The 121,896-nt window shown below is 45.9% G+C and overlaps 4 protein-coding genes across 5 annotated transcripts; 2 read left to right on the forward strand and 2 right to left on the reverse strand.

Moving 5' to 3' along the window:
• The first annotated feature begins 32,791 nt into the window (after positions 1 to 32,791).
• On the forward strand, positions 32,792 to 49,216 carry LOC309365868 (GTP cyclohydrolase 1-like). Its single transcript, XM_081904439.1, has 6 exons — positions 32,792 to 33,409; positions 38,104 to 38,213; positions 40,863 to 40,918; positions 42,727 to 42,758; positions 45,039 to 45,123; positions 45,912 to 49,216. The coding sequence occupies exons 1-6, from the start codon at positions 33,067 to 33,069 to the stop codon at positions 46,036 to 46,038; spliced, it is 753 nt and encodes a 250-aa protein (XP_081760565.1). The 5' UTR covers positions 32,792 to 33,066; the 3' UTR covers positions 46,039 to 49,216.
• On the reverse strand, positions 48,951 to 55,260 carry CRIPT (CXXC repeat containing interactor of PDZ3 domain). The gene is made up of 5 exons (XM_081904574.1): positions 55,094 to 55,260; positions 53,703 to 53,768; positions 52,615 to 52,669; positions 51,199 to 51,302; positions 48,951 to 51,099 (listed from the first exon to the last, which is right to left on the reverse strand). The coding sequence occupies exons 1-5, from the start codon at positions 55,107 to 55,109 to the stop codon at positions 51,035 to 51,037; spliced, it is 306 nt and encodes a 101-aa protein (XP_081760700.1). The 5' UTR covers positions 55,110 to 55,260; the 3' UTR covers positions 48,951 to 51,034.
• Positions 55,261 to 55,429: 169 nt separating this feature from the next.
• PIGF (phosphatidylinositol glycan anchor biosynthesis class F) lies at positions 55,430 to 89,281 on the forward strand. Its single transcript, XM_081904450.1, has 6 exons — positions 55,430 to 55,698; positions 56,828 to 57,085; positions 58,418 to 58,509; positions 60,046 to 60,162; positions 75,241 to 75,349; positions 88,908 to 89,281. The coding sequence occupies exons 1-6, from the start codon at positions 55,675 to 55,677 to the stop codon at positions 89,019 to 89,021; spliced, it is 714 nt and encodes a 237-aa protein (XP_081760576.1). The 5' UTR covers positions 55,430 to 55,674; the 3' UTR covers positions 89,022 to 89,281.
• RHOQ (ras homolog family member Q) lies at positions 88,514 to 119,427 on the reverse strand. 2 transcript variants are annotated; one of them, XM_081904481.1, is made up of 5 exons: positions 118,389 to 119,427; positions 117,204 to 117,262; positions 97,287 to 97,451; positions 92,956 to 93,051; positions 88,514 to 89,625 (listed from the first exon to the last, which is right to left on the reverse strand). In XM_081904481.1, exons 1-5 carry the CDS (start codon positions 118,534 to 118,536, stop codon positions 89,593 to 89,595), a joined length of 501 nt encoding a protein of 166 aa, XP_081760607.1. In that variant the 5' UTR covers positions 118,537 to 119,427; the 3' UTR covers positions 88,514 to 89,592. The 2 variants fall into 2 exon arrangements, with proteins under 2 accessions (XP_081760607.1, XP_081760606.1); XM_081904480.1 differs by having other exon boundaries at positions 88,514 to 89,629; positions 118,389 to 119,401.
• Between the last annotated feature and the right edge of the window lie 2,469 nt (positions 119,428 to 121,896).

Raw genomic sequence — 121,896 nt, forward strand, 5'->3', positions numbered from 1 at the left:
TAGTTTAGCCCCCAAATTCACTTTTATTATGCTTATGTCAGACACCACGCTTACGCCTTGTCTCTTGTTTACGAAAGAAGGGAGAAAAAAGAAAAACTTTTTAATTTGCTCATTTATTTACGATACACTTATACTTCGGTATACAACACCACCACGCTTAAACTTATAAGTATTGTTTAGACACCTACTTAGGAGAAACATCAGTCGTGTCAAAGGTGCTGCTGACTCCGCTGCCACATAGCAGCTCAATACAATACGTAACATAATATTTTGATGTAAGAGTTAATTCCGCATGCACGGTGCTGTTGTGAATGACAAGCGCTGCTGCTGGCGTGGCATGTCTTTGGTAAATGAGTGCACAAAGTCGAAAGTCCTTTAGTGAAACAGTAGGTATACTTTTCAGTAATACCTAGGTATATATGTATTTTGTTTTTCTAGCTTGATCAAAATTATTTATTATTGCATAACAGGTAGATAGGCGGCTTACTGGCACCCTCCCAGAATTTGGCGCCCGGGTGCCCCGCACCCCTTGCACCCTCGGGTAAAGACGGCCCTGCTAGGGATTGAACCTGTGAGGCAGGCTATATAGTGATTTTCTCAACAAACTGTTACAGCATATTTAATACTGTAATACCATATATGGTGCAATCCTATACACCTCTCCTCTGAAGTACGGTAAGTCCAACTGAGTTCAGTAGGACTAAGTGCGTATAGAATTGAGCATTACCTCTGGTATACTGTAGTCCTTTTCAGGTTTCAAAACACTCTGTGTTATCTTGCTGTTATGCTTGCAATAGGTAGGTCAGTCTTATTACCGCCATATTGCAGACAGATGGGGAAACTGAGGCTGAGACAAAGTGTTAACCCCTTAAAATGTGTTGCAGGGCGGGGGGGGCGTTATCTGTTTCTGCTCTTCTTTTTATTATGTACAGTGGTACCTCGGGTTACAGACTCCACTAACCCGGAAGTAGTACCTCGGGTTAAGAACTTTGCTTCAGGATGAGAACAGAAATCGTGCGGTGTGGTGCAGTGGCAGCGGGAGGCCCCATTAGCTAAAGTGGTACCTCAGGTTAAGAACAGTTTCAAGTTAAGAATGGACCTCCAGAATGAATTAAGTTCTTAAAACGAGATACCACTGTATTTTTTTAATATATATTGTATTTTTATGTTGTGAACTGTACCTGAGTTCTGCGGATGAAGGGCAGTATATACGTTTAATAAATAAAGTGACTTGGTGAAGGCCGCCTTCCCCAAAAGGAATGCAGAGACAATATTCAAGTTGGGTCCTTCCTAGTTGACATAATGCAGAAGTAAGTCTCACCCAGTTTTAATGGGCTGAATAAAGTTAAGGTAAAGGGACCCCTGACCATTAGGTCCAGTCGTGGCTGACTCTGGGGTTGTGGTGCTCATCTTGCTTTATTGGCCGAGGGAGCTGGCGTACAGCTTCTGGGTCATGTGGCCAGCATGCGTAAGCCGCTTCTGGTGAACCAGAGCAGCGCACGGAAACGCCGTTTACCTTCCCGCCTATTTATCTACTTGCACTTTGATGTGCTTTCGAACTGCTAGGTTGGCAGGAGCAGGGACAGAGCAATAGGCGCTCACCCCGTCGCAGGGATTCAAACTGCCGACCTTCTGATCAGCAAGTCCTAGGCTCACTTGCAAATCTGTTTGGATTGCAACCTTGCTCATTTTGAGATACCAGCTCCTCTTGCCAGAGCCCTTAGGTTTTTTCTTTTTTTGCTCTGAAATACTAAGCAATAATAGCACAAAGTTTTAAATTACATTGCTGCTTTCAAGTCATGCTGTCTGATAAGACCGGGCATTTTAAGTTAATAAAGGCATTGGTGTTGATGTACCAGACCTTTACCAGCTATTTGGCTTCCAGCCATGCGGAATTCTTATTAAGGAACTGATACACAATGTCAACATAAAACTCCTGAGGGGGGGGGCTATCAGTAGGTTTTATTTATTTATCTGTTTCTAAAACCTAATGCCTCACCCCCAATAATATGATCAGGACGGCTTGCAAGTCACAATAGAGTTTAAAATCACAGGAGCAACAGCATTGACAAGCCGTAAAACAATAACATTGCAGTTAAGCAGCACAGCATAAAACACAAGCAGAAAATAGAAATCAAACCAGATTTTAAAAACACACAAAAACAAAACCAAACCTGAGAGGATCAGAGATTTGCTCCACCTTGCACTGGAAGGATGTAAAAACTTGGAGCTGGGGAGAGAAATCCCAAACCGGGGTGCCACCACTGAGAAGGCCCTCTCTCAGGGGGCTGGTCCATTAGGGCAAATGAGGCACTGCCTCACTGACCTCTGTCTTCATCTGATCTTCACCTGCCTGCCCTCTTACTTACAACAAGTCTGCCAGGGGGTGGCTGTCAGCTTCCTCCTCTTCAGCCTCAGCTTTGTCCTTTTTAGAAAAGGCCAGGGACAAAAATTAGAATTTGTTGGCTTCCCTGTCGTTGGCTCTGGCGCCACCTGCTGTTGGTCTCCCTGCCTCTCCTGTCAGTTCCAATAGACACCAGCCACCACTGCCTCTCTCTGATAACCTCCAACCAGATTTGCAGAGCCCTGGTGTCAGTTTTCCCTGTTCAGAAAAACCACTTTCAGTTAGGGCAATGGAGAGCTGCTGTCTCCACCCCTGTCCCAAAGTAGTAGTAGTAATAATAATAATAATAATAATAATAATAATAATAATAATAATAATAATTTATTATTTGTACCCCGCCCATCTGGCAGGGTTTCCCCAGCCACTCTGGGCGGCTTCCACAGAGACTAAAAATACACTAAAATGTCACACATTAAAAACTTCCCTGAACAGGGCTGCCTTAAGATGTCTTCTGAATGTCAGGTAGTTGTTTATTGCTTTGACATCTGATGGGAGGGCGTTCCACAGGGCAGGCGCCACTACCGAGAAGGCCCTCTGCCTGGTTCCCTGTAGCTTTGCTTCTCGCAATGAGGGAACCGCCAGAAGGCCCTCGGCGCTGAACCTCAGCGTCCGGGCAGAACGATGGGGGTGGAGACATTCCTTCAGGTATACTGGACCGAGGCCGCTTAGGGCTTTAAAGGTCAACACCAACACTTTGAATTGTGCTCGGAAACGTACTGGGAGCCAATGTAGGTCTTTCAAGACCAGTGTTATGTGGTCTCGGTGGCCGCCCCCAGTCACCAGTCTAGCTACCTAGAGTGGCCTTAGGTCTTTCTTTGCAGTCCTCTGTTTAAAGCCACCCTCTGTTTCAGTGGTAGCCAGCCAGGTGCCCTGCAGAAGTTGGGCTCCAACTCCCATCAGACCTAGCTGATATGGCTATGGTGAGGGGTGATGGGAGTTGTAGTTATGGGATGGCAACAGGTTGCCTACCCATTTGTGGTTTTTTTAAAAATAATATTTATTACTTTTAAAACTTACAATAAAGAAAAAGAAGAAAGAAGACAAAAGAGGGGGGGAAAGAACAAAAAAGAGAAAAAAAACAATACAATACAATATATAAACTATACAAAACACAACCTTAACACATTAAACTAAACACAATAAACTAAACAAAACAATACGAAAACAATTTAAAAGCATACATCATACCTTTTCCATATTCTATTTTTCATTCCTTTGTTTCATCGACCTCCTCTCACCTCCCTTTTTGTATTCCATTTCTATTAGTTGTCTCAGCAATTCCTTTCCCTCTTTCTCTATTTTCTGTCATATAAATGTCTTTATATGACAGATTGGTGTTCTGGGGGCCTTTGGATTTGCAGGAATCTTGAAACATGCCCTGAAATACTTTATGGATCTTAGCTTTAACTATGGAAATTTGGCTGACCTGTCGAGAAGGAATAAAAGTCTCGTTAGGTCGGAGTTTCCCCGAGATCTGCTCTTTAGCATCAAAGAATATGAAGAAGACCTGCAGAAGGGACGTGGAAAAGAGTTAAGAGCCTTGGACATAAGATCTCCAGGTTGATGGACTGTATGGAGTTGACGGAAGTGACTGGCAGAGTCCGAGACCGGGGAGAGGAGATGGTGGAAGAAGATTGGAAAATTTAAAGTTTATATATAGAAATATTGTAAAATTAATGAGTGATAGAAAAATGTTGGAATGAAATTTTATGGCCTTAGTGGAAATGTTTTAAGGAGTTAAGCTTAAATAAGTATACTAGTTTTAATGGAAAATAAGATTAAAAAATAGGTTGCCTACCCATTTGAAGGACCGTCCATCGGCGTCTGATTTAAAAATAAGAAACAACAATAAGGGGGAACAGGGGAGGGTTTGAAGTTGCCCATCAACCACCTGGCGACTTCATTATACACCTTTAAGTGCCAGGCAAACACGTTCCTTTTTGACCAGGCCTTTGGTTGATCTGATTGGTAGCCTATGCCCTTTTAAAATGTGGGGTTTTTGTGTGCCGGGCAGGAGCTGTTGCGTTTTTTAAAAAAAAATTATTATGTATTTTGTGGTTTTATATATCTTGATATTATTCTGTGAACCGCCCTGAGACCCCTTGGGTATAGGGTGGCATATAAATTCAATAAATAATAATAATAAAGTTAAGTACATGGAGAGCAGACTGAGCAGGCACACCAGATTGTGAGATTTAGGTAAAGGTAAAGGGACCACTGACCATTAGGTCCAGTCGTGACTATGGGGTTGCGGCGCTCATCTTGCTTTATTGGCCGAGGGAGCTGGCGTTTGTCCACAGACAGCTTCCAGGTCATGTGGCCAGCATGACTAAGCCACTTCTGGCGAACCAGAGCAGCACACGGAAACACCGTTTACCTTCCCGCCGGAGCAGTACCTATTTATCTACTTGCACTTTGACATGCTTTTGAACTGCTGGGTTGGCAGGAGCTGGGACCAAGTGACGGGAGCTCACCCCGTCACAGGGATTCAAACCACCGACCTTCTGATCGGCAAGTCCTAGGCTCTGTGGTTTAACCCACAGCACTACCCGTGTCCCCTTTAGACTGAGTTTAAATTGCATGCTGTGAGGGTAAATTAAAGATCACCTGACCCTATATGCGCCCACTCGATAGCTCTGATCTGCAGAACTGCTGCTGTTATGGGTGCCGCATAATACTTGTTCCCCATTTGTAAGAAATCATTTAGCACCTGCACTTTTGGAACTCCCTGCCCATTGACAATAGGCAGGTGTCTTCACTGTACTCTTTTTGGCACCTGCTAAAAATGTTTTTTTTTTCATTTAGGGAAGCCTATCGAAGCCCTGGGATAGCTCGGTTGATAGAGTATGAGTCTCTTAATCTCAGGGTTGTGGGTTCAAACCCTACATTGGGCGGAAAGATTCCTGCCTTGCCGGGGGTTGGACTAGATGACCATTGTGGTCCCTTCTAACTCTACAATTCTAGGATTCTGTGATCCAGATTTGTAGAATACTGATGAGTTTTCATCTGGTTTTTAGCTTACTGTTTTTAATTTACTGATTTTAATTCTTTTTGAAGGTTTTGAATAGTTTTTAACTTTTTCTTTTTTTTTCTTTTTACAACAATCGTTTCCTTGTTCCAAACCTCCTTGAGCTTTTTACTTACAATCAAGCTGTATATAAATGTCAGTGCTTTTTTCTGGGGGAATGCAGGGTTATGCATACCCCTAAAAAATTTGTGAATCTAAGTTTGGGCTCATTGAGGGGCACTATTTCAATATGAGTAGAAAAATGAGAGTACCCCTAAACATTTTTTAGAAGAAGAAAAAAGCACTGATATATGTTACGAATTGTAGTAAAACGGTGAGAGATGCTTTGCTCTCTGATCTTCAGCTCAAGGTGCTGATACGGTCATATATGTAGTGGTGGTGTTTTTTGGTGGTTGTTTTTTTAATATTGTTGTTATTGGGTTAATTGATAATCCTGAAATATGGCAGATGTCCTGAAGCACAACTCAGTTTGGAAACGTGGGCCTGAAGCTCTCCAACCCCCTTGTTCTCAGACAAGATCTAAAATTAGAGCTTGGTCCTGAAATGAATACAGTCGCTCTTCAATCAGCAGGCTGCAAATTGAACAATAAATTCTTGCCTCCTATATTTCATGCCAAGTTAGCCCGAGGAGAGAGGGTGATTTACATCTCGCCATGTCTAAGGTCACAGGCCGGAGCAAAAACAGAAGCTGTTTTGTTCATCCTCCGTGGCAGGGATAGCCAACATGGGGCTCTCTGGATGTGCAGGATTACAACTCCCATCGCCTCCAACCACCGGTCCTTCTGGCTGAGGCTAATGGGAGTTGGGAGCCCAGTGACATTGGGAGGGCGCCATCTTGGCTACATGAGCTGTGCAGGCCGCAAGCTACAGAGGTCGAAATGGTAGAGAGACAAGGTTTGAAGAAAATACAAGGGAGAGTAAGAGTCCTAGATAAAAGTGGTAATACATATGAAATGATCTGGGAGTCTTTGGCAGACAAGAATGCAATCTTAGGTAGAAGAATTTGGGAGGATTGACTGCGATAGAGAAAAAACAGAAAGGAAGAGCAAAAAGCATATGTGGTGGCAATGTAAAATCTGGTCCATGGGATCACAAAGAGTCGGACACGACTAAACAACAGCAACAATGTGAAATAATTAAAAAGGCCTGGGATAAGACATATATAAAGATCTCAAAGCAATGTGGGAAATGGTTGTTAAAGATGAAGAAGGTTGGCAAACTAAACTATTGAACTATACAGGATAAACTAGTTACGTAGAACCCATGACAGAAAGAGGACTTTGAATAATAAAAAGGGGGCAAAGGTTTAATGCTCATCCTTCAAGCTTTGTGTATAGAATATTACGATAGTATAACTTTAAAAACTCACTTGTATTAAGATGAAAAAGGTCTAAAAAATGGATTATTAAGATTATAAGGTTATAAGGATGTGTGTGAACAAGCATTAAACAATGAAACCGAGAGGGGGAGAGGAGGGAAGTCAAGCAAAAATTATGTTTTAAAAATATTGATTATGATTATTTTATTTTTGTTTTTATATTTATTTTTATGTTTTTGGGAAATTAATAAATTGTTATATTTCAAAAATGAGCCATGCAGCCTGTTTGCCAGTGATTTAAGGTTCCTGCCTCCAGCAGATTGAATGGGCTAGAAGGAGGAAAAGTCAAAACAGAACCAGTCAGTCCAGTGCTGGATTTACGTAGAAGCTAAACAAGCTATAGCTTAGGGCCCCACTCTCTTGCCCCCCCCCAAAAAATTTAAAGGGAAAAACCCCCTGTACATTTCCAAAATATAAGATGAAAAACAAATAAAATAAAACCTACATACAGCAACAGTGTTTTGTGTTGTGTAGGCTCCTATTTGTTATGTGCAAATGGCTTTTGATACCTACTAGGTCCATAAATTACCATATAGGATATATTCAACACAAAAAACAGTGACAATTTGTTGTTGACAAAGGACAGCTGGACATATAAAGGGACCCATTATCTTCAGTAGCTTAGGGCCTCATCAAACCTAAATCCAGCCCTGCGCCAGTCCATGACATCTACCTACTTTCTGGTTTTTGAAGTAAAGATACATACATACATACATACATACATACATACATACATACAGATCCGCTAACACTATCGGCATGCTAGCTAATGCTGCTATGTCAAACCCACAACCTCTTCTGTCAGTTTGCATTTCTTAGTACAGAAAGTATTGATCTGGTGTGTAGAGATATTTCCTATTTTACTTAATCTAAGAGGGTTCTGGAAGCTTCTGAAAGCTTCTCTGTGTGAAAGAAACAGGCAGAAGGTTTGTGATGTTTGGGTTATACCTTCAGAGAAGCTGAGTACAGCTGGCTTAAACTGGTTCTGTTATCTCTTCTGTCAAGGTCATGCTCACTATCAAAGCAGAGGCCAGAAGGAGTCTGTCTCTTTCTGTCTCTTTTCCTTCCGGTGTGGTGTTCTGTACGTAGTATGGTTAGTGTTAAGGTTTAGACTTGTTATAAGTTAAAGTTAAGTCTGCTGCAACTGGATTTCTTATAGACAGTGCCAATCTGGAATGTTTTGGATTTGTGACCATTATGCTCACTTGCCTTCAGTAGCAGTAAAGCTCTGCTGGATGAAATATAATTGCCTCTGGTCTATTTTTTGGGAATACTGCAATGTGTTTAAGTTTTTAGTCTGCTAACTATACATTGGAATATCTACTCTGGATAAATATTGTGTAGAATTTAAACGACATCTTCCCGACTCAAACCCTGACACATAGCTGTCAACGTTTCCCTTTTTTAAAGGGAAATTCTCTTATTCTGAATAGGATTCCTCGCAATAAAAGGGAAAAGTTGACAGCTATGCCATGATAGCAAACAGGACAGCATCAGGACACGACATGGACGTAGAACCAGGAGAAGACCAGGGCATAACGAAAGCAATGCTCTAGAAGCTATTATGTCCATCTCTGCATGTACGCATATTTCCTGAAGCGATAGGGGAGGGTAAATGATTCAGCAAGTCATATGCTCAACCTCGCTGGTGTTGCTATGACAACCCAGTGCACCTGGCATCCTTATCTCAGAACACCCAGATGTGGTGGGTGTGCTCCTCAAGACATGAGCCTAAGCACAGCGTGATTTAACCCACTATTCACATTACACCAATAGTGGAAGCAGAGCATAGCCATCATGCCTAGTGGTCACTAGTCACCTCCACGTATTTGCACAGTCTTCATTTAAAGCCATCCAAGTTGGTGGTCATCACTACATGTTGGTGGATCACATCCCATAGCTCATTTACTCACTGTATTCTTTTGCCCATCATGAATCTGACCTGCTGGGAGCCTGAAGGGCCCTGCCTCTTTCCACCTGACTTGGGGCTGGGCCTGAAGGGCTCCATAAGGGACTGTTGCTGCTGCTCAACAGAGATGGATCCTTTTTATTTTTTATCTATGCCATTTTATATTGTTATTGATATTTGTCAGGGAATTGCCATCGGCTCAGAGGCAAGAGATAGAAGGGCAGTTATGTTACAGGGAGCCTCCGAAAATCTTGCGAAGCAGTTCCTCTTCCTGTGTGGAGGAGAGCCCCACCTCCAGTGGGGAAGAGGTGCAAGGACCAGAGGATGCTAGGGAGAGCCTTAACACTGAGCCTGAGCAAGCCAGAGAGGCGGGGAGCACGCCCTTGCCATTGCCCATCCTGTGCAGTAATTTGAGGCGCAGGGAGGGGCGGAAAAGGCTGGGGGTGACGAGACCTTTATGCTGGGGGAGGTACAAAAACAGACCACTCCTGGATTCTGCTAGCGATTGAGCCAGACATGAACTTATGACAATCTTCACTGTAAATAGTTTGCACCAAAATAAAGCCTGTTAAAGACAGGTCAGACTCCTGCCTGGTTACTCTCGAGCAACCACAACAGCATCTGACAATATTAATGTTGTATTTTTTAGTTTTAGATTTTATGATTTATGTGGAAATGGTTTTCCATTTGGTTGTGTACCTTTTGATGCGCTTTATTTATTGTTTATGACTTTTGTCATGTTGGTAATTATGTAAATCTTGCCATGCTGTAAGCCTCCTTGAGCATTGTTTTAACTAGGGAAAGGTGGCATATGATGATGATGATGATGATGAATCTTCCAATGCTCCATTTCTCTGGATGGCCCTTGAGTTTTCGTTCTGAGGTCAAAAGTCCACATGCCTCCCTGCACTCATGTATTATGTTGCCACAGTCTGCCTTGCAACCTGCTAAAAGTTGTTGAAATAAAGGCTCTGTCAATGCAAGTGCTCTTGGTAATCCCCAGGGAATGAGAAGCAGGCTTCCCCCAGCTGGCCAGGACAGGTGTCCCAGAAGCTCAGAGCTGCACAGAGGAACCTGAGCAGGGCCTCAGGATGGAGTCTGACGGGGTCAGGGAGCATATTTTGGGGATGCTTTTGGTTAGGACCATGTTGAGTGCCAAAGCAAAGAGGGCTTCCGTACAGGCAGCAGAGCAGCTTGCGGTCCGACTTGATGAGGAAGGACAAGAGGCTGCCTTATACTGACCTCGTCCAGGCCAGTATTGTCTGCCCTGCACTGGCTGAGAGTAGCTTTCCAGAGTTTTAGACAGAAGACCCCACTCAGCCCATGAAGCTCACTGGGTGACCCCGGGCCAGTCACTCACCTTCGGCCTAGCCTACCTCACAGGGTTTTTGTGCTAATAAAATGGGGGTTGGTGGGAGAGATGTATTCCTGATACATCTACATGCAGCCACTGGGAGAGATCATCAGGGGGTTTGGGCTGGGTGTTTATCAATATGCAGATGATACCCAGGTCTGCCTTTCTTTCTTTCTTTCAAATCAGAACCAGTTAAGGCAGTGAAGGTCCTGTGTGAGTGTATGGAGGTGGTTGGAGGATGGATGGCAGCTAACGAATTGAGGCTGAATCCTGACAAGACAGAAGTACTGTTCTTGGGGGACAGGGAGCGTGCTGGTGTGGACGACTCCCTGATCCTGAATGGAGGAACTGTGCCCCTGAAGGACCAGGTGCGCAGCCTGGGAGTCATTTTGGACTCACAGCTGTCCATGGAGGTGCAGGTTAATTCTGTGTCCTGGGCAGCTGCTTACCAGCTCCACCTGGTACATAGGCTGAGACCCTACCTGCCCACAGACTGTCTTGCCAGAGTGGTGCATGCTCTAGTTATCTCCCGCTTCGACTACTGCAATGCACTCTACATGGGGCTACCTTTGCAGGTGACTCGGAATCTGCAATTAATCCAGAATGCGGCAGCAGACTGGTGACTGGGAGTGGCCGCCAAGAACATATAACACCGGTCCTGAAAGATCTTCATTGGCTCCCAGTACATTTCCGAGTACAATTCAAAGTGTTGGTGCTGACATTTAAAGCCCTAAACTGCCTCGGTCCTGTATACCGTCTCCACCCCTATCATTCAGCCCGGACACTGAGGTCCAGCACCAAGGGCCTTCTGGCGTTTCCCTCCCTGCGAGAAGTGAGGATACAGGGAACCAGACAGAGGGCCTTCTCGGTAGTGGCACCTGCCCTGTGGAACGCCCTCCCAGCAGATGTCAAGGCAATAAACAACTATTTTACTTTTAAAAGGCAATTGAAGGCGGCCCTGTTTAGGGAAGTTTTTAATGTGTGATGCTGTATTGTTATTAATATTCGCTTGGAAGCCGCCCAGAGTGGCTGGGGAAACCCAGCCAGATGGGTGGGGTATAAATAAATTATTATTATTATTATTATTATTATTATTATTATTATTATTATTATGGAGCAGGTGGCTAAACTTGGCTGAAGAGAGAGAGAGAGAAGGAACAGGAGAGGAAATGACATCACACATAGCCTTCTCTACCAATTACAGTGGTACCTTGGTTCCCGAACGGCTTGGCTCCTGAACAAATCAGCTCCCAAACATCGCAAACCCGGAAGTAAGTATTCTGGTTTGCAAATATTTTTGGGAAGCCGAACATCCGATTCAGCTGTTGGCGTTGTTTCCAGGGCCAATCAGCTAATCAGAGGCCATGCCTTAGTTTGTGAACATTTTGGAAGTTCCAAAATGGATTGAGTTCGGGAACCAAGGTACCACTGTATGTTGCTGTGGCCTGAGTCTACAGCTCTATGGTCTTAACGCCATCACATGCTCACTAGCAAGAATATGCATTGAGGTGCCTCCTGCCTCCACTGTTTTCTGCCCAAGTGCTGATGGCAAGGTAGCTGTGTGCCTCACTATACAGAGAGCAGACCTCTGTCTGGAGGGCTGTACAGTCCAAGTCTGCTTGAAAGACAACAAAACAACAACCCCTAAGAAAGAAGAGCAGGAAGAGCCTTGAAGTTGCTCGCCAAGGGTTGGCACATGAGCTGCTAGCAGCTGGATGATCAAGCATACAGGTCTTCAGGCCACAGTTTTCCCCGGAGATGTGTTGCATTTCAGTTTTAGGAATACAGTGGTACCTTGGGTTACATACGCTTCAGGTTACAGACTCCGCTAACCCAGAAATAGTACCTCGGGTTAAGAACTTTGCTTCAGGATGAGGAACAGAAATCGCACAGCGGCGGCAGGAGGCCCCATTAGCTAAAGTGGTGCTTCAGGTTAAGAACAGTTTCAGGTTAAGAACGGACCTCCAGAACGAATTAAGTTCTTAACCTGAGATACTACTGTAGTTTCTAAATTTGTAATTTAGGAATTAGCCTGTGCAATTTCCATACAAATCTCTGCCCTCTTTTCTGGTGATGTACAAGTAGCTATTGTAGGCACTAGAAAAAACAGTCTATTCTCGCTCAGTTGGCAATAAAGCTCATGATCTGTATCCTGCTGCCAAGCATTCAGAGCACTTCAGATCCACCCCACGTGGCTGCACCCACCCAGACAGGCACATGGAAAGAAGGCACACTCACTGGAAGAATTCCCTGCAAATTGGTTTGTTTGTTAGATCGCATTTATACCCCCTCCAAACCCTCATGGTGTTGTACATTGTTTTCCTCCTTCAGTCCTCACCACAACCCTGTGAGGTAGGTTAGGCTGAGAGGCAGTGATTGGCCACAGGACGCCCAGTGAGCTTTATGTCAAATGGGAATTTGTATCCCGGTCTCCCAGGTCCTAGGTCTAACCACTAGGTAAAAGTAAACTGCACTGGCTCCCGGGGGGGTACAGGGTCCTGTTTAAGGTGCTGGTTTAGACCTTTAAAGCCCTATGCGGCCTAGGGCCCTCATACCTATGGGACCGCCTCTCCTGGTATGCCCCGCGGAGGACCTTAAGGTCTACAAATGACAACATTTTGGAGGTCCCAGGTCACAAGGTGGTTAGATTGGTCTCAACTAGGGCCAGGGCCTTTTTAGTACTGGCTCCGACTTGGTGGAACGCTCTGTCACAAGAGACTAGGGCCCTGCGGGACTTGACATCTTTCTGCAGGGCCTGCAAGACAGAACTGTTCCGCCTGGCCTTTGGTTTGGACTCAGTCTGACCCTTATGTTTCCCTCCCCTTATGATTTTGATCTATGGGCTACTTTTAAAATGAGGCTGCATTTTAAATTGCATTTTAACCTGTATTTTAAATTGGTCCCCCCCCCCATTATGATTTTACTGTAATTTTACTGATGTTAGCCACCCTGAGCCTGGCTCTGGCTGGGGAGGGCGGGGTATAAATAAAATTTATTATTATTTATTATTGTTGTTATAAAAAGGTAAAGGACCCCTGGATGGTTAAGTCCAGTCAAAGGCGACTATGGGGTTGTGGAGCTCATCTCACTTTCAGGCCAAGGGAGCAGACGTTTCTCCACAGACAGCTTTCTGGGTCATGTGGCCAGCATGACTCAACCACTTCTGGTGCAATGGGACACTGTGACAAGTGCCAGAGCACACAGAAGCACCGTTTACCTTTCCGTCGCAGTGGTACCTATTTATTTACTTGCACTGGTATGCTTTTGAACTGCTAGGTTGGCAGAAGCTGGGACAGAGCAATGGGAGCTCACCCCATCACGGGGGTTTGAACGCTGACCTTCCGATCACCAAGCCCAAGAGGCTCAGTGGTTTAGACCACAGCACCACCCGCTCCCACCACACTGGCTCTCCACAACTCCACATCGGGAGAGAAGGACTTCAGAACTAGCGGGATCTGAACTTGCCCCTTAAGAGGCTGGTCTAAACACAGCATCCAGGACCATTGGGTCATCCGGATAAGTGGTGGAACTGACAGGAGCAGGATTCAAACCCACAGCTGTGGTCTGAGACTGCAACCTTGATGCAGTGCCTTGCACCACTCAGTTATCCTGGTAACGCCAGCCGAGTTACCTGTGGGTCAACTTCATTTGCCTTTACAGTGTTCCTCTCATTAAATTCCAGCAAGCCTTTCCAGCTAAGTACTGTTCTGTTTTAGAAGTAGCAATTGGATTGTAAAAGTTTAGTCAGACAGCACCTCTGAGTGTTTTGGGTCATGGCACTCCTTTCTCAAGACGTTTACTCCAATTAAATATGCTTGCTCATTTCCTCTTCCCTTTCCAAAGAAAACGTTGAGAAGTTTGCCTTCATGTTCCTGCAAAGGAGCCAACTTGGTTTTGAGGGACTGCAACTCATTAGCAAAGTTGACTGCGTTTCTTTGAATAAGAATTCTAGGCAGTCTTCGTTCTAGAAAACAATCGACCCCTTTGTCTCTGTCCTCTTGACTGGGCCTCAAAGGACCAGGAGTGCAAGGAAGTTCAGAGCAACTCAGTTTTGTTGCCACCCAATTTACGCTGCTGCTGTTCTGTTGGATCCAAGATTCAAAGGGAGGCGTGACGAGATGGCGCTCCTTCTGCCTTTGACTGGATTTCAAAACAAGCAGCACGCTTAGGGCTTGACGTTGGGAAGGTATGTTCAAATGTTGCAGAACATCTTTCAGTATTTGGCCAAAGAATTCCGTCAGGGATTCTGCCATACATATCCCTCCTGCAATATGGTGGCAAGGCCTTTGCACAGCACAGCTTTTGGCCTCATCCATACCTCGGCTTACTGTAGGTTCTGAACAACTTGTGCCTGATTTAATTCCATCAGCCATTGCTGTATTCTTTTCCAACTACTGTTGTCCAATACTTAAAGGTAAAGGGACCCCTGACCATTATGTCCAGTCGTGCCTGACTCTGGGGTTGCGGCGCTCATCTCGCTTTATTGGCCGAGGGAGCCAGCGTACAGCTTCCGGGTCATGTGGCCAGCATGACTAAGCCGCTTCTGGCAAAACAGAGCAGCACACGGAAACACCGTTTACTTTCCCGCTGGAGCGGTACCTATTTATCTACTTGCACTTTGACATGCTTTCGAACTGCTATATTGGCAGGAGCAGGGACCGAGCAATGGGAGCTCACCCTGTCGCAGGGATTCGAACCGCTGACCTTTTGATCGGCAAGTCCTAGGTTCTGTGGTTTAACCCACAACATCACCCACGTCCCTGTCCAATACTTCCTCCTCCTTAAATCCAGAGAGCCCCTATGCCTTGGAAATCCAAACAGGAGAGCCGATTGCAAAGGGAATCTGGATTTCGGAGGAGAAAGCGTGCAATGAACATTGCGTTTGTGGCTAGCAGTCTTATCCTCCATTAATCTTCCCAATCTTCTTTTAAAGCCATTTAAGGGCTTACCCACACTTCGCTGCTTCCCCCTGGGGAAAACGGCTCTTTAGCACTCCATCAGACCCAACGGTAATTTGGGTCCCGTCCCCCGCAATGATTGCCATCTGTCACAGGTTTTCCTTTGGAAAGGAATGGAGCTAGGGGACAGCCACTCAGACCCATGCTTGGAAAGTGAGGCTCAAGCAGAAACCCACACAGATCCATGCTTTCTAAGTCTGGCACAAGCAGAGAGGGGTAAGAGTGCTAAGTTAGTGGGTATCACTGCCTCCTGCGGGAGTGACCTCCATAATTTGACTATGCACTGCATGAAGCACTAATAATAATAATAATAATAATAAATAATAATAATAATAATAATAATTTATTATTTATACCCCACCCATCTGGCTGGGTTTCCCCAGCCACTCTGGGCGGCTTCCAACAAAACACTAAAATACAATAACCTATTAAACATTAAAAGCTTCCCTAAACAGGGCTGCCTTCAGATGTCTTCTAAAAGTTTGGTAGTTATTTTTCTCTTTGAGATCAGGTGGGAGGGCATTCCACAGGGCGGGTGCCACTACCAAGAAGGCCCTCTGCCTGGTTCCCTGTAACTTGGCTTTTCGCAGTGAGGGAACTGCCAGAAGGCCCTCGGTGCTGGACCTCAGTGTCTGGGTAGAACGATGGGGGTGGAGACGCTCCTTCAGGTATACTGGGCCGAGGCCATTTTGGGCTTTAAAGGTCAGCACCAACACTTTGAATTGTGCCAGGAAACGTACTGGGAGCCGGTGTAGGTCTTTCAAGACCGGTGTTATATGGTTTCGGTGGCCGCTCCCAGTCACCAGTCTAGCTGCCGCATTCTGGATTAGTTGTAGTTTCCGGGTCACCTTCTTTTATCCCTCCTGAATCTTCCAACATTCGGCTTCGTTTTATTTCCATGAGTTCTAATGCTACGAGAGAGGGAGAGAAAAAAAAACTCCAAACGTCTAGTCTACAAAAACAAACCTACCCCTGGCAGCAGAAAGCATCTTTTGCAACCAGCTCATTCTCCCACCTCCATTTAAGGCAATACAGTACCATACAAACAGCAACATAATCCCCCTCTCAGGTTGTTAAGGGCTTTATATACTAACACAGAAACCTTAGATGTGGCCCGGCAGCATAATAGCAGCCAGGGCAAATCCATCAACAAAGGTGTTACTTGTAGCGGCCTAGTTGCTGCATTCTCCTCTAGCCACAGGGTCTACACAGAGCACATTCCGTTGTCTGACAAAGTTCTTTATTTTCTCTGTCCTGGTATTTCACATCCCCCTAGTGTTCCTGTTTTCCAGGGACAGTCTCAGAATTGTAGAAGCCGTCCCAGTTTCTGATTTGATTCCGGAATGCCCCTGTTTTCCATTTTTTTCTCCCCTCCACGTCTCGCTGAAGAACTTAAAGTGGCACATGTGTGTGTAGATGCAAAGAGTCCTGTTTATACTGAAAATAAAAATGAAGGAAATGGTGAATCTGGCATAGGAAACCCTTCCCATAATTGTGAAGGAAAATGTCACCAACTCACTTTCAATTCCTTAATTGCAATACTTCAGCAGCCGGCCATTTTTTTTAGAAAACACACAGAGTGTGAATGGAGTCTTACGCTGTCTACTGAGAAGCAAGTCCCACTGTATTCAGTGGAGCTTACTCCCAGGTAACTAGGTAAAGACTGTGGAGCCTTAAACTGCAATCCTAAGCACTTCTACTCAGAAGTAAGTCCCACTAAGTTCAATAGGATTTACTCTCTGGTATGTTCCTGATCAGATGGGATGCGGGTGGCGCTGTGGGTTAAACCACAGAGCCTAGGACTTACTGATCAGAAGGTTGGCGGTTCGAATCCCTGCGACAGGGTGAGCTCCCATTGCTCTGTCCCTGTTCCTGCCAACCTAGTAGTTTGAAAGCACGTCAACGTGCAAGTAGATAAATAGATACCGCTCCGGCAGGAAGGTAAACGGCATTTCCGGGAGCTGCTCTGGTTCACCAGAAGTGGCTTAGTCATGCTGGCCACATGACCCGGAAGCTGTACGCCGGCTCCCTCGGCCAGTAAAGCGAGATGAGCACCGCAACCCCAGAGTCGGTCACGACTGGACCTAATGGTCAAGGGTCCCTTTACCTTTACCAATATTTCTGATAATTCTCACAGTTTCCATTATTATTAGTATTCTTAGTATTAGTATTATTTCCTGCCCTTTTCCCGGGCAAGGTTCTATTCTGTTTATCTGTGGAAGGTGTTGTACATAATCCCTTCCCTCATACATTTTTTTTACTTTACAACAATCCAGTGAGGTAGGTTAGGCTGAGAGGTTGTAATTGGCTCAGGGTGACAGATGTCTATGTGTATATGACTTCTATTGTGTGCGGCGACATCAAACGCGGGAGAATCTTTCTGATGCAGAATAGAATTCCCCTATTTGCAACGGAAAAATGTTGGAGGGTGGGGAATTTCATCCAGTCTGCTTCAAAAGTGTCCCTGTGGGATTTAACCTCTAGAAAGGCTGTGTCATCGTGTAAGTCTGTCAGATACTACAGTGTGGTGTAGTGGTTAAGAGCGGTAGTCTCGTAATCTGGGGAACCGGGTTCGCGTCTCCGCTCCTCCACATGTAGCTGCTGGGTGACCTTGGGCCAGTCACACTTCTCTGAAGTCTCTCAGCCCCACTCACCTCACAGAGTGTTTGTTGTGGGGGAGGAAGGGAAAGGAGATTGTGAGCCGCTTTGAGACTCCTAAGGGTAGTGATAAAGCGGGATATCAAATCCAAATCCAAACTCTTCTAAATACCAAATTCTGTCATATACCATCTCTGAACAGTGCAGGCTCCTGCAGTTTTTCAATGGCACACCATTTTCATATGAGCAGCTGCGAGGAGATGAGCCATCAGAGAATTCTATGCACTATAATTTTATTTCGCCCACAAAATGAAGGTAATGCCAACCCAAGCTTTGCCTCAGTCTCCAAACGAAACAACCTCAGAAGCACTTGCAAAAATGCTTTGCAAAAATGCCTACATTTTGGGCCACTCCAGTCCCACCAGGTGAGAGTTCCTGACATCTGACTCTGCAAGTGTTTGTTTAATAATAATAATAATAATAATAATAATAATAATAATAATAATAAATCTCTTCTATTTGCCTAAGGAAACATGCATTGTTTATTGGCACAAGCATCAGCAAACAGCCTTCTTTCAGGGTCAAAAAGGGGTAACATCAAGAGATTCTATAACCAGCTCATTTTGAGATCTGGGCAAGCACTTTGGAGTCCCGCAAGGCTCAAATAGTTATCCAAAGGCAATTAAATCAGTCCTTTGGAAGAGCTCCCTGTTTTCAAGTGCTGGCCTATAATAAGTGTACATAGTTAATCAGCTTGCATAGTGCGAACTTGTAAATATTCCGGGGAGATCCAAGCTGTGAATAAAAATAACCCGTTGGGATTTAAGCGGGACGACAAACAATGATCTGTTTATTTAGGGGCCAGAGTTTTGGTCTTGAGTCATCCGCTAGGCGTATCATGCTTACGAAAAACACATGCTCGATTTTAATACAAAGAGAGAGACTTTCGCAGAAACAACAGCTGCCCCCTGCTTGCCCCCAACAGCCTGAAATGCCTGTTCCAGTGACGCTTGAATTTAGGTTTTGTGCATTTGGCAGGATCAAGTGGTAAAAGTTTTTCCTGGCCTGCACTGCACCCCTTGAGGCTGCTTTGTTTGTAAGATCTAAAATGGATTCCTTGCACATACAAGACTGTTATGACAAGGAGAAAGGTTGAGTCCAGCCCTTTCGTGCGTATGTGTGCTAACATGCTATTCTTTTTCTATATACAGGGCATTTTATTGTGGAAAAGTTTTGATTTCTTTCCTCTCTCCTCCCTGTTCCTTTCCCCTTGTATGTCGTATTTATTTATTTAAATATTGTAAGCCTGCCTTGTTTTAATTCATTGCATGTAAGCCACTCTGGATGAGGAGCTGAGTACAATTGCTTCAAATAAACAGAAATATCACTTTGAACTGCACCTGTTGTCAGGAGCTCATCCTACACTCGAGTAAGACCCTGGTAGAGACACATGCCCGACAGACATGTTCTCTCCCTCCTGGTCAATCATTCGGGAGCTTCAAAAGCTTTCTTCAGCCAAAACATCACAGCGACCAATGCCAACAGACATTGGCACACTCAGGGATCCGCAGAGTTTGCGCATCATGTGTAACAGACCTCAGCAACTCAGCATTTTGGCTAATCTACTTTATTTACATATAAACACACATGGAGCACTGCAACATGGCTCACTTGCTCTCTAGCATCAGACAGCAAAGAGAGAGAAAACAAAGGACAACAATCCCACTTCCCAGAACACAGTAACACAAACATCCTGTCTCCATCACTTCCCATTCTGTGGAGTCAAAACATATACCGTCATGTGATAGACAACAATTATATGACTGCAATCATGGAGCAGAAATTCTAACACCTGTAACCAGTGTTCAAAATTTCCGGAACCAAATTGCTTCTTCTGTGCAGCCTGAGCAGGAGCCGTTAAGAAAAAGAGGCTGGAATAGGCCAATAAGTGGACTGTCTCTTGATCATCTAACTTCTTTAAGTTCTCAAAGCTCTTAACCTAACTCAAGGTAGTCATCTGAACTTGGCAGGTGTTTAATTGAAGAATCAATCAGAGCCAGTCCATCATGTGAAAAATAAGACTTTAGAGCAACCAGACGTTCTGTTTTGGCCGACTGTAACCTGTGGAAATGTTCTGGGGTGCAGGAGAGGATATATTGACTAATTATACCCTTATCCAACTTGTGCTAACAAGTTCCCAAAATATCAGCAGAGTTTATAGACATTCCCCTTTAAGTTTGCAACGGTAATGTCTGCACAGGTTCGCTAGAACCTCTATAATAATTACTCTGGTAGTTTCCCCTTTGTTCCCTCTTAAAATACAAGACACGACACAGTCTTCATAAAAGTATAAAAGAGTTTACTCACGTTCTGTTCTCAATATGATCCCAGAAGGCAGACAGCTTAAAAAAGGTAAATACACTCAGAATCTACCTTATAGGAAGATAGTACTGTCCTCTCTTGGCTGAGAGCCAAGAGGGCATGTTGCTCCTTCAGAAGATGAAGATGAGAGAGAGAGATATGGCTGCCTGCCCTGTGCTTTTATCATTTACCTGCACAGGTGAGCCCACACCCACCTCTGGTCACATGCAGAGGAGGTCCGTCCCCAGGAAGTTTACCTACTTGCTAGACAGACATCCCCCCCCATGTTCTAACATGTACACTCTAAGAATGTTGTCATTGACTGCTCCTGTGTTTACATCCCACATAACCTTGGTTTAAAGAGCCATTTGCTGGCTAGCTTATCTATCTGAGTTTCTAACACTGTCTGTGATGCTCGCAGTTAACTTCTCGGTCAGCAGATGACACTCTCCATCCGTGGAAGGGAGGAAGCAGGGAAGTGGGAGGTGAGCCCATTTTGCCATTATTATTCCCATGTGAAAGAAGCAAGAGAAGGAAATGCAAGGCAGGCAGTTTCTGGGCAAGGTGCTCAAGTGTATCAGGAACCAGGGTCCTTCTAGATGCTGTTGGGCTCCAAAACATGTCAGCCCCAGCCAGGATGGCAAATAGTTACAGGTAAGGAGAGTGGTAGTCCAGGCAACACTTAGGACTAATCCAGAATGTGGCAGCTAGACTGGTGACTGGGGGCGGCCGCTGAGACCACATAACACCGGTCTTGAAAGACCTACATTGGTTCCCAGTACGTTTCCGAGCATAATTCAAAGTGTTGGTGTTGACCTTTAAAGCCCTAAATGGCCTCGGCCCTGTATACCTGAAGGAGCATCTCCACTCCCATCGTTCTGCCCAGACACTGAGGTCCAGCGCCGAGGGCCTTCTGGCGGTTCCCTCACTGCAAGAAGCAAAGCTACAGGGAACTAGGCAGAGGGCCTTCTCGGTAGTGGCGCCCACCCTGTGGAATGCCCTCCCATCAGATGTCAAAGTGATAAACAGCTACCTGACATTCAGAAGACATCTTAAGGCAGCCCTGTTCAGGGAAGTTTTTAATGTGTGACATTTTAGTGTATTTTTGGTCTATGTGGAAGCCGCCCAGAGTGGCTGGGGAAACCCAGCCAGATGAGTGGGTTACAAATAATAAATTATTATTATTATTATTATTATTATTATTATTATGAGATTCACAGGCTCCCTCCCTCTGCTGGAAAACAATTTGTCCCCATTTTGTTTTTCATTCTAAGGAAACCCCACATATTTTCCACTGGCAGGTTTGTTCACATTGAGACAACTGTGTGGCAAAAGAGGGAGAGGGTGGATTTCCTGTCCCTAATCTTAAAGGAGTCAGAGTACAGTTGTACCTTGGATCCCGAACGCCCTGGAACTGAGACGATTCGGCTCCCAAACACCGCAAACCCAGAAGTGATTGTTCCTGTTTGCGAACGTTCTTTTGGAACCCGAACATCTGACGGGGCTTCTGTGGCTTCTGATTGGCTGCAGGAGATTCCTGCAGCCAATCGGAAGCCGCAATTTGGTTTTCGAACATTTTGGAAGTCGAACAGACTTCCGGAATGGATTCTGTTTGATTTCCAAGGTATGACTGTATTATGGGAAAGCAAGCTTTTATTTCACCAGCATGTAAAATGGGGGGAAGGAATGCCATGTTTCTGGTGATGGCTGTAATGCAACTTAAAATGCCAGCTTATGAAAGGATTCGTATCTTGGGAACAAGCGACTAATACACCTAAATAGTAATGATGAATAAGAATAATGACCCAAGTACAAACCCACATCTTTATTAATATTTGGGTGGCAGTCAGCTAAATTTTATGCAGAGTAAGCCCATTGAAATAAATGGGCCAGACTTAGGCCTCATTTGCATTGTGCATTTAAAACACTGTTATGCCACTTTAAACAGTTGTGGTTCCCCCCAAAGAATCCTGGAAACCGTGGTTTGTTAAGGGTGCTGAGAGTTATTCCCCCTCACAAAGCTTGAATTCCCAGAGTGGTTGAACAATCAATCCTTCTTCCCAGGAACTTTGGGAACTGTAGCTCTGTGGGGGGAATAGGGGCCCGCCTCTCAGCACCCATAGCAAACTTCTTGAATACAAATTCAGCAGCCGTGTATACAAGAAAGCAAATGATTCAAGAAACTGCCAAGTCAAACCAATGACCCATTGCCTATTATTCAAATCCAGCTCGCAGTTTCATTTGACTACAGTTTCTTTCTCTCAAATAGTCTGAAAAGAATCTCTACTCTTCAACAAAGTTCTCATCTTTTTGCTCTCTTATTTTTGCTGTCAATTTTGCCATGTCGGCAAGGGATGTGGGTGGCGCTATGGTCTAAACCACTGAGCCTCTTGGGCTTGCCGATCAGAAGGTCACAGTTCGAATCCCCGCGACGGGGTGAGCTCCCGTTGGTCGGTCCCTGCTCCTGCCAACCTAGCAGTCCAAAAGTGCAAGTAGATTAATAGGTACCGCTCTGGCGGGAAGGTAAACAGCGTTTCCATGCGCTGCTCCGGTGTCGGTGTTCCATTGCACCAGAAGCAGTTTAGTCATGCTGGCCACATGACCTGGAAAAACTGTCTGCGGAAAAATGCCAGCTCCCTCGGCCTGTAAAGTGAGATGAGCGCCGCAACCCCAGAGACGTCTGCGACTGGACTTAACAGGGGTCCTTTACCTTTTTTTGCCATGACGGCATAGTCCATTAACTTTAAAAATCATGCTTCCTGGATCTTGGGTTCCTGATATTCACTCAGTGGTTCTGCCTGGGAGGAGTGGCTAACTGCCTGCCCAGGGGCCCAATCCAGCTCAACAAGCATTCCTTAACGCAGGGGCTGGGGGCTGAGCTGCCTCCTCCCAAAGAATCTGGAAGCCATTCCTGGGTGGTAAGGATTCAACCGGCTGTTGTTCCTGGTTGCTGTCCAAGGTCCTGTACTCTCCTAAAGTGACAAATCGCTCTGTACCTGCAGCTGTATCTGTTTCCTGTTACAGACTGCCTTCGGGCATGTTCCCCAGATCCCAATAATAATAATAATATTTTATTATTTATACGCCGCCCTTCCCGGTTCAGAAAACCGGGCTCAGGGTGGCTAACAACAAATTTAAAACACTTAATTGATGCAACAACAAAAAAAGCATAAAATACAGTATAAAACGTGAATAACAATAAATTCAGAATTCAAAAATCAATTTAGGGGGGAAATCCATCCAATAAACATTAGATGATCACCAGGGCTAGCTGGCTAAATTAGTCCTATTTGGGCCAGCGAGGAGACCAGGGGAGAATTAGCTGTGGGATCCCAGAGCGGGTAATCTTCATAAAAAGGGGAGGGAGAGGGAAGGAAGGGGAATAAAAGATCAGGCAGAAAGCCAGGTGGAATAGCTCTGTCTTACAGGCCCTGCGGAAGGAAGTTAAATCCTACAGGGCCCTGGTCTCATGGGACAGAGCATTCTACCAGGTCGGAGCCATCACTGAGAAGGCCCTGGCCTTGGTGGAGGATAATCTGACTTCTTTAGGGCCTGGGACCTCTAAACTGTGATTATTCATGGACCTTAAGGTCCTCTGCAGGGCATACCAGGAGAGGCAGTCCTGTAAATACCATAAAAACCAGCACCAGGAGTGCCAACTTGGCCCCGTGACCATGGGTTCCCATGGGCTATGGGTACCATGCATGGTACTGGCACCACATTTTGTGGGTGCCCGGACCCTTCATGGGGAATTTCGTGGGTGCTTGGGTATCCAGGACCTCAGAGAGTTGGCACCTATATCCAGCACCCTGGCAGGAACAAGACTCCTAGGACTTCATATAGGTATCAGGATGCTGTCAGCGGCTCCCGGCTGGTTGCCAGGAATTATAAAGACAAGGAAAAGTTTCTTACAGTCCTTTTTTATTTCAGTCTTTACAGAGAGAGGCTATAGAGGACAACCTCTTGGTTCATGGTGTCGTCCCAAGTGAAACTCTACCCCCCCCCCGTCTCTCCCACTTCCTCATTCGTCATTCTCATCACCTCCTCTATGGGTGCTGCTACATGCCCTCTGTCCTTGAGCTCTTTGCTCTCCTACTTTTAAGGCTTGCCGGGTTCTGGGAGATGGAGGGTCAGGAATGCTTTCTAATGACGTGTCAGCCAGGTGTTGCTCTGGCTCTCGCATGATTTCCCAACTTTCCCTCTCATCTGCCTTTGAGCTGTGACCTCCTGCAAACTTCTGTGTGTGTGTGTGTTTTATTATTATTATTTTTGAGAAGAAGAGTTTGGATTTGATATCCTGCTTTATCACTACCTGAAGGCGTCTCAAAGCGGCTAACAATCTCCTTTCCCTTCCTCCCCCACAATAACCACTTTGTGAGGTGAGTGGGGCTGAGAGACTTCAGAGAAGTGTGACTGGCCCAAGGTCACCCAGCAGCTGCATGTGGAGGAGCGGAGACGCGAACCCGGTTCCCCAGATTACCGGTTCCCCAGTGGTGTAGGCTCTTAACCACTACACCACACTGGCTCACCCTGCAAACTTCTGTTGTAAATCTATACTGTCTTCTTCTTCCTCCTCCCTGGAAGGGTCAGGATGGGAAGGAGGTCTCCACCGTTCCTCCTCTGACAATAGGCCAAGCATATATTGCAGAGCTTTGCCACTTGTGGTTCGGACATCTCATTTATTAACAAATGGATGAGTTTGATTCTCATTCAAACGCCTGGGGACTGATGGCGATGCAAGCCCTTTGCCCCACCTTGCTCATTAGCCCAGCTTTTGCCAACGTAAAACTCCTCTGCCAACCTAGGCAGACTTCCCAATCTGGTGTCCTCCAGACATTGTGGGTTACATGGCTCATCACCCCTGCTAACTAGGGTTAATCCAAAACATCTGATTGGGGATGTGGTTTCTCATCCTGATCTGGCCACAGTGATCCATGCGACGGTCACCTCCAGTCTTCATTATTGTAACTCGCTCTACGCGGGTCTGCCCTTGAAGCTGACCCAGAAACTCCAGCGGGTGCAGAATGCCGCAGCGAGGCTCCTTACTGCGTCCTTGCCGCAGGATCACAGTCATCCAGTGCTTTACCAACTGCACTGTCTCCTGGTGGATTACAGGGTCAGGTTTAAGGTGCTGGTTTTGACCTTTAAAGCTCTATGAGGCCTAGGACCAACGTACCTACGGGACCGTCTCTCCTGGTATGCCCCGTGGAGGACCTTCAGGTCCACAAATGACAACATTTTGGAGGTCCCAAGTCGCAAGGTGGTTAGATTGGTCTCAACTAGGGCCAGGGCCTTTTCAGTACTGGCCCTGACTTGGTGGAACGCTCTGTCACAAGAGACTAGGGCCCTGTGGGACTTGACATCTTTCCACAGGACCTGCAAGACAGAGCTGTTCTGCCTGGCCTTTGGTTTGGACTCAGTCTGACCCTTATGTTTTCCCTCCCCTTATGGCTTTGATTTATGGGCTACTATTAAAATGAGGCTGCATTTTAAATTGTATTTTAACCCATATTTTAATAATCTGGTTTTTGTGTGTCCCCCCCCCTTATGTTTTAATTGTAATTTTATTGGTGTTAACCACCCTGAGTGTGGCTCTGGCCGGGAGGGCAGTGTATAAATAAATTATTATTATTATTATTATTATATTTAAAGGATGGTTCAGGAGAAGGCAGTGTGCAACCACCTTAGGGTTGCATCCCACCCTATGCTATTGGATTGCAGCCTACAAATATATTTTAAAACAGCCTTCCAGTTTTCTGGCTTTTCTGTTTGTTATACTTCACCACCATACCTTCTGGGTGGAAGCGGTGCAGTTCACTCTAGTAATTTGCGTCCCATGTGTCTTGCATTAAACGTAGCAGAGAAGTTCAGCCGAGAACATTTGACTCCATATGAGCAAGCTTTTCGTTACTACCAATGAGTCTCTTGCAACTCTGCTGCATAAATCACTCTGGATCCTAAGAGACTTTCCATCTGAGTATTTCCAAAAAGTTTCAAAATGAAAGAAGCGGAACTCTGTATGCTAATCGGGGAATGTGTAGCCATCAGCTTATCAGACCAAGGAAAGTCTCGGGAGATGAATGTGCTTTGCTGGAGGGTTGAGAGAAAGAGTATCATGGGAAGACCTTGTGATTCCTGCCCCTTCCATGCTTTGACAAGTATAAAATGTTGTTATGTTTCTTGCGCATGTAATCCCTTTTACCTTGCCTTCGTCGTCCTGAAACCTCTTGGCTTGATGTCCATTAACTGCACAGTGTGACTGTAAGTGCTATAAGAAAAGGGATTTTGAAAGGATTGAAAAGAGCCACATTAAATGGAACTACGCTTCTTGGATGCAACAGCATGTATAAGCATGTTTGCAACGGGGTTCCTGCAAATAGCTGTCACAAGATGCTCCCCTCTTCATCTCGGCATGTGGGACACCCGAACCTTTAACTGCTGTTGCTCAGTACAATTGGTGTAAACAGATAAAACGTGTTAGCTATCCAAGAGCTGTGCACATTCCCTGCTTTCTTCCCTGCACCTCAGTTTTGCTGAGAGGGGACGGATGCAACGTTTTAGTAATGGTGGAGGTGATCTGATTATGCTGCTGCTGCCCTTTAAGCCAAGGTGTGGGATGTTTTTTTCAGCCAGATGCCATGGGCTGGCTGGATGCAAAGGAATGGTGGGAGGCAGCTGCTGGGGAACCCCCAAGGAGAGAAGGCTCAGAACCAGGAGATTGGTGTTGGGACGACAATGAGCGGCCAGAGGGAGAAGACTGGGGAGGAGGAGATGTCAGAAGCTGAAGAGGCAACTGGGTTTAGTGAGCAGGAAGATACTGTGGCAGAGAATGGTTCAGACTCAGAGGCAAGAGAGGAGTGGGGCTAAGAGGCAGAGATGAGTCAGGATGCGACGGTAGCCACACCCCAGGACTTCCCCTGCATATCAAGGCAGACTCTGGCAGATGGAGCAGACAAGACCAATAGTGGGTCCAACGGTCAAGAAGACATTTTCTGCACATGCTATAGAGCAGCCTTTCTCAACCTGTGGGTCCCCAGATGTTGTTGGACTACAACTCCCATCACCCCTAGCTAGCAAGGCCAGAGTTCAGGGATGATGGGAGTTGTAGTCCAACAACATCTGTGGACCCACAGGTTGAGAACTGCTGCGGAAGTGAGGGGGAGATGGGGCTCGTCAACCTGCTAAGGTAGCCCATCTAGGGGAAGGAAAACTCTGGCCCTAAATCTCCTAAATCCTGTCTTGCAGTATATCTTCAGGAGATATCTTCAGAAGAAGAAAAGGCTAAGGAGTAAACCCTACACAAATCTGGAGTAGAGACTTAAGATGGTTGGATGGTGCCTTGTATGCCTCCTTCTGGAAACTCCTGCAGCCAGACTGGTGCCAAATGTATTGCTGTGCTCTCCTTTGGACCACATTGGCAAGGCCAAGGGGTGTGTGTCTTGTTCTCTGGGCGGTCCAGAGCCTTCATACACACTGCCCAGGCTTGCACCCCAGAGAGGTCTTTTGGTTTGACTTCACCCCTCTGAGGTGCACTCCATTGTCTCTTGAGACAGATGGATACCAACAAAAATTATTGTGTAATAAGTATGTATACATAAAGCTGATAATAACTTTTCTCCATCTATGTTCCTGGTTTATTCCGTGGATTCATTCTAATTTTTCTGGAAGGCCCTCTTCAACTTTCCACCCATCTTTAATATGTCAACATGCATGAAGGTTGATTACAACTTAGTTTCGGCAGTTTGAGAATAGACCTCACGAGTATGACATGGTCTGTTTGGTCTCTGAATGAAATACTTCATAAAACCAGGACCATTTCATGCTTCTTTTCACCCCCCATTTGCAATAATTGAGAGTGGCTTCAATGAGAAGGCACCACATTATATGCCATTCTGTAACCAAACCTTAAGTTCTTGTAAAAGTCCTTTTTTTTTGGTAGAGGGTGTACGGTAGAGGAAATCACATTTCCATAGCCTTTTGTTCCATCAATAGGAGTCTTTATGGGTAAAAGCATCAGTAGGCTTGTGGTATGTCTTATTGGTATTCTGTGGAAAGTTTTAGGACATGCCTACAGCAAGCCTACAAAACAAGAAATATAGCAAAGGCTACGAAAGTCTACAAAATGTTTAACTTCTTCTGAACGACCAACTGAAACTCACTGGATTTGCTTGTTTGCCTCATAACCCTTACCACTATAGCACGAATCTCCAAACTCTGGGTGTTTCCACACTGGGGAGTTTAATGTGGAATTGTCGCTCTTTGTTGACTCACTTTTTAGAGAGCACCCACACAATGCCATCATCCAAGCAATGTCAACTTGTATTTTTAAAAATTAGGTTGTTGTTTTTTAAACAAAAACAAACCACAAATAGTCATGGCAACGTGGAGAACTGATTTGAAAGATGGGGGAAACGAGACGCAGATATAAACTGAAATTGATGGACTTCCCCATCCCCAGTCTTCACTCAAACTATCCCAGAGGGATAGGGCCAGATGCACCTCAGTTGGGAGGGAGTTCCACACACGGAGAGCCACCACCAAAAAGTCTCTTTCCTGGACAACCCACATCATGTATCTTGTGCAGAGGAGGGACTAGCAATCTATGCCCTCAGCTGACCAGCCAAATCTTGAGCAGCCCTATAGACATGAACTGTTGCTAGCTAAAACTAAGCAAGAATGCTTTCACTTTGGTGGCTGAAATGGCTCCCTTTCTGAAGTACCAAAGAGCTTTTTGTTAATCCACTCACACAGACAATCACAGGGCGACAGTGGAATTTGCTGCCAGGGAGTGTGGTGGAGTCTCCTTTGGAGGTCTTTAAGCAGAGGCTTGACAACCATATGTCAGGAGTGCTCTGATGGTGTTTCCTGCTTGGCAGGGGGTTGGACTCGATGGCCCTTGTGGTCTCTTCCAACTCTATGATTCTATGATTCTAGGGCAGGTGCTACATTATGAGGTACCATTGAAGAGCAGCAAAATGTCAATTTTAAATTTTTAAAATAATAATAGTTTTATTACTACCATGGATTGTGTGCCTCAGATACACACAAAATCAAGCACTTTTCAGTATTACTGATTGAAAGAGGAATTCAAGAAAGTTGTGACCACTGTGACTGAAGTCAGTGGAAAGTGCTTATCTTTGGCATACTATGCCTATAATCTGTTGCCAGGGCAGGAACTCAGTGATATGCAATCTAATTTACGCACAGAAAGATGGGTTTAAGATGTGCTTTTCTGAAGCGTACATGTTACTAATTTTAAATATACACGCAGTGTGCTGAAAAGCAAACTCAATTATGGTTCCATTTCAGGCCGCATCAGTCTGGGGAGATACGACAAGCCTCATCTTTTGATCAGCCTGCATCGTGCGATTTTGCAGAAGGCTCGTGGACGTCATCTACGCAGGCCCGTCCTCACATGTTTCTCACATGTGTGTGCCTGCAGCCCATGCTCACATGTTTAGTCAAAGGTAACACAACGCAGAGCACCTCCACTGAATTTCAGGCCAAAAGGCAGCAAGCCAAGGACTGCTTCAACCTCCTGTGTCCCTTTGTTTGCGGATCACTGATGACACTGTCATAGGATCATAGGAAGGTGTTGTGTTGGCAGAGTAGCTAAATCACAGCTAGGAAGCCCAATCTTCTGCAATACTAACTCTTTTCTTGAAATTAAAACAATGTCCAAACATTTGTTCAAAAGCTTTTACTTGAAGAACATATAGCTAAAGGAAGGTTACCAGATTTTTTTCAAAGAATCTGGGGACAATTTTTTTTTAAAAAAAGAGAGAAAAAAGTTATTTAAAAAGTGTGTGTGTGTGAAGCAGTGGCATAGCGAGGGGGTGCAGGGGGGGCCGGCCGCACCGGGCGCAACATCTGGGGGTTAGGGTTAAGGGGCGCAAATCCACGGGTTAGGGGGCGCAAATTACTTGCCTTGCCCTGGGTGCTGACAACCCACGCTACGCCACTGGTGTGAAGTAAGATCTTTTCTTCTGTGGTCTCTTCTGTCGTGCATCCTTCCTCTGGGCCCCGGCCTGCTCCCTTGGAGCAGCTTGAGTTTTCCTGGCCCCGGAGCACTGCTGGGCAGTCGGCCGGGTGGCCAGGCACTCTTGCTCCCGGCTTGATTTGGGTTGTGGGGGGGTCAGTGGTTCCCCCAGTTGACGTGCCAGGCATTCTCGGTTCCCCCTCAGCAGCGGCAGTCTCAGCAGCCTGGAGCCAGCCTGGTAGCGCAGTTGGCTCTGGCTGACTTCAGGAGCTGCTCGCTGCCGTGGCGTCCGCCATTTTGCCTCGCCATAAGTCCCCAAATGATGTGTCTTGTGCCATTGAACCAATCACACAACATTCACTCCCTACTAATAAATCCACAACACTTAAAATATAAATCCGGTGACATTAAGTGAAATCTAGGGACATCCCCTGGATGGGTTTTGTCTAGGGATAAATTTGTAAATCCGGGGACTGTCCTCAGGAAATGGGGACGTCTGGTAACCATAAGCTAAAGACGAAGTAAGCAAAGTATTTACATTCACATGCTTATACAAGCATGGGCTTTTTCCTTTTTTTTTAATTGAAGATTATAGCTTCTTCCTTCGAACTGGAACTTAATTTGAATGTTCCCTTTTTAGGGAGTGGAGTGTCCTTCTGCCAGTTTAATGGATGTTCCAGTCAAGGATGCTTTTATGGGATTCCACATTCCAGTGTCAGGATGTGCCACTGCAATTTGGAAAGCATGAAACACAGGGTGAATTCAGCCTAGCTCAACACAAGGTTCTTAAATCCTCTGGAACACTTTTCATATGGTCTCAGACCACAAGAGTGTCAGCTGCTGCAATAGCTTTTCAAACGTATTGTTGTGAGTTTGTCTGTGTTTGCGGGGTAGGTCTGTATGACGCTTGGGTCCCTTCTAATTCCTAGGATTCTGGATCCAGCCAGGGTGAAAATCCAATGGAGGATTCTCTTGGTGAGCTAGCTAGGCAACTCTTTGGTGAGTTAAAGGTCCTATGTACTGTGGTTAGCATAACAAAAGAAGTTGCTCTGTGCCAGAAGACAAATGGAGGAGCCCGTCCCTCAACTAGCTGTTAGGTAAAAGGTAAAGGGACCCCTGACCATTAGGTCCAGTCGTGCCCAACTCTGGGGTTGTGACACTCATCTCGCTTTATTGGCCAAGGGAGCCAGCATACAGCTTCCGGGTCTTGTGACCAGCATGGTTAAGCCGCTTCTGGCGAACCAGAACAGCGCACAGAAACACCATTTACCTTCCCGCCAGAGTGGTACCTATTTATCTACTTGCACTTTGATGTGCTTTCAAACTGCTAGGTTGGCAGGAGCAGGGGCCGAACAATGGGAGCTCACCCCATCATGGGGATTTGAACCGCCAACCTTCTGATCAGCAAGCCCTAGGCTCTGTGGTTCAGACAGGAGTTAAAAGGTAAAGGGACCTCTGACCATTAGGTCCAGTCGTGGCCGACTCTGGGGTTGCGGTGCTCATCTCGCTTTATTGGCCGAGGGAGCCGATGTACAGCTTCCAGGTCATGTGGCCAGCATGACTAAGCCACTTCTGGCGAACCAGAGCAGCGCTTACCTTCCCACTGGAGCGGTACCTATTTATCTATTTGCACTTTGCTGTGCTTTCGAACTGCTAGGTTGGCAGGAGCTGGGACCGAGCAATGGGAGCTCACCCCGTTGCGGGGATTTGAACTGCCGACCTTCTGATCAGCAAGCCCAAGAGGCTCAGTGGTTTAACCCACAGCGCCACCTGCATCCCTTCAACTAGCTGTTAGAAGGACAATAATTGAGGGCAGTGGTGTGTGAGAGCTGGAAGCAGGCTGTAGGCAGATGCCAGAAAGCAAGAGCCCTCCTTTGCACAGCTTGTCAATATCTTTCTTAAATTGTGGTACCCAGAACTGGACACAGGGATCCAGGTGTGTTCCGACCAAGGCAGAATAGAGCAGGAATGAGGAAGCTGGCATTCTCTGGTTGCTCTTTGGAATAAAATTCCCAACGTCCAAATAGCTGAAATCATAGGAGCCAATTCCTAGGGGCTGAGATCCCTTTGCTCCCCCAATAAAATGTTTGTGTGTGTGTGTCCCCCCAAAGTTGACGGGCATTTCCATTCAAATGGTGTGTGTGCACCAGGTCTTGTGATCAATTATGTGGGGCTTACCTCCCCACCCCCATATTTCATTCAAATTGGCCACGCTGTCTGAGACTGATGGGAGTTGGAGTCCAATAGAACTTGGAGGCCCGCAGCTTCGCCATCTCTGCTTCTGGGGCGAGGCAGTAGCTGAGTGATTGGAGAAGGTCCGTAGCTGAGCATCTGGAAAAGACAGGACTCAGGGAGACGGAGCTCGGAGGGAGGAATACTGCCACGGTGGCGGAGAGGGAAGCGGACCCGATTCCTGCATCGCAGGGGGTTGGACTGAATGACCCTCGGTGCCCTTTCCAACGCTACCATTTTACTATCGTATACGCAAAGGCGGTGAGTTTGCTGTTGCCGTTCGTTTCGCGCATTAGCCGCGTGCAGCGTGCATAACACTCGTGTCCGGAGCTTGTTTCCTGCGATTACAAGCGAGGAAGAGGAGGGACGGCAGGTGGCAAAGGGCGCCTCAGTGCAGCTTGCCCAGCTGACAGTCCCAAGACGTCGCCTTCTGACAGAGGAGAGGAGGGCTGCCGTGGCAAAACGGCGCGATAAATACCAGATGGCCGGCGCGCAAGCAGCCCTGCACCAAGCGCAACCCTGACGCCGCGGGCGAGCCGTCCACTCCACTCCTTGGCGCAAGGCGCGCCGCAGCTCAGCTCCGCAGCAAAGCAGCCCACCCTTCCACCTCTGCAAAAGGCGGGGACCCAAAGACCCCTGCAGAAACCTCGGCTCCCAGCGTCGTCGGAGACCCAGGTACCCTTAGATCTCCCCTTGGCATGCACCAGCGCGCTGCCCTTGCAAACTCCGCCGCCGCAGCTTTGCCAGGCACTTTGGCGCAGCCTTAGAAAATCTCCGTCGTAAATTCCCCCTCGAAGCCTCTGCTGTGCCGTCGGTTGCGCCCCGGCGCTCCTCCATCTCCGAAGCGCCTCGCACGTGCTGCGCCATGGAGCGCCCGCGCCTGGAGGCGCAGTGCTACCGAAACGGGGACTGCCACCCCGGACGCCTCCTCGGGGGCTTCAGCGAGCTGGCGGCTGGCGGCGGCAACCCCTGCGAGATCCGGAGGCCGGTGGCGAAGCTCCCGCGCCCGCCGTCGGACAAAGGCAGCCGGGCCCGGGAAGGCGAGGAGCGGGAAGAGAGGGACGGGCTGCCTGCCCTGGAGGATGCGTACACCACCATCCTGGAGGGCCTGGGCGAGGACCCGACCCGGGAAGGGCTGCTGCTCACGCCCCGTCGGGCCGCCAAGGCCATGCAGTTCCTCACCAAGGGCTACCGCGAAACCGTCGGAGGTGAGATGCCCCCCGCCTTTCTTTCTTTTCTCGTTTTGACAACAGCCGCCAATGGTCTTGTTGCACCTTAAAGGCTTCCTATATTTATTAAGTCGTAAGCCTTCGTGGGCTAGATCAGCTGCGTAAAAATAAGTGCCTCTCCTCGTTTCATCTTTTGAAGACCTGCTAAAATCACTTCTGTTCCGTCGGGAACAATTCAGAATACTGTACACCTTCCCACAATTTTCTGATTTTAAAAATGCAGGCAATTAAGAATTCACCTTCCCATAATGTCTTTATTTTAAAACTTTTTATGTTTTGACTGTATGGCTTTTGTTATTATTTTTATTTTATTTACAATAAAAGATATTATTTTATTGTAAAGAAAATATTGCACATATTTATTATATACCGTAGCTTTGTTGTAAACCACTCTGGTATTTTTTTAAAAAATGAATGGCGATCTAAAAATACTTTAAATGAACGAATAAATATTACTATATTAGATTTCTTACCCACCTTTTGCAGTGAGGTGTTGGGGCAGATTACAGTAATTTTAAAACACGGTATTGAAATCAGTTAAAACAAATTGCAATCCAGGGAATAGGATGGGCCCTAAAAATAATCTGCAATGCTGCTGATATATTCATAAAATCATAGAGTTGCAAGGGACCCAAAGATGCTGGGGTCATCTAGCCCAACCCTCTGCAATGTAGGAATATTTTGCTCAAAGTGGGGCTCGAACTCATGACCTTGAGATTAGGAGTCTCATGCTCTACCAACTGAGCTAAAGGCAGTGGCATAGCGTGGGGGGTGCAGGGGGGGCCGGCCGCACCGGGTGCAACATCTGGGGGTTAGGGTTAGGGGGCACAAATCCACGGGTTAGGGGGTGCAAATTACTTGCCTTGCCCCGGGTGCTGACAACCCACGCTACGCCACTGGCTAAAGGCATTTTCTTTTGTATTGGCAAAGAACAATCTGGTCATCACTTTATTAAGTATATCCAGTATTGTTCCTCCTCTTAGAAGATTGCAACTGTGTGATCTCTTTCGCATGCCTTTCTTTCTTTTAAAAAGTGGGTTTTCGCAATTAGTCAGCAGCAATTCTCATCCTGCCTCACCATTGATCATGCTTGGAGCTTTAGTGATTTCTAAAAATAAATTTTAAAAAAGATTTTATACATGCATGAGAATAGTAAGGTAAAGGGCCCCCTGACCATTAGGTCCAGTCGTGGCTGACTCTGGGGTTCTGGCGCTCATCTCGCTTTATTGGCCAAGGGAGCCGGCGTACAGCCTCCGGGTCATGTGGCCAGCATGACTAAGCTGCTTCTGGCGAACCAGAGCAGCGCACAGAAACGCCGTTTACCTTCCTGCAAACTTGTGCCCAAACTGACTTAAAGCAAACATTCAGAGACCTCGAAATAGAGAACACTTGGAAATAAAATTATACAAAATACGGAACGTGTCAGTAAATTCACAAATAACAAAAATCAACAATAAAAAATTGTAAACATGCACCTTCTCTCCGCCGTAGCTGACACACTTCATATCTCTTTATTCTTTACTGCCAATCCTTGAGGGACATAGCAAATATACAGACTTTTGCCATTTTCATTTCAGGGCCACATTCATCTCTGGCTATAACAATCAGCTCCTTGGTTCTTGCTGCCTGGAAGCAAGTTGATTAGCAATCCTCTTAAACGTTGTTCCAGGGTTACTGGATTATTTCTATAATGTAGCCATTCAACACTATCTGGGAATTGAGGGTGTGTGTGTATGAATGAATAAAGTTTATAACTCAGTAAGCGTTGAAAGTTTACTTGCATTTGCTTTACAGCTATGTGCAACTCTGAACACACAGACACAATTCTCGTTGCAAGGGATAAGACTTGTTGTAGAACATGGCTGAGGATCCTGAAGCAGGAGCCCTGATCCTACATGAGCATTGCACACTCCCCATCCTAGTGGTTCAGTGGGATTTGGGGTACTACTTTGACTAAAATAGCTCCCATCCCCAAGGCAGAACCCCAGAATCTGAAGGCACCATGCCAGCAGACAACTAAAAATGTGACACTGGCACTTAGCAATTTCCTTGCTGAGGACCAGGTTACAGTGGTACCTTGGGTTACAAACGCTTTGGGTTACGTGTTTTCAGGCTGCGGACCGTGGGAAACCTGGAAGTACCAGAAAGGGTTACTTCTGGGTTTCACCGCATGTGCAGGAGCGCCAAATCGCGTCATGCATGTGCACAGACACAGCGTTGCAGGTTATGAACGCTACAGGTTGTGGACCTGCCTCCGTCACGGATTACATCCGCAACCTGACATTCCACTGTACTTTAGGGACCATCTTTACCCATCTAAACCTGCCTGGGCCCTGAAGGAGGCTTTGCTCCTTTAGCTCATTCTCACTGGAAATGTGATTGGCAGGTACAGTGGTACCTCGGGTTAAGAACTTAATTTGTTCTGGAGGTCCGTTCTTAACCTGAAACTGTTCTTAACCTGAGGTACCACTTTAGCTAATGGGGCCTCCTGTCGCCATCGCGTTGCCGCCATGCGATTTCTGTTTTCCTCCTGAAGCAAAGTTCTTAACCTAAGGTACTATTTCTGTGTTAGTGGAGTCTGTAATCTGAAGCGTCTGTAACCCGAGGTACCACTGTACTAGGAACAGGGCCTTTTCAGTGATGGTGCCGCCGGACTAATGAAAGCCATTCCCTGGAGAAATAATCTTCTCCCACTTGTTGAGAGGTTTTATTTGGGTCACGAAGAGTCGGACACAACTAAACAACAAAAATTGTTTTATGCTCTTTCTAGGGCCACTGATAGCTTTTAAATTCATTTTTTAGATTCATTTTACTGGTTTTTAATACTTTGGTTTTCATCGTTTTGATGTTTAGATCACTTTTGTGGAAATGTGGAGTGAAAAGAAATTGAAATGAATGGAAGAGAGAACATTTTTACAGTTTGCTGCAGCACGTGGCTGCTAGGAATGTGAAATATTTTTCTAGGCCTGCCTATCTAGTTTGACCTAAACATTCTTGGTCTGTTACTTGTGGGGTATTTTAAATGCAGTCAAACGAACAATTCATGTTTTGCTAGATAGGCACATAATAGGAACGGAAGCTCACAGAGTTTCCCTGTAAGTTTGCTAGAAAGAACTCTGTGAGAGACACTCCCACTGTGCCCTGACAGAGGAAGGGCATAGCTATATATACTTACTTACCGTATTTTTCGCTCTATAACACGCACCCGACCATAACACGCACGTAGTTTTTAGAGGAGGAAAATCCGTAGGCATGCCACCCGTAGGCATTTCCTCCATAACACGCACAGACATTTCCTCTTACTTTCTAGGAGGAAAAAAATGAGTGTTATGGTGCAAAAAATACGGTACTTACCTGCCTGGGCACAGCCTCTCTTTTCTCTCTCTCCTTCATCTCTTCATCAGCAAGCCAGAAATGTGAGAGCATCTGCTAAGTCCAATGCCCAGACAGCATTTAAAACTAGACTAAAGCACATCTTTGTAGCTGAATTACCATTTTAAGCCGGCCTGGACAAAGCTGTTATCTCTGTTACTCTGTTCTGAGTGAGCAAATGTTATTTTTCACCTTTTACAAGACTGTGTAATTATTGTTTCAAGGGGGAGAAATGGGGAAAATACCAGGAGAATCCAGTCTGCCTTAAAGCATGCAGGATTCCTTAAGCTAAAAGGCTAAAACTAACCTATCTAGGTGTTAGGAAAACATTCTTTAAGAAACAGATAAAAGTTCCTGCAAGCTTTAAAGAGGGTTCCAGATTTTTACTTTAGGGTGTACGAGTGGCACTCCAGACTTGATTGGTGTCAGCTGGAGGTGCAAATAAAGGGAGGAAGTTGCAGGGTGCAATTTCCGCACGAGGAAAGCACACACACACACACACACACACACACACACACACACACACTGTCAGCACACACACTGACAACAAGGTTGGTGTGTGTGCTGCTGATAACTGTGAGTTTTGCTGTGTCAGGATTGTTAATTACTGGACTGAGATTATATCGTGCTGGAGAGATAAAGAAAGAATGTACAGTGGTACCTTGGGTTACATACGCTTCAGGTTACAGACTCCGCTAACCCAGAAATAGTGCTTCAGGTTAAGAACTTTGATTCAGGATGAGAACAGAAATCATTTTCCGGTGGCACGGTGGCAGCAGGAGGCCCCATTAGCTAAAGTGGTGTTTCAGGTTAAGAACAGATTCAGGTTAAAAATGGACCTCTGGAACAAATTAAGTACTTAACCTGAGGTACCAGTGTAAATAGCTTGTATATAATAGTAACAGAAATGCTTGTGCAACCAGTCAAGCAATAAAGAAGCTATTGACTGTGAATTTGAGTATGACTCTCGTTCTTGTCCTCTGCCTCTGGGGAAAACTCTGCTACAATCAGTAAGAAGTGGTTTTACCAAGGTGCCACCACACAAGCAGAAAAGCGCAGTGGAAGTGTGTGGGCCTTAACCTCTAATACTAAGCTCCCCTTTTAAGCTGGCAAATGGGTGGCACCCTGCTGAACTCACAAACGTGAGGAAGGAAGGATAATATCTAATAAATATATCCTCTCCTAGCATCTATCTACACCCCAATATTACTAATTATTCTTTAGTCAAGGCCAGAACTGGTAGATGGAACAAAGTGCTGTTGCCCACTGTTCCGTGAAAAGCTTCTATTTTGTCTTTTCAGACATACTCAACGATGCAGTTTTCGACGAGGACCATGACGAGATGGTGATCGTGAAGGACATTGATATGTTTTCCCTCTGTGAACATCACTTGGTACCTTTCTTCGGCAAGGTACTGGTTACCTGAAACGCTTTGTGGTCTAAACCAGTGTTGGCCCCCTGCGGGAGTGGCTGGGGAAACCCAGCCACATGGGCGGGGTATAAATAATAAATTATTATTATTAAAATTATTATTATTATTTAGCCTGAGTTGCCTTCACAGGTGTGTGCTGGATTCTCCCCAGCCAAGTTGCTTGAGACGGAAGATTCTGCCGTCCACACTGCACATTGCCCAGCCTTTGCAGACATATCCAGGAATCCGTGTTTTACATGCCAAGGGCTCAATGCCTTACATTTCCCCTGATGGCTGGGAAAGATTCCTGTCTGAAATAGGACTGGAAATAGGAGCAGGAAACCTGTGCTGCAAAGCCTTTGGCAGTGGCTTGCCAGCCCCCGCCTTTCTCCCCATTCGACTGAGCTTTAAACTTCTCCGCCAAATTTGGCAGTGTGATGCAGGCAAGCAGGATGTGTGTTTGTGTCTTTGTGAGAGTGGCGTGTGCCTCAGTGTGTGTGTGTCAAAGAGAGGAGAGTGTGTGCCTTGGTCCTGTATACCTGAAGGAGCGTCTCCACCCCCATCGTTCAGCCCAGACACTGAGATCCAGTGCTGAGGGCCTTCTCGGTAGTGGCACCCACCCTGTGGAACACCCTCCCTTCAGACGTGAAGGAAATAAGCAGTTATCCTATCTTTAAAAGACATCTGAAGGCAGCCCTGTTTAGGGAAGTTTTTAATATTTAATGCTGTACTGTTTTTAACATTTGATTAGGAGCTGCCCAGAGTGGCTGGGGAGACTCAGCCAGATGGGTGGGGTATAAATTATAAATAATAATAATAATAATAATAATAATTATTATTATTATTACTACTACTACTATTATTATTATTTCCTGGATGTTTTGCGGCATGCATGTGTGGCGAGTATCTGTTTGTTGTGTGTGTGCATTAGTGTGTATTCATTTTGCTTGTGGTGCGCGTGCATTCACGGCAAGCACACTGCCCACGCATGTAGGTTTGGTGGTCATTTGGATCACCACCCGCAAAGGCTTGGCCAGCATTGAATACGGCCTTGGTGTCCAAAAGAGTTAGTCCTTTGGCAGATCATACTGAACTGGATAGGCAAGTAGCAGCTTCCTAGATCCCTAGGAATTCTCTGTGGCTCAGAGTTCTTTGGGTGACCTTTAGTTTGCACTGTGTCAGGCAGCAGAGGAACCAACCCCTACGGCAGGCTGCCAAGAATGGACAAGACAAGGGAAAGTCCTTGCCATCTGCTTTTATTCAATATTCACAGAGAGAGGCTTAGAAACGCATCAAACCCCATCCCCTCCGTTTCTCCCTTTATGCATCATCACTACGGTGGCTGAGCTGTGCCTTCTGCCTCTGAGCTTTCTGCTCTCCTACTTTCAATGCCTGCCAGGTTCTGGGAGAGGGGGGCTGTCTGGAATGCTTTCTAAAGACATTTGAGTGCGTCAGCTGTACCCTCTCTGGTGCTGCTTCTTCCTCTCCCATTATTTGAAGAAGAAGAGTTTGGATTTTATATCCCGTTTTATCACTACCCGAAGGAGTCTCAAAGCGGCTAACAATCTCCTTTCCCTTCCTCCCCCACAACAAACACTCTGTGAGGTGAGTGGGGCTGAGAGACTTCAAAGAAGTATGATTAGCCCAAGTTCACCCAGCAGCTGCATGTGGAAGAGCGGGGAAGCGAACCCGGTTCACCAGATTACGAGTCCACCGCTCTTAACCACTACGCTGCACTGGCTCTTTCCCCTCTTCTGCCTCTCCCTCAAACCCCTGTTGTAATTCTGAACTGTCTGCTTCTTCTCTGGAAGGGTCAGGCTGGGGAGGCGGTCTCCACCATTCCTCCTCTGCCCTGTCCCTGACACACTGCTGTGTTGAACTACAAACATGGCATATTTTTTATTTACTAAAAAAAACCCCTATTCTCTCCACCCTGTTAGATGTGCTATCTTGCTTTTCTTTTAAGGGGATGACGCAGGGGTGTATCGCTGTCCGCCAGCACCTGTGGCAGATGCTCCTGTGTTGGGCAGGACACAGAGGGTCTTTTCACCCTCTGCACTCCCCCAGCCCTCGCTGCCAGGTGATGGGGATCTCTGTGGGGGTGCCTGTTTTGTGTCCCCCCCCCCCCGCATCCTGCACATTATGCCACTGGGATAACGTTTGCTTCTAAGCCAGCGGTTCTCAACCTGTGGGTCCCCAGATGTTGTTGGACTACACCTCCCATTATCCCTGAGCTCTGGCCTTGCTAGCCAGGGATGATGGGAGTTGTAGTTCAACAACATCTGGGGCCCCACAGGTTGAGAACCGCTGTATCTAAGCCAATAGCACTGAAGACTTGTGAGTTTGAATCATTGACAGAGATTTGGGTGTCCTCAATTGCTTTGGGGAAGAGGACTGTTTTGATTTTACTTGCCCTTGCCAGTCAGATCAGACAGGCCACTGTAACACAGACCAACAAGGCAAATCCACAAATCCCTTTGGAACGAATTGTGCATTAGCAAGATTTCAGAATCGCAGCATTAGAGATGAGAGCAGGGAGTGTGTTGGAGAAACCTATTCCCTGCAACATAACTGGTGTGTTGCGGTGGGGATAGACTCCAATTGTGAACCCAGTATTAATTATTCTTCCCTCTCCATTTGAATCTGCAGGTCCACATCGGATACTTACCAAAGAAGAAAGTGGTTGGCTTAAGCAAACTTGCAAGGTTCTTATTATTCAATTTACGTTCTTGTCTATTTATGGAATTCACTGGTGCAACGTGTACCGACGGCCGCTGTCTCAGGTGGCTTTGTAAGGGAATTAAGACAAATTTGTGGAGGAGAGGTTGTTCCAGTGGCTCTTAGCCAGCATGGCCATTCAGAACCTCCAGGTTCAGTAGCAGCTTATCACTGAATAAGACTTGCTGGAGAGCAATAACAAGAAATCATTGTCTTCAGACCATGCTTGCTCACTGTGGGGAAATGGGGTGTTGCACCCGGTGGACCAACCTGCTGTCTCTGTGGCGCCATTGCGTCCAGCTGTTAATCAGAAGGTTGGTGGTTCAAGCCCACCCAGGGATGGCTGTGGGCAGGATTTCTGCATTCCAGGGGGTTAAACTACATGACCCTTGGGATCCCTACCAACTCGACCTTGTGTCTGATCCATCATGACTCTTCTTAGGTTTTTGAAGCATTCATCAGTGTACACTTATGTGCATTTTGTGTGTATGTGAAATTAGAAGTTACATGCGATCTGGGATGTTAACACTGATAAGTGAGATGATTCATGTATTGGCCACGGGTGCCTCCTAAACTGCTGAGCTCAGGACCACACACATGGGGGTTATCCCTTTTCTTCTTTCGTTTTTGCAACAGTCCAGTGATGCTGCCTTGCCCAGGAGGTATGAGGCCAGGAGGAGGCCAGTGGCTGGGAAACACAAGTAGCCAAACAAACCCCTGTGTTGCAAACAGAATGTCAACAATGTCTAGGCAACACGAAGACCATATACATGCGTAATAGACAATCTTTATAGACTTCCTTCAAATCACAAAAAGTTCAAAATGAAATCTTTAGTCTCAAAGTCTCTGAAAATCTTTAAATGAAGTGAGGTACCAAACTTTGTACACTGGAAGACAAGCTGTGAAGCTTTGTGTATTCAACAATGATGTCCAACACTGAACGGTAATTCCGGATATTGACTACCGTTTCGAATTCTTCATCAGTGCGGTGGGTGGATATAGAATGCTTCATAAAACCATCTTATTTTGAATGAATGTATATAAATGAAAATATCAAGTCACTGCATTATTTGAACATTTTATGATTTTAAAGATTATCTATTACGTATGTATATGGTCATTGTGTTGCCTAGACATTGTTGAGGGAAACACAAGTAGGCAGAGAGCTGTTGCACTCCGGGTCCTGCTGGCAGGCTTCCCAGAGGCACCTGAGAGCTGAACTAGATGGGTCTTTAACTTGATCCAGCAGGGCTTTTCTTAAGTTCCTACATATTATTGTTCTGAGGAATTCTGGGGACCGCAAATGGCAGTCTCCAGTTGGGAGAAGCTGTTGGTGCTGATGTGTTTTGACCCTGCCCCACCCTCAAGAAAAGCGATTACCTCATGTTTTTATTTGAAAGCATGAGTACAGTTGTACCTTGGAAGTCAAATGGAATCCATTCTGGAAGTCCGTTTGACTTCCAAAACATTTGAAAACCAAATTGCGGCTTCTGATTCACTGCAGTAAGCTCCTGCAGCCAATCAGAAGCCTCAGAAGCCCCGTTGGATCTTCAGGTTCCAAAAGAACGTTTGCAAACCGGAACAATCACTTCCGGGGTTGCGATGTTCAGGAGACAAAATGTCCGAGTTCCAGGGCGTTCGTGATTCAAGGTACGACTGTACTCCAAAGGTAAAACCTTGACAACTGCAGCCTGAGAGTGAGTCCTGCTTCTTCCCGTTTTGCATTCCATTTGCTCGTCTGTTTCTTGACACCATGCCATTTATTTTCTCTCACCATTATCTTTTCTCCCTCCAGAATCGTTGAAATATTCAGCCGAAGGCTTCAAGGTTTGTATCCTTTCTGCCATATGATGCAGCTCTGCCTTCTTGCTAACTCCCCTATGTTCCTCTAATGCCACCCCTAGGAGTCACTCTAGGGCACGAGTGGCTAACCTGTGGCCATCTTGAGCAGGGATTCCCAAACTTGGGTCTTCAGCTGTTTTGGACTACACTTCCCATCATCCCTGACCACTGGTCCTGCTAGCCAGGGATGATGGGAGTTGTAGTCCAACAACAGCAGAAGACCCAAGTTTGGGAAACCCTGATCTAGACCTTCCTGAACTACAACTCCCAGACTGTTGGCCATGCTAGCTGGGGCTGTTGGGAGTTGGTGTCTGACACCACCTGGAGGGGCAGAAGCTAGGCACCCCTTCTCAGTGTGCTGTGAGAAATAAAATTACTTTAAGAATCCTGCGGGCCTCTGGATATTGTGGAATTCCAAATCCCATCAGCCTTATTATCCAGTATAGCCAATGGTAAAGTGTCAGTGTTAGAAAAGGAAAAAGGTTCTGACCTCCTTTTTACTCCTTTGCCTAATCCTCAGACTTTAGTTGGCACAAAAGAGTCCTTGAGAAAGAGTATTCTTGCAGAGTATTGCTGCTTTTATTCTTAAAAAGTCTTCTTCTCCAACCACGACCGACAGCTTTTACACACACCAAACGCAACCAGCTTTCTACCATCCATCCAACCAACCAACCCACACCACACACTAACATTGACCACTCTATATATACAGGCACCATTTGGTGAAAGGTTGCATGAGTCATTGTAGGCCACTGACTCATGCTGACTTAGTTCTTTTAGCATTAAAGAAACAGCGGCCAATTTTTAGCTGTGACAGTAAGGCAGTTGTAGCCCTACAACACCTGGAGGGCCACAGGTTCCCCATCCCTGATAACTGCCAGCAGGGCTGCTTTGCTCTCCGGTCCTCCAAATGCCCCCCATATCCGCTTCATCCTGAGAGCTGGAGGGGAAAGGCAGTGGGAGGTCAGCGCAGTGCTCATGCAGTTGCAGGAACAGCAGAATGGGAAGATGGCAGCCCCGCCAGTCAAATCTTCCAAGACAGGAATGTGCAGATCAGAACAAGCTGGTCAGTCTCTGTTTGATTCGCAGCAGAGTGGCAAAGGTTTTTATCTTCAAATAATAATAATAATAATAATAATAATAATAATAATAATAATAAAGATAGCTAGAAAAGGTCTGTCAATGGGAAATCACGTTGAGTGCTGAAAGCAAATTCCTGTGCTGAGTATCTCCTCAGAGGAATTGTTCTGCTTAATTCTAAGTCAGAGGGGAGCGCTCAGGGGCAGAGGAAGGGGGTCGGTGGGGGCAGTGTGCCCCAGGTGTCATCACGGAGGGGGGTGACATTTGGTGTGCTGCCTGCTCGTGACTCCCAAGCCTACCCCGAGCCATCGGGGGAAGGGCCGGAGCTGCGCCGCCTTGCCGGTGGCCTTCCCCTCTTCCTCCTTTGTTTTGACAGCTTATGGGAGGTTTAGGAGTCACGGGCGGGCCGCGGGCCATTGCCCCCCGCTCCTGGGCTGCTTCCTGAGGGGGGAGCCTCCTCCATGCTGTCAAAAGGAAGAGGGAGGGGAAGAAGGCTGCTGGCAAAGTGGCGCGGCTCCCTCCCCCCTCGCCCAGGAAGCAGCTCTGCCCCCCCCCGGGCGGCACCCCCTGGGATGCTCACCCCACCCTGGGGTGTGCAGCATGCGCGCTGTTCTGGGTGCCGCCTCTGGGAGCACTAGTGAGTTTTGTCCTTTTCGCTCAATATTTGATACACACACACACACACCGAATGTGAGGAAGGAGACAGTCTTTCCCCCCTTTGCCTGTGAAAGCCCCCTTCCCCCCAGCTTAGCTGAAAGTTCTCTTTTGAGAACAATTGGCTCGGACCAAATTGATTCAGAAGTCAGTAAGTTCATTTATTCCAAAGTTAGCAATTTACAGTGGTACCTCGGGTTAAGAACTTAATTTGTTCCGGAGGTCCGTTCTTAACCTGAAACTGTTCTTAACCTGAAGCACCACTTTAGCTAATGGGGCCTCCCGCCGCCGCCGTGCCGCCAGAGCACGATTTCTGTTCTCATCCTGAGGTAAAGTTCTCAACCTGAGGTACTATTTCTGGTACTGAAGTGTCTGTAACCCGAGGTACCACTGTTTTAAGGAAAAGAATGTATTCAAAAGTTAACCAAAGCACATATCCGTAAAATAACAGTGAGCATGTATTTGAAGTTGCCAACCAATTAAAGACCATAGCCTTTTTCTCTCTCTCACAAAGCACCATTATTTTTCTAGTCCAGGAGCGGCTTACCAAGCAGATTGCCCTGGCAATTACTGAAGCCCTGAAGCCTGTTGGAGTGGCTGTGGTCATTGAAGCATCGTAAGTTCAGCATGTCCTGTCCAGCTTGGACTGTTGCATCACATACACCTTCATTGCATTTTCCCCATTTCCCTCTTTTGCTGGGGGGGGGGTGTGAGTTTGCATATCATCACTACTAAAAACACACGCTATAAACAATTTAAGAAACCTAGCATGATCCTATACTCAGGAAGTGCCATTGATCTCAATACGGCTCACTCAAAGTTGAGCAATAGGATTACAATCTTGCTTAGTTGCATGTTGCTGTACACAAAACAGGTTGAATGACCACCTATCATGGATGCTTTTTTATTTTTTACTTTTCAAATTTTACATTTCAAATCAAACACCTATTAAACTATACATTCGGACACCACCGATGGAAGTGCACCAGAGCCAGTGTAAACAGTGTAAAGTGTAAAACAGTGTAAAATGCATACATAGCCATAACTGGACTGAGTTCTGAGTAGATATTTATGGGCTTGCACTGTAAAGTAGCTTGGGAGGCATTGTATGTCTGTGGGCAACATTTTAAAATTCATACGCACCCCTGCAGTGGTATAGCGCCATGTGATTTTGCAGCTTATGTAACTCAGCATTTATTTATTTTTTTTACAAAAATGTGTAGCAAGCTCTGAATTATTCTTTGCAATCTGACTGTTATTTTATTGTGCGGTTCTTGACCTTCTGAGGTTGTCAGCTGTTTTGGACATCGTTCACCGTGGAAAATAAACCACAATGGCATGGGTGTTAGCGATTCCTGCTGCTAATTTGATACTAAAAATGCCTCTTTGAATGTCCCCCGGCAGGCACATGTGCATGATCATGAGGGGAGTTCAGAAGATGAGCAGCAAAACCGTCACCAGCGCCATGCTTGGAGTCCTGCGGGAAGACCCCAAAACCAGGGAGGAGTTTCTCGCCTTGATCAAGAATTAAACGGCAGCAGCTTGCGGCTCTCCGTGGGTTTGGATCCCACACTCGAAACCAGTTACCAAGACATAATTGCCTTCTGTGAGCCAGAATCTGTGCCATAAAAGAAGAGGAAGACAAAAAAAAGGTGAAAGCAAAAAAAGAGAAGAAAATAAATAACTGCACCACAGCTTTGTTCTCGCTTCTGGGTAACACCTTAAGAGTGTCGTTAAACATTAGCTAGGCAGCACAAGCACCGAACTCCCATTTCGCAGCAAAGAAATTGGGTATCCCTGATCCGGCAGCATCTTGTGACATGGTGAGCCGAGGGCCCCTTTGCACCCTGCATCTTCTAACCCTTTGAGAACAAAGCAAGAGATCCATCCTCTCCTGTGAGTTTTCATGCATCACAAGAGCCACACGTCGAAGCACATAAAATGTGAATGCAAGAAATGCTTATTTGCAAAGGTGTGTTGTGTAGGTGCATTTAGGATTGGCTCCAGTTCTCTTTGTCAGCTGTATGCTCAGTGGATGGTCCAGGTGTGGCCTGTTATTCTAGTGTAGGTTAGGGGAGCCTCAGGCCCAAATGTGGCCTCCTAGGTCTCGTATTTCTGGTTCTGGAAAGCCTGCCAGGCCCCTTCTCCCAGGCCCCACTGCTTACTGGTCCCACTCTGTGTCTTCCTTAGGTACTTTTGTGGCATGAGAGCCTCACATTTATTTATTTTTTAAAAGCACAAATACCAGTCAAAAAACATCTACCTTACCAACTTTTATTGGTTTAATATTGACTGACTCATTTTGGCTTACTCTCAGGCAGGTATACGCAAACTCAGCCCTCCAGATGTTTTGGGACTACACCTCCCATCATCCCTGACTATTGGTCCTGTTAGCTAGGGATGATGGGAGTTGTAGTCCCAAGATTTCTGGAGGACCAATTTTGCCTATGCCTGCTCTAAGGGATCCTGGAAATGATAGTTTGGTTAGGGTGCTGAGAATTATGTTAAAAGATAACGTGTCAATCCATTCCCCCCTGGGATTGTCCAGGGAACATAAATTGCTGGTTAACTAGTTCATGGTGGCAAACCTTGGCATGTTTGCTTCGGAGCCAGGGTTGTATCCTGCTAAGTCGTTGCATGGCTGGAATGATTTTTAGAGGTGCAACAGAATGTTCCCTCTCTCTCTTCCCCTTGCACCAGCCAAATCTGGCCCAGGGTTTCTGGGGGGAAGAGACATTCTATTGCACTTGTGAACCCCTAGTTGTTCTGCTTGCGCAATGACTTGGCTGAGTGCATTAGATTGTGCTACATGGGGGGCAGCTGCCCGCTCCCCAATCAAGTAAAACAATAGAAATACTTAACTAATTGACCAATCACGTCGGTTCTGGCCCCCCATAACAAGAGTCCTGTCCCCCCTCAACAAAAATACTGGCTACGCCCATGTTTGCACATGTACAATGCAGATATGTCCACAAAAGGCTTTCCAGTGCGTGGTACCAAGCCAATTACTGTTGCCAGTTTTCTAATTGGGATTTGTGCCTTGGCACAAATAAAATGGGGATGAGGAATCTTGACTATCGAGATGTCAATCCTGTGCACACCTACCGGGGAACAAGTCCCACTAGACACAGTAGGATTGGTTCTCAATTTTTTTTCTCCGGGCCACACTTTCAGAATAAAAATTTGCTTTTGACACACTGAAATTTTTATTGATAATACATTGGAAAACAAAAAGAAACAGCTGCTAGCAGTGCTTGATTTATAACATAGAACACAACTAATTTTTTTAAAAAAATGATTCTATACTATACTACGCTGAAATGTTTAAATATTTCTTTGATTGTCCTCGAGACTTCCTACCACACTTGCCAATCCCTCCTGCCACACCGTACGGCAGGACTCCCTTCTGAGTAAAACATACAGCATTGCGGTATTCTTGAAAACCTGTTTTAAGTAGGGATTCTTTCCATCGGTTCTCTTTAGCTGGAATTGTTGCTAAGTGTTTCATGGCCCATTATGACCGCATTTGGGGGGCTGTGGCTTTTTATGTTATACAAAGTATTGTAAACACAATCAAATCTGTACTGTACAACAAAACTTGAGATGTGCCCTGTGATCTAGAGACTTGAGACAACACAGAAAGTGCTGGCATTTCCTGAAGAAAATTCCTTTGTTATGTCATACATACTGTGTATACACACAGGACTTCACTTAAATCGGATGTTTAAGAGGAAAACAGGGTTGCGCTGACCTGTATGTTGTCCGAGTAGCTCTTTGTATAGGAACACATTGGGAACCTGCCCATTCACACACCAGCAGCAGAAACTTTGAACTCTCTAGCAGTGTGAGACTATCTCCTTTTCCTCTTAATAGTTTGATTTTTATATTTAGTAAGAGAAAATAGCTGCGTAAAAGTGGTGCTAAAATGTATACTAACTGAAAAAGTCGTGTTACTACTAGATTTATTAAATGCTTTATAATGCAGAGTTATAGTTTGGCATTCCAGCTCTGCTATTGTACTGAAAAGATTGAAGAGTTTTATTGTACCAAAAATATTAAAAATAGCCATATTACATGCTTCATATTTAGGTTTGCATATTGTACTGTATTTCCTTGTGTTTTAGTATCTGCATTACCCCTTAATGCCATGCAAGAAATTTAAGATTGAATTAATTGTAATAGTAGTTTTTTGTCCAAGGAATGTATGCTTTGGAGTCAGCACTGGGCACAAACTAACCTAATCAGTGAAGAAATCCTTGAATTGCCTTTGTAAAGAAGGGCAAAGGAAAGGATGGCAAGAGCAAAGGAAAGGATGGCAAGCATATTTGCACAATTTGGACAGAAAGCCTACTAGCACTGCATGGGTACAAGCAGAGAACCTGTGGCAGCCATTTTGTTTGGACCACTGGATGGAGCTATGAACTCACCCAATTCACAAACTGCTTTACAATCACATTAAGCATCTTTGGCCAGCGTTTATTTTTTTACAAACACATCATTTAAATTCCGGAACACTTCAATCCAGTGTTTAGGAATGTTGCCTTGCAGTTACATTTTTAAAATAAATTTATAAAAATGTACAAACTGCTTCATCAATAAAATAATGGAACAACCAGTGAAATCAGTAAACAGCAAGAACCAAAATTCAACCACCAAAAGCATAAGAAAATAAAGATATTTAAAGTCTTCAAAAGTAATAGGGAGGGGGGCCATAGGAATCTCTGGTCATAAACCCCCGCCACAGAGTCTTGCCCAGATCAGCAGGGACAGGGGATGATTCTTTTATTAAGGGGCCCAATGACTTTCTGAGACCACCAGCATGAATCCTGCTACAAAAAGTGCACTGACTATCATGTCCACCAGGCCTGCCAATTTCTCCTGCTAGGTGTTATAAGCCAGAAAGGACGAAGTTTGAGATGCAATTTGTGGTTCACACTGCACTTACGCACCTTGTCCATGAAATAACTGATAATAATCCAAGTAACAGTTTTGATTCCAAGTTCCCTAATCAACATGGCATTCAGGTCAAAGTGCTTATTTTAAAAACATTTTACAAATGAGTTGCTGTTCTGGCTCCACAGAATAACTTTCACATGAGCTCTGAAACATGTTTGCATGAATCTGGTCCAAGTCTTCTGCCATCTGAGTTTTGTTCCAGCCATTTACATCTCAAGCAGAAATTAAACCAGGAATTGAAATTCCAAGGATTATAAAAGCAGAAAGATAAAATAAATATATATGCAGAAGGTGCTGAGAACCTTGAAAAAGAAAATATATTTGCCTGGCACTGAAAGCAGGCGCTAGGCAAGCTTTCCTGGTGACTGTATACTAGAGTTGGAGTGAGACTGCTGAAAAGGCCCTCTCTTCAGCCATCACCTCTCTAACCTCAGAAGATGGATGACTCCCAGAGAATAGCCTCTCAAGCAAACTCCAAAGTATGGGCAGCCAAGAGGGCAAGTGATATGCCCTGTTGCCACATCTAGCCAGACCAAGGTGGGTTTCCTCCTTCAGAATCAAATCCTGGATTATTATCGCTTCTATTCTCTACAGCATGGCAACACCACTATGCAAGGGATGTATTAACTATCGAACAGATCAAAGAATAACACACTAAGAAACAAAAATAACATACAAGAACACCCTCTCAACCAAGATTATATAGCAGTCACCTCTTTTTTTAAAGCACAACAAAAGGGAAACACTTTATATACAATTTTTCACCCATGCACAAGTAATGCTCCAACGCCAATTTTGAATCATGAAGTTAAAGGCTAATTTATGCCAGGTTTCTTCATTCGACTTCAAGCTTCACCCCAATAAAACCAGATTAAAAGAAATAATGCTGGCAACGATAGCACACTTGTTATATACCAGGTTCTAAGAATGTTGGACTCGTCTAGTTGAATGAAGCCAACCCCAACCAACCATGTATTTTAACCTCTCAGCTTCTTGAGAACATTTTGTTTTTGCAGTTATAGGCAGACAACAAATCCGGGAAGCTTACAGAGCTCCTGGTGGTTGGCTTGGTGGGTTCCAAGTTGTGCATCGTTTTATAAATTTGCAAGTAAACCTACATTTAAAAAAACAAATCATTTTATGCCAGTTTTATTTCATCAATCCCTCTGCTGGTAGACTTGCAATCTACAAATTCTTGTTATAGCAGTGGGGTGAAGAAAAAAGCTGATCTGCTGGCTTTTTTGAGTTTTTCCTCAAAACTAGCCTAATGAGTTGATTTGAAACATTTTTTCTATTTATAACATTAAGCGTCACTAGCAGATCACTATTAATATCAGTAGATCAAAACGCCAAATGTGACCATATCAGGTTGCCAATACACCAGTTTTCTTATTATAAATTTATACAGGTATGAATTGGACCATTTATCCAGGTTTACAATCAGCGCTAACAAAGTGCAACTAAAGGTCCACGCAAATTCTGACGGTGCCTGCCATCTTTTACATTTTTTCCCAACATTGATAACTGTTTTTAAAGTAAAGCTGGTCAAGGAAAAAGTTCGTAGTATATAATTAAACGGATGTTTGCTTGTAGTTTTTTGTATCCAACACTTTCTTCCCGCACATTGCGCAGATGCCTATTAACGAGAAGAACAGTGAGAATGAAACGTTTTATTTTAGTCCAAAAGTACAAAAGCAACTGAACAAGAGAAAAGAATTGATGCCAAATGTCTCACCCTTTTTGTACGCACATCCCTGGCAGTAGTGGGAGCCTGGCTGATGAACTGAACTTTTGCAAATTCGGCATACTGCAAATTTGTTTTTACCATAAGGATCAAACCTAGGAAGAAAAAAAAAAGTAACTGAATTGCCTATTCATGGAAAGCTTTCCTACATACTTTCATACAGTTGGGAGCACATGAGGAGGGGGAAGGAAGACAAGAGAGAAGACAGAATTGGCTGATAACAAAATCTTCAAAAGCAACTTCCCAGTTACAAAGCGGATCAGACGCAGTTCTTCACTTCAGCTTTATCAAATGTAGACTAGTTTGCACATCAACATCTTTAAACTATGTAGGTATACTTGACATCTTTTTCAAAAAGTTTCTTACCACACCTCTTGCACAAAACAGGTAAACCTGCCCAGAGGATTTTTGCATAATTGATACTGAAAAATGGTTTGAAAGCCAAGTGCTATGTAATTGAGATATAAAAGTCAACTGCTAATGCTGCATTTCACTTCTTCCATGCTCCAGATTGGAGGACCAGGAGGCAGAGAAGAAAAGATTGAAAACTGGTTTCAAAAAGGACACAATAAGGTCTTTCCCAATCCGTCTTTCATTTCCCCAGTGTCTCATGGTACCTTCACCGTTCATCTATTCCATCTCTGCAGATGTTCTAGCTACATCTCTGGAGCCCACAAAAAGGAAGCAATGGCAGCCACAATAGCTGGCTGCAAAGGTGGCAGAAAGTAAGGTGATATGTGTATGTGTGCAGAGGGAAGGGGGGAAAGCTACAGACCCTTTTTGGACAGAAATGACTTGGCCATTGTACTCCATGCTCTGGTAACTTCAAGACTGAATTATTGCAATGTGCTCCATGTGGTGCTACCCTTGAAAATGACTTGGAAACTTCAGCTGGTCTAAAATGCAGCAGCCAGATTAGTGGCTGAGGATGCTTATAAAACTCACAAAGCCCATCTTTTAAAACATCTGCAATGGCTGCCAGCTTGTTTCCAGACTCAATTCAACTAGTTATTAAAGCCGTAAACAAATTAAGCCCCAAATATCTGAGAGACCACCTTCCTGACAAGATCCTCTTACCTGTTATGATCAACAAAGGAAGCCCTCTTGGTAGTTTCAGCACCCTTTGAGATTTGGGTGGTAGGGGCTGCCACAGAGAATGTCCTCTCTTGGGCCACCACTAAGTCTTTGCTTTCCACCTCACACAGGTGCATCTGGCACCTTCACTATGCAGGTTTCAAGGAAGTCCTGAAGATGCGCCTCTTTACCCAGGCCTTTGGACCCACTCTATTTCTGTGACCCTAATTTAACTGTTTCCATTCTGAATTTTAATTTCTGCAAGCTGCCCTAGGAACTGCATGTGAAGAGTGGGTAATGATGATGATGATGATAATTTAATACTTCAGTTACCTTGCCTTCTTTGATGTCAATGCCTTGTTTTCATTTAGTTTTCTTCCACCACTTTCTAAAAAGAACAAATAAGTTTATTGCTTGATATACATAATTTGCAAAACTATTATAAATTAAGACCCGTGCTCACATAACCATTATTTTCCAAGAATACAACCAAAGGGGGGGGGGATACAAGTGTTCACGGTGCCCAGTTTTTCTATATGATGTACTATGTTTACAGAAATATGCTGCCTTTATACAGATGATTCAATCAGAACATTTCACAAATTTAGTTTTGATTAGTTTGCTTCAGTGTTCTTTGAATAACTGAACTAATTAAATCAATTAAAGTTTTGCAGACATATTTCTTTAGCTCCCAGGTTATTGGCACCAAACCCAGGATTCCTGTTGAGGTTCTCCAGACAAACAAGGAGTTTTCCTATCCTTCTTTTGAGCCTGGAGATGGGCAGTGGGATCTCTGCTACTGGAGTTGATAAAATGAGTGAATGAGTAATATCCAATGAATGAGAAAATTGATGGAAGTTCTAAAAAGAACTTTAAAGCATCATCCAAATTCTGTGCTACTGTAAAAAACTTTCAAGTAATAAGTATGTCCCACTTGTCCACTTTTCTCCATTTCCTACTGCCTATATAACTGCTTTTTTCACTACCCCCTTCTCTCTCTTTCCTAAAGCTCACCACAAAACCAGTTGTCTCTCCCAAGCCCTACTCCTTATCTCAGTTTGTAAGCGCACACTTGCACTACTCTTGGCAGCCGTATGGGCCATCACTCCCGGCCCAAAGAGGAGTCTGCAGTGCTCACAGAGGTGTGGGGTGTGTGAGTGAATGAAGGAGGCATTTTTTCCCCTATTTGTTACCCTGCCTAATGAAATTGCTACTGGCATCAAAATAACAGATCTGTAGCAAATTGAATCTCTGGACCATAACATAAATGAGACAAACACTTGCATATAAGCATCTGAAATAAGATTGCAAAAAAAAAAAAAAAACACTTTGAAGGTAAACTACTCACATTTCAAGGTTTGCTTATCAATAAATGTTAGAAAGAATATCTACTGAAGTGATTAGATAGTATTTAGAAATACCTGTGGTGTTTCTTGCACCATCTTTCCATGTATCAGGTGTAATTACAGTACCAAGTTTTCTCTCACCTATGGAAAAACAGAAATGCAAAGGCTGTGATATTCCAATCTGTTTTGGAAGTCTTTTGAGAACACACCACATATTTCATTAGGCCCACCTTCAAATTAGTTCAACTATTTGAACTTGGGTAATACAGTATAGGTCATTCTATTAATCCACTACTATTACAATTCCCTTTGAAAAGTAGACATCCATAGCTGATAAACAAAGCTCATGCAGACCTACCAGGCTGAGTGGTCATCATCAACGAACATACAAAGGACCCTTCCAGATCCAACCAAAGACCAACTAGTTCAGCACTCTATTTCCCATGGAAGTGGGATATGAAAGCAAGAGCCCTGTCCCACTGCTGTGTCCCAGCAACTGGTATTCAGAGGCATACCTCATTGTTAGTAGCCACTGATAGCTTTAACCTTGCATGTTAGATGTCAATGCATCCAGCCTGCCTAATAAATGAACAATGAATTCTCAGAACACCAATAGCATGATGCACCTCATCATGATTTCACAGTTAACTCCTACCCCACCCCATGCTTTTACTGAACAGAAGTTGGAGGCACACCTCACTCTTTAGCCCCAAAATGTTTTGCTTCAGTGTGTAAATGAGTTAAGAAACCACTTGCCCATCAGCAGCCAATCCACTTGTGGTTCTGCATGAGTTACTGATGCAGAGGGCCAAGCAGGTTGGCCCCTGTAAATAAATGGAATACTGGAGCAGGCAAGTCTTAGGGCAATGGTGTCCAAACTCTTTTTCAAAGAGGGCCAGATTTGATGAAGTGAAGGGCCCTGAGGGCCGACCAAAGTTGCTGACCTTTCTTTAGGATTGAAGTTGTTAACCTTTCTTTAGGATTGAAGTTGTTAACCTTTCTTAAGGATTTTACCCCAAAGTTGTTGAGCTTATTTTAGGATTGAAGGTGTTGTGCTTTTTTTAGGGTTGAAGTTGAAGTTTTTTTTTAAGGATTTTACCACAGGAAATAAACTGCCACAGGGGCCGGATTAACCCAACCGGCGGGCCGGATTAGGCCCCCGACACGGACTTTGGACATGCCTGCCTTAGGGCCTGATCCAGCAGGGCTCTAACTTATGTTTGGAAGGGAGGCAAAGCTAGAACAGTGACTCATACAGAGACGCCTCCTCCTCCTCTGTAGGGCAATGCCTTGAGGAGGGGCACACAAAACTCCAGAACTGCCTCCTTACACCATCTCTCTGACAAGCGTCGCTCTATGGGTGTCTCGCGCTCCGCCGTTCAAAACAACGGCCGTTCAAAACGTCGCCCCGTGACGTCACATTCTCCGCTAACCGTTCCTTCAGCCCCCTCCCCGAACAAACTCACACTTCTCGCACACCATGGCGAACCACCCGCGACGAAGCCTGCGGAACAGAAGCGCCGTCCCCGTCAGCTGCCACCAAAACAAACCGAGTCGGGTCCTTTCAACTTCCGGCAGCCGCCTCAGCGTCGGCACTTCCCCTTCCGGGTTCAACCGCCGCTCTCTCCCATTTCCTCCCTCCGTCCCTCCCTTTCGCACGCCTATTGGTCAAGATGGATGAAAAGGGGGGGGCGGGCCGCTTGTTGTGACGTCACAGAGAACACGACGGGAGGCGCTTGGCGCTGCCGGCTGGAGGAGGATGGAGGGCCGTCTTTGCGAAGCCCCGCCCACTGGCTCCTGAAGGGACGGGCAGGTAAGGCGGACGCAGGTGACGACCCCCACCCCGGCTCCTCTCCTCCGAAACCCAGTTCCCTGTCTCCGGGGTTGTGGACGGCGACGAGCCCCCTTCGCCTCTTCTACGCAGCTCCCTCCCTAGAGGACAGACGTGGGCGAGCTCAAGGCTTGCAGGACCGGCTTGGCTTCCCTTCCTGCTAGATTCCCAAGGGCTGCCAATGGGAAACACGGGATTTGGGAGCCGTGTCTTGGGATGAAACTGCATGCACAGGTCCAGGTATGTCATGCACCCTGGCAGGATTTTGATTCTAAAAACCAGCCAGAGACGCAAAGCCAGCCAAGTAGGAGAGTCGTCTTTTGTTTTTTTGCGGACAACTTTTCTACTGACATCAAAATTCAATTGTAAGACTTGCCGATCTAACTGCAAATCACCCAGGGATCCGCCAGTAGGTTGCCATTAAGGTCGGCCCAGGCTTGCCCAAGAACACACCCAGTTACTTCCCTTCGGTTGTATGTGCAGGGGAGGGTGGAGTGAAGGAAGGAACTGCCAGGAAGGCTGGCGTCTCCTTGTTTGTTCCTCTGCTGTGTTGGAAAACCCTTGATAAGTTTCCGAAAGGAACCCCTGGTAGTGCAGGTGAGTTTTTGTAAGGGGAGTATTATGATTATGATTTATTGAATTTTCTATACTGCCCTATACCCGGAGGTCGTGGGGCAGTTCACAGAACAAAATCAAAATATAAAGCCACAAAATATATAATCAAAATAAAAACAACAAGCCCCCATTGGCATACTCAAAACACTCAATGCAAAGCCAGGGCATAATGATACTTAACACGCGCATACACATAGCCTGCACCAGTGACTTGCATCCTCCTAAGAGCAAGCTACTCTATTGTGACTCTGCATCCGAAGTGGTTGTCTGTTCTGATCCTGCCCAAGGCAAAGGCACATTGGAATTAATCCACCCCAAAGCATAGGGTGGTTAGAGATGGGTTGAGTCACTGTTCTGGCAGCTACTCTTTTAACAGGGTCTGAGAAGCAATAGTGACCAATCATTTCAAACCATTGCGATCTTTTTCATGTGAATCAGCTTACCTGGGACCCCAGAGCCAAATTTCCTTTGTGGAGCCCATAGCCCTCTGTGATTATTATTCTTCCTTATCCTGCATGTAGTTTCTCTTATTCTACCTAGCCCTTCCTTCACCTTGTATGGTTCTCATCTACTGTTGCTGCTACTGTCGATCTCTCCAGGGCTCTTGTGTGAACCTAAATCTGAGCTAAAGGTGCCTGTAGAAATGCCTGTAGATTTAGGGGCAACCTTGATAATATGCAACATTTTCAGTACCATGTTTTCTTGCAAAAAGAGAATTTCCGTTATATAACTACCTTAATTTGCTTCTCAACAGGTGGAAATTGAAGACAGGACTAAAGGCACCATGAAAGAAACTGAAATAAAAAGACTGCTGTCTGCCAATGTTATCTGTATATTCTCCATTATTGTGGCAACTGTCATTCCTTCTCTGTTTTTGGAAAACTTCTCAATCTTGGGAACACACCTGACTTGGTTATGCATCTGTTCAGCAAGTGTTGGCACTGTAAATATAGTCCTGTATTTCATTCTTAAACCAAATCCATCTAATAGAAGAACTTCACTTGCCCATAAGGTAAGTTTTAATCTTGGTAAAACATAATGTTTGGAATGTCGGATAATAATGACACTTAGTACCTTTTACGTCTTTTAAATATGCATCTCCTACATTTTTTTGTTGCAGTCCTTCAGACAGTCTTGTAAGGTATGCCAGATGGGAGAGTATTTATAATGTCCCATGTTGAGTTCTTTGATTTTTCACTTATCAAAAAGGTTATAGATCTAAGGCAGGCATAGGCAAACTCGGCCCTCCAGATGTTTTGGGACTACAACTCCCATCATCCCTAGCTAACAGGACCAGTGGCCAGGGATGATGGGAATTGTAGTCCCAAAACATCTGGAGGACCGAGTTTGCCTATGCCGCTAGGACTAATCCCTGTTTGATCTCAATAATTTCCATTCTCTCCTATGTGGTTTTTGCTGATGTGTGTTCCACTTGACTTCACTGGCACATGCCTGTTTGCAAAATGAACAATAGTAGTTGCTGTGCATCTTCATAGAATTCATAGAATCATACAGTTGGAATGGATCCCAAAGGGTCATCTAGTCCAGCCCCCTGCAATGCAGGAATCTTAGCTAAAGCATCCATGACAGATGGTCATCCAATCTCTGCTTAAAAACCTCCAAGGAAGGAGAGTCCACAACCTCCCGAGGGAATCTGTTCTACTGTCGAACAGCTTTTATTGTTAGAAAGTTCTTCCTGAAGTTGTGTTGGGATCTCCTTTCATGTAGCTTGAATCCATTGGTTTGTGTCCTACCTTCCAGAGCAGAAGAACCATAAGCTTGCTCCATCTTTCATGTGGCAGCCCTTTCAATATCTGAAGGTGACTCTCATGTCTCCTCTCAGTCTCCTCTTTTCCAGGCGAAACATACCCAACCCCCTCAACTGTTCCTCATAAGGCTTGGTTTCCAGACCCTTGATAATCTTGGTCGCTCTCCTCTGAACATGTTTCGGCTTGTCAGTATCGTTCTTAAATTGTGGTGCCCAGAAAGGGTTCTCATCTAACTAAGTTCTAGTCAGGCAAGACCCACTGAAATTAATGGACATGACTAGCAGGAACTGTTGGGAGTTATTGAATCTAAGTTAGTCACACCCATTAATTTCAGTGGATCTAACCTGAGCAGAACTTGGCTGAATGCAGCCAGATGTCAGTAATACTACAAGGCTTAAGCACATGCAGCTGAAACAGCTGAGTATTGTTTACCCCTGCTTCTCCTTCCTATGTTGTTGTGCCCTGTGTCAAATTTTAGATTGTAAACTTCTTGGGGCAGGGACCTGTCCTCCCCTGCTTATATAAAGTGTCATGTGTGCCATGGGCACTATATAATTTCTTTCTTTCTGTCAAAGGTGGCAAGGTTTCTAAGATGCTGTGTATACTTCTTCATGTCTTGCATCCTATTTCATGGAATAATTGTTCTTTATGGAGCGCCGCTGATAGAGTAAGTTGCTTTATGTGAAACACATCATAAATCACAAAGCCAAATGTCCTGTACTGCATTGAGTCATTTGGACCCAGGTCTGCCCAAGTTTGCATGCTTCATAGTAGACCCAGGCGTTTGCTTGACGTATTGTGTACAGGTCTGGTCACCTCTCCTTAAAAAGGATATTGTAGAGTTGGAAAGGTTCAGAAAAAGGCCAACAAAATAGTCGAGGGGATGGAGCAACTCCCCTAGGTGGAAAGGCTGCAGCGTTTGGGACTTCTTAGTTTTGGAAATAGGGGAGTAAGAGGCGACATTATAGAGGTGTTCAAAATTACGCCTGGTGTGGAGAAAGTGGATAAGAGGAAAGGTTCGCGCCCCCCTTCTCATAACACTAAATTTTGTGGACACCCAGTGAAACGGAATGTTGGAAAATTCAGGACAAAATTACTTCAGACAGAACATTAGACTATGGAATTTGGCCACCAGCTTGGAAGGCCTAAAAAAAAGGACTAGACAAATGCATGGAGGATGAGGCCACCAGTGGCAACTACCGTATTTTTCGCCCTATAGGACACACTTTTCCCCCTCCAAAAATGAAGGGGAAATCTGTATGCGTCCTATGGGGCAAAAGCAGGCTTCAGGAAGCTATCCGCAAGCCTGGGGAGCCCGTGGGAGTTCCCGCCGGGCTCCCTAGGCTTGCGGATAGCAGCCTGCACCCCGAAACCCGGGGCACAAAGCGGAGCGCGCCCTGGGCTTCACGCAGCTCTCCGCAAGCCGTGGGAGCCCGGCGCGACTTCGTGCTGCGCTCCCACGGCTTGCGGAGAGCTGCCTGCATCCCGAAGCCTGGGGTGCGTTGAGCTCAGCGCCCCCCAGGCTTCGAGCTTCGCACAGCTCTCCGCAAGCCGTGGGAGCCCGGCGCGACTTCGCGCTGGGCTCCCACGGCTTGCGGAGAGCTGCCTGTTCTGGGGTCGGGGGAAGCTCGGGCTTCCCCCGCCCCAGCCCCTTGCCTGGGGGTGAAATAATCCCCCCTTTATTCCCCCCCAAAAAAACCTAGGTGCGCCCTATGGGGCGAAAAATACGGTAACCATAATGGTTATGTTCCATCTCCACTGGCAGAGGCAATATGCTTATGAATACCAGTTGCTGGAAACTGAAGGAGAGCAGAATACTCTTGTGCTGAGATTCTCTCATTGACCACTGTGGGAACAGGATGCTGGACTAGGTGGATCCTTGGTCTGATCCAGCACGGCTGTTCTTATGAGTGGGTGATGATGCCTCTTGCTTGTATGGATGAATGTGTGTGTCTTTGTCTATAGCCTCCTGTGTAAAGGTAAAAGAAACATTTGTTACTCTGTCTGCTTTTGGCTCTGGACCCAATCACATCTCACATATGGTCCCTGGAAGGTGGTCCACGATGGTGTGTGGTCCTCTCTCTATTACAGAACTTAGGGAAATTGAAATCCACATTGAAGTATCTTTTCTGTTGTGTTTGCCAAGGCAGACCTTGGAAGAGAGCTTCACTGACCCGTATGCTGTTGCCTCCCTTTTTTCCAGGTCAGTGCTGGAGACCTTCCTATTTGCAGTTCTTCTGTCCACGTTTACTACATTGCACTGCTTGTGTTTGATGGGGCCAAACATCCACATGTGGCTCAGGGTGTTCAGTAAAAACGGGTAAGTTGCATGCAGTATCCTAATTTTACTAATTTCCTCCAATAGATTTTATTAAAGCTTAAAAGAAGATATACAAAGATTAATATCAAATGCAACATATCTTTTGTAACACAAAAAGATAAAAAAGCCAGTCTAAGTAAAAACAAAGAAAGAGAAAGGGGGAAAATAGGGCTTCTGATTCTTTGAAAAAAAAGTATTCAAAACATTCACTCCAAGGTAACCCCCAACTATTCTACTTTCTATAAAACAGTGTTTTCTTCAATCCTCAAACGCAGATATCACAAGTTCACTTTCTTTTTCGTGCAAAAATTCCATAATGGGTGGTCCAGTCATTAATAAATATCAACAATGATTTTTCTCTAATTAAACGTGTCAACTTCTCCATGTCTATTCAGCAACCATTCCCCCATAGTAGGTAATGATAAATCTTTCCATCTTTGTGCATATAAACGTCTCACCACTGTAATCATTTAATGAAATAATCTTCCATAATCCTTTTCTAATTGTATATCCAATGGTCCTAAAAGGAAAAGTTCTGGCTGCAGTTGAAATCTTTTTAAATCTTCTGTATTGTTTGTATCCAATATTTCTTAGCTTTTTTATGTCTTCACCAAGCATGGCAAAATCTCCCTTCATATTTTTCACACTTCCAGCAAACATTTGGAATGCCTTTATACGTTCTGAATAATTTCACAGGAGTTAAATACCAATGAGCAGTTTCCTAATTTTGCATTACCATGAGTGTATTGCTCTTATATTTAGGAAACTCTACTAAATCCAATTAAAGACTAAGATTAAAACAAGCTGAGTGTAGCTAACATCTCTTAAACACCCAATCATTATCCTCGAAGCAATCTCGTATGATTATAACCTTCTGAAGAAAGGAAGGACCACATGTGAACAGGTGGAAAAGGCACAGCAGATTATTCACCAAGGGTGGTCGGTTTAGTAAAAACAGTGTCTAAATTTATTAAAACGTCCACTGTTGGATTTTTTTGTCGTTTGGAAAACTGGAGAAATGTGGTACATGTTAGTTTGAAAACTCATTTTGAGCAGGGATGGGGAGCTTGAAACATTTAAATAGAAATTCAAGGATTGGAATCAAACCGAAAAGTGTGAGATCAAGCTTGCATTTCTCACAGTTTGCCTTGTTTCCTTTATGTTCTTCTGTGTGCGTATTGACGTGGATAAAAGGGAGTCCTCGCATCCCTGAAGGCCAAAACATGAAAGGGCTGTAATTATTGCTAAAATTATCACTTCGTTTTGGAAAGCTAGACTTCCTATTGAGCTGAATCAGGCAGAACGTCGCAGTTTTGTGATCAGTGATATTTCTGATAGGAACCTGCCACATACCAAGTCAGACCAGGGGTTCATCTCGCTCAGTACTGCCTTCACTGGCCGGCAGCAGCTCTATGGGGTTTCAGACAAGGATTTCTCCCAGCCCTGCCTTGAGATGCCAAGAATTGACCCTGGGACCATATTCATACAAATTGGATACTCTACCACTGAGCTATAGCCTTTCCTCCTTAGATGTGATCCACTGAGCCTGCTTCATTTTGTACCTGTGCTTATTTTATTGTTAATGTTGTTGTCGTTTAGTCGTGTCTGACTCTTCGTGACCCCATGGACCAGAGCATGCCAGACACTCCTGTCTTCCACTGCCTCCCGCAGTTTGGTCAAACTCATGCTGGTAGCTTCGAGAACACTGTCCAACCATCTCGTCCTCTGTCGTCCCCTTCTCCTTGTGCCCTCCATCTTTCCCAACATCAGGGTCTTTTCCAGGGAGTCTTCTCTTCTCATTAGGTGGCCAAAGTATTGGAGCCTCAGCTTCACGATCTGTCCTTCCAGTGAGCACTCAGGGCTGATTTCCTTAAGAATGGATACGTTTGATCTTCTTGCAGTTCATGGGACTCTCAAGAGTCTCCTCCAGCACCATAATTCAAAAGCATAGGAGGACGCAAACATAGACAGACCCTGTATAACTTTAGCATGGGATTTCATCCTCTCTTTCTTATTTTTAAAGTGGCAAACAGCAACAAGAAAGCAGTTCTCACCCCTACCCTTGACACTTTTGGTGAATGTTTAGCTTTATTTTCTGGAGTAAATTGGTGCAGTCTGAAAAGTCTATTGGGTCTGGTTATTGCCTGAATGGTTATTGCCTGGGAACTACATTTGTGCCACCTTGGGGTTCAAGATGGAAGTAAGGCAGGCTACAAATACAAGGAAATAACAGGTTATTATTTTGCTGAAGGATTCCATCTATTACATTTGAATAGGCTTTCAATATTGGCATGGAAAAGAGACTGGAAGAAATGTTTTTAGGAAAGATTGCAGACTGCTTTGGTCGCATGGCTGATCAGGTGGAAAGAGGGACTGAACACGAGCGTGCCGGGTTTTGTTGTTGATGTCCTTGTTTTAAATTACACCCTGCTTAAATTGACCCCATCAGACTTTCCAGTAGCTTAGGACAAAAAATACAATAAAAACCTGTCCCCAGACAATTTGAAATCCTATCTTGCAAACCTCTTTTATCCCTCCTTCCTGAGTTCTGAAGGCCTTTGCAAAACAGGGAAGTTTTCGTGCTGAGGTGGGGGTGGGAGGTATGCTGCCAGTGGGCCGGATCCTTATGTCCCCACACTGTGCGTGAGTCACGTTTGACAGGTGAGCGGAGCCACCCACTTGCCAATTGCCTGATATCACAATGCCATCAGGTGGCCGGCTTTCATCCCCACACTTTGAAATCAAACTCTGCAGGCAAAGGCACAACCCACAGGATGCTGACAATCAACTCATTGTTAGGCCTTGCCAAGCCCTGGGGTGTAGCACTCTGCAAAATCTGACAGTCAGCTGGCTGCCGGAGTCTCTCAAAAGCCAGGCAGACAGCGCTTTGCCTGCACCACTGGTCACCTGATTGGCGGCTCCTGCTAGTCCCCTTTCAGCTCAGCAATGTCTTCATCTGCCCCACAGCTAATACCGCATATGACATCACATGTAGAGAAAGTGGGCATAGCTTGCTCTCCCAGTTCAAAAGGGGGGGGGCACAGGCCTGTTGCCCCTCTGCTGCTCTAGGGCGTCAGAAAAAAATCCAGTTCACGCTGAAAATTTGCCCTAAGCGGTTTTCCCCATTCCTTATTAAAATTTTGGTCTTCCTGATTTATAACTTATCTTAAAGACCATTGTAAACAGTTAAAATCGTTAATAGGATTGGAATATCACTTGTAGTTTAATGGTGGATTCTGGACACAACGGAGATGTAAAAGATTTGGATCATCATAAAAGATGCAGGAGGAATTATTAATAATAGGACTGGAAGCCCAGGAGATTCCTTGGAATCTTGTTTTTATTATTTATTTATTTATGCTATGGATCTCCTGCCCCCAACCTCTCCTTGAAGTGCTTGCTTTGGATTAGGCAAACTGCTTGAGGAGAAGGAATCATCTCTGTCTGCTCCTACAGCTGCTGTAATAAAATCTGGAGGTTCCCCGCCGCACTGCTCCGCCTGGCAGCTGCATTAGAGTGGTGGAAAAGTGGGGAGATATTCCCCTTGTCTCCCGCCTCACACGTGGTTTGGTCCTGTCAAAATCACTGTTAACAAGTGCTTTTGTTAACAAGTCATCTGTCATCTCAAGAAACGCTAGCAGAGGGCTCTTCTGTGACAGAAGGAGTGCAACAACTACTTTCTGATTTCTCCTTCCCCCTCCCCCCCCCAACGTTGCTATGGTTCAGCTCTGTCATTCGGCACCGCTTTTGGAAAAACCCGAAGATAATGGCAAATGGTGTTATTGTGTACGTTTGGTTTGGATTGGGTAGATATGTTCAGTGACATATTATTATGCTTGAATCGTCTCTACAGAATACATTCGCTATAGTCCTCCTATAGCGGCAACAAATAGTTGTCCTTTTTATTTCACGCATCTTCAAGTAGTGACAATTGACATGTCTCCTGCTAAAGAGGCGCTTGCTTTGTTCTGTTGGGGGGTCAGTGTGTACAGTAGTTCTAGAAGGCAGATGCAGAAATTGTGCTGTTGACCACAGTCTGGTGTGTGTGTGTTTTGATGTTTTCGCACATGAAAAATTGTGGGTTGCATCCAAGTATTGAGAGCAAAACACTGACATTCATGGGCTTGATAGCCCTGTCTATTAAATTCAAGGGGTCTCTACTCCCAAGTATGATTTAGTGGGATATAAGCACACGTTTTTATCTGATTAAGCACTCACCACCATAAAATGGATCGTTCTTCACTAAACTGTAGGACTATGAGGAGTCATTAGTTTGGCAGTCTACCTGGATTATGAAGTTACAACTCTGCCAACTTCCATTCTCTGGCCATCCAGTCTGAGTCCAGTTTATGTCCGTTTCATATGAAATCTGTTCAAGTTATATCAAGCTATAACTCGGCCATCTTCCACACTTTGGCTGTCCAGCTCTGTAAAGTAAGCTCTGGTAATTTGGCCAGAAGGACAAACTCACATGGGGTGAGATGACTCTGGTAGAATCTCTCCAGATAAATATCCCAAGATATTTAGTGTTTCACTGACAGTCTTCGACTTTAACTGATTTTTGTTTTCTTTGCAAAAAAATAAAATATTTCTCGGGTTGTATTCAACAAAGTCATCCCATAAACTTCCATTTCCTGTGTAACCCCTCTCTGCTCCAGTAGGTCAGGGGAGACCTCAGAACAGATTGGGTCAGGGCAGGGAGAGGAGAGGAAGGAGATGTTCATTGTGCAGGTGAAAGTCCTTGTGCTAATGGAACACCTGTTGGAGCACAACCCATTACCTTTAATTCCCACGGCCCCCTTAAAAGTCTATAATGTTTCAGTGGCAAATAATAGTTGGGGAGTGAAATGATTTTGCGATGTTCTTTTTAATGCATTTGGAAAAACACTCAATTTGGAAACTCCCTATTAAGCATAAAAAGGCATTGGCCGGAACATGCTGAACAATCTGAATTCTCTGTTCCCCGGCCAGCAATATGGGCATATTGTTGGAAGTCTCTAGTGGATGAACTATTCAGTCAATTGAGCATTTGGATTTGGCCTGTTGGGACGTACGCTGGTGTACTAAAGCACTCTGTCTTAATGTGCACCCACCCGCGTCATCCCAGTTCAGCATGACCACCACTTTAAGGGCAAAAATGGCGAGGTTTTCCTTAAACATTTGCACAGTTGGCGTGAACTCAATAAGGCTCCATGACTGGTGATGCTGGCACATGTTTGCAGGTGCAAAAATGGATTTGCCTGTCTCTACGGGTGATAAGCTTGGGCAGCATGGAGTGAGGAAGGGGTGGTGGTGGTGGAAGAAGTAGATGGGCTGATTAGTCAATGACCCAGGTTTCTGTATCCAAGTTCCTTTTGTATCCTTACATTGATGTTTTATATGTAGAATTCAGATGCTACTGGGATAAGTCTTAAGGCGAAATAGTGCTAATGGATGATTGAGAGAAACTGTGGTTTTTCTCATAGGAAGCTGGCTTATGCCATATGCCAAGTTATCTTTGGCCAATCTAGCTTACTCTTCATACTCTGAACTGGCAGTGGTTCTCCAGGGTTTCAGCAAGGAGTCTTGCCTAGGCCAAAGATTGACCCTGCAATCTTTTGCCTGCCGTGTATGTGCTCTGCAGCTGAGTTCTAACTCTTCTGATTCTTACCCTTTTATGGGATGAGAAAGCAGAGGGAAAACCAACGGTGGTGGGGTATGTACTGGGTACCTGTGTTGTGGACTCAGACCCTACTGTTGTCTTAGGTAAGTTACTTCCTTCACCAGTGTCAAAGCAATGATTCTTCAACATCCACTTCGTTGGACTGGTCATGTTGTGCGGATGCCTGATGATTGTCTTCCAAAGCAACTACTCTATTCCAAACTTAAAAATGGAAAGCGTAATGCTGGTGGTCAACAAAAGAGGTTTAAAGACTGTCTCAAGGCAAATCTTAAAAAATGTAGTAGAAACACTGACAACTGGGAAACACTGGCGTGCAAGCGCTCCAGTGGGAGAACAGCCTTTACCAAAGGTGCCATGGGCTCTGAAGACACTCAAACTCAGGACGCAAGGGAGAAACGTGCTAGGAGGAAGGCACGCTTGGCAAATCCACACCGTGATAAACTCCCGCCCAGAAAACAATGTCCCCACTGTGGAAGGATGTGTGGATCCAGAATTGGCCTCCACAGTCACTTACGGACTCATTGTTAGAACTGTGTTTATGGAAGACAATCTTCCTCGGCTACGAGTGATCGCCAAAGACTTCCTTCCATCTGGCCCAGCTTTCTGCTTCCAACGTTAGCCATTCAAGCACTGACCAAAGGCGATCTCACTTCCTCTGTGGTTTGTCCAAGAGCACCTCTTGTTGAGAGGTAGGCTGCCTCTGAATCTGGAGCTTCCATTTCTCTATCATGGGGAACATACAGTCAGAAGGGACCCCAAGGGTCTTCTCACCCAACCCCCTGCAGGAATTGCAGCTAAGAATGGGCAGAGCAGGTAGGAAGAGCTGCCTGCTATTGGGGTGGAGCTGAGAGAAGGTATTATGGCAGGGATCCCCAAAGGGGATGTTGTTGGATTACTGACTCTGTCATTTGCCATGCTGGCTGGTGGATGTTGCAGTCCAATAGTGTCTCCAGGCACCATGTTGGCACAAGTATTATGGGGGTGGTTTAGTAGTGTGGAAAGGACATTTTGCACACATACTCCATGTCATCAAAGTCGCCAGCTGTCCCAGGGAACTCAAACGTTTAAAAATAAACCCCCACCCTTTTTTTTGCAAGGGGTGCATGGAGTGTGCGCACAGAATGCTAAGAGTTTTCATTGTTTGGTGCAGTCTTTCTGAGTGTGTTGTGCACGCACACAAAGAGAATTATATATAAATAAGCCACATCCTGTGCTTTAAATAATTGCTCCTCATGGCTCCTGTCTCCTGTAGTTCTGTCTGCGAGGAACAAGACGCCTTCGGCTCGCCACTCCTGGTCTTTGCTTTGTGCTCTGACATCTCTGTATTGTAACCGGTGTCACTAAGCTAATGGCCAGCTGTCACAAGCCCAAAGCAGGGAAGAAATGCTGTGAAGAGATTGTCAGGGCTGATGGAGGCAGGAGAGGAAACCTCTTTGGAAAACTGCTCAAGCATTGTTTGGCGAAAATAGCAGCCTGCACAAAAAGTCCTTGCTTGTCTTACAGACAATTGGCGATTTTGTTACTGCTGCTATTTGAATCCTTCTTTGCCTTTCTCACCTCTTACCTCCCTCTAACCCCCTGCCCGGGCTAGCTGCTCACTTTTCAAAAGGAATACAGCAAAGAAAAGGCACAGTTGCTCCAACCCCATTTAAAGGAACCCCCCTTTCCCCATGGTGACCCAGGCGGCATGACTCAAAGCAATAAACGCTTACCTAGCAGTCAGTCTTATAGTGGGTTCCAGTAGGATGAGCGGTTTAGGAGGCAGTGGATCTCTGCCTCAGCCTGCTGATTCCCAACTCATCCGGTGTTAAGACCCCAACCCCGTCTTGGTCAAAGATAAGGCTGCGTAACTTTCTCGTCCTGACTCAGCTGTGACTCAGTCGGCTTAGCTCAGACATAGGCAAACTCCGGCCCTCCAGATGTTTGGGACTACAATTCCCATCATCCCTAGCTAACAGGTCCACTGGTCAGGGATGAAGGGAACTGTAGTCCCAAACATCTGGAGGGCCAGAGTTTGCCTATGCCTGGCTTAGCTGAAGCTAGCTGAACCATAGTTGACCATTGTTGATCATCAAATTTTCCAACCCTTCGTCTCCCTCCCATGCCTTTTAAAATCCCAGTAAGTCTCCCCTGTCCCAATTCAGCAATATTGCGTGTAGGTGAGAGACTATGCTCAGAGCTTGCCTTGCATTTCCAGAGGGCCATTTAGTTGCATTGTTGATTCCAGGTGTGCTTGTGCAAACTAGACTGGGATCCTAAATCTGTACTATCTCTTGCTTCTCTGTGAGATGTATTTTTCTTTTTTTTCATTTCTTCCTTTCTCTTTTTTTGTCCTTAGGGTCTTTTGTAGTATTTCTTTGCCTCCTTGTAATTATGGTCTAGTTTGCAGTGAAGTGGTAAATCTGTGTCTGGGCTCTATCCCTCCAGACTGCAGGGGAGGACTTGCATGACTGGCTGCTCCTTGAGCCAAAAGAAAAATGGAAAAATGAGAAAAGTGGAGTGCTTGCCCTTGCTTCTCCTTGGCATGGAGAATGGGCACAGCTCGGTAGCAGTGTCTGCTTGGCATGTTGATGGTCTTGGGGTCAATCCCTGGCGTCTCCAGATAAGACTGGGAATGTCTGCACTCTGAAACCCTGGAGAGTTGTTGCCTCTCAGCCCAGACAGTACGGATCAGGGGTCTGACTCTGTATATGACAGCTTCCTAGGGCCAGCTTTTCAACACGACTTTTTGGTTCCTGAAATTCATTCTGATTGTACAGATAAAATATAACAGATCGAATTCTACAGGATGTGTTGCTGGTGTGTGAAAACAGTTCAGATCCAATGATCTCCAGGTGGTGGAGACATCAGGTGCCATCCTGGCTCTTGGGCATCTTCACTTGGTCGCAAGCGACCGACAGACAGGTGCAAAATGCGCCTGGCAAATTTTGAATGCTGTTCCCAGGGAACTGGTGAATTGTAGCTCTGTGAGGGGAATAGTAAAGGTAAAGAGACCCCTGACCATTAAGGTCCAATCGTGGCCAACTCTGGGGTTGTGGCGCTCATCTCGCTTTATTGGCCAAGGGAGCCGGCATACACAGCTTCCAGGTCATGTGGCCAGCATGACTAAGCTGCTTCTGGCGAACCAGGGCAGCACATGGAAATGCCGTTTACCTTTCCGCCGGAGTGGTACCTATTTATCTACTTGCACTTTGACATGCTTTTGAACTGCTAGGTTGGCAGGAGCAGGGACCGAGGCAAAGGGAGCTCACCCCATCAGGGCTGACCTTCTGATCAGCAAGTCCTAGGCTCTGTGGTTTAACCCACAGCGCCACCCACGTGAGGGGAATAGTTGTCTCCAAAGAATCCTCAGCACCCTTAACAAACGGCAGCTTCCATATTTCTTTGGGAGAAAGCCACAGCTGTCTGATGTGGCATCTTAGTGCTTTAAATGTATGGCGTAAATGTGGCCTTAGACGCGGTCGTTAGAATTTGGATGCATCACTCATATCTACGGAGCCACATTTTGTGGTGTCTTCGTTGCTGTCAAATCCCAGGTCTTTCTCCCTCTTTTGCTGCAGAAGACTTTCCCTAGTGTGCCGGGTGATTCACAATGACTTCAGGATTTCTTTCCTGAGTGGCAATTGCTAATTCAGAGGCTAAAACTTGGGGTGGGGAATGTGTATATGTATTTTGTGTGTCTTCCCTTCGCCCCATTACCACCTGGAATATCATCTGCTGTTTCTTTGCCCACACTCTGTGTTATGAAAGCTTTCTGCAGCTCCTCGCAATCTGTTGTGGATTTTTAGCCGTTGTGATTTGTTTCTATGTCATCTGCACATTTAGCTGCCTTGACACTTTTTTGCAGCTCGGATCCTCAGACTGTTGTTGCTAGTTCTCTCCGTTATAGAAATTGACCATATGTAACACACACACACACACACACAGAGAGAGAGAGAGAGAGAGAGAGAGAGAGAGAGAGAGAGAATGTGCTTTGGCCAGTTGTCTAGTCATGAAAAAGGTGCATAAACCTAAGCAAGCAATAAGTATTTCAGGACCTGAGCTATAAATGCTGCAAGGCTTTCGCAGTGTACGTCTGACATATAAAAAAATAACAATGGGGCGTTTTGCTTAGGTTGCTTCTCTCTTCCCATGTCTAAGCAAAGCCTCTAATGCGATAAATTCAGCTACAGACTAAGCAGGAGATATTCTCTTGCCGTCTGCGCAGAAGTGTTTGTTTATGCTGGAGCTGATTTTGCAGGCGCCGCTGTACTTAAGGAATTTGAAATGTTATTCCAGCCTGGTGATTTGGGCTGATTTTGTGTCCGCCGTGAATGCTTTTGAGCTAGGAGAAAAGTTGGGTGTTCCCTCTTTCTGTGCATACAGCCTGGGTAATAATGTTGCAAGCAGATGGCAAAGTGTCTGTAAACACTGAGGCTCCAACAATGCCCTTTCTGTGACAGCTAAGAGTCATTGTGGTTACTTTTATTTACTACTTTAAAATTGGTACAAGCTGGATTAAAGAGCCTTCTAAGGATATCTACCCCCCTGTGTTTTCAGTCATAGGAACATAGGAAGTTGCCTTATACCTAGTCAGACTATAGATCCATCTAGCTCAATATCGTCTTCACTGGCTGTCAGTAGGTCTCCAGGGTTTGGGACATTTTCATCCCCAACCCGGAGATGCTCAGGATTGAGCCAGGCGACTTGTGCTTGCAGAGCTGATGCTCTGCTTCTGAGCTATGTGTGGTGTAGTGGTTAAGAGCGGTAGTCTTGTAATCTGGGGAACCGGGTTCGCGTCTCCGCTCCTCCACATGCAGCTGCTGGGTGACCTTGGGCCAGTCACACTTCTCTGAAGTCTCTCAGCCCCACTCACCTCACAGAGTGTTTGTTGTGGGGGAGGAAGGGAAAGGAGAATGTTAGCCGCTTTGAGACTCCTTTGGGTAGTGATAAAGCGGGATATCAAATCCAAACTCTTCTTCTTCTATGACCTTCCCCCAAATTGGTATCTGCAGTCCACGGTTTACGGTGTCCCCTAAGAGATGTGTCCAAAACACTGGCTCTCTAAATTACAGCTCATTCCCTATGTTACATTTCTGTGTGCACACACATGTGCACTCATCTGTGAATTATGTGCTTAAAAATAAAATGTCGTTTCCTTCCCATTTCTTGCAAAATGCCCATAGTTGGAAACAGCTATATAATTTTTTTAAAAAAACACACACACCCAAGCATGATTGAAAACAATATTATACCAAAATGGACAGGACCAGTAAATAAAAAGGTTAGGGTTAGGGTTAGGCAGTTGTGAGGACTGAAGTTCCCTATCTTCCCACTACAGTGGTACCTCAGGTTAAGAACTTAATTTGTTCTGGAGGTCCGTTCTTAACCTGAAACTGTTCTTAACCTGAGGTACCACTTTAGCTACTGGGGCCTCCCACTGCTGCTGTGTGATTTCTGTTCTCATCCTGAAACAAAGTTCTTAACCCAAGGTACTATTTTTGGGTTAGCGGAGTCTGTAACCTGAAGCATCTGTAACCCGAGGTACCACTGTACTTCCTAAGACTCCTCCTCTCCAGGGTCTTTCCCAAGCAGTCGCAAACTGCGCCTGTACACAACCTCCCTCTGCTCTGCCCTCTTCATTTCTCTAGGAGACCAGGAAAGAAGGGAGCTGGTCGTAGCAGGAGGGGGAGACTTCATGGCTTTTTCAGCAGCCGGCCTCTCTGTCTTCTGACCCTCCTCCTCTTCTGCCTCCGAGTCTGAACTGCCCTCTGCCCTCTGAACTGCCCTCTGTCTCTTCCTGCTCACCAAACCCTGTTCCCTTTTCTGCTTCCCACACCTTCTCCTCCCAGTCTGCTCCCTCCTCTCCCTCTGGCCACTCATGGTCATCCCAACACCAGTCTCCTGGCTCTGAGCCATCTTTCCCTGGGGGTTCCCTTGGGGGGGGGGTTCCCCAACAGGTGCCTCCCACCATTCCTCTGCATCCAAGCAAATCCATGACAGGAACTGAGGGAGCTAGGAGGGGAAATGATCAAGAACTGCAGAAACCATAGGCCAGCCAGAACCCAAAAGTTTTTAACCAGCAGTGAGGGGTCCAAATGGGGGCACGCAGTTTGATGGACCGAGGGCCACGATAGGGAAAGCTGTTTCATGTGTTCCCACCACCCACACCTCAGTGTGCAATGTGCAAAAGAGCTTTGCCAACTGATTGGAGATAATCGGCAGGATATTTCGGGGGCGCTGGTCCATTTTTGCAAATGATCCGGCTCCAGGTGCAAGGATAGAAGAGTGCGTTGCATTTCCATATGTCAGGCAGGGATGGAGAATCCTGTGGCTCTCCAGCTCTTGTTGGACTCTCATTGGCTCTGCTGGCTGAGCCTGATGGGAGGTGGAGTCCGCCAACATGTGGATGGTCACAGGTTCCTGCTGTCAAACAAAGAGAGGGCGCAGAATGTCAGTTTAGAATGGGATGCCATTGCATGAGACGCCCTGCACTTTTGTCAGCGCCATTTAGATAGCTGACAACTTGAAAACTTTCTCTCATCCCCCCCCCCCAACCCTATGGTTACATAAGCAGCAATTTTCTCAGCGGGGGCGGAAAAAACCCAAACCAATTTTAAGTGAAATCCGATTCCCGATGTAAGTAAACGTAAATCTCATCAGACTCGTGTGGATAGACATCTGGGTCTAGCTCCAGGAAGTGGCAGTCCCTTGTGGTTCTTGCGCATAAGTCTCTATCAGGACTTGGGCGACAACAATGCAAGGATCCTGATTTACATCTAATTAAATGTCAACGATTTGAATTAGATTTCCCTCCAATGTGATTAGAATTCCTCAGCCAGGAGCCTTTGATACCCCGCTGAACTTAATTAAAAAGCTTGCACAGTGGGGGGAATGGCAGCATGTGAACAGTGAATCACAAGGGTTCGGAAAAGCCCCTGGTGCCACACAGAGTCCCAGAAGGGTACCAATGCTGGTGAAATTTTATTGTTACTTTGCTGAAAGGGGTGAGGCTTTGCCCCCATTGATTTGATCTGCAGTTCGCTCAGCCCACGTCCCACGATGCAGAGTTGCCCCTGGGCTGTTTCAGCCGTGGGGCTTTCTGGACTCTAACCGTCTGATGAGCTTTCTGTACTGCTTTGCAGGTGAAGCAGAGGCAAATGTGCGCAGCCAATATTTATGTATTTTTAAACCTATATCCCGCTTATCACCACCTGAGTCTCAAAGCAGCTTACAACAGACCCTCTAAGTGTCCTGTTTTCCAGGGACAGTTGCAGATTTACAGAAGCCATCCTGGTTTCTGATTTGATTCCAGAATGTCCCAGTTTTCCTTAAGACTTCCCTATTTCCTTCAGAGAAATGTTGGAGGGTATGGAGTTATGTCACCCCCTGAGCCAAGGAGATCAGTAACTATGCAACCTTTAGAAAACATCCAAAGGCAGCCCTGTGTTGGTTTTATTATGTTTTTATATCTGTTGGAAGGCGTGCAGAGTGACTGTGGCAACCCAAGTCTAATGGGTGGTGTATAAGTAATAAAATTCTTTAGTCTTATGGAATTGGACGTCCCTGTTTTCTTCAGAGGAATGTTGGAGGGTATGCTTACAACATTAGGCATATACAGTACAGTTGTACCTTGGAAGTCGAATGGAATCTGTTCCGGAAGTCCGTTTGAGTTCCAAAACATTCAGAAACCAAAGCACGGCTTGTGATTGGCTGTGGAAAGCACCTGCAGCCAATCGGAAGCCCCATCGGATGTTTGGCTTCCAAAATAATGTTTGAAAACCGGAGCACTCAATTCTGGTTTTAGATCATTTGGGAGCTGGAATGTTCAACTCCCAAGGGAGCCGAGGTACGACTGTATACAAACTATTTTAAGCAGAAATTAAACATCAGAAATTTAAACAAAGAACTTCAGCAGTAATATTAAAGCCACTGATCTCTGTAGGTATTAGCAATGTTGCGCTTACAACCCTGAGTAACTATATAAATCAACATTAACCAAGTAAAACTGTAGGCAAAGCATATGTTCCAAATGCCTCTCAAAATGGCAGTGTTTTCATAAGCTCCTTTCAACGCAGTAAAGATGCAGCCTGATGGGCCTTGAGAAAGAGAGCGAAATCCACAGTGTTGAGAGCACCGCGGAGAAGATAATCACTAATTGATTCCCCCCTTGGGCAAAGGATCCTTTAAGAAGTTCTACTGTGATTACTTTTATAATCAGGAAGACACTCACAGTATTCTTTAGTTATGTAGGATCCAGGCGATGGCTGGCTTTAAAAAGAATTCACTTTAAACCCCATGGCTTGACATATGAGAGGGACCACTGGCAGTGTGTAAATCGAGTGCGACTGTTATTATTATTTTTTAGTACATACGCCTGCAGTTTTGCAGCTTGACCCTGTACATTTCACTTAGCTGGTGGGACCTGCTTCCTAGTAAACATGTTTACTAGGATAGCGCACTCGGACAGCTCAGCTGGTAAAGCATGAGACTCTATCTCTGGGTGATACGTTCGCGCCCCACATTGGGCGAACAGATTCCTGCATTGCAGGGGGTTGGACTAGATGACCCACGGGACCCCTTCCGTCCCTACAATTCTGTGACCCTGTCTTTGGGATTTGTGGGATGCGGGTGGCGCTGTGGGTTAAACCACAGAGCCTAGGACTTGCCGATCAGAAGGTCGGTGGTTCGAATCCCCGTGACAAGGTGAGCTCCCGTTGCTCGGTCCCTGCTCCTGCCAACCTAGCAGTTCGAAAGCACATCAAACTTCAAGTAGATAAATAGGTACCACTCTGGCAGGAAGGTAAACAGCATTTCTGTGCACTGCTCTGGTTCGCCAGAAGCGGCTTAGTCATGCTGGCCACATGACCCGGAAGCTGTACACCGGCTCCTTCGGCCAATAAAGTGAGATGAGCGCCGCAACCCCAGAGTCAGCCACGACTGGACCTAATGGTCAGGGGTCCCTTTACCTTTATCTCTGGGGTTGCAGCCTTGACTAGACAGGCCCAATGCTGCGAATCATAGAATTGGAGAGTTGGAAGGAACCCCATGGGTCATCTATCGCCACCCCTTGCAATGCAGGAATCTCAACTAAAGCTTCCATGACAGATGGCCGTCAAACTTCTCCTTAAAAACCTCCGAGGAAGGAGAGTCTGCAGCCTCCCGAGGGAGTACGTTCCATGGCCGAACAGCTCTTACTGCCAGAACGTTTTTCCTGGAGTTTAGTTGGAATCTCCTTTTCTGTAACATGACGCTGTTGGTTTGGGTCCTACCCTGCAGAGCAGGAGAAACCAGCTTTCTCTATCTCCCACGCAACAGCCCTTTAGATGTTTAAAGGTGCCTATCGTATCTCCTCTCAGTCTCCTCTTCCCCAGGCTAATGCATGCACCCCACCTCTCGCTAAAGTTACTGAGCTTTTTTTTACATTTCTCCCCCAGGGCAATGTCCATCTGGGATAGCAGTCTACAGATTACCTCGATGTGCAGCGTGGTGGGGGCGTGGCTTGGAGCATTTCCTATTCCACTGGATTGGGATCGGCCGTGGCAGGTTGGTTTCTTCATCTTATAAGTGAATGAACATTGGCCGATCAGGCCTCTAAGTCTTCTGTGCCGTTTCCAAGAGCGGCTGTACCCCCTTTGAGAAACTTGGAAGCAGGCTTTCCCTGTTGCTATTCCACAAGCCCCTGGTGTATTCTGTCCCTGAACCTGGAGATTTACGTCTTTTGGGGAAATGGCCATTGATAGATTTATCCTCCAGGTTGCTTTGTTAATGGTCCAGGAATGTCATTGTTGGAGTTCAGTCCACGTGACCTCTCAGCGCTGCTCCCACGATGTCTCAGGGGGAGCCACGTGTTTTTTCTGCCATCTGAGAACGTGGCCTGCACTGCTGCAGCTTCCCCCCATTAAAAGCACTTAACAAGATGCATCTGGAGCAGGCTATTGGCGCCAAATTGATCTGCAAAAGTGGCGTGGCCAAGCCCTGTGCCCGAAAACAATACTTTGCAGTTTTCGAAAAAGCAGAGCCCTGGCAAGCTTTGCTGCCGGTGAGGAAAATGTGAGGCTTGCAGGAAAGCTGTAAATGCAGCTGGCTGAGCGGCTACTGGCAATTGATGCCATTTTCAGAGTTGCATAACCCCTGCAGGTCAGTTCAAGAGCTTTCTGACTTTAAAACCAATCTAAAGCAGTTTCTTTCTCCTTTCGCAAGTGGAGGGGAGAGGGAATAGTCCGTGAAAATGGATGAACCTGTTCTCCCGGCTCCAACCACAGGGAAGGAATTTATTTTAGCCATATTGCAACTTAGATCTCTTAGTGGCATCAACACAGACTTTATTTCAGATTAAAATAAACCTGAGCTGATTCTAATGTCTCCCTTTCTATGAATACATAAGCACAGTACACACACACACACACACACACACACACACACACACACACACACACACAGACACCCAGACACCCTTCCAAGTGTAAAGGGCACACACAAGTATCTTTAGAAAGTTCCAAAGTAGCTAGTAGAGAAGGATTGAGTTACTGCTTTCAAGTCTTTTAAAGAGGCCCAGGTCTAATTCTACACCTCCACACTCTTCACCCTTGCTAGGATGATGATGATGATAATTATTATTATTTATACCCCGCCCTCCCCAGCAAAGGCCAGGCTTAGGGCGGCTAACAACCAATAATAAAAACAAGTTGAATGAGTACAACTTAAAAACAAGATTAAAATACAACATTAAAACATTAAAAACATTAAAATTTAGCCTCATCACAGGAGGAGAAAGGAAAAAAGAAAGATGGGGAGGGAATCAAATTGACTGCAAGCCAAAGGCCAGGCGGAACAACTCTGTCTTACAGGCCCTGCGGAAAGAAATCAGATCCTGCAGGGCCCTGGTCTCATGAGGCAGAGCGTTCCACCAGGCTGGAGCCAGTGTTGAGAAGGCCCTGGCTCTGGTTGAGGCTGATCTAACTTCCTTAGGGCCTGGAACCTCTAGGGTGTTGCTATTTATGGACCTTAAGGTCATCCATGGGGCATACCAGCAGAGGATGCATGTACATGGGGCTGTGTGCATCTAAATACAAAGCAAACTGGGAATCAGCTGATGGGCAGGAAGCAGGACCTGGAATGGACACTAAGCCTGGTCTGCAAGCAGAAGGGGTGGCAATTGGGTGGCACAGTCTGCACAGCATGTGGGCTGAACTATGAGAAGCCTTTCTACTGCTGATGGAGAGCTTCAAAGAGAAGTAGATGGGAGGCTCCCTTAGGGATCTCAGCAGCAGTCTCCAGAGAGCTAGTCCTGTTAGTCCATTGCAGCAAGAACAATTGTGTTGGCTGCATTCAGCCTCCTCCAGACGTCTCCAAATGCCAGCTGCTGACAGTCACAAGTGGGGAGAGTGTTCTTGGACCCAGGTCCTGCTCGCAGGCTTCCCGCAAGCATCTGGTTCATCACTGAACTCAATAGGCCTTTGGCTTGATCCAGCAGGGCTCTTGCGAGTCTTGCGGCATTTGAAAGGAGGAATCCCCAAGGGTCATCTAGTCCAACCCCTTGCAATGCAGGAATCTCAGCTAAAGCATCCATGACAGATGGCCATCCAACCTCTGATTAAAAACCTCCAAGGAAGGAGAGTCCACAACCTCCCAAGGGAGACCGTTCCACTGTCGCAAACAGCTCTTACTGTCAGAAAGTTCTTCCTGATGTTTAGTCGGAATCTCCTTTCTCGTAACATGAAATCGTTGGTTTAAGACCACTTTGTGTACTTGACAAAGGGGGGTTTAGTCCATGAAAGATTATGCCCAAATCAATGGGTTAGTCTTTGAGGTCCTGCAAAACTCTTTGCTGTTTTAGGAAATTGCATTGCACTTATATTTTCCTAGGGCTGCGGGTGGCGCTGTGGGTTAAACCACAGAGCCTAGGACTTGCCGATCAGAAGGTCGGCAGTTCGAATTCCCACGAGGGGTGAGTTCCCCTTGCTCGGTCCCTGCTCCTGCCAACCTAGCAGTTCAAAAGCACGTCAAGGTGCAAGTAGATAAATAGGTACCACTCCGACGGGAAGGTAAACTGCGTTTCCATGCGCTGCTCTGGTTCGCCAGAAGCGGCTTAGTCATGCTGGCCACATGACCTGGAAGCTGTACGCCTGCTCCCTCAGCCAATAAAGCGAGATGAGCACTGCAACCCCAGAGTCGGCCACGACTGGACCTAATGGTCAGGGGTCCCTTTACCTTTATATTTTTCCTATAAGACCAGCTCCCTCTCTCCCACCCCACCCAAGCTTTTGGAAGGGGCTGCGCTGGTTCCCAACACGTTGAATCGCTCCATATTCATCACTACCAAAACCAATTCTGGTTTCTTCCCCGCATGCAGTTGTGAAGTGGGCTCTGTCCACAAAATCATATTCCACAATAGCATTTCTTAGTCTTGAAGGAGCCACATCACTCTCTGCTGGTTTTGCTACAGCAGACCCAACACGGCTCCCCCTGGGAAAGTTATTGCTTTGTTTTCTTTATTATCCTCTTTTATAGGGGAAATGGAAAGAATGTCTTCTTCTTTTTTTACGATGCAAAAGCAGCTTGTAAATGGGCATTCGTCTTGGTATTGTACTAGACCAAGGCGATGCAATAGATGGGGAGCCACTGGAGTGGAAAATTTTATCGGGAAAAGCCAAACTTGTATCAATGACAGACTTTCAGAACTCAAAAGAAATACTGGTTGCGGAAGTTTGCCTTCCTGGGAGATCTGAGGCTTCCCAAAAATACGTTGCTTGTGAATCAAGAGAGAAGTGTGAGGACATTTGGAAATGCCCCTAAATGGCTCAGACGGATTTGAGATGTAAGCCGTGTCAAAAACAGCAAGTGTTGTCATTCTGTGCCCAAATAACATAGGTCTGGAGGGCTTCCTTTTGAACTTATGGCACTTCATGTTCCAGTTACAGTAAAAGGTTTAGGTTTTAATGGATTCATGCATTGTTTCCCACTGCAACATGCCCCCAGGCGTTTTGCTCAATACAATGACAAAGAGGGCACCAGGCGGTTCTCTCTGGGGAGACCATTCCAAGAGATGGGGCTCTACTGTAGAAATTAATGGTGGTAGCTCACTGCTGTTCTCTGTTCTTCTTCTTTGCAAAATGTCATTTGCTTTCTGCCAGGGTAACGTGGCCCTTGGCTGAAAAAGGGACCCCCTCCCACCGCGGTCTAAAGGATCTCTCAAATATGCTTGTCCAGCTTCATTTTTGAAACACGTCCTTCCCAACAGTTGATGTCAGTTCATCAAAAAAGGGGCAATAAAAGAGTGTGCCTGAAAGGCTACTGAAATCTCTACTGAAATCTCACATTTTCCTCACCATTCCATCTCTGCAAGCGTTGCAACTTGCCAGGTGGAATGACCCCCCCTGCCCCCCCCTGCACACCACCCCAATTTCAGGGGGAGGTGCAAAAGCCCCATTGGACAAACAGAAGTCCTTAGGCAAGACTTCCACTGACGTGACTGATGAGTTGAATCCACCCTTACTTTTCATTTTCCCCTTTAGTGATTTGTTTGGGGGTTTTCCTCAACACTCTTTTCCTTTCTTGCAACCAAGCAGTAAATTTCACGAAACGAAGAAAGATTTGTGTAAGTCAGGTAACTTCCCGCGCCCACAAATCAGCCTGTTTCCTCAAATGCGGACATAAAAACTGCTGCCTTCAGCAAAATTTGGCTCCTGCGGAGGGGAGTATTTATAACGCAATATGAGCTATGAAATTAAAGTGGAAATAAAATTAAATGGGCTGAAAATAGAAATAGTTAGGCCTCATAAATATGTGTCATGCTAAGTATCACTTAATATGTTTTCCAAAAATAGATTGCTGTCTCGAATCCCTCCTTTTTCTTCTAAAATAATGTTTACAGTCTTTTAAAAAGACGTTGCTCTTTTAACTTTATGAAATTTCTGTAAGGCCCGTGATTACAACTCAAAACCTAAACCTATCTACATAATCAGTGGCATTCCGCCCCCCGCCTTTAAAATTACTTTCTTGGTAAACCCTTTTCCTCCTGTAATGAAGGCAGCTGCGGTTGATGGAGAATAGTTTGCTCGAGGCTGCTTAGCAAGTTCATGGCAGATGCGAGATCTGAGCCCCAGACTTTTAGCCACTGTGCTACACCAACTCTTTATTTCACAGACTTTCTAAGGCTTTCATTTCAGGGCTGCCTCAAATGCTATTTTTTGCTCACGAACAAATTCAGTACAAAATGCATACAATGCACCGCTCAGAAATCCATGGCCAAAGGCTAGTTTTTTTAAACCTACAAGATGCATGTGAACGGAAACCCTATTAAAGACACTAAAAAGTGGGGTTCCTGCATTGCAGAGGGTTGGACTAGAAGACCCTTGAGGTTCTTCTGCAATTCTATGCTTCTGTGATTTGTATTTGCTGCTTGGACGAATGAAACTGGCCACCTGTCTCCTTGATCCTTGCCCATCCTGGCTCATAAAAGCAAGCTGGGAAGGGCTGGGCGATGGACTCCGTGGGATGGTGAATGGACCCAGTCAATATGGTCAACTATCGCCCAGTCTCAAATCTTCCATTCTTGGGCAAGGTGATTGAGCGAGTGGTTGCTGAACAACTCCAGGCACTCCTGGAGGATGCAAACCATTTGGATCCCTTCCAGTTGGGATTCAGGCCTCATCATGGGACTGAAACTGCCTTGGTTGCGCTGGTTGATGATCTCTGGTAGGCTAGGGACAAAGGTGAAATCTGTTTCCTAGTTCTGCTGGATCTCTAAGCGGCCTTTGATACCTTCGACTATAACATCCTTCTGAACCGTCTAGAGGGGCTGAGAGCTGGGAGCACTGTTATACAGTGGTTCTGCTCCTTCCTCCTGGGCCGTATCCAGAAAGTGGTGTGGGGGGGATGAGTGTTCAGACCCCTGGGCTCTCACTTGTGGGGTGCCTCAGGGTTCCGTCCTCTCCCCCATGCTTTTTAATATCTATATGAAGCTGCTGGGAGAGGTAATCAGGGGGTTTGGGCTGGGTGTCTACCAGTATGCAGATGATACCCAGCTCTACCTCTCATTTAATTCAGAACCAGTGAGATTGAGGTTGAATCCTGACAAGACAGAAGTACTGTTCTTGGGGGACAGGGAGCGGGCTGGTGTGGAGGACTCCCTAGTCCTGAATGGGTAACTGTGCCCCTGAAGGACCAGGTGCACAGCCTGGGAGTCATTTTGGACTCACAGCTGTCCATGGAGGCACAGGTCAATTCTGTGTCCAGGGCCGCTGTCTACCAGCTCCATCTGGTACGCAGGCTGAGACCCTACCTGCCTGCAGACTGTCTTGCCAGAGTTGCGCATGCTCTGGTTATCTCCCGCTTGGACTACTGCAGTGCACTCTATGTGGAGCTACCTTTGAAGGTGACTCTGAAACTACAACTAATCCAGAATGTGGCAGCTAGACTGGTGACTGACCATATAACACTGGTCCTAAAGGATCTTCACTAGCTCTCAGTACATTTCCAAACACAATTCAAGTTTTGGTGCTGACTTTAAAGCCCTAAAAGCGGGAGAGAAAGATGGTTACTTTCCTGCTTTGGAAATTATTTTCTTTTTTTCCAGAAGGAAGTGTGCAACGTGTAGAAAAGTGGGGAAAATGTGCAACCAGGAGAATGCAATCTTTTTGGACGCACAGCTGTCCATGGAGGTGCAGGTTAATTCTGTTTCCCGGGCGACTGTCTACCAGCTCCATTTGGTACGCTGGCTGAGACCCTACCTGCCTGCGCACTGTCATGCCAGAGTGGTATATGCGCTGGTTATCTCCCACTTGGATTACTGCAATGCGCTCTAATCCAGAACGCAGCAGCTAGGCTGGTGACTGGGAGTGGCTGCCAGGACCATATAACTAACACTGGTTCCAAATAATCTACCCTGGCTCCCAGTATGTTTCCAAGCACAATTCAAAGTGTTGGTGCTGACCTTTAAAGCCCTAAACGGCCTCAGCCCAGTATACCTGAAGGAGCATCTCCACCCCCATTGCTCAGCCCAGACACTGAGGTCCAGCTCCGAGGGTCTTTTGGTTCCCTCACTGTGAGAAGCGAAGTTACAGGGAACCAGGCAGAGGGCCTTCTCGGTGGTGGTGCCCGCTCCTCCCATCAGACGTCAAAGAGATAAACAACTATCTGACTTTTAGAAGACATCTGAAGGCAGCCCTGTTCAGGGAAGTTTTTAATGTTTAGGGAAGTTTTAAAGGATTGATCTTTCTATTACGTTTTTAGATATGGCTTGGGAAACCCAGCCAGATGGCCAGGGTATAAATAAAAAAAAAAATATTACATAGGAATTGGTGTGAGATCAAGTCTGAAGGCAGCCCTTAGAATAAAAATTTTAATTTTTCCTGTCATATCCAAGAAAAAGCTAAACATTTGCCCTTGCCGCTTGCAAATCCAACCAGACGGTGGCATTCTATAGTTTATTCTACTTCTAGTTGCTGTTGAACAGAATTCTATCAAGTTTTTTCTTTAAAAAAATCTCAAAACTGTCAAATATCTCTTTGTAGTCTTCAACCTGAATTGCCCATTACATGCAAATACTGTCCATTCCAGGATGTGAAACCACTTAGTGTAATGACATATTTTATTCAGTAACTAGACAAATGTTTCAGTGCGTTCCATGAAAAGGAGACCCCGTCTCTTCACCGAATGCAATGCTTGCAAACCTCAGTAAGGAGATGGCAAGTGAAAAAATTCTATTCTTCTATTTTGTGAAATGGGAAAAAAAGGATTTTTATTTATTTAATTAATTTGTATACCACCCTTCATCCGTCGATCTCGGGGCGGTTCACAACATAAAAAGATGGCAAAGTTTAGTAAAAAATGATTGTGTGCTCCTCTGGAATCCTAGAGTTGAAAGGGAGCTAGCGAACTTAGTTCTCAGCTAAGGCTAATATAGCTTGTAAAATTGTGGACCAAAACTATGACATGAATTCATTTGGAACCAAGAATGGCGTTATTAAGCGTGATTTGGGGCAGACAGTTAAAGAAGGTATCATCAATAGATTTTCTTTAAAAATTGCAAAGTTCAATAAATATAAATTGATTTATTTGTGTGAGGCAGCCGCCTTCATTACAGGAGAAGAGCTTACCAAGTCTTGCATAAACACAAAGTATACGAAAGGTAAAGGCTGCCTGCATGCCGTGCGTTTGACGTTGCCCACCAAATCTGTTTTATGTCATCTTCAAAAGCTCCACACCTGCTTTTGACATCCTGGCAAACAGCTGAGTACAACTGAAAAGCACTTGAACTTCTCCATAATGAGGATTGGAGATTTAGTCTTTCTGACCTATCTGTGTGATGGGGAGAGCTTTTGAAACCTTTAAAAACAGTGGCAGCTCGGTATTGTGTACCGGGCCAAGTAAGCTTTTCTGGTTTAACATTGCTTGGTGGTAAAGACACCCCCCCCATATGATGTGGGAACAAGAGTCTCCAGTAGCAGGGAGCATGGGTGAATCTCGCAACCTGATGCGGATGGGGCCAGCCACAGTGGGGACACCATCTCCTGTGGTTCTGATATTCCTATGTGCTCAACACACCACAGGAAATCAGTGTATGAGCATGGATGAGACTGCAGTCCCAATCACATCATACACTTTAAAGCACTTTAACTGTCATGGCTTCCCTCAAAGAATCCTGGGAACTATCTATTGTTAAAAGGCTGAGAGTTGTTAGCAGAGTTTCTCGCAGAGCTATGATTCCCAGAAGCTTTAACAAACTACAGATCCCAATATTTTTCGGGAGCAGGGTGCCGTGAATGTTTAAAGGGTATAAGCATGCTTTGAATGTTCGGGGTGGCTGTAGCCAGAGAGAGAAATGGAGCCAAAGTTTGGGATTCATGGGTGAATGTTATAGGCATAAAAGGTAAAGGTAAAGGGACCCCTGACCATTAGGTCCAGTCATGACCGACTCTGGGGTTGCGGCGCTCATCTCGCTTTATCGGCCGAGGGAGCTGGTGTACAGCTTCTGGGTCATGTGACCAGCATGACTAGGCCGCTTCTGGCGAACCAGAGCAGTACACAGAAACGCCGTTTACCTTCCCGTCGGAGTGGTTCCTATTTATCTACTTGCACTCTGATGCTTTCGAACGGCTAGGTTGGCAGGAGCAGGGACCGAGCAACGGGAGCGAACCCAAGAGTTTGTGTGTGCCCTCACCAGGTTTAAAAATATTTAATTTATCAATTAATTGTCTTCTCCCCATGCTACCTCTGAAACTCATATAGGAAATCCTACTTCAAATCCATGTTGGGCATTCACACAGAAGTTGTGTAGGTCTGTGGCTCCTGGCCATCCCATCTCCCCTTGCCCAAAATAGTGCAAAACAAAAGGAAGCAGTAGGTTTATGGCAAGGTTTATTTACTGAACAAGCTATGCCGCTGTTTTTTTGTTTCTGTTTTTTTGGAACTGGCTTGTCAAAGAACATTCCTAAGCTTATCGCCCAAAGACCAGGCTCTGTTCCTATTACAATGCCTCTGGCATTTATAACTGAGCAAGATGTGGGTGAATGTAAAAACGATGACTGTAGCATATGAAAAGATGGGGGAGTTATTTTTATTTTTCTGGTTCGGAAAGCACTTTTTCCAGCAAGAGGGGCAAAAAAGAAAAAAAGCTATACCCTCTAGAAATCATTGCGGTAGCACTTGGCGGCTCCAGTTTTTGTTTTGAAGCGCACGTTGATGAAATAGCAAGTATGCCCCAACTGATTCATAAAAGAGAAGCCAAAAAGACTCCAATTTTCCAAAAACCGTCCTAGGCATTGCTAGTTTTCTGTTGCAGTCTTCACCATTCTGGTTGCCTCCAGAGGCTTTGGCCTACAACTCCCAACAGCCTCGGCCAGTATGTGCTTGCTGGGGCTGCTGGGAGTTGTAGGCCAAAAAAACATCTAGAGGGCACTGGCTTAGCGACAGCTGTTCTAGTGTATCGCTAAGCTCTTTGGACTCATGCACAGATACAGGATTCCATCTCTTATGTCACGACTAAGAGAAGGCTGCAGGATCTTAAAACTATACCTGCCTCTTCTTCCTTCAGCAAATTCCCTTTCCTTGCCTAATTGAGCATTAAACAAACTTAGCCAAGTGGGTTACGAATCCTGGTCAAGCAGGGGACTAGACCAGCCTTGGCCAATGCGCCAACATCTCCCTTAAGCATGGATAGCAGCGGGTGGAGGAAATATACATTTCCCATGGCCTTAATCTGCCCTCTGAGTTGTGCCCACAAGATCAGAGCTGTTCCATTTGCCCTGTCCTTTCCCGATGGACAGATAGGAGTGGGTTTAACCCAGCAGTGATGATATCTAGGAATGCATCAAGCCATCGCTCATATTAAGAGAAGGAGTCATGGTTAGGTTCAAATATACATAGTCTCCCCCCGCCTTGACCATTGGACGATAAATGGCACCGGAAGATAACTCAATATTTCATAAAAACCAGCATATCAGCGCCCAGATTATCCTCTAATCACGATTAGTCAATTCCTGTTGAAATTAAGTTTTATTTTGAATGAAAATGTCCAGTGGAGTTACAGCCTTCATTAGGCCACAGAACACAACATACTAGCGTTGAATATGCATTGGCTTACGTATAAGTCTCCTGCAAAAAAATACGCGGCACCATTGTTAACGCATGGGAGCAAGCACATCTTTGGTTTGAAAAGCAATTGCAAGAGAACCCATGAGCTTTTTCTGAAACCAGGACTAGAAAAACGGAAGCAAGGTCAATAAAGAGTACCTAAGGCACCTCATGAAAAGATGATTGCTGTCATCTTCGCTACACTCCTAAAGACCTCCAAATAATGCTCCATTATACTAAACACGCAAGCCGAGGAATGTGATGCTTAAGTGCAGGAAGACCGCATCGCCGTCAATTCCGGGTAGCAAAAATAAAAAGTTTTATTAACATGTCGTGAGGAAAAGATTAACGGCTAGAAGAAAAAAATTGCAGAAGTGGAAGCCACCAGCTCTTTCCCCTGCCTCCTCACCTCAAATACTTCCGTCCTGGAGTTTGTGCAATGCAAGCTTGGGGCAGAAGCGAAAAGCTGGAGAACGAAAGCCCATTTTCTCACATGCCTGGGTTGCACTTTGTTTGCTGTCCAGGAGATGGGAGAATGGGAGAAACGAGGAGAACAAATCGTGCCTGTTGTAAAGATGAATGAAATGTAGCATATACTCATTTCAGAAAAACACAATGCACAGTGAGGATGGTCTGTACCCAGAGTGTGCAATAAAACAGCAGAACTTGGACTGCAGCACAGTATTTTGCTCCCTCGCCTCTCGACAAGTTGTGGCTTTTAAGTTAATAAAAGTTGGCCTTTTATGTTGTGATGGAGGCGATCAGGTTTCAAAAGTGGGGGAGTCTATCATTTACTTCTTTCACTCACTGTTGAAAATCAGCCTTCTGTTTTGCCAGAATATTCAAGTCAAGGTCGGAATGAATCATTGGCACCAAGAACGTTTTCTAACCTATTACTTGGAATAATTGCTCATTGCCCAGCTAGCTGCCTGCATGTTGGTGCTTGCAGCATTCAATTGCAAGGCACCACTTTCCCACCACTCCAGAGTTCTTAAATGTTCATTCGAATGCCGTCCCTATGCATGGATTGGGATAGCCTCACCCTGTGTCCCATGCCTGGGATGTCTGCTTAGACATTGCTTGATACACCCCGTAGGGCCCGACCCATGAAGATGCTTTCTGTGTGGTCGCTGTATGTGCACACTTGTGAGGAGCACGAGTTGTGCAGATCAGAGCAATGCCCATTGGGCTCTTCGTGCAACAGCCTTGATTTGAATGTGACTCCAAGCACCTGACTGTCAGGGCAGGGAGCCAAGACAGTGCGCTTGGTTAGAATATTTGCATAGGGCTTCGGCATCATAGAACAAATGTGGGCCACTATTGAACCACTGGGACAGTATCAGCATTTGGCATCAGTTCGCCATCAGTGCACACAACCATGCCATTATGTTTTAATCTACAGCAATGACTGCCCCGGCATAATAACTGCAAGGTTGGGGGACACTGCATACAATTGTTCCTTTGATGCTTGCTTGGGCAGGGAATACGTCAGTCTTGCACCCGGGATTATCTGTATTCCACACTTTTGCAGTGTGCGAGTGCAAATTTGGTTCCCTGGCACAGATTTCATGATCTCGGGAGACTTTAGAAGTAGAAAGTTTGTCGTTTTCATGGTTGTGGAGCACTACTGAGGGAACACAACCAAGTAGTGTGTCACTAGTTTGCAGTCACAGGCGAAGAGCGTTTTTGCTAGGAGCTATAAAGCATTTAAATGCCTATTTTTTATTAAGTTTTGCTCCTCTATATCTGTGCAGATATTTAAATCTTGGATTAGTTTGATCCTTTAGGAAGTCAAAATTTGAGCAGGGTTAGTTTACGCCAACCACTTTGGGGTTCAAAAACGTTTGCACATACATTTATCTCTTACATTTACTTTGGGTTGGGTTCAGCGTTAGTTGATACGTAGAGTGTGGGAGTTAAGTCAGCCATAACCTCACTTGCAATACACCCATTTTTAAAGATGATTTTTATATTTTTTTTAACCCACTATTTTATATGTTAATTTAATTTTTATGTTAATTTATGTTTTTATGTTAATTTAATTTTTATGTAAGACGTTATAAAATCTTAGAAGGGGGCCTCTCTCCTCTCACACCAGAGGGAATTCCTCATTTAAAATACTGCCTGCTGTAACTTCTAACATCACAGGACAGTAGCTGTTCGTGAGTAAAAACTAGGACTACTTTGTAGTGCAGTTTGTCAGTGGCATCTTCTTTGCCACTAGTTAGGATGCTGGGATTAGAATGGAACCCTGTCTGATTAATCAGACAGTTCCTACTTTGTTTTCAAAATCTGAATTAAGCTTGTTGGCTGTGTGTGTGTTTCTGCATTTCTGCATCTTATCTCCTTGAAGCTGCTTTCCCTTTTGGCTCCCTGACTAATTTTGTTGGGCCTCATTCACCAATTTCCAGGCACTTGCAGCCTTTTCAATGGAGAAAAGCACTTGTTGGGTAAAGGGGCGAGGAGAGAGTTAGAAAACCCCAAAGATGCTGGGAAGACAACGTGCTTCCTGGCAGGGAGGCAGAGGCCGGTTTTGCAGACTTCCTCCCCCAACTGTTAGCAACCACTCAAGCAGAGCGTGACAATTTGTCGTCAACCGAATCTTGCTTTCCTCGTGGTGTATGGCAGAGATGGACTTAGTTCAAGCTTGCAGATCTACTTTGGGGTCTTTCCCCTCTCCCTCTACTTCTAGAATCCCCAGGTGTCCACCAGCAAGCACCAAGTGAAGAAGAGTAGCTCAGAAATAGAGGGGAACAAAGAATTAAGGGCTCCATCTCAGCTTAAGAATTCATTTCAAGGCCAGAACTCATCTCACAGACCTTTCACAGAGTTATCCATTCCTAGGCTTTCCCCAACACCCATCAGCAACTTAGTTTGGCTGCCAGGTTGTGGCCTTGTTAAACAATTGGGAGTCAGAAATCCTTGGTGATCTACTAGTAAGCACCCAGAAGTCTGCTAGTAGATCTCAATCTACTTTCTGTCTATGGTCTTTCTTGGTAATGCTTCGTTCAAATTGTGCTTTGTGGCTAAACGCTTTGTCACAGCTTTTCAGCAATGAAAATATGCTATGACTTTGGGGGGCAGGGAGGAAGAAGTACAGGCTATATTAAGAATCCACTATTACAGAAATAATAATAATAATAATAATAATAATAATAATAATAATAATAGCAAAGCAGGAGCACATCAGCAGCCCAGGCCCCAAAACTGGCGGGTTAAAACGCTCCACGTTAGTTCTGGGAATTGTCAAGTGTCATCATCTGCAATAGCCAGAAAGCCTAGTTACATTTTAATGCACGCATGTTTAAAAACTGTACAACATTTAGTGTTCACGTAATAGATGCGTGATGAACCGCTAACACTTTTGGCATTCTCTGAGAAAGCAGGTCGAGCTCTGCAATGGATCCTGTACCGCGTTTTGGTTTCTTCGTTCGATTGCACGGGAAAATTGTGCTCCTAAAAGTAAATCGAGGGTCTGACCTCTTCCTTTCTCTCCTCTCTCTACGTGGCAATTCTCTTCCTTCAGGTGTGGCCCATTTCCTGTTCGCTCGGAGCGACCTTTGGCTACGTGGCCGGTCTCCTTATTGCACCTTTGTGGATATACTGGAACAGGAAGCAGCTTACGTACAAAAGCAGATAGCTGGCGCAAAGAGAGAAGGCGTATTTTGTTGCTGTGCTGATTCCTGGCATCATGACTGCGCAGAGACCAGGTCAAAGCAGAAGGCGATCGAAACACTTTTGGAGCATCGTCAGGCCTTCCTCCTCCTCCTCCTCCTCCTCCTCACAGCACGTTTTGCATGCTGTGGCAACATGATGATGCATCTGTCGCTTGTCCTAAATTATGTTACCCCTGAGAGATTGTACTTTTCCTTCCAGCCTGAATAAAGTGTTTGTAACAGATGCCGCTTGCTCCTTCACTGATTTGGGATTTCCCTCCCACACATTCTGGATTTTGCCTGATGCCAGTTTTTCCTAAAATCAGCTTCCCCAATTGATCTCGGATCTGTGGATAGAGCGTTGTTGTTGTTTTAAGTGTATGTTTGCACGGTATTGAATATTTCACAGTATGTGTGGCCATCGTCCCGGCGGGTCTCACGTGATCAGGCAGCAATTAATGCACCTCGAGCCTATCCGTTTTTTCACCGTGTGTTTCTTTGGAGTTAAAATGGCTATGATAGCTTCATCGAAAACTGTCTTCAGTCCTTTCTGGGTTAAAGCCGAGCACTCCACGTAGCAGTAGGCTCCTATCTGTCAAGAAAACAAATGTCTTTAATAGCTGCACAGGCACGCAAAGACACCTCCCTCCTCCCCAAACTCCCTTTGCCGGCTTGTGGGCGCCTTTGTTTTTATGGAACACATCAAGGTTTGTTTTGTCTTTGCCCTGTGAAAAACATCCTACTGTTTTAACCCTCCAGGAAAAGAGGTTACGCCTTCACTTTGTCTTTCGGTGACAGATTTAGAATTCTTTTCATTAGGTGCAGTTTCTGAAGAAAACACATTAAGGCTGCACTCCTAAAGGGGGCGTGAGGAAACGAAAGGAGGCCATAGCGCCACATCCAACACCCTGCTGGACTTGCATGGGCAAAACAGAGAAAAAGGGCAGAGCAGCACTCTTACGCCCCTTCGTCATTTTCTGGGATTTTTCTCCCTCTTCAACCATTTCCCTCCCATTGGAAAGATCCGTGGCTGGCATAGTCCCCCCCCCCCTATTTTGTCAGTGTGCCGGGGGGGCTGCGAAGGGTTTGGATCATGTTCTGATACATTTCCCCACACGCCTAATTCCACCACCGGCATGCCTCCAGTTGGTCTCTATCAACATTGGAGCTCTAATGTAAGCAGCCTCAGCCTTGTACAGTGGTACCTCGGGTTACATACGCTTCAGGTTACAGACTCCACTAACCCAGAAATAGTACCTCGGGTTAAGAACTTTGCTTCAGGATGAGAACAGAAATTGGGCTCTGGCAGCGGGGCGGCAGCAGGAGGCCCCATTAGCTAAAGTGGTGCTTCAGGTTAAGAACAGTTTCAGGTTAAGAACAGACCTCCAGAACGAATTAAATACTTAACCCGAGCTACCACTGTATACCTGAAGGAGCATTTCCACCCCCATCGTTCAGGCCAGACGCTGAGCTCCAGCTCCGAGGGTCTTCTGGCAATTCCCTGACTGTGAGAGCTGAGGTTACAGGGAAACAGGCAGAGGGCCTTCTCGGTAGTGGTGCCCGCCCTGTGGAACACCCTCCCGTCAGGTGTCAAAGAGATAAGTAACTACAGCGGTACCTTGGTTCCTGAACGGCTTAGTTGTTGAACAAATCGTCTCCCGGACGCCGCAAACCCAGAAGTGTTCTGGTTTGTGAACGTTTTTCAGAAGCCGACCGTCCAACGCAGCTTCTGCTTGAGTGCAGGAAGCTCCTGCAGCCAATCGGAAGCCGGGCCTTGGTTTTCGAACCATTTTGGGAGTCGAATGGATTCCTGGAACGGATTACGTTTGAGAACCAAGGTACCACTGTATACAACTTTTAGAAGACATCTAAAGGCAGCCCTGTATAGAGAAGTTTTCAATGTTTTGGTATTTTATTATGTTTCTGTATATGCTGGAAGCCACCCAGAATCAGTCAAATCAATGGGGTGCTGACCTTTAAAGCCCTAAACGGCCTTGGTCCAGTATACCTGAAGGAGCATCTCCACGCCCATCATTCTGCCCGGACGCTGAGGTCCAGTGCCAAGGGCCTTCTGGCGGTTCCCTCATTGTGAGAAGCAAAGCTACAGGGAACCAGGCAGAGGGCCTTCTCGGTAGTGGCGCCCGCCCTGTGGAACGCCCTTCCAGCAGATGTCAAAGCGATAAACAACTACCTGACATCTTAAGGGAAGTTTTTAACGTGTGATATTTTACTGTATTTTTGGTTTCTATGGAAGCCGCCCAGAGTGGCTGGGGAGGCCCAGCCAGATGGGCGGGGTATAAATAATAAATTATTATTATTATTATTATTATTATTATTATTATTATTATTATTATTATTAATAATTTAGGACAAGGGCCATGGTGGTTTCCACAGCAGCGGGAAGGAAGCATCTGACTCAGATCTTCTCCATGCTCAGAGAGGGACTTCCCTGGGATGGGACCTTAGGACTGTAAGACCCAAGCAGTGACGTTTTTGCTAGTGTGTTTGACGGTTGGCAATGTGATCTTGAAGCATTTTAGGAACGCAGAGCGGGCAAAAGAAATCATAGAGGCAATTTTGTAGAGATTAAACTCTCCAGCAGGAATAAGCCGATAAACAAAAGTAGCTCTGGCAACCCGGCATCACCTCGACTGATATTTTAAGTAATATTCATTTTGGAATGCCCTAAAGGTAAGGCTAAACATTTTAAGTCTCAATGGCTCGCTTCGTTAATGTGTTTTATTGCTTTCCGTTGTGAAGAGTTGTTTTCTAATTATTAGAAAAGTATTAAATGGGCCACCCTCGTCAGGAATATTAAGGCTATGTTTTATTCATGAGCAAGCCGGCTTCATTAACGGCTAATATTGTGCTGTGCTCACTAATTCGGCTATCTCCATATGCACCAAATCCAGCAACCTCCGATCACTGCTGTTTTCTGCGAAAAGGTTTTCCACTAAATAGGTCTGAAAAGAAGAATTGTGCCATTTGACATTTTTGTTGATTTGAGAATTCACGCTCCATCCAGAATGAAGTTGAGCACTGGGGTCATCATGAAAATGCACTCTCTGCGACATTACTGCCCAAACCATTTGCTCTCCAAGATCAGGCTCTGCAAAATCAGAAAGCTTACAGTGGAAACTGGCATGCTACAGCACTGATTGGCTGGTGCCTGTGCTGTCATGAACTCAACTCCCATTCTCAGGTGCAATTTTTAAAATTGTTTCAGAAACAAGGCAATTTTTAAAAAAAAACAAACAGGCACAAATATTTTCCTAGTTTTTCAATCAGTGCCACATGACAAATGCAAATAATTGGTTGACAGGGCATCTATCTATCTGTCACTTGATTGGCAAAGGACAACTATCCGCAAGGGCTTGGGATATGACACTCCCCCATGGTATTGCGCTGAGAGGTTTATTTCTGGTACCCCACCTCAAAGTGAAATGCCAATTCCAAGTGTTATCAGTACAGTATTGACCAATGATGTCATATAATGCTATCTAGGTAGGCACACACAATTACATTGCATTTGCAGAACTACAGGGCCTTCTCAGTGATGGCACCTCCCTCACAAATGGGGTTAAGAGAGCTGTGTCAGTTTGGGGGGCATTTGGGGAAAACAGAAAACAAGTTGTCTTCATGTCCTTATTCAGCTCTGTTTTGCTGCTGGTGGTGGTGTGATGGTGTTGCTGTTTCCTTATGTTTTTATATGTCTTGTTTTTATATTGATGTTAAGGACCTTGCAGATCGTTTTGGATGCATCGGCAAGAATAAAATAAATGTTAAAGACTGATACACTTTTTTTTTTTTTAAGTGAGAGAGAAAAGGTGAAGAGAAGAGGGAAGGAGAGAATACAGCACGCAACAGAGGAGGAAACTCCAGGCCAGGTGCCTCCAAATATATAAATGGCCAGCTTACCTCTTTTGCCAATTTCTGTCCCTGCTCCATACAAATTGGTTTCTCCTTCATGTCATTCAGCCTCGCTAAAGTTTTGGGGTCATCACGGAGATCAATCTGTTAGGACATAAATGTGCATACTTTCTTACATTCACTTCAGAATCCACTTCAGATATTTAAAAACAACAAAAACCAGACACATAGGATTGAATCCACTTAGGTCCCAGGGAAATGAATGGGACTTTGAGTCAGTCATTACTAACTTCGCATTAAATACTAGCGGTCTGAAGAGCAACTAACTTAGGTTGGACCCAACCCATATTCTGAGAGTTCAGTTGGCAAGATCTGAGAGCAAATCGGGGTTCTCTCTTAGTTGCGACAGCTATGCTATGTTCTGAGTGGAAACAGGTAGAAAACATACCTTTTTGCAGATGGAACTAGAAGTTGCAATTATTATTATTATTATTATTATTATTATTATTATTATTATTATGCCCCAGCCACTCTGGGCAGCTTCCAACACATATGAAAACATAAGGGTTTCCTAAGCCTAGGACAGGGTCTGCTGCAGGATGAAGGTCCCATGATGTTATAGCAGGAGTCAGCAACCTTTTTCAGCCGTGGGCCGGTCCACCGTCCCTCAGACCATGTGGGGGGGGGGGCGGACTATATTTTGGGGAAAAAATATGAACAAATTCCTATGCCCCACAAATAACCCAGAGATGCATTTTAAATAAAAGGACACATTCTACTCATGTAAAAACATGCTGATTCCTGGACCGTCTGTGGGCCGGATTTAGAAGGTGATTGGGTCACATCCGGCCCCCAGGCCTGAGGTTGCCTACCCCTGTGCTATATCTAAGCAGGTCTGGATCTAAACATCTTTCTGATGGGACAATGCCTGGGAACCCTATGCATTCGTAGGGGAGAATTAGTGGGACGAGAGGTGGGGGGTCAACTCCCTGGCTGTATGTTTATACATGGGGAGGGGGGAAAGGGAGAGAGAGATCCCAGCCAGCTCCAAGTTCAGAAAGGAGCTGAGAAGGAAAACACCTAGAGGTAGGACCCTCAGTCATTTCTCCCCTGCATTGCTAAAAGGTAAAGAAGAAGAAGAAGAGTTTGGATTTGATATCCCGCCTTTCACTCCCTTTAAGCAGTCTCAAAGCGGCTAACATTCTCCTTTCCCTTCCTCCCCCACAACAAACACTCTGTGAGGTGAGTGAGGCTGAGAGACTTCAAAGAAGTGTGACTGGCCCAGGGTCACCCAGCAGCTGCATGTGGAGGAGCGGAGACACGAACCCGGTTCCACAGATTACGAGTCTATCGCTCTTAACCACTACACCACACTGGTTCTCAAAGGACCTCTGACAGTTAAGTCCAGTTGTAGACGACTCTCGGGTTGCAGTGCTCATCTTGCTTTACTGGCCGAGGGAGCTGACGTTTGTCCGCAGGCAGTTTTTCCGAGTCATGTGGCCAGCATGACTAAGCCGCTTCTGGCGAAACCAGAGTAGTACAGGGAAACGGCGTTTACCTTCCTGCCGGAGCAGTGCCTATTTATCTACTTGCACTTTGTGCTTTCGAACTGCTAGGTTGGCAGGAGCAGGAACCGAATAACGGGAGCTCACCCTGTCGCAGGGATTCGAACCACCGACCTTCCGACCCACAAGCCCTAGGCTCAGTGGTTTAGACCACAGCACCACCTGAATCTCTGCATTGCTACTATTAAGCAAACCCATATTTTGGAAACGTGTGTTTTCCATCCTATTGTGTCATTTCATCCTGACTCTAAAAGCAGTTTCACACTTTTCAACACAGAAAATAATAAAAGCAGTAAGACCTGCAAATCAGTTTCTTTTTCCAATCCTCTGGCATTAAGAACTTTGTAAGGGCTGGACCTTACAGTGCTGCAGCGACCACTCAAGTATATATAACTGCAAAGTGTCTCAGAAGAAGGTGGATCTCCTCCCCCCCCCCGCCCCCAGGCAGGTCTGCCTTCCATCTGATAGGCCAGCAGCCCAGAACCTATTCTGTCCACCTCACACAAGAGGCTTGGATTTCCCCCCTCCCCCAGCGACAACAAAGATTGGCCGATGACCACGAGGATCTTATTTCCATCTCTCGCAGGATGTGATACAGAGCCTTGCCTGAGTCACCCGCCTGCATCCCGCAACTGCTGCTTTTATCACCCAGTGTTCAATACGCAGAGCACATCCAAGATGCGGATCTTTGCTTGCATCCTAAATTTTGGCATCGGTTTTAAGATTAGCTGGGGGCGTGGGAGGGTCTCATTGTACAAAGGACGTTCATCCAACTCAAGAGCACGGCTTGCAACACAATTTTGAATTCCTCCTCAGGGCAGTTTCTCCATTCCCTGGGTTCATTGTTGTGTGCTGGTCACACAAGGAATAGAGGACTCTATCACCTCTAAAATGTGATTATTCTTGAATAACCCTCTGCTCTATTTGTTGCAGACTAGAAATACAGTGGTACCCTCGGGTTAAGAACTTAATTCGTTCTGGAGGTCCGTTCTTAAGCTGAAACTGTTCTTAACCTGAGGTACCACTTCAGCTAATGGGGCCTCCCACTGCCGCCGTGCAATTTCTGTTCTCATCCTGAAGCAAAGTTCTTAACCCGAGGTACTATTTCTGGGTTAGCGGAGTCTGTAACCTGAAGCGTCTGTAACCTGAAGCGTATGTAACCCGAGGTACCACTGTAATAGGTTTGTGTGTGTGCGCGCACACACGTGCTATAAGTTGCTACAAGCGACTAATTAAGTGAAATCAATGAAAGACATGGAAGAAAGGGGCTGGGTCAAATGGGGAGTGGAGGTGGAAGGAACCAGGCTGGAACAAAGGAATCCGTCTTTTTACTGAGTGAGACCATTGGTCCAGCCAGCTCGGAGCTGTCCACATTGCCTAGCAACTGCTACCCAAGATTTCAGATGAGAATCTCTCTGGGTCGTATTTGGAGATGCCCAGGATTGAACCTGGGACCTTCTGCACTGTATGGGCAATCAATCCGGAAGATAAATTGTATTTCAAGGAGCTGAGAGGAAGTGATAGTGGTAGGTGCCTTCTTTGATGCTGGACATTGTTTTGAGAAAATGAGGCATTAGGTAAAGGTAAAGGGACCCCTGACCCCTAAAGGGTAAAGGGTCCAGTCACGGATGACTCTGTGTTTGTGGCACTCATCTCGCTTTATTGGCCGAGGGAGCCGGCGTACAGCTTCCGGGTCATGTGGCCAGCATGAATAAGCTGCTTCTGGCAAACCAGAGCAGCGCACGGAAACGCCGTTTACCTTCCCGCCAGAGTGGTACCTATTTATCTACTTGCACTTTGAGGTGCTTTCGAACTGCTAGGTTGGCAGGAGCTGGAACAGAGCAACGAGAGCTCACCCCGTCGCGGGGATTCGAACCGCCGACCTTCTGATTGGTAAGTCCTAGGCTCTGTGGTTTAACCCACAGCGCCACTTGCGTCCCTAATGAGGCAATAGGAGGGGGTGGCTAATGAATAATGTGCACGTAGCCGGTAATGAATGATCTGCATGTAGCCAGTCAGGCGAGTCACATAGGCTAGCTAGCTATAAATCGGATGGTTGTGGGCAGAGTTTTTGAGATGCTCGTGCACGGACTGATCAGCCGTGGGGCCGTGCAAACTGAAGCTTCCAAGTGGCAGATTGAAGTGCCTGCTTGGTAAGTTTAGAATAAAATCTTTAATCTCACTCACTTGTGTTTTGTATGGCTTCTGAATCTCATTTTAAAAGAACCACCTTGTATTTGGGAAGTCATGCACTCAAAGCAGATTGCTCTACTGCTGAGCCACAGCTGAACTGCGGCGGAGAAGGGATGCTATGAAGAAACATGATGAAGGAGGGAATGTAAGCCAGGCTGGCAGAGAAGCAGTGAAGAAGGGAAAGGTCAGGCAAGAGCCTAGGGGTGTCAGTTCAGCCTAGGGAAGTGTGGGAACCACCACCCTGGACCAAACACTCGCCCAAGCTAAACCTGTTACCAGCCCTGCTTTGCCCCTCTTCTTGAGTGTTTTTCCCTGGCTGGAACGTGCCTGTGAATTCTGGTAATGCTTCTTGTTTGCCTGCATGGACATTGGGAGACGGGCTACTGGTTGTGTGTGTGCAGAAATGAGTCTTATGTAACAGTCACAATCAGTGATTTGCCCCACGTTTGTCCTGCCCTGCCCGTCACACTGGCATGCGGCCCTTGAAAGGCTGCCCCAAAGGGAATGTGGGCCGTGGTCTGGAAAAGATTCAGAGAAGGGGATCTGGGCTGAGTATAACAGAACAGGGTGGGGGTGTTTTTCTGCATTCGTTCACATAAAACACGCAACATCCAGACCTACCTGGGTTCCGACTAACAAATAGGGTACATTCGGTGCATATTCCTTCAATTCCGGCACCCACTCCTCCTTCACATTCTGAAAGGAAGCTGGATTCACCACCGAGAAGCAGATGAGGAAGACGTCAGTCATGGGGTACGACAGCGGCCTCAGGCGATCATAGTCTTCCTGACGACAGAAGGATGTTTTTAGAAATTCATCGTTTCTCCAACAGTACCTTATGTTTGGGTCTCTTTGATATCTGTTTTGCCGTTAGTGGTAAATCCATTTGGTCAAATAAACTAAATACCAAAAAATCACATCTTTCCTCCAAGCAGCTCAAGGCAGTGTGTGTGTGTGTGTGTGTGTGTGTGTGTGAACATATAGTAAGATGCTTTCTACTGAGTCAGACCATTGGCCCCTTTAGCTCAATACTGTCTGCACTGACTGGCAGCTGCTCTTCAGGTTTTCAGCCAAGAGATCTCTCCCAGCCCTACCTGGAGTTGCCTGGGATAGAACCTGATGGGTTTACTATGCAGCTACGGCCATTTCACAAAGCTATGGAGTTCGTTCCCCATTTTATCCTCCGTTAAAGATGGCGCATGCTGAAATACAGTTCATTTAAGCTAGCAGGCAGTTCATTTAAGCGACCTTTATGGCCCTTTAAATGGTCTTTAAATCTGTGCTTACCCAGCCCCAGGCTGACACTTTAACCATTATACCACACTGCCCTCTTAGGCAGGTTTATGGCCTTAACCTGTTCTACAGCTTTGCACTTGCTGTGTATACAGTGGCGTAGCGTGGGGGGGCGGGGGGGCGGCCGCACCGGGCGCAACATCTGGGGGTTAGGGTTAGGGGGCGCAAATCCATGGGTTAGGGGGCGCAAATTACTTGCCTTGCCCCGGGTGCTGACAACCCACGCTATGCCACTGTGTGTATAGACAGAAGGGCTGTGATGTACCTGCTCATTTCGACACAAGACCGTCAGCCTCCACCTTTTGCCATCTTTATGTCTGGTAGAGAACAAAGCTGAGGAAGATCATTGTTAACATTTCTTCCGAAATACAGTACTTTTTGAGGTCATCTACTGAATTACCTCAATTCTACTGGATATTGTGATGGCTGCTGATGGCTTAAAAAAATTAGTAGCATTGGTTCATGGAGGTCACTGGCCAATAACAACAAGAGATGCAAACTTTCATGTAAAAAAGACAGTAAACCTAACTTGTGACACACATCACATGGTAATCCCTATTTTTGCATGCCTTAGTTCTTTCTACCCCCAGTCATTATACTGGCAAAAGTCAGAATAATGGGTGGAGAGCACAGGAAAATCTAAAAGTAACCTCCCAACTACAAATTAGGTTTCTTAACAAAATATACAGTCTTCAGACTGTTGTAAGATGAAAGACATTGGTTTGTGAGAGAGCTAAGAGTGATTTGAGAGGGGCAGCGCTACCCGGGTATACATATATTGTTCTTTTGTCCCTCTTTCACCTCTGAGCAAATAGGTTTGGCAGGTTTTTGAAAGAATACAAAAGCAAAACCTGTTTGGTCAGGCCAGGCCCTCTCAAACGTCCAGAAAGGCCGGTTCTAGCTCCAGCATTTGAAGCCCTTCACCATAATACATAATAAAAACATGGCAATACAGGAAAATGGAAAGAAACAAGAAGAAGTATGCAGCGGCAAAACCCATGCTACGGATCATTAGGAGAGGAACTGAAAACAAATCTGCCCAAATCATAATGTCATTGATACAAATCTGGGGTGCGAACGCATTTCGAGTACCGTAAACAGTTCTGGTGGCCTCATGTCACAAAGGATATTTTAGAGTTGGAAAAGGTTCAGAAAAAGGCCACCAAAATGATCGGGGTGGGGTGGGGGGTGGAGCAACTCCCCTATGAAAGAAGGTTGCATCATTTGGGACTTTTTAGTTTAGAGAAAAGGGAAGTAAGAGATATTATTATTGTTTTATTCATTCATTCCCCGCCCATCTGACTGGGTCTCCCCAGCCACTCTGGGCAGCTTCCAACCAAATAACAAAAACAATACAGTGTCAGACATTAAAAACTTCCCTAAACAGGGTCTTTTAAAAGTAAAATAGGCCACATGCTGACATGATAGAAGATTACAATATTATCTATAGTGTAGAGAAAGTGGACGGAGAGAAAAATTCTCGCTCTTTCCTAACACTGGAACTTATGGGCATGAAGAAGCCGAGGAAGCTGAATGTTGGCAGATTCAGGACAGATTTTTTAAAAAGTACTTCTTCATGCAACACATAGCCAAACTGTGAAACTCACTGCTGCAGAGACAGCCACCAACTTGGATGGCTTTAGAAGAGGGTTAGACCAATTCATGGAGGAGAGGTATATCGAGGGATGCCAGCCACAATGGCTATGCTCTGCCTCCACAATATTGCAGGCAGCAATGTTTCTGAATACCAGTTGCTGGAAACAACAGGAGGAGAGAGTGGTCTTGTGCTCACATTCTGCTCCCTGGTATTTTGTTGGAAGCCACCCAGAGTGGCTGGGGAAGCCCAGCCAGATGGGTGGGGTATAAAGGTAAAGGTAAAGGGACCCCTGACCATTAGGTCCAGTCGTGGCCGACTCTGGAGTTGCGGCGCTCATCTCGCTTTATTGGCCGAGGGAGCCGGCGTACAGCTTCTGGGTCATGTGGCCAGCATGACTAAGCCGCTTCTGGCGAACCAGAGCAGTGCACGGAAATGCCGTTTACCTTCCCGCTGGAGCAGTACCTATTTATCTACTTGCACTTTGATGTGCTTTTGAACTGCTAGGTTGGCAGGAGCAGGGACTGAACAACAGGAGCTCACCCCATTGTGGGGATTCGAACCGCCGACCTTCTGATCAGCTAGTCCTAGGCTCTGTGGTTTAACCCGCAGCGCCACCCGCGTCCCATATGGGTGGGGTATAAATAATAAATTATTATTATTATTATTATTATTATTATTATTATTATTACTACTCCACAGAACAGAACAAAGAAATCCCACAAACAAAACTGAATGGGAAAGATTTCATGCCGAATAATAATAATAATTAAGAGTCTCATGCTCTACCAACTATTGGACTACAACTCCCATAATCCCTGACCATGCTGGCTGGTCTGCCGGGACTTGCAGCCAAATAATATCTGGAGGTTAACCATGAGCTACCTTCCCACAGATAAATAAATGCACACAACTCCTCTGACACATTCAGGTTCTCAGGCGTTCAAACCAGGCCCCGATCCAGGAAGCAATCTCCAATAAAACCCCAACCGCATTTGCACACACAGAGACATTCATTTGACTGACTTTCTAGCTCGGAGGAGGAGGGAGTGGGCTTCTTGAGGCATGAAAAATATTCAAAGAACTTGAGTGGAATATGTTGAGTACACGGGGAAGAAGCGAAAGGGGATGAAGTCATGTTGAAGCACCCACCCACGTATTCCTTTGGCTGGGAAACGGAGGGGTCCTGCTGGAGCAGCAGCCTTAGAAAAAGGAGCGACAGCAAAAGCTCTCAAAAACGAGACACAGAAACAGCTTCAAAGGCTGCCTTTCTGCACTGGCTGGAAAGGATGCAGGAGAGAGAGAGAGAGAGAGAGAGAGAGAGAGAGAGAGAGAGAGAGAGAGAGAGAGAGAGAGAGAGAGAAGCAGCAGCAGCAGCAGCAGTTTGCGCATGGCTTCACATCAGATTGCGATTTCTGAAATATACGCACAAGGAATCGCAGCAGCCAGGAGCAATCAACATGCTGCTCTACAAATGCATTGGACTACAACTCCCAGCAGCACCCAGCCAGCACAGCCGAGAGCTATAGTCCCAAACAGCTGGGAACTACAGCATATCGGCGCCCTTCTGCTGTATAAACCTGACTTCAGGTAAACACAATACAGTGGTGCCTCGCAAGATGAAAAGAATCCGTTCCGTGATTCTCTTCGTCTAGCGTTTTTTTCGTCTTGCGAAGCAAGCCCATTGACAGCTTAGCGGATTAGCACTACAGCGGTCTAGCGGCTTCTAGCGATCAGCTGTTAAGCGGCTTATCAGCGGATCAGCTGTTAAGCGGCTTAGCGGCTTAGGAAAGGGGGGGAGCGGAAAAAACCCGCGGGGACTCGCAAAATTTTTTCGTCTTGCAAAGCAACCCCATAGGGAAATTCGTTTTGCGAAGCGCCTCCAAAACGGAAAACCCTTTCATCTAGCGGGTTTTCCGTCTTGCGAGGCGTTCGTCTTGCGGGACACCACTGTACAGTGGACACTTGGGTTGCAAATGTGATCCATGCAGGATGCACATTCGCAACCTGTGTCAGCACATGCGTGGGTTGTGATTCTGCGCTTCTGCGCATGTGCAACCGCCGAAACCCAGAAGTAACCCGTTCCGGTACTTCTGGGTTTCAGCGGTCCGCAACCTGAAAAAGCGCAACCTGAAGCGGCTGTAACCCGAGGTATGACTGTATAGCGTTATCTCTGGAGCTGTTTGCGCTGATGCAAAGCTTTGTTGTTGTTGTTTAGTCATTTAGTCGTGTCCGACTCTTCGTGACCCCATGGACCAAAGCATGCCAGGCACTCCTGTCTTCCACTGCCTCCCGCAGTTTGGTCAAACTCATGCTGGTAGCTTCAAGAACACGAGCTAGCTGTCTAGAAATTGTGTGACAAGCTTGTAACTGTGTGAGGAGTCTTTAAAAAAAATAAACATGGTAGCTTCCAGCCAGTTAGGCTCCATGTCACTATGTGCCCTCCTGCCACCCTCCAAGAGCTGCAAAGTGTGTCAATACGCTGGCTGAGAGATTGGAGGTTACAGACTGCTACCTTCCTCTACCTAGGCAAGACAAGAGCAGACTCTATGCCAGTCTGCTGCAACCTGAATGCCCTTCCTGGTGCTTTGCTGGACTCCAAGTCCCATCAGCCCCATCCGGGATGGTCAGGGATGATGGGAGTTGTAGTACGGCAACATCTGTAAGGCCACAGGGACCCTACTAATCAGAGCTGGAGCAGCCAAAAGAAATAGGGAAATCGAAAAGAACATTGTTTATGTATGGGATAATAGCGGCCAGAATCTTAGTAGCAAGAAATTGGAAAAATACAGCAATACCTAACACGGCAGATTGGCAAATCCTAATGGTAGAATACCTGCAGCTAGCAAAGACGACAGGAAGGATAAGAGCCCAAACAAAACAAATAGTCTATAAGGATTGGAGAATTTTTAAAGAATACTTTAAAAATTATGGTATACAAGGAAACTTCTTGGCAGAATTAGACTGAACCTTGCATTGTATAAATATACGTTTGTAGGGAAGTTAAAAGACACTATATAAGAAATATGTAACTGTGCGGTATAAGATAATCAACAGATAAAGTACAGCGAGACTAACTGGAAGTCATTTTTAATTTCTTGGTTTATAAGTTCTATAATTGTTCACATCATTGGGAGTACAAATGATGTTAGTTATAAGAATTATGTTGTTCCGTATACTGCTATTGTTTCTTTGTCAATTTATAGTTTGTTTATTGGATTGTATGTTGGTTGGTTTGCTTTCCTGGCATAAATGTATCTATTTTAAAACAATAAAGCTATATTAAGAAAATAAAATAAAATAAAAAGAACAAAGCAATCCTATGATTCTAGGATGCACAGCAACAACCTCTGCTTCATTTTGCAAACAGTGAAGTCAAATGGGACACTCGCCGCCAAAAACCACACAGGAGAGAAAGGAGATTGTTGAGCTCTGCAGCGGCAACCTGAGAGGAGCTGAGGATGGGAACTTGAGCCTCAGGGCTTAGAAGAGGGCAAGGGAGCAGGTCAGCTAGCTGTTTGGCACTTACGTAATGAACTTCTGTACCTATGTGAACTCTGAACTATCAAACAACAGGGAAACCAGAACTACTGCAGAATTAAGAAGGCACATTTTGCACCTCACAAGGGATCCTCCAACAACCAGCCAGCGGAGCTCTTTCTGGTGGTTGACAGGCTGATGACTCCCACTAGGCCAGCGGTTCTCAACCTGTGGGTCCCCAGATGTTGTTGGACTACAACTCCCATCATCCCTGAGCTCTGGCCTTGCTAGCTAGGGGTGATGGGAGTTGTAGTTCAACAACATCTGGGGAGCCACAGATTGAGAAAGGCTGCCCTAGGCGAAATACCCCTAGCGCTCTCAAAACCCTGCTGTGACAAACCGGGCTGCACCTTTCCAGGACAACGTTGCTCAACTTCAGAGAAACCTCAGTTCTGTGCCTCTTGCAGTTCCAACTGCAGTCTATTGTGAATCACTTTTCAGTTTATGCAGCCTGGCAATGTGCACAAGGTGTTTGCAGCTTCCCACTCGAACCATGTTGAGTTGACCCCTTCCCCTCTTCGCTTGTGAAATCTAACAAAGGAAGACTCATTCCAGTCTGGTCATGGGCCTGATTCAGCCTTGGTTTCCGTCAAGGGCAATTCCCAGCCAAAGGAATGCACACGGCAGAGTTCACTCATTAATAATAATAATAATAATAATAATAATAATAATAATAATAATTTATTATTTATACCCCACCCATCTGCCTGGGTTTCCTCAGCCACTCTGGGCAGCTTCCAACAAAGATTAAAAATATATTAAAACATCAGTCATTAAAAACTTCCCGATACTGGACTGCCTTCAGATGTCTTCTAAACGTCAGATAGTTGTTTATCTCTTTGACATCTGATGGGAGGGCGTTCCACAGGGCGGGTGCCACTACCGAGAAGGCCCTTTATTGTCAACAATAACACAGCTGCTTCTACAACTCTAGATGCCTAGCATCTAACAAGCTATTCCCAGGTCTGTGCCCTATGGAGCAACAGGGGACCCCTCCCCCTACACCAGTTGATGTACCTTCCCCTGACAGGCTGGGCACATGCAGCTGGAGACTATGCCTCTGCTCATCCCTTTTCAATCCTCTCCTGGTTCTGGGAAACAGTGGTGCAAGAGAGGCTGGGGAAGCAGGCAACCCTTCACTTGCCTGATCGCCCTCTTCCTCCAGCCCTGAGCCTTCCCTTCCTCTGACTCTTGTCTCCTGGCTGGTGCTGTTGTTGTTGTTGTTTAGTCGTGTCCGACTCTTCGTGACCCCATGGACCAGAGCACGCCAGGCACGCCTGTCTTCCACTGCCTCCCGCAGTTTGGTCAAACTCACACTGGTAGCTTCAAGAACACTATCCAACCATCGCGTCCTCTGTCGTCCCCTTCTCCTTGCCAACATCAGGGTCTTTTCCAGGGAGTCTTCTCTTCTCACCTGGCTGGTACAGGACCCCACAAACCACCGTGACCCTCTCCTGAGACAGACTCCAGCCCCACTCCCCCAGTGCACTCTCACCCTGCCAGTCCCTGCCAGTTGCCTTGATGGAGGACCTTTATTGAGAACGGGTCCGAGAGAGTGCAACCTTGCTCCTTCTTCTCGATCTCTCTGCGGCTTTTGAGACCATTGTCCACAGGATCCTGCTGGACAGGCTCCATCAAATGGGTATCTTGGGGTGGCGCTGTAGTCTAAACCACTGAGCCTCTTGGGCTTGCCGATCAGAAGGTCGGTGATTTGAATCCCCAGGAGTGGTAAGCTCCCGTTGCTCTGTCCCAGCACCTGTGGACCTAGCAGTTCGAAAGCACACCAGTGCAAGTAGATAAATAGGTACCTCTGCAGAGGGAAGGTAAACAGTGTTTCTGTGCGCTCTGGTTTCCATCACAGGTGTTCAGTTGCGCCAGAAGCGGTTTAGTCCTGCTGGCCACATCACTCGGAAAGCTGTGGGTTGCAGTCTGACCTACGGGCCAAAGTCCCATGTTTTCAGCCCCCTGGTAGTGCTAACAGGGCACTATTGTACCCTCAATGCTATTTGACCTCTATATGAAGCCACTGGGAGTTGCCTTGAGATTCGGGGCAAGTTGCCATCAGCATGCTGATGACGCCCAGCTCTATTTCTTCACTGTATCTAAATCGGGAGAGACTGTGCTGGCCCTGGACCGGTGCCTGGTTGCAGTGGTGGGCTGGGTGAAAAAAAATAAATGGGCTCTGTTGGAGAATGGTTCTCATGCCTGAGAATCTGACCTACTGAATCCAGCTTTTGTTTCTGGACGCCCAGATGGCTTCTGTCGCTAGGAGCACTTTTTATCAACTTCAGCTGGTACGGCAGCTGCGGCCATGGCTGCACTAGTACTGCTTGACCACAGTACTCCAGATGGATTATTATTATTATTATTATTATTATTATTATTATTATTATTTTATATTGCTGCAATGCACTCTATGCGGGGCTTCCCTTGCAGTTGGTCTGGAGTTCCCTGCAGTGACTGCAGAATGTTGTAGCACAGCTGCAGACAGGAGTGAGCTGGTTTTAGGAAATTGCACCCGTGTTCAGAGATCTTCACTGTCTGCCTATTTGCTGCTGGGTGAAATTTAAGGTTTTGCTGTTGGTATAAAAGGTAAAGGTAAAAGACCCCAGACAGCTAAGTCCAGTCGCAGATGACTCTGGGGTTGTGGTGCTCATCTCGCTTTACAGGCCGAGGGAGCCAGACAGTTTTTCCGGGTCATGTGGCCAGCATAACTAAGCCGCTTCTGACACAATGGAACACCGAAACCAGAGCGGCGCACGGAAATGCCATTTACCTTCCTGCCGGAGTGGTACCTATTTATCTTCTTGCACTTTTTGGTGTGCTTTCGAACTGCTAAGTTCTGGGACAGAACAATGGGAGCCCACCCCATCACAGGGATTTGAACCGCCGACCTTCTGATCGGCAAGCCCAAGAGGCTCAGTGGTTTAGACCACAGTGCCACCCATGTCCCTAACTGTTGGTATAGAAAACTCTTAAATGCTTGGAACCAGCTTACCTGAGATGCCATTTTACTCCACATGTGCCTATTTGGCCGCTTTGTTCTGCAGAACTTGGACTCCCGCCCCCCCATTATATTTTAACAAGTTTCAACATTTTCAACATATACATTCAACACACAACTACATGCTCTTATTTTGGTTGACTTCCCTCCCCCATTTTATATGGACTTGTTGTTTCTCCCCTTCTGCTGCACCCTAACTTCTATCTGTTAATTCAGGCACCCCCAAACTCTGCCCTCCAGATGTTTGGGGACTACAATTCCCATTATCCCTGACCACTGGTCCTGTTAGCTAGGGATGATGGGAGTTGTAGTCCCAAAACATCTGGAGGGCCGAGTTTGGGGGTGCCTGTATTAAATCATACCCACAATAATATAAACTAATCACTTCTGTCGCTCACAGCTCAACTCCTGATCCCGAGTTTATCATACTGTAATATTTCTTTAAGTAGTCCGAAAAAAGGCATCCATAGAACTTTACAGGTGACAAATAACGTATGTTCCACATTTAAAAGTTGCAAATCTCTTTGTGTGGCAGCAAGGAAGCTGCAGAACTCTATGCCTATTGGCATTAGAGAAACATCTTCACTACCTTGTTTTAGATGCCAGCTAAAGCCTTTTTTATTTATAATAATAATTTATTATTTATACCCCACCCATCTGGCTGGGTTTCCCCAGCCACTCTGGGTGGCTCCCAACAGAATATTAAAAACATGATAAAACATCAAACATAAAAAACTTCCCTAAACAGAGCGGCCTTCAGATGTCTTCTAAAAGTCAGATAGTTGTTTATTTCCTTGACATCTGATGGGAGGGCATTCCACAGGGCAGGTGCCACCACCGAGAAGGACACTGATGCCTAGTGCAACAAATTCACTTAAAAAAAGAAAAGAAAAATAAAGTGATGGTGAAGAAATGCACTGAACTGTGCGGGATAAACAAACAGTTAACAGGAAGCCAAAAAATACCCTGCAAGCAAATCAGGATGAATGCTCCTTGTCATATAACTGCCCGGGAAACAAATCCAATATCAATGTAGACCGGACACAGTCTAGCAGGATCTATGCAAGCTTTTTGGGACGAATGTTCAGTAAACAGTTTGTCTGGAGGAGCCCCAGGGAGCTAAAAGTTGGGGCAAGGAAATGCAATTGAGATCACGAGATCAAACGCTCTGGAAGACCCGCTCTGGGTTCTGTAATCGCCACACTGCGAACCATCTGTTGCTCTTTGCAGCTTATGGGCAGGAGTCCTAAGAGAAGGCTCTCAATCAGAACCATCTGTTTTTAGAAGAGGAACCAAAAATAGATATCGGTCAGAGCTGTTGAAGGAAGCCAACCTTCACGTTGCGAAGGGTAGCCATTAGCGCTGCTAAAAAGGGTATCTGGGAAGAGTTCATGTGTACTCGAGGTTGGCTGCTGTAGAAGGCAAGACTCCCAGTTACAGATCCACTTTATAATCTCTTTCCACAACAGCGCTCACTAATGAGAGCCTGCAAAATCCTCAGGCAAGACAAATCACCCTCCCTAATCTCCCTCCCCGGCCCCAAGCTGGAGTTTCAAAGTTATCTTTCAAGGTGCTGAGGAAAAGTCCTGCGCCGCAGATTGTTTGCTTCTCTTTGGGGGGAAAAGAGAGAGCGAGCGTATAATCTTCTGCATTTGAAAACCAAAATAGCACAGTGCTTCCAAGGCTGCTACATAAATAAAGGAAAAGTCAGAGGCTAAGGAACCCCTAAAGAGGGGAGCAAGACATTCATGAGGCAGAGCTCTGGGAGCTAAAATAATAATAATGATGCCAACATTAAACATATTCTCAGACAAGAATCCTGCTGCCATTATAAGTCACGCAAATTATCACCAATTCATTCTGCTTTTAGCAAGGGATGCGGGGAGAAAGCAGTTTGCAAAATTTATTCTGCTTCTAAGGGGCAAGGAGTTGAGTCAAACACTAAAAAACGGTTTCCTAAACTTGGGTCTCCAGCTGTTTCTGGACTACAGTTCCCATTATCCCTGACCACTGATCCTGCTAGACAAAAACAGCTGGAGCGAGTGGTGGCCATACTGGAGAAACTGGAATTGCTGAACTGTTTACAACAGGGGTCAACAAACTCTTTCAGCAGGGGGCCGGTCCACTGTACCTCAGACCTTGTGGGGGGCCGGACTATATTTTGAAATAAATATATGAAAGAATTCCTATGCCCCACAAATAACCCAGAGATGCATTTTAAATAAAATGACACATTCTACCCATGTAAAAACACCAGGCAGGCCCCACAAATAACCCAGAGATGCATTTTAAATAAAAGGACACATTCTACTCATGTAAAAACATGCTGATTCTAGACCGTCCGCAGGCTGGATTTAGAAGGCGACTGGGCCGGATCCGGCCCCCGGGCCTTAGTTTGCCTACCCATGGTTTACAAGATGGCATGGCCGTGTGTGCTGTGACATGCAAGTGTGGCAGGAATAAGTCCAGCATACATGCCACTAAGATATCGGAGAAGGCAATTTGGGCAGCAGTGGTAGTGAGTACATCTCCAAATGCGAAGCCACGTGCGGGACGAGGCCCTGGTGAAGACACATAAGGCACTGAACCTGTGGCTAGAAGACAGGAACCACCAGCATATCCTTGCTGATAACAGGGGTGTCAGTTTTAATCCAAAACATCTAGAGGGCACCTGGTTTGGGAACGCTGTTATAGATTCTCTGATCCTCCACGAGAAGGGTCTGCATTTATGACAAAATACACCTTAAAGAGGGACGCGGGTGGTGCTGTGGCCTAAACCACAGAGCCTAGGGCTTGCTGATCAGAAGGTCGGCAGTTCGAATCCCCATGACGGGGTGAGCTCTCGTTGCTCAGTCCCTGCTCCTGCCAACCTAGCAGTTCGAAAGCACCTCAAAGTGCAAGTAGATAAATAGGTACCGCTCTGGCGGGAAGGTAAACAGCGTTTCCGTGTGCTGCTCTGGTTCGCCAGAAGCGGCTTAGTCATGCTGGCCACATGACCTGGACAAACACTGCCTCCCTCGGCCTATAGAGCAAGATGAGCACTGCAACCCCAGAGTCGCCCATGACTGGACCTAACGGTCAGGGGTACCTTTACCTTTTACCTTTTCACACCTTTAAAGCTCCATATGGAGCTTGGAGAAGGAAGCGACTCTTGAGAATAAAGCAGCTGGCTTCCCCTGCTTTAGGGTTTTCTCAGACACATGGCAGAAATCAAATAGAAACCTCATTCAGGGCATTCTTGAAAGTGTGTTAGAGCTACAGATGGAGAGAATATGAATTCTATCTCTGAGTCGACGAACGCTGAGATGCTCTTTCCTAAGGTTGAAATTAGAGAGGGGGTGTATAGATTTTCACAGAGATTTTGACTAACGTTCAGTCCCCCTTTTCTTTGGGGTTGCTGCAAAAATCACTGAAAGAGTGTCGTTCTGACAAGATTTTGTTTGTCCTTGATGGTGTCATTATGTTCACTATGGGAACCTCACTGTTCATTGACTTTGTTTGCCATCAGTGAGATGAACACATAAGGTAAACGGTGAAAAAGGACCCCTGGATGGTTAAGTCCAATCCAAGGCAACTATGGGGTTGCAGCGCTCATCTAGCTTTGCAGGCCAAGGGAGCCGGCGTCTGTCCACAGACAGCTTTCCAGGTCATGTGGCCAGCATGACTAAACCGCTTCTGGCGCCATGGGACACTGTGATGAGTGCCTGAGCACACAGCCCTATCTAGTTGGCAACACAGCATTCCCGAACCATCACATTGGGCTTTCAGCGGCACCTTGCACAATGCCAAAATTTTGCACCCTTCCCCACCTCTCCCCTTCTGTTCTAAGCCACTGTTGTGGCACCCCCCGCAGCGCGCCCTCTCGGCTTGGAACCTAGTCTGGACAAACCGGTTGTGCTCCCTTAAATCCACCTCTGACACTCAGTCCATGGTCTCTGGTTGGCTGGGATCTCTCTAGTGAGGAAAAAGGTGTTCAGGCCTGGGACAGGGGGAGAGAAACCCACGGCAGCTGTAGGTGAAACAACCGTCACCAACAACTTAAAGACAAAACAAAAGGGAAATAGCATTTAAGGAAGTTTGGGAGAAAAATGTTACTTGGAAGCACTGTTTTCAGTTTAATAATAATAATAATAATAATAATAATAATAATAATAATTTATTATTTATATTCCGCCCATCTGGCCGAGTTTCCCCAGCCACTCTGGGCGGCTCCCAATCGAGTGTTAAAAACAATACAGCATTAAATATTAAAAACTTCCCTAAACAGGGCTGCCTTTGGATGTCGTTTAAAGATAAGATAGCTGCTTATTTCCTTCACATCTGATGGGAAGGTGTTCCACAGGGCGGGCGCCACTACCAAGAAGGCCCTTTGCCTGGTTCCCTATAACCTCACTTCTCGCAATGAGGGAACCACCAGAAGGTCTTGGCGCTGGACCTCAGTGTCCAGGCTGAACGATGCAATCCCAAGCATATGCACAGGTTGCAATACTAAAGTGCAAACTCAAAATGCCATCAGCAAGGCCAGACATACTTTAGCTCAAAGACGGCAGCAGAAATGCTTTGACTTAATCAGAGAAGTACAAACACCTGCCCAACAGACAAAGAAGTGTTACTAGCCCGTCTTCCCACACGAACTCGTGTGGTGTAGGCCAGCTTTAGCAGAAGGCCTGGCAAGTGACTTCCCTTCAGGGAAGAACTACTTCCCCAAGGCATGTGATTAACTGCAGATGCAGACTTCATGCCAACCGCCAAACGCAGGCTTGTATGGAAAAATCCCTGGGTCTGATGCGAAAGGGAGCAGGAAGGCCAGTGCTCACAGCTCACACTCAGAAAATGGGTAGAAGAAGCGGGGAGAAGTCCCCAGCCTCAGCTTGGCTTCAAGCCAGTGGAACCTTATGACAGAACAGCGGCTGAGAAGCAATCTAAAAATGTACAGGAAGCCTGCCCTGATGGTCAAAAGACAGGATTTCAGCTTGCCTTGTGACCTTACAGATCACTTAACCTCAGAGGTTTGGATTTCCTTTCCGTTGCAGGACAAGCCATTTAAAGGCCTTGCATGTGAAATATGCTTTTAAAAACAGTAAGTATTATTATCAACAACAGCAGCAACCACCACCACCTCCAGATTTCGTCAAGTAAAGCTTCACAACGTCACATTATCTGCTATTGTCTGTTATTTCTCATTATCTGTTAGGAGCATGGAACTCCTAACACCTCAGGTCTTACTGCCTTTGTCAATCTGGTGCCCTCAAGATCTTGTTGGACTACAACTCCCATCAGCTCCCATGAGGGGAGTCATAGTCCAACACCATCTACAGGGCACCGGAATTGGCCAAGGCTGATATAACAGACCTATCACTTTCTCTTCCCCACTATTAGAAATGAAAATATCAGTTTCCTCCCCTGCTGCTCATTGTGTACTGGTAAGACTTTAAAGGAAGAATGAAGTAAGGCTGGATATGGCCCCAGAGAGTCTATGCTGGCCCTGATCCATGCCTTCCTAAAGTGCTTCTGCCTGGCTGAGATGCGACTTGTGATGACGTCTCTTGCTTGCAGAAGTAGAAGACAGAGAGAGGTGTGCATTTGTGAAATCTGACTTTTGTGTGGCTGGAATGTAGCCTGCTGTAAAAAGCTAAGGGTCTCATCCATAACTCCACCTACTTTTAGTTCTGTCTCCACCCACCGTTGCCTCTGGCCCCACCCACCAATCGTATGTGGCTCCCCAAGGGGGAACGAGACCCTGGGCTAGCTCTAGCCCATTTTACTCTTGTCTGGTGGTCTACCCTACAAATGCCACCAAACCTCTCTCTTTCTTTCTTTCTTTCTTTCTTTCTTTCTTTCTTTCTTTCTTTCTTTCTTTCTTTCTTTCTTTCTTTCTTTTACTAAGGTAAGAACTGTGATGATAATAATAATTTATTACTTATACCCCACCCATCTGACTGAGCTACTGAAGCTACCCTGTGCAGCTTCCAACAAAATATTTTAAAAACTTCCTGATACCGGGCTGCCTTCAGATATCTTCTAAAAGTCAGAAAGTTGTTTATCTCTTTGACATCTGATGGGATGGTGTTCCACAGGGAGGGCGCACTACCAAAAGGCCCTCTGCCTGGTTCCCTGTAACCTCACTTCTCGCAGTGAGGGAACCGCCAGAAGGCCCTCGGAGCTGGACCTGATTGTCCGGGGCTGAATGATGGGGGTGGAGACGCTACTTCAGGTATACTGGGCCGAGGCCATTTAGGGCTTTAAAGGTCCGCACCAACATTTCGGATTGTGCTCAGAAACGTACTGGGAGACAGTGAATATCCTTTAGGTCCGGTGTTATATGGTCCCGACGGCCACTTCCTGTCACCTTTCTAGCTGCCACATTCTGGATTAGTTGTAATTTCTGAGTCACCTTCAAAGGTAGCCACATGTAGAGTACATTGCAGCAGTCCAAGTGTAACAGAGGGAGCAGGTAGACAGCTGCCCTGGACACAGAATTGACCTGTGCCTCCATGGACAGCTGTGAGTCCAAAATGACCACCAGGCTGTGAATCTGGTCCTTCAGGGGCACAGTTACCCCATTCAGGACCAGGGAGACTCCCACCCCTGCCCACCCTCCGTCCCCCAGAAACAGCACTTCGGTTTCGTCAGGATTCAACCCACTCCATTGGCTGCCATCCATCCTCCAACCGCCTCCAGACACCCATACAGGACATTCACCACCTTCACAGGCTCATATTTAACCGATAGGTAGAGCTGGGTATCATTTGCATATTGCAGAACACCCAGCCCAATGCCACTGATGATCTCTCTCAGCGATGAACATGTGAAGCTGTCTCATGCTGAATCAGACCTATGGCTCATCTAAGCCCTGTGTTATTCTCACTAGCAGCACATCTTGAAGGACTCAGAATTTTCTGTCTCTACCATCCGACTTCCTTTTTAACTGGAGATTCTGAACCTGGGAATCTGTGCCTCCAAAAAAAGGAGTAGGGACCCTGTGGCCCTCCAGATGTTATTGGACTCCAGTACCCATCAACCCAGGGACGCAAGTGGCGCTGTGGGTTAAACCACAGAGCCTAGGACTTGCTGATCAGAAGGCCGGCGGTTCGAATCCCAGCTACGGGGCGAGCTCCCGTTGCTTGGTCGCTGCTCCTGCCAACCTAGCAGTTCGAAAGCACGAAGTGCAAGTAGATAAATAGGTACCGCTCTGGCTGGAAGGTAAATGGCATTTCCGTGCGCTGCTCTGGTTCCCCAGAAGCGGCTTAGTCATGCTGGCCACATGACCCAGAAGCTGTACGCCGGTTCCCTTGACCAATAAAGCGAGATGAGCCCCAGAGTCGGCCACGATTGGACCTAATGGTCAGGGGTCCCTTTACCTTTACCCATCAACCCCCACCATCATGGCCAATGGCCAGGAATTATGGGAGCTGTAGTTCAACACCTGAAGGACCACAGGATCCCCATTACTGCTCTAAATACCACAGAGTATAACACTCAATATGGTATCCCACTGGGTTTTGTTTTGGTTTTTTTGCCACAGAAGTCATATGTATCTCAGGTGGGCTTCTTGCTGTTGAGCTACTGTAGTTTTGTTTCTTTTTTTACAATTCTATGTTTGTTTATGCCACCACTCTCCTCAACAACATTTCCAAGTCATACCAATGCCATTTTAGAAGTTTTGTCTGACTTCTCCTCCTCTCTCTTTTTCTTCTCTTTTCTTTTTAAAAAATGAGCTTGTAAGGGTCTGCCATCTCATATTGCTCCCCTGGAGTTCCTAATTAAGAACCGCAGCCTCTTGCAATTTTACAGAAGGTCCTCCGTTCTTTTTCAGACATTTACTTAATGTTCCAGCTGCTGAAACTGTGAAAGTTTTATAGCAAGCGCAGCTCTAGAGAAAAGTTGTTGATGGCATAGCTGCAGTGTGTGCCATTAAAATCTAGACGGCTTAAACCAACGCCATCATTGTTTTATTGCTTCTGAGTTTCTAGCCAAATGCCTAGTCCCATGTACATTAATCCTTTACTTTTTAAAAGATAAAACCTTATCAATCCAAATCATACCTTCTGACAGTTCAAGTCCACCTTTGCATGACAGCAGCTCCTATAGAGCAATTCTAATTATTCAAATTTCTGGTTAGCCATACATTTTGGATAACACGTCCTTCTCACCCCCCAAAATATTCAGAAAAACTAGGTAGAACTTTCATCTGGTGTAGATCAGTAGTAGAACATCTGTTTTGCATGGAGACAGTCTAGAATGAACGAATCATCTGATAAGGCAGCTTCCACGGTTAAATCATTTAATTTGAGTAATTGACCCAATATGTGGCCGTGACTGCTCGCTTAGGCAACTTTAAAAATGGAATCAAGACAAATTTGTGGCAGAAACATTTATCTCTGGCTACTAGTCATGGTGAGACGCGGGTGGTGCTGTGGGTTAAACCACAGAGCCTAGGACTTGCTGATCAGAAGGTCGGCGGTTCGAATCCCCACGACGGGGTGAGTTCCCGTTGCTTGGTCCCTGCTCCTGCCCACCTAGCAGTTCGAAAGTACCTCAAAGTGCAAGTAGATAAATAGGTACTGCTTTGGCGGGAAGGTAAACGGCGTTTCCATGTGCTGCTCTGGTTCGCCAGAAGCGGCTTAGTCATGCTGGCCACATGACCCAGAAGCTGAACGCCGGCTCCCTCGGCCAGTAAAGTGAGATGAGCGCGCAACCCCAGAGTCGGCAACGACTGGACCTAATGTCAGGGGTCCCTTTACCTTTACCTTACTAGTCATGGTGGCAGCAGAGGCAGATTTAGGGGGGTGCAACTGGTTTTCCCATACTGGGAGCTGAGCCGAGAGGGTGCTGCAACAATCGCTTCGAACGGAAGACGCCAAATTGTGGCATCACGCAAGGCGCCGCTGAAACTTGAAGGCTCAAAGTTGGCCACTGGGGGCAAGATCAGAGGCAGCATGCTTCTGAATGCCAGCTGCTGGAGAAGACAGCATGCGAGCTATTGATCTCATGTCCTGCTTATGGGATTCCACAAGGCGTCTGCTTTGGCGCTGTGGGAAATGGGGTCTTTTTCACCTAGCGCATAGTTACAACCGTGGAACTCACTCCTGCAGGAGGCAGCAATAGCCACCAACCTGGACGGCTTTAAAAGAGGATTGGATAAATTTATGGAGGTGGCTACCAGCCATGGTGGAAGCTATACTTTACCCCCACATACAGAAGCTGCCTCTACAGAATGCTTCTGCTTCTGTATGCCAGTTACTAGAAACCTCAAGAACCGAGAATGATCTTATGCTCGGTTTCTGCTTGTGGGTTTCCACCAGACATCTGGTTGGCCACTGAGAGAAATGATGCTGGACCACATGAGCCACTGGCCTGATCCAGCAGCCTCTTTGTATGTTATCCTCAGCGACCTGATCCAGCAGTGTTTCATTTTACGTTCTTATAAATTGTATATGGTGCCACACAGTGATGTGGATATACAGAAATGATGTACAGAAATAAAAAAGAGGGTCATCACAGACTGCATAACTGATTTCTAAACATATTTTGGGCAGACTCTTTTGGGGCCTAGAGACATTTTTGATCAGAACACCTGCATTCAAAGCATGAAGGCACAGTATCAAGTTACTTTACTGGTTCAATACCACAGAAGATGAGTACCTATGGGCTGGATTAAGGAGGCTGTTATCTTAACCACGTCTACTATGAAGGAATTCCCAGGTAAATGGGTTAGGATTGTGGCTTTAGTCATGCTGAGAATGGAGTTGGGTTGGGTGATATCTGGTTTTCAACATCGTGATATATCACCAGCTTAAACATCGTGATATACAGTGGTACGTCGGGTTAAGTACTTAATTTGTTCCAGAGGTCCATTCTTAACCTGAAACTGTTCTTAACCTGAAGCACCACTTTAGCTAATGGGGCCTCCTGCTGCCGCCGCCGCGCCGCCAGAGAACAATTTCTGTTCTCACCCTGAAGCAAAGTTCTTAACCCGAGGTACTATTTCTGGGTTAGCGGAGTCTGTACCCTGAAGCGTATGTAACCTGAAGCGTATGTAACCCAAGGTACCACTGTACTGATATATCATGATGTATGAAATAAGGATGGACCTATGTACTGTAGAGGCATTGAGTGGCTTCTTAGTTTCTCCTGCATCGTGATTTTTTGCATAGCACACACACATGATTCACAATATATTGCCAGGTCAAAAATTATGAAACCAGCATCACAACATGGCCTTCAAACCAGTTTTGGATGATATATTGATATATCGCCCAGCCCCAGAACTGAAATGAATAGGACTTGACCTTAAGTCCCATGAGGAGGTCCACTTTTAAGTAGAGGAAAGTCTGCATCCAGCCCATTACAGCTAAAAGAATGCAAACCAACAAGCACTAGCAAACTGGAAACAGTACAATTCCTCATGTCTGATCTGGATGCAAAAGCTGTAGTTTGGGATCTCTTCTTGTTGTTTTCCTTCTCCTGCGCAGACAAATTTGAAACAGAGGGAGAAACCTCCCCTCTCTGCTGTGCTCCAAAACTATTCAGTCATTCCTTGCAAATGTTTTGACTCAAAGGAATGATTTCAGGATAGGAAGCAATGTGTCCCTGGGGCCATAATAAACACAATCAGACAAAATGCCTTCCCATAACATTAGATGATGCCATTATTCTCCAATCAGAGCCAGAGGCTCATGTTGCCCGTCCACCAATGAGAAGCAAGGCAGAACTCAAAAGAGGACCCAGCCATTTGGAACTAAAAATAAAGTATCTCACAAGGCTGGTTGTTTTTCCCTGGGTGAGAGGAGTTGGGATCACGAAATCGGCTGCTTGCAATTATTGATTTTTAAAATAATAGTATTTTAAAATACTGGGGGGAGGGCGATCCATTCTCCAAAGATCTGCGACAAGGCAGTAAATGAGGCAATTATCACAAGCTGCCGTATTGAGACACCTCAACATAAACGACAGTCCTTGAATAATTCAGCGTGTGCAAGTAAGCATGAACAGAGCTCAAGCTTTGGAAAACACCATATGCTGATCACTTTTTATTTCCCCCTTTTTAAAAAGCAACCCGCCCTGTTGCTTTGAAGCTGCTGGGTCAGGGGGGAAAAGCCCTTACCTGTCCTGCAGTGTCATATAGCCCCAGCAGATATTGCTTGCCACCGACTGTCACACTGACTGCAAAGAGAGAAAGAGAATATCAGGCAGGGGCCCCAGAGCAACACACACACTCTCTCAAGCTCCCTCTTTCCTCTCTAGACCAAGGAGCAAACAAGTGGATTCTATTACTCTCCCAAACTCAATTATTTTTTTTTTAAAAAAAGCACAGACATCTCAAATGGGTAGGCAACCTTTTAAAACTAGCAATGATCCCTGTCTCTGCCCAGATATACACCTTCGAAGCACTTTTGTGATGGAGCAAAACAGAACTACACTCCCCTATTAACATGCTGAAGCCTACAAAAAGGTGCCCTCGATGTGTGTGTGTGTGTGTGTGTGTGTGTCAATACACACACATCATGTGCTCATAACAGGACTTCAGAGGCTAGTGAGAGGGTGTTGGGTCGTCCCCCCCCCCCATTTAACCTCTGTCCCATTTATTCCCCAACTTTCAGTTGCTGTCTGTCAAGGTCCTATCGGGCATGGATTAAATCCTTGCTCCCGTCATAACGGCAATTCGCCACCCTATTCTGCCCCCACCAATTAAATACACACACTCTCTCTCTATATATATACTATATATATACAGTATATATATATATTCCAGTCCCTTTACACACACACACACACACACACACACACACACACACACACACACACACACACACATGTATATGTATATCTATAAAATGCGACAATTTTGGAGTGGTCAGGCATCTGCAGTCTCCAATCGTCCTTCCCCCTTTCCACTCTTTCGATAACCAGACCCCTCCAATTGAGGGGAAGAGAAGAAGAGTACGCTTTAGAGGAGTCATGTTGAGCTGCTTTCCTTTTGCAAAAAAGGGTGTCGTCGGGGATCCCCGGGATTGCAAACACTAGTCGTCCCCCCGCCGCCAAAGAAATAAAAATAAACGCAGCCTCTGCTTTACAAGAAGGCAGGAGAAAAGAGGGGGAAAGGAAGGGAGGGAGGGAGGGGGGATAGGAGACCAGAATTAGGGAAAGGGAAAAGTTTTCGCCGAAGTTGCTCGGCTCTGTTGCTGCTGTTTCTGGGGTGCTGGAAGCTGGGTAGGGGGGGGGGGCGGAGAAGAGGGTGGCGGAGCCGGAGCGCCCTTACTCAGCACTTCCCGGCGAGACGCGCGTTTACCTGCGTAATGGTCAAAGACGGTGGGCACGTATTCCTCCGGGAAGGCGTCGTTGGCGTAGCTCATCAGCAGGCAGGTTTTGCCCACCGCCCCGTCGCCCACCACCACGCATTTCAGCATGACCGTCGCCGCCCCCGTCCCGTTGGCCATGATGATGAGAAGGAGCTTCCCAAACCGACCGTCATTTTAGGAAGGAGGGGGAACAGTCGGCGAGGAAAAAAAGAGACTCCCTCTTTCCAATAATAATAATGATGATAAAAGTGCGCTGAGCGGGGCGAAGAAGGACGCCGTCGGGGGTGGTCGAGGCGCAGAGATCACAGGGCGCCGCGCAGCGAAGGGCGCAGGAGACGACCCCCGGGGGGGCGCATCGGTGCCAGGCGAGGGGAGCGAGCGGTGGGCAAAGCGGGCGGCTTGGCTGGCAGCCGGGGAGCAGCTCAGCCACAAATCACGGGCGCTGGCATTTCTTCTCGGCTCGCCCTCTTCCCTCCTTCCCTGCGCCGCCTCGCCGTCGCCCTCCCCGCCGGTGCCAAACTTGGCTGGCAGGGATTTTCCTCCTCCGGCGGGCACGATGACCGAGTGTCTCCGGCGGCGGAAAGAGGAACTGGTTGGGCGCCGTGCGCGCACAATCCGCACCGCGGCGCCGGGTCTCCGCGGCGCTGCGCCCCGAGGGCGAGGAGGGGGCTTCCCGGGCGCCGCGTAAAACAAAAAACAACAGCCGAGCCGCCCGCCTCCTCCCTCCTTCGGCGGAGGGAAGGCCGACTCTCCCCTTTTCCCGGAGAGAGGAACTGCGCTGAGCCCACTTTGACTTTCCGGAGCGGCCGGATCTTTACGCACACACTCCTCCCTCCCCACCCCGGGCTGCAAACGCCACTTCTCCGAAAAAGAAATAAATAAAGGGGAAATGAAGGAGCCCGCCCGCCGTCCTATTGCTGCTGCTGCCGCCGCCGCCGCCACCTCCGACTAGCTGGAGCGGAGAAAGGAGGAGCGATGCCGAATCGCTGCCGGAGAGCAGCTGAGGGTTCCTCTCCAAAGAGCCGACAGCGCCGAGAAGCGTCCACAGTTTTCCCTTTCCCTTTTTTTTTTTTTTTTTTTTTTTTGCAACGCGCTTTCCCCGGCGATGATGTAATCGATAAATCCTCGGAACTTCCACGCAGCCTCCCCCAACCGGGCGCCCTCTTCCAGCTGCTGGGCACTACAACTCCCAGCAGCCTCGGCCAGCGGTGGGAAGCAGCTGGAAGACACTAAGTTAAGGCTGCCGCAATCTGTTCCGGTTTTTCGCTGTGTTGTGTCTCTTCCACTTTTTTATTATTATGATTATTAATTTTTTACGCTGGCCGTTAAGGAAACATTTTAGAGTTTGGGAGGATAAGGATTTTTTGGTACTGCTGGTCCCCCCCCCCCTTTGGGCAGGTGTAGTATAAAAAAGGAATATATTTGGAAACATTATTATTATTATTAAAAACCCTCTTAAACGTAAGCGGGAGAAGGCTGTCAAGTGGAGTGTAGGACTAGAAAATCAAAATTTTAAACTGCCCCACAGTCTTCTTAAGTTAAGATGACAATAGCTAAAGTATCAGATATGTTTTCCAGCTTTTCAGACTTACTTATTTTATGTTATTTTGTTTATTTATTTTCTATGCCACCCTTCATCCAAAGATCACAGGGCACTTTACAATATGAAAACACAAAAATACATACCGTAATGATAAATGAAAACAATAACCCTCCCTGCACAGTATAATTATTTATAATACTAGAATTAATATCTACACACAAGCAACACATCTTGGCTGGTCTGACAAGTCAGTACAAATTGGTCAAAGCAATGATTCTTCAACATCAACTTTGTTGAACTGTTACAGATAGGTAGCCGTGTTGGTCTGCCATAGTCAAAACAAAAAAAATTCCTTCCAGTAGCACCTTAAAGATTAAGGTGCTACTGGAAGGAATTTTTTTTGTTTTGTTGAACTGGTCATGTTGTGCGGATGCCTGATTATCGTCTTCCAAAGCAACTGCTCTATTCCAAACTTAAAAATGGAAAGCGTAATGCTGGTGGTCAACAAAAGAGGTTCAAAGACTCTCTCAAGGCAAATCTTAAAAAATGTAGTATAAACATTGACAACTGGGAAACACTGGCCTGCGAATGCTCCAGTTGGAGAACAGCCTTTACCAAAGGTGTCATGAGTTCTGAAGATGCTCAAACTCAGGATGAAAGGGAGAAATGCACAAAGAGGAAGGTACCTTTGGCAAACTCTCACCATGATCAACTCCCGCCTGGAAATCTATGTCCCCACTGTGGAAGGATGTGTGGATCCACAACTAGCCTCCACAGTTACTTACGGACTCACTTTTAAAACTGTGTTTATGGAAGACAATCTTACTTGGCTACTAGTGATCACCAAAGAAGAAGAAGAAGAATCCCATTTTATCCTCACAACGGCCCTAGAAGGTAGATTGGGTTGAAAAATTGTCACTGGGCCAAGGTTGCTCAGTTGGCTTCACAGCTGAATAGGAGGATATGAACCTAGGTGTCTCCAGTCCATGTCCAGCTCTGTCCACTGTGCTACTGTGATTATCTGTGGCTATCCTGCATTAGCAGCATTCACAGGCGATGCATTCCAGGCTAAAAGACATTGGTGCATCCACCAATAGAGCTCCACCCTCAAAACATTTCTTTAGCATTTAAGTTCCAGTCCAATCCACATGGTGTTTCATCACAGACGTATTGGGAACAACCTTAGTCTAAGTGCTAAAAGGGCTCCAGTGGTGCATCCAATACGATCTCTTCGCAAACGTTTCCCAGATCACTTTGAAACCAAACTGTGCATTTCCCTTCCCAAGGAATGGGAGCTGGCAGGTTAGAGACCATCATCAATCTCTCTGCTAATTGTGTGTTTGACTTGCTCCTGGAACTTTTCTTCCTTAGTCTGCAAGTTCTTTCCCCTATGGATTGCACGAAAACAAAACAATCCGTCATGGGAACAAAACACACCAGTTTGCTAATTTTAAATTTAAGGAGGTGTTTCAAATAAAACTTTCCTCCCCTGCACCTCTACACACACACACACCACACCATTTATTGCATTCGGACTGGCAATTGGGCCCTTCCTTCCACAAAGGTTGGTAGTCAACGCTAGTCCTACCATTTAAGCTAATTAATGGATATGACTAAGTTAGGTGGATTTATTTCATTGGTTCTATTCTGAGTAGGACTTGGCTGAATACAACCCAGACTTCAATTGTTTTCTGTTAACATTTTGATTTCTTCTATTTAGTGACCGTTGTCATTTTGCTGCCTTGTAATCTTGCTGTCTTCTCCACATCCTCCTCTTCTGAGGTGGCCGCTTACTCGTCTCCAAAAATATGGAAAACCCATCACTAAAAAGAATGATAAGAAGACACAAGAGCTGCATTAAATGTACTAATTCTAATGCATAGATTATGGTGCATGGGCTTGAACTGTGATCAAACAACTGCAGTAAGATTCTCTTAAACAGTGCTGATCGGCGC

Source organism: Podarcis melisellensis (assembly GCF_964234715.1).
Source record: "Podarcis melisellensis genome assembly, chromosome: 3".
NCBI lineage: Eukaryota > Metazoa > Chordata > Lepidosauria > Squamata > Lacertidae > Podarcis > Podarcis melisellensis.

Coding starts and splice junctions, on each gene's coding strand:
- LOC309365868 (XM_081904439.1), top strand. CDS start 33,067: ATGGAGCGCCCGCGCCTGGAGGCGCAGTGCTACCGAAACGGGGACTGC. Junction 38,214..40,862: donor TGGTACCTTTCTTCGGCAAG/GTACTGGTTACC, acceptor TTGAATCTGCAG/GTCCACATCGGATACTTACC. Junction 42,759..45,038: donor ATTCAGCCGAAGGCTTCAAG/GTTTGTATCCTT, acceptor TTATTTTTCTAG/TCCAGGAGCGGCTTACCAAG.
- CRIPT (XM_081904574.1), bottom strand. Junction 52,670..53,702: donor TGGTGCAAGAAACACCACAG/GTATTTCTAAAT, acceptor TGTTCTTTTTAG/AAAGTGGTGGAAGAAAACTA. Junction 51,303..52,614: donor TTGACATCAAAGAAGGCAAG/GTAACTGAAGTA, acceptor TTTTCTTCCTAG/GTTTGATCCTTATGGTAAAA.
- PIGF (XM_081904450.1), top strand. CDS start 55,675: ATGAAACTGCATGCACAGGTCCAG. Junction 58,510..60,045: donor TATGGAGCGCCGCTGATAGA/GTAAGTTGCTTT, acceptor CCTTTTTTCCAG/GTCAGTGCTGGAGACCTTCC. Junction 60,163..75,240: donor AGGGTGTTCAGTAAAAACGG/GTAAGTTGCATG, acceptor TTTCTCCCCCAG/GGCAATGTCCATCTGGGATA.
- RHOQ (XM_081904480.1), bottom strand. CDS start 118,536: ATGGCCAACGGGACGGGGGCGGCGACGGTCATGCTGAAATGCGTGGTG. Junction 117,263..118,388: donor CGTCTTTGACCATTACGCAG/GTAAACGCGCGT, acceptor CTCTCTTTGCAG/TCAGTGTGACAGTCGGTGGC. Junction 93,052..97,286: donor ATTTGTTAGTCGGAACCCAG/GTAGGTCTGGAT, acceptor ATGTCCTAACAG/ATTGATCTCCGTGATGACCC.